General features: G+C 48.8%; 4 protein-coding genes and 1 long non-coding RNA gene across 6 annotated transcripts; 1 reads left to right on the forward strand and 4 right to left on the reverse strand.

The window, feature by feature from the left end:
- Positions 1 to 30,555: 30,555 nt before the first annotated feature.
- On the reverse strand, positions 30,556 to 33,558 carry LOC140393423 (gamma-crystallin S-1-like). 2 transcript variants are annotated; one of them, XM_072479789.1, is made up of 4 exons: positions 33,508 to 33,558; positions 33,171 to 33,413; positions 32,613 to 32,902; positions 30,556 to 31,635 (listed from the first exon to the last, which is right to left on the reverse strand). In XM_072479789.1, exons 1-3 carry the CDS (start codon positions 33,514 to 33,516, stop codon positions 32,627 to 32,629), a joined length of 528 nt encoding a protein of 175 aa, XP_072335890.1. In that variant the 5' UTR covers positions 33,517 to 33,558; the 3' UTR covers positions 30,556 to 31,635; positions 32,613 to 32,626. The 2 variants fall into 2 exon arrangements, with proteins under 2 accessions (XP_072335890.1, XP_072335889.1); XM_072479788.1 differs by lacking the exon at positions 30,556 to 31,635 and having other exon boundaries at positions 32,552 to 32,902.
- A 9,668-nt stretch (positions 33,559 to 43,226) lies between these two features.
- Positions 43,227 to 59,979, forward strand: LOC140407810 (uncharacterized). Its single transcript, XR_011939819.1, has 3 exons — positions 43,227 to 43,328; positions 59,526 to 59,615; positions 59,856 to 59,979. It is a non-coding gene; the product is annotated as an uncharacterized lncRNA (long non-coding RNA).
- Positions 59,980 to 62,216: 2,237 nt separating this feature from the next.
- Positions 62,217 to 63,194, reverse strand: LOC140393470 (gamma-crystallin S-1-like). Its single transcript, XM_072479801.1, has 2 exons — positions 62,846 to 63,194; positions 62,217 to 62,567 (listed from the first exon to the last, which is right to left on the reverse strand). Exons 1-2 carry the CDS (start codon positions 62,990 to 62,992, stop codon positions 62,292 to 62,294), a joined length of 423 nt encoding a protein of 140 aa, XP_072335902.1. The 5' UTR covers positions 62,993 to 63,194; the 3' UTR covers positions 62,217 to 62,291.
- A 4,245-nt stretch (positions 63,195 to 67,439) lies between these two features.
- LOC140393463 (gamma-crystallin S-1-like) lies at positions 67,440 to 68,427 on the reverse strand. The gene is made up of 2 exons (XM_072479794.1): positions 68,069 to 68,427; positions 67,440 to 67,790 (listed from the first exon to the last, which is right to left on the reverse strand). The coding sequence occupies exons 1-2, from the start codon at positions 68,213 to 68,215 to the stop codon at positions 67,515 to 67,517; spliced, it is 423 nt and encodes a 140-aa protein (XP_072335895.1). The 5' UTR covers positions 68,216 to 68,427; the 3' UTR covers positions 67,440 to 67,514.
- A 30,553-nt stretch (positions 68,428 to 98,980) lies between these two features.
- LOC140406905 (gamma-crystallin S-1-like) lies at positions 98,981 to 111,569 on the reverse strand. The gene is made up of 3 exons (XM_072494773.1): positions 111,519 to 111,569; positions 100,231 to 100,473; positions 98,981 to 99,331 (listed from the first exon to the last, which is right to left on the reverse strand). Exons 1-3 carry the CDS (start codon positions 111,567 to 111,569, stop codon positions 99,056 to 99,058), a joined length of 570 nt encoding a protein of 189 aa, XP_072350874.1. The 3' UTR covers positions 98,981 to 99,055.
- Between the last annotated feature and the right edge of the window lie 1,137 nt (positions 111,570 to 112,706).

Consider the following 112,706-nt stretch of genomic DNA (forward strand, 5'->3'; position numbering starts at 1 on the left):
AGGATTTTGCCCTAGCGACAGTGAAGAAACGATGATATATTTCAAGTCAGCGTAGTGAGTTACTTGGAGGGGAACCTTCAGGTGGTGGGGTTCCCAGGTATCTGCCGCTCTTGTCCTTCTAGATGGTAGTGGTCATGGGTTTGGAAGGCACTGTTCAAGGAACGTTGGTGAGTTACTGCAGTGCATCTTGTAGATTGTACACACGGCTGCCACTGTTCATCGGTGAAAGTTCTGAATGTTAGTGGCAGGAGGAGCAATCAATGAGGCTGCTTTGTCCTGGGTGGTGTCAAGCGTTTGAGTATTGTTGGAGTTGCACATATCCAGGCAAGTGGAGATTATTCCATTACACTCCTGACTTGTGCCTTGTAGATGGTGGACAGGCTTTGGGGGGTCAGGAGCAGAGTTACTCGCCTTAGGATTCCTGGCCTTTCATCCGCCCTGGTAAATATTACTGTGGCTAGTCCAGTTCAGTTCTGATCAATGGTAACTCCCAGGATGTGGACTGTGGGCGATGCAGCGATGGTAATGCCATTGAATGTCAAGGGGCAGTGGTTCGAACCTCATTTGTAGGAGATTGTCATTACCTGCCACCTGTGTTGCATGAATGTAAATTGCCACTTGTCAGCCCAAGCCTGGATATTGTCCAAGTCTTGCTTCATTTGCACATGGACTGCTTCATTATCTGAATAGTCACTAATGATGCTGAACATTGTGCAGTCATCCGCAAACATCCCCACGTCTGACCTTATGATGGAAGGGAGGTCATTGATGAATCAGTTGAAGATGGTTGGGCCTAGGGCACTACCCTGAGGAACTACTGCACCGATGCCCTGGAGCTGAGATTATTGACCTCCAACCACCACAACCAACTTCATTTGTGCATACTGAGTATAGTGCTATGACTGTAGCGAAGATACTTTGAAAGATCAACTCAATCCATAAGAGGGTCATTCAGGAGTCTGGTAACAGCGGGAAAGAAGTTGTTTCTGAATCTATTGGTGCACGATATTTTGTTGCAGTATTTTAACAAATTCAGTTTACTTGAACCCCTATTAGAACAATAAACAGAACAATAGAAAGTCAGGTGGTAGTGTGAACAAAGTCATTTTTAGAAAGTTTGTTCTAAAGTGGAAAGTGGGGAGCTGGATTCGTAACAAAACAAGAATCAGTGAAGGAGGAAAGAGGCTCCTGGTGACTGAAACATAACAGAATTTTGACATAATGGCAAATTCCGATACCAGAGGCGACATCCTCAAGCTCAGCAACAGCAATGTGACCTTGAGTTATTGAATCATAAAATGTAGATCATGGTTTATCCCACTCCACCGGCTGTGTTCTTTGAATGAGTTATCCAATTAGGCACAATCCTCCGCATTTTCCAGAAATTCCAACTTTTTCCTTTTCGTCCAAAGGTCAATAAAAGAAATCCAGTGATATATAAAGAGATAAGTGACAATATCAAAATAAAGAAATTGCGTACAAAACTAGAATCAAAGCAATGATAATGGTGACTTGGAAAGTGTTATATTACCTTGTGTAATATATGTTATTCATTTGCTTCTTAACATGATGATCCTGTATTCGATGTTCGTTAACACTCAAACTTGTCCAGTTAAAGCAAATTATTTATTGAGTAACGTGAACGAATAAACTGTGAATTTGGTCTCTCTTCAACAACTAAACTAGAGATTAAATAAACAAGATTAAATATATATTAACAATGATTAACAACACCTGCACTCTGAACTATCTCTCTCTACCTCTGTTTACTCCTCACTACATCCACAAAGAGGCGGGTGACGTGTTCTGTACTCTGGGATAACACAGGCTGCAACTGGATGCAGCTTTAACCAAACGATACTCCAGACCTTGAAGTTAGTTCAATCTGATTTATTGAACCAGTAGCACAGTTAGCACAGTTCTCTCTGAGTTCGACTGTCTGCCAACCTAAGTGTGGTTACTCTGTCTGACTGAACCAGACTAGCTCTTAGCCACATGCTGGAGGTGTGATACTGTACATACACCCTGACTCACTCTGTAGATGTTCATCAGTGGAAAGAGGTCGAGTGTGCGTGCCTGCCTTTTATAGTCAGATCCCACCCCTGAGTGTCCTGCCTGCTCATTGGTCATGTCCTGTTCTCTGTGTTCATTAGCTGCCTGTCTGTGCCTGTCTGTATATCATTATCTGCATGCCTGCATATCATGACCTCTCCCCTTTTTAAAAATGTTTTGTTGGCACATGGGAACGTACTTACATGTGGTGGCATATATTAACATATTTACAAGCGGTGGCACATGTGAACGTATTTACATGTGAAGACAACTGTCTAATGTGAGAAAACAGAACATAGCAAACAAAACAAATGTTCATAAGTCCAGTCTCTGGGGCTTGCGTCTGATCCTTGTCGACCGCTGGAGAGGTAGTGGTGGGGACGATGGCCCCTTGACAGGCGGGATGGAAGCCTGATTGGTGGCCTCGTAGTTCGAGGTATCAGGCCGTAGCAAATCAACGAACAGAAACGGAGAAGAAAGCGGTTGCGGGCAGGCAACTTTGCGCAGGGCCTGTCTGTTTTGTCGCACAACAGAACCATCCGGTATCTTGATCCTGACAGAGCCTGCCGGGGATAACACGGGCAAATTGGTGGCACGGGCATCATAGCCCTGCTTTTGCTGGTTTCGGAGCTGCTGCACCTTCTGCAGCACCGGGAGGTGATCCAGGTTGGGCAAGTGTACGGCTGGAAGTGCTGTCCGCAGGTCCCTGTTCATCAGGAGTTGAGCCGGCGACATGCCAGTGGACAGTGGGGTTGCCCTGTACGCAAGAAGCGGGAGGTAGATGTCAGAAGCAGAATCCGCGGCCTTGCAGATGAGCTGTTTCACAATGTGCACCCCTTTTTCAACCTTCCCATTGGACTGCGGATAGTGTGGGCTGGAAGTGACATGTTTGAAATGGTATGACTTGGCAAACATAGACCACTTGTTGCTGTTGAAGCACGGGCCATTGTCACTCATGACAATGAGACACAGAGAGACACTCATTGGACACCATGCCTGAAGAACGTCTCCTTACAGGCCTTGATGACGGTCCGATGATGTGAGGTCAGATGTGAGGTCAGAGAGCTTCATGACTTCAGGGTAATTGGAGAAATAGTCAACAATCAACACGCAGTCACGACCATTCACACGAAAGAGGTCGATGCCAACCTTGGACCACGGGGAGGTCTCAATTTCATGCTGCTGGAGCGTCTCCTTGCTCTGCGCTGGCTGGAAGTGTTGACAGGTCGCACAGTTGAGGACCATGTTTGAGATGTCCTGTCTAATACCAGGCCAGTAGATAGCCTGCCTGGTTCTGCGTCTGCACTTCTCGACGCCCAGGTGTCCTTCATGGATTTGGCAGAGCACCAAGCTCTGGAGACTGAGTGGAATGACAATCCGGTCCAGCTTGAGGAGGATACCATCAATCACCGTCAGGTTGTCCTTTACACTGCCCTTTCTGCCAGCCATTGGCGAGGTGGTGCATGACACGCTGCAAGAGGGGGTCTTTGGCTGTCTCCTCGCGGATACGAACCACCTTCTCATTTGGGAGGGTCCTAGCACACAGCTGCACCTGTGATTCAATCTGCCGGATGATTTCCAGAGGTTCTCTAGGCAATGTGATGGAGTGGGACAAAGCATCAGCAATGATAAGCTCCTTGCCAGGTGTGTACACTAAGTCAAAGTCGTACCTTCTGAGTTTGAGGAGGATGCGCTGCAACCAAGGCGCCATGTCATTCAGGTCCTTGTGGATAATGTGGACCAGAGGCCTATGATCCGTCTCGACAGTGAATGTCGGCAGGCCGTAGACATAGTCGTGAAACTTGTGAATGCCAGTGAGAAGACCCAGGCATTCATTCTCTATTTGCACATACCTTGTTTCAGTGGGCGTCATGGCCCTCGATACGTAGGCTACCGGTGCCCAGGATGAAGTGTCATCGCGTTGAAGCAGCACTGCACCGATGCCATCCTGGCTCGCATCTGTCGAGATCTTTGTCTCCCTGACTGGGTCGAAAAATGCCAAGACGGGTGCAGTGGTGAGCTTGGCTTTCAGCTCCAACCACTCTGCCTGACGTGCTGCCTTCCACTCAAAGACAGTGGACATTTTTACCAGGTTTCGTAGGGCCTTGGTGTGTGAGGCCAGGTTTGGGATGAGCTTGCCCAGAAAATTGACCATGCCCAGGAAGTGCAACACCACCTTCTTGTCTTCAGGGACCTTCATGGCTTCGATGGCCTTGACCTTGTCTGTGTCTGGACGCACGCCCTGATGAGAGACCTGGTCACCTAGGAACTTGAGTGTCGACATGCCAAAGCAACATTTGGACCTGTTCAGCTTCAGGCCATTGGCATGGACACGGCGGAATACCTCCTGGAGACGGGAAACATGCTCTTCAGGGGTCGTGGACCATATGATGATGTCGTCCACGTACAAACAAACCCCTTCAATGCCCTCCATCATCTGTTCCATGATGCGATGGAAGATCTCCGATGCTGAGACAATGCCAAACGGCATGCGATTATAGCAGTGTCTGCCAAACGCTGTTTTGAAGGTGCAGAGCCTTCTGCTGGACTCATCCAGCTGGATTTTCCAAAATCCATGTGATGCATCTAACTTGGTGAAAAAACGTGCGTGTACCATCTCACTGGTGAGTTCCTCCCGTTTTGGGATGGGGTAGTGTTCACGCATTATATTGTTATTGAGATCCTTGGGATCAATGCGGATGCGTAGGTCTCCCGAAGGCTTTCTAACACATACCATTGAGCTGACCCAGTCAGTCGGTTCGGTTACCTCCCTCAGTGCACCCGGGACCCAGCGTGGTGCATGGACCACTGGCTTGGCACCAGGTCGTAGCAGAATCTTGTATCGATATGGCAGCATGCCCATCCCGTCGAACACATCCGGATACTGAGCGAGGATGTCATCAATGCCGGCCTGAAGATCCACATTGGAGGATGTCGTTGTGTAAACCCGCTGCACGAGGTTCAGCTGCTTGCAGGCCTGCGCGCCATGTAGGGATGCCCTGTCTGGCTTGACAATTTCAAAACGTAACCGTGCATACGTCCGGTTGGAGACGAGTAGATGGCAGGATCCCAGTGACGTGATGGCATTTCCATTGTAGTCCAGTAACCTGCAGGCTGCTGGAAGGACCTTGGGGGGTTTCTTGATGTGTTTGAAATCTGCCTGTGAGAGGAGGTTGGCAGAAGCACATGTGTCCAGCTTAAACTGGATGGAGAAGTGGTTGACCTGCATCACCGCACGCCATTCGTCCACAGAATCCACAGCGAGGATGGATTGAATTTGTGATGAATTGGATGTGGCATATTCATATTTGGTAATGATGCCCACACAGTAGGCGGAGTCCAGGCATTCTTCCTCTGGATCCGTTGTGCTGCCAGGATCAGAATCCTGTAATCGTTGTTGCACACTCTGAACGCGCCGTCGTCAGAATTGGGAGCGCTGGCCCCTGACTGGTGGTGCAGACCTGCACAAGGTTGCATAGTGTCCAGGCTTCCCGCAGTTTAATCATCGCCTGCCTCTTGCAGGGCGGTGTTTCTTTAAGTGGCCATTGCCGCATTTCGAGCACGTCATGACATCAGCGTCCTGACGCTCTGCGCGTCGTCGCACATGCACAGTGCAGGTGTCGGCCGCCTTGTTATCCCGTTCGAATCACGCATGCGTGGGACCCTGGGAAAAGCATGCGACATGGCCGCTTTCATCAATGCTGAGGTGCTGCAGCCGGGAGATGGCCTGCACACTCTCTGCCTCGTGGGAGGCAAGTTTCTCATTTTCAGCCGATTTGAACTGGGCATTGCGATTTTTTGCGTGCTCATGTTTCAATAGTGACTAAGAGGGTCATCTGCTTGATTTTCAGTAGCTGCTCTCTCAGAGGATCAGAGTGAACTCCAAAAACGATTTGGTCTCTGATCATGGGGTCAGCAATATTATCAAAGTTGCAGGACAGCGCTAGCATGCGGAGGTTAGTTAAGAAGGAGTTGAAAGATTCATCTTTACCTTGTAGACGCTGTTTGAATATGTGGCGCTCGAAGATTTCACTGGTGTCCACTTCACAGTGACTGTCAAACTTGTCCAGGATGGTTTGAAACTTTGTCTTGTCCTGGCCTTTGGTGAAGTGAAAAGAGTTGAAGAGTTTGATGGCTTGATCACCCGCTGTTGAGAGGAGAAGCGCAATCTTCCTTGCATCAGACACACCCCCGGGGTCTGAAGCTTCGATGTACAGCAGAAACCTTTGCTTGAATGTCCGCCAGTTGGCACTGAGATTGCCGGAGATCCTGAGCTGGTGAGGAGCCTGAATCTTCTCCGTAGTGCCAGGATACATTTGCTGGCCATCACGGAATGGACTGATGTAAACCACCTAGATTAAGCAGTCTCCTGGTAGCATGACGTGTTATATACTCTGGGAATCAATATCTTTTGACTGTAATGGACGTGTCTACTAGATTTCCAGAGGCCATTCCAGTACGTAATATTACAGCTAAAAGGATTGTGGAGGAGTTACTTTTATTCTTTACTAGATATGGACTACCCACAGAAATTCAATCGGATCAAGGATCGAATTTTACTTCAAATTTATTCAAAGAAATTATGGATAGCTCAGGAATAAAACAATTTAAATCTACTGCGTACCATCCAGACTCGCAGGGAACATTAGAATGGCGTCATCAGGCATTAAAGACAATGTTGAGGGAGTATTGTCAAGATTATCCAGAGGATTGGATAAAAGAATTCCATTCGTATTGTTTGCAATTAGGGATACACCTAATGAGTCTACTAAATGTAGTCCTTTTGAACTAATTTTTGGTCATGAGGTAAGAGGACCACTTAAATTACTTAAGGAAAAATTGGTGGGTGTGAAATCAGAAATTACACTATTGGATTACGTGTCAAATTTTAGGGAATGATTAAATAGAGCAGGTGAATTGGCTAGACAACATTTGAAAGTTGCACAAAATGTGATGAAATGGGCAGCGGACAAGAAATCCAAAGTTTGTAGTTTTGTCAGTGGGGATAAAGTTTTAGTGTTGTTACCAGTGGTAGGTGAGCCTTTAAAAGCTAGGTTTTGTGGACTGTATCAGATTGAAAAGAAATTAAGTGAGGTGAATTTTGTGGTAAAAACACCAGATAGAAGGAAGACTCACCGAGTGTGTCCTGTGAATATGCTTAAAAGGTACTTTGAAAGGGAAGGAGAGAAAAAGGAGGATTTAATGATTCTAACTCAAAGTGAAGAACCAAATCCAGATGACTGTGAATTTGACAGACCTCAAATTAAATTGGAAAATGAGAATGTTCTTAAAAATTGGGATGAATTGTTAAATTACCTTCCAGAGGAAAATGAACTGACCCGAAAGAGTTATTGATATCATATGGGCAAGTTTGTAGAGATAAATTGGGAAGTACTAAAATGGCTACACATGATGTAGATGTGGGAAATGCTGTTCCTGTCAAACAACATCCATCTGTGCTGTATTGTTCTATACAGACTTAATCCTTTAAAATTGGCACAGGTTAACAGAGAGATTGAGAGTATGCTGAAGAATGGCATAATTGAAGTGGGTTGCAGCCAATGGAGCTCACCCATAGTGATGGTACCTAACCCAGACTGTACCCAACGGTTGTGTGTGGACTATCAAAAGGTGAATGCAGTTACAAGAACGGACTCTTACCCTATCCCATGTTTGAAGGATTTGCATTGAGAAAGTGAGACAATCTGCTTTTATTTCCAACTTCCAGACATGGAAAGAACATTTAAAACATTGTATGGAGTTCTTCGATCGACTTCAGGAGGCGGGTTTGGCGATGAAACTAGCCGAAAGTGAATTTGGAGAAGCCCAAATCACTTTCCTTGCGGAGTTTCCGCTGCCCTCAAGCCGAAGGGAAATAATGCGATTTCTTAGCATGAGTGGATTTGATTGAACAGTTGTGTAAAAGTTTTGTGGCGTGATTACTCCACTGATGGAATTGCTGAAGAAACGTAAAAGAATTCAATGGACAGCGGCCTTTCAACAGGCATTTGACTGCCTGAAAGCTGTGATCACCAATGCTCCTGTACTGAAGAATTGCAAGGGGCTCTGTGGTCAGATTGAACTAAAGTATCTGATTCTAAAGAGAAATGCCGAGGAGTAGAGGAATGGATGGATCGTGCAGAGACTTTGTTCAAAGAGACTGTCAATCGAGAAGGATTTCGGTTGGAGGAAGAAGAACAAAGAAAAATGAACTATATTATTATACCTGTTTGCATGTGTTGGGTTTTTTTTAATGTAAAGGTATATTTACTGTGTATATTTCTTAGTGGATGGTGCAAAAGTGAAAAATGAAACCATCTTGAAGTTGATGGGGTTTTTTTTCTTGGGGGAGGTGGCATGTGAGAGTGCCTTTAAGAAATGGATGTTTAAGCAATATACCTTTAAGAAATGCAGTGATGTCAGAGCGTGGGTGGAGCTAGGTTTTAGCTCGGCCATTTTGAAGTTTTTAGTTTTTCAGTTTTGAGGAAAAGAGCTTGGGTGTGTCTGTATTTGCAGTGAGATGGATCTGCTGTGATCTCTGTCATGCAAGACTTTCCCTGGATCATTTGGGTGATTTAAACTCATAATAGTAATGCCTTTAACCTGATGTGTGTCTGTTTTAAAGTGTTAAGTCTCTTGGATGTTGAAAGGAATAACTGAAGGATTATTTAGTATTGTATTATTTTCGGGGTTATCTTTGAAGTAAGAGGTGTTAAGTGATCCAATGTTTATTTAAAAGGTTAAGTTGAGTTCATGGAATAAACATTGTTTTGTGTTTAAAAACCTACATGTCCATAATTGTAATACCACACCTGGAGAACAAGCCATGTGCTTCAAAAGCAACAATACATTAAAGGGGGAGGTTGGTTGAACTCCATGATACATTTTGGGGTTCTGAAAATGCCTCTCCCATAACAATATCACATGGGCATATTTGTGGAGATAAATTGGGAAGTATTAAAATGGCTATACATGATGTAGATGTGGGAAATGCTGTTCCAATCAAACAACATCCACATAGACTTGACCCTTTAAAATTGGCACAGGTTAACAAAGAGATTGAGAGAATGCTTAAAAATGGCATAATTGAAGTGGGTTGCAGCCAATGGAGCTCACCCATAGTGATGGTACCAAATCCAGACGGTACCCAACGGTTGTGTGTGGACTATAGAAAGGTTAATGCAGTTACAAGAACGGACTCTTATCCTATCCCACATTTGGAGGATTGCATTGAGAAAGTGGGACAATCAGCTTTTACTTCCAAACTGGATTTACTTAAAGGTTACTGGCAGATACCGTTATCCGAAAGGGCGAAGGAGATTTGAGCTTTTGTGACTCCACATGGTATATACCAATTCAAAGTTATGCCATTTGGCATGAAAAACACCCCAGCCACATTTCAACGGTTAACTAACAAAGTTGTTTCAGGATTACCCAATTGTGCGGTATACATCAACGATCTGGTAATTTTCAGCCAGACATGGACAGAACATTTGAAACATCTAATGGAGTTATTTGATCGGCTTCAGGAGGCGGGTTTGGTGATAAACCTAGTCAAAAGTGAATTTGGAAAAGCCCAAGTCACTTTCCTTGAGGAGTTTCCGATACCCTCAAGACAAAGGAAATATTGCGATTTCTTGGCATGAGTGGATTTGATCGAACATTTGTGCAAATGTTTTGTAGCGTGATTGCTCCACTGATGGACTTGCTGAAGAAGTGTCAAAAATTTCAGTGGACATTGGACTTTCAACAGGCATTTGTCGGCCTGAAAGCTGTGATAACCAATGCTCCTGTGTTGGAGAATTACAAGGGACTCTGCGATCAGATTGAACTAAAGTATCTGACTTTAAAGAGAAATGCTGAGGTGTGGAGAAATGGATGGATCGTGCAGAGACCTTCTTGTTCAAAGAGACTGTCAATCAGGAAGGATTTCAGTTGGAGGAAGAAGAACAAAAAGGGACTCTATTATTGTACCTGTTTGCGTGTGTTGTTTTTTTTTTAAACAAAAATGTATATTTACTGTGTGCGTTTCTTAAAGGATAGTGAAAAGGTGAAAAATGAAACCATCTTGAAGTTGATGGTTTATTTTTTTTTCTTGTGGGGCGGTATCATGTGAGAGTACCTTTAAGAAATGGGTATTTATTACTGCAGTGATGTCAGAGAGTGGGTGGAGCTGGGCTGTCTGTCAGCTTTTTACTTTTGTTTTCGGCTGTTTGCTGCAGGGTGTGTTTTAGTTTCGTTTTCAGAGCTGGATAGCTGCAGTCACTGCCAGAAGGGGTATTAGAGTCTCTCTCTGTAATCTAAAGAATGTAAATTGATCCTTTGGTGATTTAAAACTAATAACTGCTCTTAGTAGTGACTTTAACCTGACGTGCTTCTGCTGAAAGTTTTTTTTAAATATCTTCTGGATGTTAAAAGGACAGCTTAAGAATTATTTAATGTTGTATTCTTTGGGGGTTGTATTTGAATTGATGGTTGCTAAGGTGGTCACTGTATGTTTTAAAAAGGTTAACTTGAGTTCATAGAATAAACATTGTTTTGCTTTAAAAAATACTTTTCCATTTCTGCTCTACCACACCTGTAGAATGAACCGTGTGCTCCCCATACCACAACTAAAAGTTGTGGGTCAGGTGAACTCCATGATGCACTTTGGGGTTCTCTAAACCCTGGCCCATAACAATAGTAATAACAACAACATGAACATAGTATGTAAGACATTTCCATCCCTGACACGATCCTCACGCCCCCAATCAATGAAACAATAGACTAAACCACCCTCCCCCCGCCCTAGATATCTGCCTCTGCTGACATTTAATTTTCCCCGAAAATGTCGACAAATGGCTGCCACCTCTGGACGAACCCTAACATTGACCCTCTAAGGGCAAACTTTATTTTCTCAAGACTGAGAAACCCAGTCATGTCGCTAACCCAGGTCTCTGATTTTGGGAGCTTCGAGTTGCTCCACATTAACAGTATCCATCTCTGGGCTACCAGGGAGGCAAAGGCCAAAACGTCAAACTCTCACGCCCACTGGACTCCCGGCACTTCCGACTCTCCAAAAATCGCCACCTCTGGACTCGGCAACACCCTTGATTCATGTACCACGGACATGACATCAGTGAAACCTTGCCAAAAATCCTCTAAGCTTGGGGGGGCAGTGTCAACCCACCCTCCCCCAGATACGCTCCGACAACACTTTCTTCACTCGCGGGGTTTTGCCCACCCACATAAAGCCCAAAATCAGCCTATTTATCCGTTTTAAAATGGCCCTCGGGATAAAATTGGGAGGCACTGAAAAACGAACAGAAATCTGGGGAGGACTGTAATTTTCATGGCCTGTACCTCCCCGCCAGTGACAGCGGGAGCATGTCCCACCTTCTAAAGTCCTCCTTCATTTACTCTACAAGCCGGGACAAATTTAGCTCGTGCAATGTCTCTCATTCCCGTGCCACCTGGATTCCCAGGTAGCGAAAGCTCCTTCTCACCATTCTAAACGGCAGCTCTCACAGTCTCCTCTCCAGCCCCCTCGACTGGATCGCGACCATCTCACTTTTCCCCATATTCAATTTATACCCCGAAAACTGACCGAATTCCCCTAGGATCCGCATAATCTCCACCATCCCCCCTAACAGGTCAGAAATATATGGGAGCAGGTCGGCCGCGTAAAGCGAGACCAGGTGTTCCACGCCCCCTGGACCAGCCTTTTCCAGTTCCTAGAAGCTCTTAACGCCACAGCCAATGGCTCCATGGCCAGAGCAAACAACAACGGGGAGAGGGGACACCCTAGCCTTGTTCCCCGGTGCAGCTTAAAGTAGCCTGACATCAGCCGATTTGTTCGCACGCTTGCTACTGGTGCTGGATAGAGCAACCGCACCCAATCAATGAAGCCCTGTCCAAAACTAAACCTTCCTCAAACCTCCCACAAATAATTCCACTCCGTGCGTTCAAAGGCCTTCTCCGCGTCCATCGCAACCACCACCTCCATCTCCCCCCTCTCTGAGGGCATCATGATAACGTTTAGGAGTCTTCTAACATTTGCCGTAAGCTGCCTGCCCTTCACAAAGCCTGTCGGGTCTTCCCCTATCACCTCCGTAACACAGTCCACTATTCTTGTGGCCAAACTTTTAGCCAGCAGTCTGGCATTCACATTCAATAGGGAGATTGGCTTTTATGACACATATAGCTCAGGATCCTTCTCCCGCTTCAGATTCAATGAGGTCGAGGCCTGTGACATTGTTGGGGGAAGGACATCCCGCTCCCTTGCCTCATTAAATGCCCTCACCAGCAGCGGGCCCAACATCTCCGAGAACTTCTTGTAAATTTCCACTGGGTAGCCGTCCGGTCCCAGGGCCTTACCCGACTGCATGGCCTCCAGCCCCTCCAATATTTCCTCAATTTTAATTGGGGCCCCAACCCTTCCACCAGTCCTTCCTCCACCTTCGGAAACTCCAACTGACCCAGGTACTGCCTCATCCCCTCCAACCCACCCTGGGGTTCCGACTCCTATCGCTTGCTATAAAACTCCTTAAACACCCCATTCACCCCTACTGGGTCCAAGACCGCGTTCCCACTTCTGTCCTTTGCTCTCCCTATCTCCCTGACCGCCTCCCTTTTTCTCAGCTGATGTGCTAGCATCCTACTGGCCTTCTCCCCATACTCATATACTGCCCCCCTCGCCTTCCTCAATTGCTCTATTGCTTTCCCTGTAGATAACAGCCCCAACTCCATCTGTAGACTCCTCAGCTCCTTCAGTAACCCCACCTCCAGGGCCTCCGAATATCTCCTATCCACCTGGAGTATCTCCCCAACCAGCCTATCCATCTCTGCTCATTCCATCTTTACTCCACGGGCCCATATCGAGATTAACTCCCCTCTAACCACTGCCTCCAGGGCTTCCCATACCGTTGCTGCCGAGACTTCCCTCGTATCATTTATTTCCAAATAGTTCTGGATGGACTTGCTCACCCTCCCGCAGCCCCCCTCATCTGCTAATAGTCCCACATCCAACCTCCATAGCGGGCGCTGCCCTCTCTCCTTACTCACCCGTAAATCCACCCAATGTGGGGCATGGTCCAACACTGCGATCGCCGAATACTCGGTATTAAGCACCCCCACCAGCAACACCCTGCTCAGGATAAAAAAAGTTGATCCGAGAATATACTTTGTGCACATACGGAGAAAAAAGAAAGCTCCTTCACTCTTGGCCGTCCAAACCTCCATGGATCAACCCCCCCAACCTGCTCCATGAACCCCTTTCGTTCCTTCGCTACAGCTGGCACCCTCCCTGCCCTAGATTTTGACCGGTCCAACCCTGGATCAACGACCGCATTAAAATCTCCTTCCATGATCAGCTCAGATGACTCTAGGTTTGGGATCTTACCTACCACCCGCCTCATAAATTCCACATCGTCCCAATTTGGTGCATATATATTCACAAGTACCACCCGCATCCCTCAAGCTTCCCACTCACCATGGTGTACCTGCCCCTCCCCGTGTCCGACACAATTCTCCCTGCCTCGAATGCCACCCGTTTGTTGATCAGGATCGTGACCCCCCTGGTCTTAAAGTCCAGCCCTGAATGAAATACTTGGCTGATCCACCCCTTCCTCAGTCTGGTCTGGTCTATAATGTTCAGGTGTGTCTCTTGTAACATTGCCACGTCCACCTTCAGTCCCCTCAGATGCGTGAACCCGTGAGCCCTCGTAACTGGCCCATTTAGCTGTCTGACATTCCAAGTGATCAGCCTAGTCGGGGGGCTTCCCGCCCCCTCCCCCTGCCGATCAGCCATCACCCTTCTTAGGCCTGCCTCCAGCTCGCGTCCCTCGCCTCCTCGGGCCCACCCTCAGGCATCCGTCGTCCTCGAACCCCCTTTTGTCCCCTAGCAACAGTTCCTCCCCTGTCAGCAGAGCAGCTCACCCCCACCCCTATTAGCAGAACCACAATCCCAACACCCCCCCCATACCAAGGTTATCACCTGCTCACCCCCCACTGTGCTTCCGTGAACTAGCTCACCTAGCTAGCCTGATAGCTCCCGCCCATGGCTTCAGACACCCTGTACTGTTCTCCCTCCTTCCCCCCCCCCCCCCCGCTCGAACATACATATTCAGAGCATCACAGTCCCCAGTAAACAAACAGCAGAAATAACCCCCCCACCCATCACCCACCAGAACAGATTTAAATTACATTTCTGAGCAACTGCTCAAACATCTTAACAAAACAAAAACCAAAGAAAAAGGAAGGGGCAAAAAAACAAGAATACTCCCTTGTTGCAGCGAGCACTACATATCCAGAACCTCACATAAATAACTTTAAACCAAATCGATCCTGCTATGCCCTCCCCCAAGATTCGGTGTCCTTCGACCCCTGCCAGCCTTTTGTCCTTGATAAAGTTCATTTCTTCATCTGGCGATTCAAAGTAAAGTTCTTGGCCCACAAAAGTGACCCATAGACACGTTGGATATAACATCCCGAACTTCACCCCCTTCTTGAAGAGGGCTGATTTTGCCTTGTTAAATCCGGCTCGCCTTTTGGCCAGTTCCGCGCCCAGGTCCTGGTAGATGCGCAACTCACAGTTCTCCCACTTGCAGCTCCATCTCTGCTTGGCCCACCGCAAAATCTGTTCCTTGTCCAGGAACCGGTGCATCCACACCACCATCGCCCTCGGTGGAGGTCGTGTCTCACTAACTTGATAGAGTTTTTCGAGGAGGTCACTAAGATGATTGATGCAAGTAGGGCAGTAGATGTTGTCTATATGGACTTCAGTAAGGCCTTTGACAAGGTCCCTCATGGTACACTAGTACAAAAGGTGAAGTCACACGGGATCAGGGGTGAGCTGGCAAGGTGGATACAGAACTGGCTAGGCCATAGAAGGCAGAGAGTAGCAATGGAGGGATGCTTTTCTAATTGGAGGGCTGTGACCAGTGGTGTTCCACAGGGATCAGTGCTGGGACCTTTGCTCTTTGTAGTATATATAAATGATTTGGAGGAAAATGTAACTGGTCTGATTAGTAAGTTTGCAGACGACACAAAGGTTGGTGGAATTGCGGATAGCGATGAGGACTGTCGGAGGATACAGCAGGATTTAGATTGTCTGGAGACTTGGGCGGAGAGATGGCAGATGGAGTTTAATCCGGACAAATGTGAGGTAATGCATTTTGGAAGGTCTAATGCAGGTAGGGAATATACAGTGAATGGTAGAACCCTCAAGAGTATTGAAAGTCAAAGAGATCTAGGAGTACAGGTCCACAGGTCATTGAAAGGGGCAACACAGGTGGAGAAGGTAGTCAAGAAGGCATACGGCATGCTTGCCTTCATTGGCCGGGGCATTGAGTATAAGAATTGGCAAGTCATGTTGCAGCTGTATAGAACCTTAGTTAGGCCACACTTGGAGTATAGTGTTCAATTCTGGTCGCCACACTACCAGAAGGATGTGGAGGCTTTAGAGAGGGTGCAGAAGAGATTTACCAGAATGTTGCCTGGTATGGAGGGCATTAGCTATGAGGAGCGGTTGAATAAACTCGGTTTGTTCTCACTGGAACGAAGGAGGTTGAGGGGAGACCTGATAGAGGTATACAAAATTATGAGGGGCATAGACAGAGTGGATAGTAAGAGGCTTTTCCCCAGGGTAGAGGGGTCAATTACTAGGGGGCATAGGTTTAAGGTGAGAGGGGCAAGGTTTAGAGTAGATGTACGAGGCAAGTTTTTTACGCAGAGGGTAGTGGCTGCCTGGAACTCGCTACCGGAGGAGGTAGTGGAAGCAGGGACGATAGGGACATTTAAGGGGCATCTTGACAAATATATGAATAGGATGGGAATAGAGGGATACGGACCCAGGAAGTGTAGAAGATTGTAGTTTAGTCGGGTAGCATGGTCGGCACGGGCTTGGAGGGCCGAAGGGCCTGTTCCTGTGCTGTACATTTCTTTGTTCTTTGTTCTTTGTTTGGTTCGTTCGCTCGCGGATAGATAGTCCTCGTGCTTGGACACCTTTTCCTCCACCTTCTGGGTCACCCATCCGTGGGCTTCTAGCCCCTGTTCCACCCAATCCATCGATGCTTTAATCGGGTCTAGCATATCCTTCTTTAGCTTGGCGAAGCTCTCCTCGAAGAACTTCACCAGCAGTACCGTCGATCACTGTACCACCGCACCAGGATCCTGCGCCCCCGCCATGCTTTCCTGTGCTGCCGTTTCTGCACGTGTCTTCTTTGCTCGACTATGTCTCCTTGTAAGGCCACTTCTAGTCCACTGCTCCATATTCTGGTGGGGAATTATCTCCCCACTGTCTCACTCTTCACCGATTATTCCAATAAAATTCTGACAAAATTGGGAGGAAAGGTCCAAAAGCTCCGTCACAAGCGGGAGCTACCAAATGTGCGACCTCCTACTGCATGGCCGCCACCGGAAGTGTCGGGTCTGTCTTTTATAACCGTCTCTCGTGCTGCCATCTAGTGATTACATGGGCGGGATTCTCCGACCCCCCGGCGGGTCAGAGAATTGCTGGGGGGGGGGCGGCGTAAATCCCGCCCGGCCGCCCCGCGATATTCTCCGCCCCCCCCCCCAAATCCCGGCGAGGTGAATCGCACCGCACGCCTCGGAGAATGTCGAGGACTGGTGTGACCCAGCAGGCCCCGGGGCCGCCCCAATTCTCTGGGCCGGACGGGCCGAAGTCCCGCCGGAGTGACCATGGGCCACGCCGACGTAAATCAAACCACCTATTTAACGGCGTCAACCAGTCGTGATGGTTGACGCCGGCCAGCACGAAGGGGCGGGTTGGCGTGGGGCGGCCGCCGGAGAAGTGATGTCACAGCCGCAGGTGGTGGTGGGGGGGTTGGGGCTGCAGGAGCCGTTGGAGTGTGCGTGCCTCGGGGGAGGGTTTGGGGGGGAGGGAGGGGCTGGGCGGGAGGGAGGGGCTGGGGGGAGGGAGGGGCAGGGAGGGTAGGGACGTGCTGGGGGGGGAGGGAGGGGCTGGAGGAGGGGAGGGCAGGGGGGGGTTGGGGAGGGTTCATGCCAGGGAGGAGAGGGGGGGTGGTTGGGGAGGGTGCGTGCCGGGGAGGTGAGGGGGGGTGGCGGGGAGGGCGTGTGATGATGAGGGTGCGTGCCGGGGAGGAGAGAGGGGGGGGTTGGGGGGGGTGTGTGCCGGGGAGGTGAGTGGGGGTGTGGGGAGGGCGAGTGATGGAGAGGGTGCGTGCCGGGGAGGAGGGGGTGGGGGGTGTTTGGGGAGGGTGCGTGCCGGGAAGGAGAGGGGGGGGCCAGGGAGGGCGAGTGATGGAGAGGGTGCGTGCCGGGGAGGGGGTGGGTGTCCGCCTGGCCATGTGCCAGCTGGCAACATTCGCGACCATGCAGCCCATGGCACCTGACTGCGGGGGGGTGTATGGGCAATTATGACATGTCGTCTATCCCCCCACCCCCCCCCCCCACCCCCATCCCCCACCCCCTGCAGGCCGTTATGTTTGTTGATCACCCAGCGATGTTGGCCGCCGTGGCGGCAGCCGCACTTCTACATGTTGCCCTGGGGGAGCTGGGGCAGGAGCGCGCCAGGGAGGCAGGTAGCAGCCGCACAGGCTGGAATCCCGCCCTCACGACAGGATGAGGAGGAGGAAGAGTTGGTGGTGGTGTCACGGTGACGGAGACGCCCGATGAGGACCCGTGTGTACCGGCCCCGCTCGTCATACCAGGTCCTCACGGACCGGGCATGCAGGAGGAGACTCTGAATGAGCCGAGAAACCGTTGCACACATCTGCCACATGATGGCACACCTGGCTCCACATGGCACTGGGGGAGGACACCCTCTCCCCGTGGCCGTCAAGGTTACAGTGGCCGTGAGCTTCTGTGCCACGGGGTCACTCCAGGCATCGAGTGGGGACCTGTACGGCATCTCACAGGCATCGGTGCACCGGTGCATCCGTGCAGTAACAGATGCCCTATATGCCATTGTGGACCGCTACATCCAGTCCCCTATGCACCGGGCCAGCCAGGATGCCGGGCAGCGGGCTTCGCTGCGGCGGCCAGTATGCCCATGGTTCAGGGGGTGATCGATGGGATGCACGTCGCTGTGCGGCCACCTGCGGATAACAGGGCCGTGTTCACGAATCGGAAGGGGACCTATTCCATGAACATTCAGGTGGTCTGCGACCACCGCATGATGATCCTGCATGTCTGCGCCCGGTACCCGGGCAGTGTACATGACTCATTCGCATGGCGCAATCTTTTGCCACACCTCCTGCCCCCCCCGCCCGCAGCTGAGGGGCTGGTCGATGGGCGACAGGGTTTATCCGTTGCGGTCGTGGCTGATGACGGCTAGACGGAGGCCACAGACAGACGCGGAGAACCGCTACAACGATGCCCATGCAGCGACCAGGGGTGTGATAGAGAGGTGCTTTGGGCTGATGAAGATGCGCCTGGACCGCTCTGGAGGGGCCCTCCAGTACCCGTCAGATAGGGTCGGCCACATCGTTGTGGTCTGCTGCGCCCTGCACAACATAGCCCAGCAGAGGGGCGATGTGCTGTAAGCAGAGGGGGGGGATGGGGAGGAGCAGCAATACGAGGCGCAGACCTCCCCAGATGAGGAGGATGGGTGGGGGCAATGGTCAGGACAGACAGGCTGGACATGGACGGGAGGCTGCCCACCATTACCGGCTGGGCCAGCGGGCATGGGACAGGCTGATAGCCGCCTGGTTCACGGACTAGGGGGGCATGGGAATCATTGGGTATGGGCACAGACTGCACACTTCGGCACCAGCCTACCATCCTCACCCCACCCACCAGCCTACCACCCTCACCCCATCCATCCACCACCAACCTCCCTCACCCCACCCGCATGCACACCACCCCTCCATTGCACATCCACCTGCGGCACAACGGGCCGGGCTCACATGGTCGCCGGTGGAAGCGTGTCTATTGGAGGCCATGGAGGATGATGACAACCCGCTCTGCGATGAGCTCTGGGCTCTACATCGTTAGACAATGTCTGACCCATGGCCACAGTACTACCCTCCAAGGACCGTCCCTGCATGCGGCCGTGACACTGCAGCGCACGGTCCTGTCGTCTGCCCGGGGGGATGGCGAAGGCGACCCGAGGGTAGGGGGGGGCACACTCACCTGAGGCCGACGTTCTATCACCCCCACACAAACACTGGCACTCACCTCACACCACACCCCCGCACACATCGGACAGAGCACAAAGGCAGCTTCTGTAGATGTGAAAATGATTTTAATAACAAACAGTTCATACACGTGTCCTAGCCCCTATAACTCATCTGTGCCCTGCACCCATGCCAACTTACTCAGTGTCTAATGTTTTGGCCTTACGAGCCCAAGACTACGTCTAGGTTGTTCCACAGATGGTACAGCAGAACTGGAGGTGGACTCCTGTGATTCCTGCCCTGTGATAAGGGACCCCTTTGGCGGCCGTTTCCTGGGGAGGCCCGGCCGAGATGGGCCAGGCTGTGGCTCGGGCGACTGGGAAGGCGAGCTGCCAGCCTGTCCTGCCCATTGCCCACCAGATGCACCTGGGACGGAAGAGGGGGAGTCCGAGGTGTCGCGGTGTTCCGGGACCTCCCCTACAGGGGGACCCGGAACTGGTCCCAGCACTTCCTCCTCCCTCGGGGTGCCCGATGGCCCCCGGGCCTCTAGACGGGTTGGGGATGCGAACGGACCGAGCTTCCGATGCCCCCCCCGACACCTGGCGCTGCCAGTCCTGGAGGCCCGCCCTGGTATCAACAAGGGTCTGCAAGTTTGTAGCCATGGAGCTCAGGGAGTTGGCCATCCCTGTCTGTGTCTGGGCGACGCCGGCCAGCACCTGGGCAATGGCGCCGATGCCTTCAGCCATGACCTGCAGAGACTGGTCCACAGCGGTGGGCGCCTCTGTGATCTGCTGCTGACTCTGGCTCATGGCTCCTTGTGTGAGGGCAGCCATGTCCTGGGCTACGGATGCCGCCCACACGGAATATCCCAGGCCTTGCATACTGCGACCCATGTCTAACACCGTCGCACCCATTGCCTGGCGTCGCTGGGTCTGGCCCGCCGGCGTCGCCGCACTCGCACTAGATGGGGGCGTCATCTTCCTGGTGCTCTGGGTCTGTCCCTGGCTCGTGGCCGCCCTGGGTCGTCCTGGGGGCGGTCGTCATCCGCGGGTATGGGTGGGTCGACGTTTGGTCCTGCAATACACAAGACAGCATGCATGGTTAGACGCGCAGATGGGGATAGGGAGCAGGGGGGATATGGGGTAAGGGGGATATGGGGAAGGGGGATACGGGGGTTATGGGGGAAGGGGGATATGGGGATATGGGGGAAGGGGGATATGGGGGATATGGGGGAAGGGGGATATGGGGGATATGGGGAAGGGGATATGGGGTATATGGGGGAATGGTGAAATGAAGGATATGGGGAAGGGGATGTGGGGGAAGGGGGAAAGGCGGATATGGGGAAGGGGGATATGGGGGAAGGGGGAAAGGCAGTGGGGGAGTTTCACTTGGTGGTGCGCCCCCGACCTCTGCATCCGCAACCTCCCGGTCCTCGGGACCGTCTGCAAGTTCCAGGGCCCTCTCCTCAAGGATGGTGAGTGGTCACAGTTCGGATGGACCTCCTCCGGTCGTCTCAGCTCCCGGTTGTTGTGTGCACGCTTCTCCTGAGGGGGGGCGGGTGGGTGGCAGGGATAAAGGGCAACAGTGTTAGGCAGACATGTACATGCAGACCAGCGGTTGTGTGTATGTTGGCAGAGGTTCACAACCCATCCTGCCACTGCAGTCTGCATGGATGGGTGCAGCCATGTCGGTTGCATCTAGGGCTGTGCCGTCCATCGGAGGTGGGGGGGGGGGGGGGTGGGGGGGTGTACTCACCCTGGCATCCCTGACAAGGTCATTGATCTTCTTGTGACACTGGACGCCTGTCCTTGCTGTCACGGCCACGGCGCTGACGGCCTCTGCCACCTCCCTCCACAGGCGCCGGCTGAGGCGTGGTGCGACCCTGCGGCCATGTCCAGGGTACAGGGCCTCCCTCCTCTGCTCCACTGCGTCCAGGAGCACCTCAATTACCCGCTCCTGGAACCTCGGCGCTGCGTGGCGGGTGGCCATTTTGACGGGTCTCGGGGGGGGGGGGGGTATCTTTTGTTGCTGTGACGCGGGGGGATCGTCTTTTGTGCTGTGACGTAGGTGGTGGGCCATCCTTTGTGCTGCGACACCGTGCGGCGTCATTGACAACGCGCGCGTCCGTGACGGGTGACGCCGTCGCAAATGGCGTCACGCTGCTGCTAGCCCATTCCGGGCCGGAGAATTCACAAAGTTTTTGGCGCCGGGTTCGGGCCATCGCGCCGATTCACGGAGAATCCCGCCCCTTAGTTGTTACTTCTGAACATTAACCCCTTATATACATACAGGTGTGCAGATTACTACATCCCGCTTTTTTTTTTACACAATTTCTGAACTGGTTAAAGAAAATTGTACAACAGGAAAATATAAATAAGGATGTGTATATCTGTACAAGTTATGACAATATTGATAATTATGCAAAGTCAAGTATCATTTTAGAGTACAATCTTTATAAATTGACTCGGTTGGGTTTCTTTCTTCTTCTATTAGATCTTCTTAACTGTTGAAGTGGTGATGTGGATATTTTAATGCCACTGTGAACGTCATCTGTCCTCTTGCTGTGAAGTAAATTTTTTTGAATTAGTGGCTCATTGAGATTCAATGTAGGAAATCTGGTGATTGAAGTTGAATCTTCAGTAGATCTCTCCGGTTGTGTCGAAAAATCGCCCCCTCAGCTGATTTGCCGATGTAGGATCGTGGTGCTGCTTGCCTGAGTGCAGTGGCTGGAGCAGACCATCCTCCCTCTGGGTTTCTTAGTCTGACAGTGTCATCTTTTGTCAGTGGTTTGAGCTTGATCGCATGCTGATCATAGCATTGCCACTGTTTGGAACATTGTTCTTTGATTTTGTTGAGAACATACAAGTGATCAGGGTCCTTGAATTGTATTGCAGATAAAGTTGTTCTGCCGTCTCTGTTAAAAATAATCAGAGCTGGTGACAGCCCTGAGCTTAATGGAGTTGTTCGGTACGATAACAAAGCCTAATGTATGTCAGATTGTGAATCATTCGCTTTACTGATAAGTTGTTTGATGATGTGAAAACCTTTATCAACTTTCCCATTGGATTGTGGGTAGTGTGGACTAAATGTCACATGACGAAAGTTGTAGTTATTTGAAAACTCTGTCCATTCCCAACTCGCGAAACAAGGACCATTATTGGACACTACCGTGTATGGAATCCCATGTCGTGAAAATGTTTCCTTACAAGCCTTTATGACAGATGAAGAAGTAAGATCAGGAAGTTTCATAACCTCCGGAAAGTTTGAGTAGTAGTCCATGATGAGAACGTAGTCCGACCAGTAACATGCAACAGATCTATGCCTACTTTTGTCCGTAGTGACGTTGTTAACTCATGTTGCTGAAGTGTCTGTTTCCACTGTACAGGTTGTTGCTTCCGACAGGCGTCACATGTCATGACCATGTCAGTTATTTGTTTGTTGAAGACAGGCCAGTAAACTGCCTGTCATGGTCTCTTCTTACATTTCTCGATTCCGAGATGTCGCTCGTGAATCTTGTGTAGCATCTCAGAGCGCAGACTCAGTGGAATTACAATTTGGTCATTGCGTAACAATAGCCCATCAACTACTGTTAACTCGGTCTGAATGTTTTGATATTGTGGACATCGTCCCTTTGGCCAACCATGCTGGAAATGGTGCATCACCCTTAGCAAGGTCGCATCTTTCTTTGTTTCTTGACAAATGGTTGTAGCGTCTCATCAGATGCCGGAAGATTCTCCGTGCATAACTGCGTTTGAGCTTCGATGTTTCTAATAAATTCTGATGGTGAACTTTCTTTGTCAATTGATCTGGATAACGTATCAGCAATGATGAGATCTTTTCGCAGAGTGTATACCAAGTTAAAGTCATACCTTCGTAACTTCATCATGATACGCTGTAGGCGAGGAGTCATGTCATTTAAATTCTTCTCGATGATGTGGACCAAAGGCCTGTGATCCGTTTCCTCTATAAAGGTTGGAAGCCCATACACATCGTCATGGAATTTCAGTGTTCCCGTGAGTAACCCGAGACATTCCTTTTCTATCTGTGCATATCTGCACTCTATTGCAGTCATAGCCCTTGAAGCATATGCAACAGGAACCCAATCAGATTGATCGTCCTGCTGTAAAAGAACTACGCCTGTTCCATCCTGACTTGCATCAGTGGATATCTTGGTTGCTCTAGTTGGGTCAAAAAAAGCAAGGATTGGTGCAGACATTAGTTGATGCTTGTGATCCACCCATTCATTTTAGTGACTTTGTGTCCATTGCAAGTTGGTGGTCTTCCTTATCAAATTGCGTAAAGCTGACGTCCCCTTGGACAGGTTCGAGATAAACTTGCCCGAGAAGTTTACAAAGCCCAGAAATCTTCGCACAGCCTTTTTATCCTGGGGCGTTTTCATATTCTGGATCGCAAAAATCTTCGCATTATCTGGCCTGACACCTTGACAGGATATGGTACCTCCCAAGAAGTTTAACGATGCTTGTGCAAATGTACACTTTGATTGGTTTAGTTTCAATCCAAACATATGGACTCTTTGAAACACCATGTTCAAATGACAGATGTGTTCTTCTTCAGTCGTGGATCAGATGATTATGTCCTTGACATAGACTCTTACACTATCGATACCCTCTGTCATCTGCTCCATTATCCTATGGAAAATCTCTGAAGCGGATATTATCCCAAAGGACATGCGGTTAAAGCAGAAGCATCCAAATGGAGTATTGAAAATGCACAATAACCTGTATGAGTCGTCAAGCTGCATCTGCCAGAATCCCTGAGAAGTTTTGAGTTGAGTGAAGATTCAAGCATTGGCCATGCCGCATGTGATCTCTTCACACTTAGGGATGGGATAATATTCCCTCCGAATATTTTTGTTCAGATTCTTTGGATCTATGCAGATTTTAAGATCTCCAGATGATTTCTTGACACATACTAGAGAGCTGACCCAGTCAGTCGGCGGTGTGACTCGAGATATGATTCCTTGTGATTGTAGTCGGTCCAGTTCTAAATTCAACCTCTCTCGCAAAGGAGCAGGAACCCCTCCGAGGGGGGTGAATTACATGTTTTACATCTTTTTTCAGTAAAAGCTTGTACTGATAAGGTAAAGTACCCATACCTTTAAATGCATCAGGGTATTTTTGAAGTATCTGCTGGATTTCATCTTCCATGCGTGAAGTATCCTGAGTATTCATATAGATTCACTGAACAAGCCGCAAGTCTCCGCAAGCCTGAGCGCCTAACAGTTATAATTTCTCGTTGTCCACTATCTCAAATCGTAGTGTCTTCTTGTTTGTGACTTTAAGATGGCACGATTCTCTTGAAGCGATCTGGTTGCCATTGTAGTCTTTCAGCCTACATGCAGCAGGTAGCATCTCATGTTCTCCTGGAATCGTATTGAGATCTTTGTTTGTCAGTAGATTGGCTGAAGCCCCAGTGTCAAGCTTGAACAATACTGGAAAATTGTTAACTTGCACTGTTGAAGTCCATTCACTGCTGGAGTTGATCATGTAGACCTGTTGAGGAGGGTTGGTTATTGCTTGAGGTTCTTCACTCTTTTCAATTATTCCCACAAAAAACGTGTTTTCTAAGGAAAAATGCTTATGTCCTGGGTTGGAGTGTGCGTGTGCAAGCTTGCTGCCATCCAAAACGTGCTTCTTTACTGCCTGCGACACCATTTTAACACTCTTGATCTCGTGGTTGACTTTTGCACCTTTGTCACGATGATAACATTTAGGATATTGACTTTTACTCTATTCAGGAGATAAACACTTTTCAATTGCGATTTTCAGCGTTAAATCTTGCTGCCATAGCAATGCTTCCCTTAGACTCTCATCACACATTCCATTAACCTGATCCCGGATCAGCGACTCATGCAATCTGCGGAGTTACAAGTTTGTGCTAGTAATTTTAAATCAGTGACAAAGCTGGTGAACAATTCCCCATGTTTTTACAAATGTTTGTTAAAATGTCTCTCAAAGATTTCATTTGTCTGTGTTTTGCAATGGTCATCAAATTTGGAGATTGTCAAATTATATTTGCTTTTGCCCCCCCCTTTAGAGTAAATGAAAGAGTTATATATTTCTATAGACTGCTGTCCTGCCATGGACAAATGCAGAGCTATTTTCCTAGCCTCAGTAGCTAATCACGTGCTTCTAGATTGATTTGGAATTGCTATTTGGATAGTTTCCAATTTGAGTTTAGATTACCGGTAGTTTTCAGTTGACATGGAGCTTGAACATGGTCCATTCAGGTGAATTGTCTTTGAGGGATCCGAATTCTGCAAAGCCTTCCCATGTTGTGGGCAGCACGGCAGCATAGTGATTAGCACAATTGCTTCACAGCTCCAGGGTCCCAGGTTCGATTCCCGGCTTGTGTCACTGTCTGTGCAGAATCTGCACGTTCTCCCCATGTGTGCGTGGGTTTCCTCCGGGAGCTCCGGTTTCCTCCTATATTCCAAAGATGTGTAGGTTAGGTGGACTGGGCATGCTAAATTGCCCTTAGTGTCCAAAATTGCCCTTAGTGTTGGGTGGGGTAACTGGGTTATGGGGATAGGGTGGAGGTGAGCGGTTGGGAAGGGTGCTCTTTCCAAGAGCCGGTGCACACTTGATGGGCCGAATGACCTCCTTCTGCACTTTAAATTCTATGAGTCGAATAGTCGATACAATTTTTTTTCTCTTGCTGATTCTAATCTAATCTAGTAAATTTTCTTGAAGTCAATAACCTGGTACCATGTTATATTACCTTGTGCAATATATGTTATTCATTTGATTCTTACCAAGATGATCCTGTATTCGATGTTCATTAACACTCGAACTCTTCCAGTTAAAGCAAATTATTTATTGAGTACACTAACAAATATACTGTGAGTTTGTTCTCTCTTCAACAACTAAACTGGAGATTAAATAAACAAGATTAAATATATATTAACTATGATTAACAACACCTGCACTCTGAGCTATCTTGTTCTACCTCTGGTTACTCGTCACTACATCCACGAAGAGGCGGGAACTCGGTTTGAGTCTGTCTCTAGTGTTGCCATCTAGTGATTACTTAGCTGTTACTTCTAAACATTAACCCCTTATGTACATACAGGTATGCAGATCACTGCAGAAAGATACAAGGAAAAGCAAAGGTGACAAAACAGATGAGCTACAAAAAAATAATTATGAAAAATAATTTGCAAAGGAGAGCAAGTTCAAAACAAAAATGTGACATTTATTTTAGGTGAAATGATATTGTTCAAGAGCATACTGAACCCTTTGCAACCTGATTAGTGATGTTGTCAATGATAATAAGGAAATGGTGGCAGCTAAATATTGATGCTTTTACAAATGAGGAAGAGGTCACCATGCCAGATATCCCAAGGAAATAATATTGAACCAATGACAAGGACTCACTCAAATTAACCGAAGCAAAATAATAGGAATGAAGAAAATGATGATACTATAGCCTGACAAATCCTCAGGGCTAGGATTTAAAAGAAGTAGGCAAGGCCATTGCAATTGGGGATGGGTAACAGGACCAGAAGATTCCACTGGCGAGAACGGCCATCAGGGTTTGCAACATAATTGTGGGGAAAACCATCGCTCCCTGCTTTTGTCACTCACCTCCTCTCACAACTCTTTCCCCCCTCCCTGATCAAAACTTCCAACATCACAGTTGGCCCTCACAATATTTTTCGAGAATACCTTCAGCTAGTAGGAATAAAAAAAACATTCACAATTACTCTATTTCCTGACACTCAATCAATGTGGCCACTTTCTCAATAATTCCATGAGTGTCAATTTTATTGGCAGCTTAACATGCGGCAGTTTATCAATCACCCTTTAGAAATCCTTCTAGACCAGTGTTTTTCTAACATTTTTGCACGGGATCCATTTTTACCAACCGGCCATCCTTCGGGACCCTTGTCGACCAACTTTCATGACCCACGCTGACCGACCTTCGCATCCCACGCCAACGGACCTTTGCGACCCACGCCAGCAATATTCGCGACCCACCATTTTCTATTACCTTAATGCGATTAGTAAACCTGGGCTTATATTCTGTCGTCTAGAGTAGCGAAGAATGAGAAATTACCTCATTGAAACAGGCATTGTTCTCTCGGGACTCTACAGAGCAGATGCAGAATGTAAGTTTTCCTCAGATAGGTGGTTTACAGCCTGGGGATATAGTCTGCAAGTTACAGTGTGACGATTTTAGTCATAGATGAGGAGAAATGATTTAACCCAAGGTATTGTGAATCTTTTTAAACTCAGGAGGAGGCGATGTTTCTCTCTGGGCTCGGGTATGCGCATTGATGAGCGGCCATCAAGATACATGAAACCCAATTTGCTTTGAACAAATTCTGGGTGTCTTTCCATATGTAATCCATATTTCTCCAAGTCACGTGAAGTTTGTCCCAGATTATTGTTTCTAAAAGTTTGTGCACTGTTGAGAGTAAACTGACTAGCCTGTAGTTGTTGAGTTTTCATCCTTTATTTGACAAGGATGTAGTGTTTGGAATTCTCCAGACTTCAGACACCATTACCAAATCTAAGGAAGATTGGAAGAATATGGCCAGTACCATTGCAATTTCCACCATTACCTCCCTCAGCAGCCTTTACAGTGGCCAGGATCTTCCGTTTGGGAGACTATGGGCTGGATTCTCCATCGTCGGGATTCTCCGTTGCACCTGCAGTGCACCCACGCCCTGGGAATTCATGACAGCATGGGGCTGCCCAAAATGGGAAATACCATTTACCAAAAAACTGGTGCGGCAGCATGGAGAATCCCGCCACATGTTCTCCCACCGGAGGTGAATTGGAAATGATTTGTGCTCCAAAATTAGGAAGCAATTTGGTATCTCTCACCATGCAAGTTTATGGATAGCGAGGAACAAGAGACATTCCTCAGGGAATTCTGCTGTCGGGCCGCCTACTCAAAATGGCGGCTCAAAATGGGTCAATAGGACTCATTTGCATCCACTAGTGGGCGTGAAATCCAAACCAGCCATCAGCAGGGGGCCAGAGCATAGCAGCCGGTTCACCACTCAGCTCGAACCTCGATTTCGGCCGGATGCCCAGTTCTCCGCCTGGGTTTGATTCACGGTTGAATTTAATGGAAATAAGCAGGATCTCACCGATTGGCCGGAGAACCAGTGGAGTCCCACATTGCCATTTTTAGGGCAGATCCGTCAATTTAAGTGGCTCTTCGGCACTTATAGTTTTGGTCTCCTTACCTATAGAAGGACATTCTTGCCACAAAGTGAGTGCAGTGAAGATTATCTGGAATGAAGTCCTGGGATGGCGGGATTGTCCTATGAGGGGAGATTGAGGAGGCTTTATTCTCCAGGGCTCAGAAGAACGTGAGGTGATTTCATTGAAACTTACAAATTTCTTTGGGGATTGGCAGGGTAGATGAAGGAAGGATGTTTCCCCCGGCTGGGCTGGGGAGAGGGGGAGGTGGGGTATCTATAACCAGGGGAGATAGATGCAGAATAAATGGCAGGGAATTTAGAATTGAGATTAAGATGATTTCTTTCACTCTTTGGAATTCACTACTTCCGAGGGCTGTGAAGTCGCAGTCATTGAATATGTTCAAGACAGTGATTGACAATATCTAGATATTAAAGATATCAGAGATATGGGGAAAGTGCGGGAAAATAGCATTGAGATAGAAGATCAGCCATGGACTAGATGAATGGCGGTTGAGGGGTTAAATGGCCAATTTCTGCTTTGATTTCCTTTGTAACCTCATGTTAGGTTAAGGATCACATTGTCTGTGGCTGTCAAGATGACTGGAGTTATAGGTTCATTTAATGGAGCTCCTGGATATGCAAGCAATATCTCAGAGTTTACATGATGAGGCTCTCTATGCAAATTCATCTTCTTTTGACATACCAGAGATAAGCATGTAGAATGAGAACAAGGATATTTAAGGGTTCCAAACTAGACCATGATGCAGGGTGCCATTGAGTGTAAGCACATATCATTGTGTACATCTGACCTCAACTCTCTTATGTACTGGGGTCGGTTTAGTTCAGTTGGCTGGACGGCTGGTTTGTGATACAGAGTGAGGCCAACAGCACGGGTTCAATTCCCGTACCCACTGAGATTACCCAAGGCCTTCTCTGCCTTGCCCCTTGCCTAAGGTGTGGTGATTCTCAGCTTAAATCACCACCTGTCTGCTCTCCCCCTCAAAGGGGAAACTGGCCGATGGTCATCTCGGACTCTGATGAGTTTACCTACTTGAACCAAAATGCTTAAACTCCCTCAGAGACATAGGGAGTGAACCATGCAGGATTAAGCTCAATATCCTGGCAGTAATCCCAATGTCGTTAATTCTGCCAAAGTCCTCAGTGCCAGCCATCTCAATGCCAGCCAGGTTATAACGAGCAGGAGTAGTCTATTTGGCCCACCCAGCCTGTGCCACTATTCAATAATCTCATGGCTCCAAAAGCAACAATATGTATCAAAGTAAGAACATGCTTCACTGTGCTGTACTGAGTTCATGGACTCAGCTTTTGTCCAGACACACCTGCAGTGTTAAACTGAAATGCAGTTGAGCCATTCTCGATGCACAATTATCCGTGAGAAGGAAATAGTTTTTAAGTGAGAGAATTTCAAGGTGAATTAGAATGGCTGCAATCAGCAAATACCAATCTCATAAAATAGTTTCTAACACTTTTTTGATTCTCCTTCAGTACCTTCATCTGCACTCAGAGGGCCTGAAATTTGGCACAAATTAAGAGGCCAAAGAAAAGCTGGTTGAAAATGCTACAAGTGTATCCGAGGTAGGAGCTTCATTCCCTATCTCAACTGTGCTATCGTCAATCTATAAATGCTGAGGTAATGTAGTTAAGTAAGAAGATTGTCCAGTCACGCCTCACCTGAATGAGAATAAATTCTTCCTTCCATAACTGTCACTGATCATTGTAGAGAATATTAATTGGATCTTTTGTCATCAGCAAGAATAAAAGTAATAAACCGAGGTACAATAATTCATATCAATCAAATGTTTTTTTTATCATCAGACGGCCGTTGATATGGCAGCATTTTTGCAGTGCCATTGCTTAAATGCTTACTAGCCTGTCAGTTTCACTGAATAATGACTCCTCGCTACACTCTTGTCTTGTTCACTCTGGTGAGTTCTGCACAGCTCGGAAAATATGTGTACTGCATGTTGAACTCCGAATCCTGGGTCAAAGACAAAATTGGATATATAAGTGGCTCTCTCGGATCCTGTTTGTATTTCCAACATATTTTGGAAGTGAACAGACCACGTTGGGTTTATGACATACCGGCATGTTGTTGTCCACTTTCTGAACCACTTCAGTCTTGGCCGTTAACATTTTGTAACAACCACAATGCAATTGTTGAGAAAGTAATTCAGAGAGATATAAAATATAAATGTACATTGTCTGTAGCAGTGAAATGGACACCCTAGAACCTATCTCTCAGACATATGTGATGAAAGATTTCGCAAATATTTGGGCTATGTTTTCATTTATGTCTGGGAAGCCAAACAAATAAATATTTTGATGTGATGAGGATGGTTTACTGCAGAAGTGTAAAGGTGTGGAAGAAATCACATACGGACAGTGTGAGCCCATCACCTGGAGTGGATGTTTTTAATCATTTACTCCTTAGTCACGTTAATTCAGAGAGATATAAAATGTAAATGTACATTGTTTGTATGTACCAGTGAAATGGACACCCTGCAACCTATCTCACAGACATATGTGATGAAAGAGTCAGCAGGTTTTGGGGCAATGTTTTTGTTTATGTTGAGGAAGCCAAGAAAATAAATATTTTGATGTAATGAGGATGGTTTACGACAGAAGAGTAAAGGAGTGGAAGTAATCACATGAATGCCATCCTTTTAAAGACACTGACTGCCTTTCACCTGGAGTGGAAGTTTTAAATCATTTACATCATAGTCACTTCACTTCTACTTTTTGGGATCCAATTGAGGTGGTAAGGAATCTTCATGCTTATTCCCCTTATTCCCGCTTTTATTTTGCCGTTCATATTTTGATCCACAGGAGGTAGGAGGACCAGCGGCAGGGTCACCAATGCTGCCTGGGAGGCAGTGGCAGCTGCTGTTAGTTCAGGAAGCAGGACAAGGAGGAGCACCTTCCAATGTCAGAAGAAGGCCAACGGGTCCCACAGATTCATCCACAGGACATGTATCTTTAAGGCAATCAGCCTGTGTCTTTAGCTCAGTAGAAGAATCTAGAGGTTTAAGGAGAGACCATTTGCTTGGTTAAACTGGAGCTGCAGACATTTAGGCACCAATGAGAGATGTGGGTTAGGATTCGGGTTGATTGCTTTGCCGGTGGCCAATGAATTGACCCAAAGGGCTGTGCTCTGCATGGTTACAGGTGGTGATTGTATATTATCCCACTGGTATGCAGTTCAGAGTCCCAGTCGCAAGGTTTCCGTTTTGATTTTGGCAGCACAGAGAAAAGATCCAGCTAGTTGTCTCCAAAATGCTTCTGTAAGCGTTCCTCTGTCCAGAAATCCTGTGGGGGAGGAAGGGGGGGGGGGTGAATTGCTGAAACTACAGAGGCCTGAGTACAAAGCACAATCTGAAAGCAATGTTTGAAGGGAAGTAAGGTGCCTCCCCAGGAAAGTTGTGAGTACTGTGTTTCTAAACTACAGAGAACCTGAATGAATGGATCTACTGAGAAGACCATTACAGGCTGCAAACCAAAGAAGTTAATCTGCAAGCTTATTGTGAAGAAATGTGAGCTTAACCCATCATCCTAAACAAAGACCAATTTTCATTCACTTCTGATTTTTACCCCTTTCCACCCCTCTGTGCATGTCTGTCTTGTGTGTCAGTGTAGAGGGTGGGGGCAAATTAAAGTGGGAATTCAGGAACTAGCTAATAGTTAACCAGATGTATTTTCTGCCACAGCTCCTCGTCACTAACAAAGGGGAGCTGTTTTCAAGCTTCTCAATGCTGTGAATGAGAGGCGTGACATCCTGTTCTCCCAAGGAGGTAGGAGGACCAGCGGCAGGGTCACCAATGCTGCCTGGGAGGCAGTGGCAGCTGCTGTTAGTTCAGGAAGCAGGACAAGGAGGAGCACCTTCCAATGTCAGAAGAAGGCCAACGGGTCCCACAGAGCTGCAAAGATACGTTACCACCTCACTCCTGGCATCAGCTTCACCTGCCACCCATCAAATTCCCAAACCCACTCCCCACCGCCCCATCCCCCCCAACAGAGCACTATGTCTTGCAAAAAAAGAGCCTGAAGTACCCAGAGAAATTAGATAACCTCCTGTTGACCGCACAGACTTCAGTAAGATCAGCAGAGGATAGGTACCGACCCAGTTTTTCTGGAGGATCAGTCCACACATTTGCCCTGCCCACCGGATACGTCGTACTGCTTTGAACAGTTTGTCAAGAACTGAAAATAAGTGTTTTAAACAATATGACAGTGTAATAGAGAGTATTTATTATGTTGACAACTAATTCAATAAAGTTAAATCATACATTACAATGAAAAACTAGAAATCCCTCATGCGTCTGAAAGATCCGATAGTTGCGTTATAGCCGCCCCAGTCACTGTATCTCTTGTATTCACCAGGTCTCATGAAGTACTGTCGGCCTCTGTAGTTGGGATGTTCATAGAAGGTCCAGTAACCGTCCATCACATGGCAGGAGTGGATGTCACGGTAATGGAAACGATCGTAGACAGATGGACAGTCATCCATGAATTCCATCATCTGTCCTCCAAAGTCAGGCCTCTCGTAAATCTTCATTCTGTAGTTTCCACCTCGGTACTGTAATAAAAATAAGATTATATTAATGATTAATTAATAAAAAATCATTTGTAGAAAAAGAGAAACATTATAAAAGAAGGATTTAACGGAGCCCAGATGATGCATCAACAATCAGAGCAAAGCTGAGATAATTTATTAACATTGATTCAATAAGTTGATTACCTTTGAAACTTATTACAAAGTAGCTCCTATCAACTGTTGAGCCCACTGATCATTTTCCAAGTCTTAAAAATTGGACAGAAAATAAAAATCACCAAAAACAACTTACATATGGGTAGGTGCGACATGACCTGATGCTGTCATTGAATCCCATCCAGCGCTGGTAGTCAGGATATTCTCCCCTGCTCAGAACATACTGGTATCCCATGTAATTGGGTTTCTCATACATCACCCACCAGTCACTCATGACTCGCATGGAGTTACAACGGCTGAAGTAAGGGGACAGGTCAGCACAGTCATTACTGCACTCATAGTGCCGGCCCTGGAAGTTCCTGTCCTCGTAAAAGATAATCTGTGGAAAAAGTCACAGGTTTGTAAATTAATAACTTGTCAAATTAGGTTACGATGAATTCTAATACAATATATAAACTCTGATTTATCCTTGCCTTTCCCATTTTGAGCTCAGAGTTTTAACTGAGTAACTGACTATGTTTCACCACTTCACACAGCTTGGTATTTATATGTTGGACAGAATTGCCTCCCTGGGCTGTACTTTTGTTATTTTAATGATTGCAATAGTTTGAACTCAGCACAAAAGCAGCAAAACACATGTCACATACACTAAATAGAACCATTTTAACGCACCTGTGTATCACTGAATGTGTTTTGCCTCCGTCTCATTTTAATTGTTATGTGAAAAAAGCAACAATTCATTGGAATCATTGTGTTTCCGATACTGTACAGTGCTTTCACTGACATTCCTGAAGAATTGGCATTACACATTCAACCAGGTATGTTTCCAATAGTTCAGCGTAAGTGCTGAAGCTGACTGTAAAACTGATTAAGATGCACATGTACATTTTCAGAATAATGTGCTTTATTTACAGCACTCGACACAATGGCTGATCCATAATTGCCTGTGTGTTTTGCTTCCAGATTGTACTCCAAAGGCTGTAGAACTTTTAGCAATACATGTAATTGTATGGCAATTAGATTTACATTAGATTTAGATTTATTGCCATGTGTATCGAGGTACAGTGAAACGTATTGTACTGTGTACAGTCCAGGCACATCGCTCCATACATGAAAACATAGAACAGGCAGCACAATGGCGCAGTGATTTGCACAGATGTCTCATGGTGCCGAGGTCGCAGATTCGATCCCAGCCCTGGGTCACTGTCTGTGTGGAGTTTGCACATTCCCCCCGTGATGCCGTGGGTTTTAACCCCACAACCCAAAGATGTGCAGGATAGGTGGATTGACCACGCTAAATTGCCCCTTAATTGGAAAAAATGAATTGGATACTCTAATTTTATTTTTTTAAATGAAAACATAAAACATACGATAAATGCATGATGTAAATACATAAACATACACATCGGGTGATGCCATTTTTAAATTCATTTATGGGATGTGGGAGTCGCTGGTTAGGCCAGCATTTATTGCCCATCCTTAGTTGCTGGTGGAGAGTTGCCTTCTTGAACCTCTGCAGTCCTTGAGGTGGAGGTACACCCACTGTGTTGTTCTGGAGGGAGCTCTTGGATTTTGCCCCAGCGACAATGAAGGAATCACAATATATTTTCAAGTCAGGTGGTGAGTTCCTTGAAGGGGAACTTCCAGGCGGTGGGGTTCCCAGGTATCTGCTGCTCTTGTCCTTCTAGATGGTATTAGTCGTGTGTTTCAAATGTGCTGTTTAAGGAACCTCGGTGAGTTATTGCAGTGCATCTTGTAGATGGTTCACACGGCTGCCACTGTTAGTCTGTGGTGGAGGGTTTGGCTGTTTGTGGAAGGAGGAGCAATCAAGCGGGCTGCTTTGTCCTGGATGGTGTCGAGCATCTTGAGTATTGTTAGAGCTGCATTCATCCAGGCAAGTGGAGAATATTCCATCACACTCCTGACTTGTGCCTTGTAGATGGTGCACAGGCTTTAGGGGGTCAGTAGGCAAGTTGCCCATCGTAGGATTCCTAGCCTTTGATCTGCTCTGGTTGCCACAGTATTCATATGGGGCTAGTCCAGTTCAGTTTCTGATCAATGGTAACCCCCAGGATGTTGATTGAGGGGGATGCAGCGATGGTAATGGCATTGAATGTTGAGGGGCAATGGTTAGATCCTCTCTTGTAGGAGATGTTCAAGAGCCTGGCACTTGTGTGGCGCGAATGTAACTTGTCACTTGTCAACATAAAGCTGCATATTGTCCAGGACTTGCTGCATTTGGACATGGCCTGCTTCATTATCTGAGGAGTCTCGAATGGTGCGGAACATTGTGCAGTGATCCACAAACATCCCCACTTCTGACCTTATAATGGAACGCAGGTCATTGATGAAGCAGCTGAAGATGGTTGGGCCTAGGACACTACCCTAAAGAATTACTGCAGTGATACTCACTATACGGAGTACAGTGTGTCATGTTGGGTGTTCCGCTATACAGATGAACCAACACAGTTGTAGATGGTACAACTCTGTTTTATTACTCTTGATAACAACATCTGTAAACTTATGACTGTGGTTCGTAATTTACCCGTTAACCTGTGGACCTAGCCCTAACACTATCTTAGAGAGGCACTCAGCATATGGTGTATGTCTGACTGGCACGCTGTGAGCTCTGTGCCCTGAGCTGTCTCCTGCTGGAATGAGCAGGAACTGTGGTGTTTTCCGTTTTATAGTACGTGTGCTCTCCCTGGTGATTGGCTGTGATGTTGTGTGTGTGTTGATTGGTCCGTTGATCTGTCCATCAGTGTGTATGTGTGTTTGCACCATGATATGTTTATCTGAATATCATGACATCCCCCCTTTTTACAAGAATATGTGCCTATGTGGTAGAATATGTGCCTATGTGGTAACAAATATTGGTGTGTACTGAGTGCAGCTGAATATGTGTGTGCAATATCTACAACATGTACATGAGGCTAAACTATATACATAGGAAGGTGTAAGGTGCAACATAGCAACAAGGTTGTACCATAAACAAAACAAGTGCAATCATCAAACATCGAAAACGAACTCCTGTAACGACAAAAAGAGAAACACATTAACATTGTGGCATAACACTTTAGTGAGTCCAATGTGCAAACAGGCTCACAAGTCAAGCCTAGTAGGTGGGCGACGAATTCAGGTTGACCGCCTCAAGGGTGGGTTAGGATCCACCAGCTGAGGAATGAGCCTGGCCACAGGCGATTGAGGAATAGGCATGGTGGCAGGAAGCTCCACGAAGTTGACATCAGGGACAACAGGAGGGCGTGACACTGGTGCATGATCACGGAGGGAGCGCGGAAGCAGCCGAAGAGCCCGGCGATTACGCCGGCGAATGGAGCCATCAGGCATGTGAACCAGGAACGAGCGGGTAGCCACGTGGCGGAGAACTTCGACAGTTGCCGACCAGCCACCCTCTGGTAGGTGGATGCGGACGTTGTCTCCAGGCGCCAAGGCAGGAAGATCAGTTGCCCGAGTGTCATGTGCCACCTTCTGCTGAGCACGCTGCTGTCGCATCCTCTGCAGTACTGGAGCATGGCCAGGTTTAGGAACATGAATGGATGGTACAGTGGTCCTGAGGGCGCGGCCCATCAACAGCTGGGCTAAACAGAAATCCGTTCCGGCATCAGCAGCCTTGCAGAGGAGCCGCTTGACGATATGGACGCCCTTTTCCGCCTTGCCATTTGACTGGGGTTGCAGAGGGCTGGCGTCACGTGTGTGAAGCCATACGAAGCGGCAAAAGAAGACCATTCTTGGCTCGCAAAACAGGGCCCATTGTCCGACATGACGGTAAGCGGAATGCCATGGCGAGCGAAGGTTTCCTTGCATGCCCTGATGACAGCTAACGATGTCAAATCGTGCAGGCATACGACCTCTGGATAATTTGAAAAATAATCAATTATGATGACGTAGTCCCTGCCGAGCGCATGAAAAAGGTCCACACCCACCTTCGCCCAGGGGGACGTTACCAACTCATGCGGCTGAAGTGTCTCAGAGGGTTGCGCCGGCTGAAACCTTTGGCAGGTGGGGCAGTTGAGCACCATGTTGGCGATGTCGTCGCTGATGCCCGGCCAGTATACAGCTTCTCGGGCCCTCCGCCTGCACTTCTCAACCCCGAGATGGCCTTCGTGTAATTGTTCGAGGACCAACCTGTGCATGCTGTGTGGAATCACAATCCGGTCCAGCTTTAGGGGGACACCGTCAATGACGGCCAAGTCGTCTCGGACATTGTCGAATTGTGGGCACTGTCCTTTGAGCCACCCTTCCGTCATGTGGCGCATCACACGTTGTAGAAGGGGGTCAGCCGCAGTCTCCGGGCGAATACGGGCCAGACTTGCATCATTAGCTGGCAGATTGGCCGATGTGAAGGCCACATGCGCTTCGACCTGACATACGAACCCCCCCGATTCGGGCGGTGTGCTCACTGCTCTGGACAGGGCATCCGCGATGATGAGGTCCTTTCCCGGGGTGTAGACCAGTTGGAAGTCGTACCTCCGGAGCTTGAGCAGAATGCGCTGAGGGCGAGGGGTCATCTCATTCAGGTCCTTTTGTATGATGCTGACCAGGGGGCGATGGTCGGTTTCCACGGTGAACTGAGGGAGACCATACACGTAGTCATGGAACTTATCTATGCCGGTTAACAAACCCAGGCACTCCTTCTCAATCTGCGCATAGTGCTGTTCAGTGGGGGTCATGGCCCGCGAGGCATCGGCGACCGGGGCCCATGATGCAGTGTCGTCCCATTGCAGGAGTACAGCCCCATTGCCGGACTGGCTGGCATCAGTCGAGATCTTTGTATCTCGAGAAGTGTCGAAGAACGCCAAGACCAGGGCTGTGGTGAGCTTAATCTTGAGCTCCTCCCAATCCTTCTGGTGTGTGGGCAGCCACTGGAACTCCGTAGTCTTCTTCACTAGGTGGCGAAGAGCCGTTGTGTGGGAGGCAAGGTTGGGAATGAACTTCCCCAGGAAGTTGACCATCCCGAGAAAGCGTAGCACTGCCTTCTTGTCTGCCGGCTGCGGCATGGCTGTAATAGCTGTCACTTTGTCTGCATCCGGACGCACTCCTGACTGGGATATATGGTCCCCCAGAAATTTTAGCTCAGTTTGGCCAAAAGAACACTTGGCTCGGTTGAGGCGCAGGCCGTGCTCTCGTACCCGAGCAAAGATGCGCTGGAGACGACTGATGTGCTCCTGTGGTGTGGTGGACCAGATGATGACGTCATCAGCATAGACGCGCACCCCTTCGATGCCCTCCATCATCTGTTCCATGATTCTGTGAAACACCTCGGATGCCGAGATGATGCCAAACGGCATTCTATTGTAGTAGAACCTGCCAAAGGGAGTGTTGAAGGTACACAGCTTCCTGCTGGACTGATCCAGTTGAATCTGCCAAAAACCCTTTGAGGCATCAAGCTTTGCAAAAATTTTAGTCCGGGCCATTTCGCTCGTGATCTCTTCCCTTTTGGGTATGGGGTAGTGTTCCTTCATGATGTTGTTGTTCAGGTCTTTCGGGTCGATGCAGATCAGGAGTTTGCCAGAGGGCATTTTTACACACACCATGGAGCTGACCCATGGCGTGGGCTCTGTGACCCGGGAAAGCATTCCTTGGTCCTGGAGATCCTGCAGCTGCTGCTTGAGGCGGTCTTTGAGTGGTGCTGGGACTCTACGAGGTGCGTGAATGACCAGGGTGGCGTCTGGTTTGAGCCGTATTCTGTAAGTGTATGGCAGTGTGCCCATGCCCTCGAAAGGCTCCTGGTTGTGGGTGAGGAACGAGTGGAGCTGTGCCCTAAAGTCTGCATCCGGGAAGTCGGACGTGCCTTCTGGAGACAGAGTGTGTACACGCTGAACGAGGTGGAGAACCTTGCACGCCTGGGCGCCTAGCAGGGAGTCCTTCGATGATCCAACTATCTCAAAGGACAGTGTGGCTGTGTATGAATTATGTGTGACCTCGAGCTGGCAGGATCCCATGGCCGGGATGACATTCCCGTTGTAATCGACCATCTGGCAGCAGGATGGCCGAATCGGTGGTTCGACCTTCAAGGTGTAGAAGGCTGACTATGCAATAAGGTTGGCGGAGGCACCAGTGTCTAGACGGAATGTGATTGGTGATCGGTTGACCGTTAGGGTGGCACACCATTCATCACCCGGATTAACGCTGTTCACTGGCATCGGCTGGTGGGTCCTACTTGGGGACATCCGATTCCTGTCAATGACCGCAACGCGGAAGGCTTCCCGGTCATCGGTATCACCAGTCTGTACATCGTCAGGGTATGACTCGGTGTATGGAGGCTGAATGACCCGCACGCCCCTGCAAGGCTGGCGGAATTGGGGAGCGTTGGCAGGTTGAGCTGCTCGACAGCAGGCAGCGTAGTGTCCCATCTTGCCATCGCGGAGGCATTGTCGATTCTTTGCTGGACATTGCCGCTTTAAATGTGCGGATCCACAGTTGCCGCACATCGTGACGTCATGGCGTTCGTTGCGCCACCGCGCATGCGCAGTTCGGTCCTGCGTAGAGTGCGCCTGCACGTCACATCCCTCTGCGTAGACTTCTCTTTTGCCACGTACAAGCGTGGGAGGCCGCGGAAAGCGCGCAAAATGGCTGCCCTCGTCCGGGCCGCGGGCCAGGAGGAACTCGATTGACTGGACCCGCTCGGCCTCGATGGACCCGTGCCATGCCGATTCGGCCACCTGGAATTGGGAGTACCGGCTGGTCGCGTTTTCATGGAGGACGCAGGATTCGATGGCGGTGGCTAGGGTGAGGCTCTTAATTGTGAGGAGCTGCTGGCGTAGGGTGCCCGAGGTGACCCCAAAAGCTATCTGGTCCCGAATCATGGAATCGGAGGTGGCCTCATAGCCGCAGGACTGCGCGAGGATACAGAGGTGTGTCAGGAAAGATTGAAAGGGCTCATCCTTACCCTGCTGGCGCTGCTGGAAGATGTACCTCTCGAAGCTCTCGTTCACCTCGACGCTGAAGTGTTCCTCAAGTTTTAGAAGGACCGTCTTGTACTTCGTCTTGTCCTCACCTTCCGCGAACACCAGGGAGTTGTAGATGTGGATGGCGTGTTGCCCTGCCGTGGAGAGGAGGAGGGCGATTTTCCTGGTGTCCGATGCATTCTCCCTTTCTGTGGCTTCTAGGAAGAACTGGAAGCGCTGTTTAAACAGCTTCCAGTTGACGCCGAGGTTTCCAGCGATTTGGAGCGGCTGCGGCGGGCTGATGGTGTCCATGGCGCAGGATGGCGTATTCCTAAAGATGTGCAGGTAGGTCTCACAGTTGCTGGGTTCCAAACCTAGTACTATGTTGTGTTGGGTGTTCCGCTATACAGACGAACCAACACGGTTGTAGATGGTACAACTCTTTTCTTACTCTTGATAAGAACATCTGTAAACTTATGACTGTGGTTCGTAATTTACCCGTTAACCTGTGGACCCAGCCCTAACATATCTTAGAGAGGCACTCAGCACATGGTGTGTGTCTGAGTGGCACGCTGTGAGCTCTGTGCCCTGAGCGTCTCCTGCTGGAATGAGCGGGAACTGTGATTTTCCCTGTTTTATAGTGCGTGTGCTCTCACTGGTGATTGGCTGTGATGTTGCGTGTGTGTTAATTGGTCCGTTGATCTGTCCATTACTGTGTATGTGTGTTTGCACCATGATATGTTTATCTGAATATCATGACACAGTGCTACAACTGTAGCAAAGTGATTTAGAAAGATTGGTTCAGTACAGAAGAGGGCCATTCAGGAGTCAGCGGGGAAGAAGCTGTTTCTGAATCTCTTGGTGCATGATATTATGACTGCAGTGTTGAGGGGTGTCGTTTCTTACAGTGCATACTCAGCAATGTTGTGGGGTATTGTTTGTTACAGTCCAGACTCATTTTCATATTTTAACAAGTTCAGTTTACCTGAAGCCACATTAGAACAATAAACAGACCAACAGAAAGTCAGGTCACAGTGTTATCAAAGTCATTTTTAGAATGTTTGTTCTAAAATGGGAAGCGGGGAGCTGGATTCTTAACCAAACAAAAATCAGTGAAGGAGGAAAGAGGCTCTGGGGGACTGAAACAGAACAAAATTTAACCATAATGACAAATTCCATTACCAGAGGTGACATCCTCAAGCTCAGAAACAGCAATGTGACCTAGAGTTATTGAATCTCAAACTGTGGATCATAAGACCATAAGACATAGGAGCGGAATTAAGGCCATTCGGCCCATCGAGTCCACTCCACCATTCAATCATGGCTGATTTCAACTCCATTTACCCGCTCTCTCCATAGCCCTTAATTCCTCGAGAAATCAAGAATTTATCAACTTCTGTCTTAAAGACACTCGACGTCCCGGCCTCCACCGCCCTCTGTGGCAATGAATTCCACAGACCCACCACTCTCTGGCTGAAGAAATTTCTCCTCATTTCTGTTCTAAAGTGACTCCCTTTTATTCTAAGGCTGTGCCCCCGGGTCCTAGTCTCCCCTGCTAATGGAAACAACGTCCCTACATCCACCCTATCTAAGCCATTCATTATCTTGTAAGTTTCTATTAGATTGTCAAATCTTGTTTCAAGTAGATTATCTCTTATTCTTCTAAATTCTAGGAAATATAGGTTTAGTCTATTGAATCTCTCCAAGAAGGACAATTCCATCATCCCACACCCACAAATTAGTCTGGAAAACTTTGGTCCTTACTCCCTCCAAGCTGAGTAAAAGGAGACCAAAGCTAATACTCTAGCTGCAGTCTCACCAAAGTCCTGTACAATTGGAACAAGACTCCTTTGCTCCTAAAGATAACGTTAACAACGTGCAACTACAAAGAGCAAATACACTTTCACCCGAATAGTCACCAGAACATGCTGGTAGATAATGCCTCGGTATCCAACCGCAATCAGTATCAAGTCCGCTCAATACTCGGTCCATAAAAAAAAAAGAATCCTGCATGGTATTGCAGAGTTTATGGATATAACCGCCAGGAATCGCTCATGTCGATGACGCCAGCTCCAAATAATGTTAAATAAAAGCAGATTATTCCCCAGCTGAGCGAGACTGAGCACTGGCAGGGGAGGGGGGTTAAACCCAACTCGTTGCAGGGGGGTGGTAACAGCGACCACTGCCATATATCCACTCCCATACATCCATGAGATGCATCTGAAAATCCCCGAGATGCCCAACATTCCCGAGACCCCCCAAATATTTGAGACCCTTCAAACATCCCTTCACAATTCCCCGCCCAACATCCCCGAGACCCCCCAACATCCCCGAGACCACCCCCAACGTCCCCGAGACCACCCCCAACATCCCCGAGACCCCACAGCATCCCCAAGACCACCCCCAACACCCCGAGACCACCCCCCAAATCCCTGAGACCACCCCAACATCCCCGAGACCCCCCCAATATCTCAGACTCTTCAACATCCCTTCACAATCCCCCGCCCAACATCCCCGAGACCAATCCCAACATCCCCGAGACCACCCCCAACACCCCGAGACCACCCCCCAAATCCCCGAGACCCCCCAACATCCCCGAGACCACCCCCAACGTCCCCGAGACCACCCCCAACATCCCCGAGACCCCACAGCATCCCCAAGACCACCCCCAACACCCCGAGACCACCCCCCAAATCCCTGAGACCACCCCAACATCCCCGAGACCCCCCCAATATCTCAGACTCTTCAACATCCCTTCACAATCCCCCGCCCAACATCCCCGAGACCAATCCCAACATCCCCGAGACCACCCTCAACATCCCCGAGACCAATCCCAACATCCCCGAGACCACCCTCAACATCCCCGAGACCACCCTCAACATCCCCGAGACCACCCCCAACATCCCCGAGACCACCCCCAACATCCCCGAGACCCCCCCAACACCCCGAGACCACCCCCAACATCCCCGAGACCACCCCCAACATCCCCGAGACCACCCCCAACACCCCGATACCGTCCCCCAAATCCCCGAGACCGCCCCCAACATCCCTTCCCAATTCCCCGGGTCCCTGCAGGAGGCGGTTGGTGTAAGTCTCCCCCCGGGCAGGAGGCGGTTGGTGTACCCCCCGCCCCCATTCTCCCCCGCGCCGTGCAGGATACGGTTGATGTCAGTCTCCAGGGCCGAGGTCATGCTGCTGCCGAGCGGCGGCTCCGGCCGGAAACTCCCGCTCTCCGCGCCGAGGCTGCTGTGTTCATCCCACTCCACCTGCTGTGTTCTTTGAATGAGTTATCCAATTAGGCACAATCCTCCGCATTTTTCCAGAAATTCCAACTTTTTCCCATTCATTTATAGATCAATAAAAGAAATCAAGTGATAAATAAAGAGGTAAGTGACAATATTAAAATGAAGAAACTGCGTACAAAACTAGAATCAAACCAATGATACTGGTGACTGGGAAAGATACAAGGAAAAGCAAAGGTGACAAAACAGATGAGTTACAAAAAAATAAGTGTGAAAAATAATTTACAAAGAATAGCAAGTTCAGAACAAAAATGTTTGACAATTATGTTAGGGGAAACGACATTGGGCTGGATTCTCTGATTTTGGGACTAAGTGCTGTGGAAATAGTGGTGTTTTCTGACAGCAAAAGCGACACAACAGGTTCACCAATTCAGCAACTGTCAATGGTCGAGCACCATCGCCACGTGGAACGCAACCGGTTCCAAGCGAAACGGCGCCATGTTCGTCGGGTCCGTGATTGCCGCACCTGAGACTCATACGCTGTAGTTGCACTTAAACGATCCATCCCCCACACACACCGTCCCACTCAACAAGGTGGCTGGAAGGAGAGCAGCGCCACGGTTCAGGGACGCTGAGCTGGACACCCTCACGGACATCGTGGAGGAGAGGCAGATGATCCTGTACCCCGGTCCAGGAGGAAGGCCACCAGGCGCTGCCGTTCACCATGCCTGGGTGCAGGTGGCAGACACGGTCAACGCTGTGGGCAACAACATCCAGACTGGCATCAAGTGCAGGAAGACATGCATAACATTCTCAGGGCGGCCAGAGTGAATAGGCAGCGCTGTGCCTCTGGCACTAATCCTGCTCCCCCCCCCCCCCCCCCCCCGCCACACACACACTCGTAACCTGGCGCCTTCCCCCTCAGGGACAACCGAACCCCCACCCTGCCCCACATAACAGCACCCATGCCAGCCGCAATGGCCGAGTGCCTTGGTCACATGCCATCATCGACCCAACCCCTGGGCTGCATTCGTCGGACCGTCTAACAGTGTGTTTGTGTTTGACCCCCTGCCTCCAGGAGAAGGCCACGTAGAACCGCCGGGAGGGGGAGAAGACCGGAGGGGGGCCATCAGACCTCGGCCCATCACCATTACCTGAGCAGAGGGCACTAGACATGGTTGTCAGCGCGGGGGAAAGGGAGATCGCCGAGGCGGAGGTCGGAGACGGGTGAGCAAGTGAGACCCCACTTAGTTGCGGGTCCCCATGACACATGTGTGGACATCACCTCCCCCACACACTCCTCACTCCCCGCAACCAACACCCCCCTCATCCCCCGCAACCCACACCCCCCTCACACCCTGCAATCCACAACCACCTTAGCCCCTGCACCCCCACCTCACCGCCCACAACCAACATCCCCCTCAACACCCGCAAACCCCCTCCCCCCCCCCACAACCCCCCATCTCGCTCTCTAACCATACATGCCATCCTGTGTCGTGCAGGACCTGCCGGAGATGGGGCCGGTCGATCCGGAGCCCCCTGCCCCTAGCCAGTGCCAGAGCTGGTGCCCCACCGATGGCAGAGCACTGACGGGAAGAGCAGCCTGAACACAAGCCCTCTGCCCAAGACTCAGGAGACTCCGAAGTTCGGGTCGGATGAGGACATTGACTTTCCGTCACAGCTGTCTCCAACACCCTCCCCATCTCAGAGGTCATCACCTCGGTTCGGCAATTTAGTGGAGAGGCTCCTGGGACACCCACTGGTGAACACCACACATCGCATCCGGAACAGCAGGTGGAGGTAGGAACAGCCAAGGGGCCGAATAGTCGGAGGGCAGGCGGTCCCCAGGAACCAGCTGCCGCCCAGATGGGTCCCAGTCTCCTGGAAGATCCAGTCCCAGCTACAGATGAAATACAGTCAGAGACCCAGCGACTACAGGAGGGGATGACGGTGGCTTCCTGCACCTGCAGGCGCAGGCCTCAGGGGGTGGCTCCGCTCGCACCCCAGTCCCATGGAGCAGCCCGGGGGTTATCGGGCACCGCGAGGGAGAAGAGACCCCCGCAGGGGAGGTGCCGGAAAGGCGCAGCACCTCGGACTCCCCCCTCCTGTCCCTGGTGTATCTGGTGAGCAGCGGGCAGAACAGGGCAGCACCACGCTACCCGGGACGCCCAACCTGCAGCCGGGCCCAACCAGACTGGGTCACCCCAGGAGATGTGCACCAGCGGGGACACTGGTCACAGGGCAGGAGTCACAGCAGGACACCTCCACTCCTGCTGTACTGTCTGGGTGATGCACTATCAATTACGACGAGATGAGAGTAGAGAGTAATCGAGGCTTTATTAAGCAGAGATGTGTTGCCTCCTGCAGCTGCTGCTGAAATGGCTGCAGCTCGGTGAGCACACACATTTATACACCGCCTACTGGGCGGAGCCAGCAGGCAGGGATCTATCCCCATACCTGAAGTACAGGAGCCTTACCTATATACAAACAGTGGTGACTACCACATTCATACATTCATCCCTGTTAAAAAAGTGTCCAGCGGGGGGGTGGAAAAACTATTTACATGGTCTGTGAGCATTTTTAAAGTGTACAGTTTGGGGAAAGTTCACAAATTTAGCCGGTCGGGTGCCTTGATCCTCCGTTGTGAGTGCCGCAGACCCAGTGGCGATGCAGGTGCCGGCTTGGTTACCGGTGACTCCGGGAGCGTGTAGTCCTCATCTTCATCCCTGGGTGGGACCAAGGGGAGGACGGATCGTCCTGGAGCAGGGGCTATGGTGAGGTGCGCTGGGGGGAGGATGGGTGGTGCCGGGGCAATTGTGGGGGGGGGGGGTCGGGAACCAGCTGGAGCCAGGTCCCTGAAGGAGACCGTGTCTTGTCGGCCATCGGGGTACCCCACGTAGGCGGACCGGGTTTGCATGGAGTAGGTGTACACTCTTGACCAATGGGTCCACCTTGTGGAGGGCACGTGCTTGCGGAGGAGACCGGGTCCTGGAGCTGCCAGCCACGTTGGGAGCAAAACCCCTGAGGTGGACTTCCTAGGGAAGGCAAAGAGACGTTCATGAGGGGTTGCATTAGTCGCAGTGCAAAGTAGCGATTGGACGGAGTGGAGAGCGTCCGGGAGGACCTCCTGCCAGCGGGAGACCGGGAGATTTTTAGACCATAGGGCCAGCAGGACGGCCTTCCAAACCGTCCCGTTCTCCCTCTCCACCTGCCCGCTTGCCCGGGGGTTGTAGCTGGTCGTCCTGCTCGAGCAGGAATTGACGCAGCTCACCACTCATAAAGGACGTAAGCGGGGAAACCGAACAGAGTGAAAATGCTATTGAGGGTTTTGATGACTGTGGCAGACATCATATCGGGGCATGGGATGGCGAAGGGGAATCTGGAGTATTCATTGACCACATTAAGGAAGTACGTGTTTCGGTCGGAGGAGGGGAGGGGCCCTTTGAAATCCATGCTGAGGCATTCAAAGGGACGGGAGGCCTTCATCAGGTGCGCTCGGTCTGACCGGTAAAAGTGCGGTTTGCACTCTGCGCAGTCTCTGCGTAGCCATGGAGCTCAGGGAGTTGGCCATCCCTGTCTGTGTCTGGGCGACGCCGGCCAGCACCTGGGCAATGGCGCCGATGCCTTCAGCCATGGCCTGCAGAGACTGGTCCACGGCCTGCAGACACTGGGCCATTGCCTGCTGAGACTGGGCCACGGCGTTGGGCGCCTCTGTCATCTGCTGCTGGCTCTGGCTCATGGCTGCTTGTGTGAGGGCAGCCATGTCCTGGGCTACGGATGCCGCCCACACAGAATGTCCCAGGCCTTGCATACTGCGACCAATGTCTGACACCGTCGCAACCTCTGCCTCCATCGCGGACGCCACCCATGGGGTTTCAGCCAGGGTGGCACACATGACCGACACCAATCCCTGCTCCTGCGCGTGGGTGGCTCGTGGCTGCACTGGGTCGTCCTGGGGGCGGTCGCCATCCGCGGGTACGGGTGGGTCGATGTTTGGTCCTGCAATACAGCATGGATGGTTAGACACGCAGTTGGGGATAGGGAGCAGGCAGGATATGGGGTAAGGGGGATATGGGGGAAGGGGGATATGGGGATATGGAGAAGGGGGATATGGGGTGAATGGGGGAATGGGGATATGAGGGATATGGGGAAGGGGGATATGGGGGTAGGGGGATAAGGGGGATATGGGGGAAGGGGGATATGGGGGAAGGGGGATATGGGAGAAGGGGGATATGGGGGAAGGGGGATATGGGAGAAGGGGGATATGGGGGAAGGGGGAAAGGGGGATATGGGGAAGGGGGATATGGGAGAAGGGGGAAAGGGGGATATGGGGAAGGGGGATATGGGGGAAGGGGGATATGGGGGATAAGGGGGATATGGGGGAAGGGGATATGGGAGAAGGGGGATATGGGGGAAGGGGGATATGGGGAAGGGGGATATGGGGAAAGGGGGATATGGGGGAAGGGGGATAAGGGGGATATGGGGGAAGGGGGATATGGGGAAGGGGGATATGGGGGAAGGGAGAAAGGGGGATATGGGGAAGGGGATATGGGAGAAGGGGGAAAGGGGGATATGGGGAAGGGGGATATGGGGGAAGGGGGATATGGGGAAGGGGGATATGGGAGAAGGGGGAAAGGGGGGTAGGCAGTGGAGGAATTTCACTTGGTGGTGCACCCCCGACCTCTGCATCCGCAACCTCCCGGTCCTCGGGTCCTTCTGCAAGTTCCAGGGCCCTCTCCTCATGGATGGTGAGTGGTCACAGTTCGGATGGACCTCCTCCGGTTGTCTCACGCTCCGGGTTGTTGTGTGCACGCTTCTCCTGTGGGAGGGCAGGTGGGTGGCAGGGATAAAGGGCAACAGTGTTAGGCAGACATATACATGCGGACCAGCGGTTGTGTGTATGTTGGCAGAGGTTCACAACCCATCCTGCCACTGCAGCCTGCATGGATGGGTGCAGCCATGTCGGTTTCATCTAGGGCTGTGCCGTCCATCGGAGGTGGGTACTCACCCTGGCTGCCCTGACAAGGTCATTGATCTTCTTGTGACACTGGACGCCTGTCCTTGCTGTCACGGCCACGGCGCTGACGGCCTCTGCCACCTCCCTCCACAGGCGCCGGCTGAGGCGTGGTGCGACCCTGCGGCCGTGTCCAGGGTACAGGGCCTCCCTCCTCTGCTCCACTGCGTCCAGGAGCACCTCAATTACCCGCTCCTGGAACCTCGGCGCTGCGTGGCGGGTGGCCATTTTGACTGGTCTCCGGGGGGGCGGGGGGTATCTTTTGTTGCTGTGACGCGGGGAGATCGTCTTTTGTGCTGTGACGTAGGTGGTGGGCCATCCTTTGTGCTGCGACACCGTGCGGCGTCATTGACAACGCGCGCGTCCGTGACGGGTGACGCCGTCGCGAATGGCGTCACGCTGCTGCTAGCCCATTCCGGGCCGGAGAATTCACAACGTTTTTGGCGCCGGGTTCGGGCCATCGCGCCGATTCACGGAGAATCCCGCCCCTTAGTTGTTACTTCTGAACATTAACCCCTTATATACATACAGGTGTGCAGATTACTACATCCTCCTTTTTTTTTTACACAATTTCTGAACTGGTTAAAGAAAATTGTACAACAGGAAAATATAAATAAGGATGTGTATATCTGTACAAGTTATGACAATATTGATAATTATACAAAGTTAAGTATCATTTCAGAGTACAATCTTTATAAATTGACTCGGTTGGGTTTCTTTCTTCTTCTATTAGATCTTCTTAACTGTTGAAGTGGTGATGTGGATATTTTAATGCCATTGTGAACGTCATCTGTCCTCTTGCTGTGAAGTAAATTTTGTCGAATTAGTGGCTCATTGAGATTCAATGTAGGAAATCTGGTGATTGAAGTTGAATCTTCAGTAGATCTCTCCGGTTGTGTCGAAAAATCGCCCCCTCAGCTGATTTGCCGATGTAGGATCGCGGTGCTGCTTGCCTGAGTGCAGTGGCTGGAGCAGACCATCCTCCCTCTGGGTTTCTTAGTCTGGCAGTGTCATCTTTTGTCAGTGGTTTGAGCTTGATCGCATGCTGATCATAGCATTGCCACTGTTTGGAACATTGTTCTTTGATTTTGTTGAGAACATACAAGTGATCAGGGTCCTTGAATTGTATTGCAGATAAAGTTGTTCTGCCATCTCTGTTAAAAATAATCAGAGCTGCTGACAGTCCTGAGCTTAATGGAGTTGTTCGGTACGATAACAAAGCCTAATGTATGTCAGATTGTGAATCATTCGCTTTACTGATAAGTTGTTTGATGATGTGAAAACCTTTTTCAACTTTGTTATTGGATTGTGGGTAGTGTGGACTAAATGTCACATGACGAAAGTTGTAGTTATTTGAAAACTCTGTCCATTCCCAACTCGCGAAACAAGGACCATTATCGGACATTACTGTGTGTGGAATCCCATGTCGTGAAAATGTTTCCTTACAAGCCTTTATGACAGATGAAGAAGTAAGATCAGGAAGTTTCATAACCTCCGGAAAGTTTGAGTCGTAGTCCATGATGAGAACGTAGTCACGACCAGTAGCATGCAACAGATCTATGCCTACTTTTGTCCGTAGTGACGTTGTTAACTCATGTTGCTGAAGTGTCTGTTTCCACTGTACAGGTTGTTGCTTCCGACAGGTGTCACATGTCATGACCATGTCAGTTATTTCTTTGATGATGCCAGGCCAGTAAACTGCCTGTCATGGTCTCTTACATTTCTCGATTCCGAGATGTCGCTCGTGAATCTTGTGTAGCATCTCAGAGCGCAGACTCAGTGGAATTACAATTTGGTCATTGCGTAACAATAGCCCATCAACTACTGTTAACTCGGTCTGAATGTTTTGATATTGTGGACATCGTCCCTTTGGCCAACCATGCTGGAAATGGTGCATCACCCTTAGCAAGGTCCCATCTTTCTTTGTTTCTTGACAAATCAGTTGTAGCGTCTCATCAGATGCCGGAAGATTCTCCGTGCATAACTGCGTTTGAGCTTCGATGTTTCTAATAAATTCTGATGGTGAACTTTCTGTGTCAATTGATCTGGATAACGTATCAGCAATGATGAGATCTTTTCGCAGAGTGTATACCAAGTTAAAGTCATACCTTCGTAACTTCATCATGATACGCTGTAGGCGAGGAGTCATGTCATTTAAATTCTTCTCGATGATGTGGACCAAAGGCCTGTGATCCGTTTCCTCTATAAAGGTTGGAAGCCCATACACATCGTCATGGAATTTCAGTGTTCCCGTGAGTAACCCGAGACATTCCTTTTCTATCTGTGCATATCTGCACTCTATTGCAGTCATAGCCCTTGAAGCATATGCAACAGGAACCCAATCAGATTGATCGTCCTGCTGTAAAAGAACTACGCCTGTTCCATCCTGACTTGCATCAGTGGATATCTTGGTTGCTCTAGTTGGGTCAAAAAAAGCAAGGATTGGTGCAGACATTAGTTGATGCTTGAGATCCACCCATTCATTTTAGTGACTTTGTGTCCATTGCAAGTTGGTGGTCTTCCTTATCAAATTGCGTAAAGCTGACGTCCCCTTGGACAGGTTCGAGATAAACTTGCCCGAGAAGTTTACAAAGCCCAGAAATCTTCGCACAGCCTTTTTATCCTGGGGCGTTTTCATATTCTGGATCGCAAAAATCTTCGCATTATCTGGCCTGACACCTTGACAGGATATGGTACCTCCCAAGAAGTTTAACGATGCTTGTGCAAATGTACACTTTGATTGGTTTAGTTTCAATCCAAACTTATGGACTCTTTGAAACACCATGTTCAAATGACAGATGTGTTCTTCTTCAGTCGTGGATCAGATGATTATGTCCTTGACATAGACTCTTACACTATCGATACCCTCTGTCATCTGCTCCATTATCCTGTGGAAAATCTCTGCAGCGGATATTATCCCAAAGGACATGCGGTTAAAGCAGAAGCATCCAAATGGAGTATTGAAAATGCACAATAACCTGTATGAGTCGTCAAGCTGCATCTGCCAGAATCCCTGAGAAGTTTTGAGTTTAGTGAAGATTCAAGCATTGGCCATGCCGCATGTGATCTCTTCACACTTAGGGATGGGATAATGTTCCGCCCGAATATTTTTGTTCAGATTCTTTGGATCTATGCAGATTCTAAGATCTCCAGATGATTTCTTGACACATACTAGAGAGCTGACCCAGTCAGTCGGCGGTGTGACTCGAGATATGATTCCTTGTGATTGTAGTCGGTCCAGTTCTAGATTCAACCTCTGTCGCAAAGGAGCAGGAACCCCTCCTAGGCGGATGAATTACATGTTTTACATCTTTTTTCAGTAAAAGCTTGTACTGATAAGGTAAAGTACCCATACCTTTAAATACATCAGGGTATTTTTGAAGTATCTGCTGGATTTCATCTTCCATGCGTGAAGTATCCTGAGTATTCATATAGATTCACTGAACAAGCCGCAAGTCTCCGCAAGCCTGAGCGCCTAACAGTTATAATTTCTCGTTGTCCACTATCTCAAATCGTAGTGTCTTCTTGTTTGTGACTTTAAGATGGCACGATTCTCTTGAAGCGATCTGGTTGCCATTGTAGTCTTTCAGCCTACATGCAGCAGGTAGCATCTCATGTTCTCCTGGAATCGTATTGAGATCTTTGTTTGTCAGTAGATTGGCTGAAGCCCCAGTGTCAAGCTTGAACAATACTGGAAAATTGTTAACTTGCACTGTTGAAGTCCATTCACTGCTTGAGTTGATCACAGTACGAAGTCTTACAACACCAGGTTAAAGTCCAACAGGTTTGTTTCGATGTCAGTTTCTTTTGGAGCGCTGCTCCTTCCTCAGGTGAATGAAGAGGTCTGTTCCAGAAACACATATATAGACAAATTCAAAGATGCCAAACGATGCTTGGAATGCGAGCATTAGCAGGTGATTAAATCTTTACAGATCCAGAGATGGGGTAACCCCAGGTTAAAGAGGTGTGAATTGTCTCAAGCCAGGACAGTTGGTAGGATTTCGCAGGCCAGATGGTGGGGGATGAATGTAATGTGACATGAATCCCAGGTCCCGGTTGAGGCCGCACTCATGTGTGCGGAACTTGGCTATAAGTTTCTGCTCGGCGATTCTGCGTTGTCGCGGGTCCTGAAGGCCGCCTTGGAGAACGCTTACCCGGAGATCAGAGGCTGAATGCCCTTGACTGCTGAAGTGTTCTCCGACTGGAAGGGAACATTCCTGCCTGGTGATTGTTGCGCGATGTCCGTTCATTCGTTGTCGCAGCGTCTGCATGGTCTCGCCAATGTACCACGCTTCGGGACATCCTTTCCTGCAGCGTATGAGGTAGACAACGTTGGCCGAGTCGCACGAGTATGTACCGCGTACCTGGTGGGTGGTGTTCTCACGTGTAATAGTGGTATCCATGTTGATGATCTGGCACGTCTTGCAGAGATTGCCATGACAGGGTTGTGTGGTGTCGTGGTCACTGTTCTGAAGACTGGGTAATTTGCTGCACACAATGGTTCGTTTGAGGTTGCGCGGTTGTTTGAAGGCAAGTAGTGGGGGTGTGGGGATGACCTTGGCAAGATGTTCATCGTCATCAATGACGTGTTGAAGGCTGTGAAGAAGATGACGTAGTTTCTCCGCTCCGGGGAAGTACTGGACGACAAAGGGTATTCTGTCGATTGTGTCCCATGTTTGTCTTCTGAGGAGGTCGGTCCGGTTTTTCGCTGTGGCGCGTTGGAACTGTCGATCGATGAGTCGAGTGCCATATCCCGTTCGTACGAGGCATCTTTCAACGTCTTTAGATGTCTGTTACGCTCCCCCTCGTCTGAGCAGATCCTGTGTATACGGAGCGCTTGTCCATAGGGGATGGCTTCTTTAATGTGTTTAGGGTGGAAGCTGGAGAAGTGGAGCATCATGAGGTTATCCGTGGGTTTGCGGTAAAGCGAAGTGCTGAGGTGACCGTCCTTGATGGAGACGAGTGTGTCCAAGAATGCAACTGATTTTGGAGAGTAGTCCATGGTGAGTCTGATGGTTGGATGGAACTTATTAATGTCATCGTGTAGTCGTTTCAGTGATTCTTCGCCGTGGGTCCAAAGGAAAAAAATGTCATCGATGTATCTGGTGTATAACATCGGTTGAAGGTCCTGTGCGGTGAGTAGGTCCTGTTCAAACTTGTGCATGAAGATGTTGGCGTATTGGGGTGCGAATTTGGTCCCCATGGCTGTTCCGTGCGTCTGGATGAAGAACTTGTTGTCGAAGGTGAAGACGTTGTGATCCAGATTGAAGCGGATGAGTTGCAGAATTGCGTCTGGAGATTGGCAGTTGTCGGTGTTGAGTACTGAGGCTGTTGCAGCAATGCCGTCGTCATGGGGGATGCTGGTGTAGAGTGCCGAGACGTCCATTGTGACAAGGAATGTTCCTGGTTCAACTGGTCCATGGGTGCTGAGTTTCTGTAGGAAGTCCGTCGTGTCGCGACAGAAGCTGGGTGTACCTTGTACGATGGGTTTCAAGATGCCCTCGATGTAGCCAGAGAGGTTCTCACACAGGGTCCCATTGCCTGAAACGATAGGGCGGCCTGGTGTGTTGGCCTTATGTATTTTTGGGAGGCAGTAGAGATCTCCAATGCGGGGAGTACGTGGGATGAGAGCACGTAGGGTGCTCTGAAGATCTGGATCCAAGGTCTTGATCAGTCTGTTAAGTTGGCGGATGTGTTCCTTGGTCGGATCTGCGGGTAACTGTCTGTAGTGTTCTTGGTTGTTCAGTTGTCGGTATACTTCTTTGCAGTAGTCCGTTCTGTTCAGTGTGACAGTGGCCCCCCCTTTGTCTGCTGGTTTGATGACGATGCTGTGGTTGGTCTTGAGAGCGCGGATGGCATTGCGTTGTGCTTGGGTGACGTTCGGGGTTGTCTTGTGAATGCGACTGATGAATCTGGCATTGACGCGACTCCTGACGGCTTGAGCATACATGTTGAGTTTAAGGCAGCGGCCTTCAGGAGGGGTCCAATTCGACTCTTTCCTCTTCGGTTGCCGCACCGCAGATCTCTCGGTCTGCTGTTCCGGTTCATTGGTAGTCTGCTTGGGTTCGCTGTTGGCCTCTTGGGGTCTGTGGAAGAATTCCCGGAGCCTCATTCGCCTGATGAATTCCTCCGTGTCTGCCGCGAGACTGATGGGGTCCATTTTGGTGGTGGTGCAGAAATTAAGCCCTCTGCTGAGGACTTCGATTTCGTCTGGTTGAAGGGTGGAGTCTGACAAGTTGACAATAGATTTCCCTGTATTGTTTTCTACTGTGACACCGGGGGTGGCTTGGTTGCTGCCGGTGGTGATGCCAAGTTTCTCAAGCTTTCTGTTCTTGGTATGCATATAGGTGGCATAGTATTGTTGTCTCATCTGTTTGGCGGTGTTCCGCAGCTGGTCTGCTGCATCCTGAGCGCAAGTTGAGAATATGGCCTCTATCTTGGTTTCCAGGTTGCGTCGTCTGCTGTAGAGCTGGCGGACGAGGTGGTTGAGGAGTGTGAGAGAGGTGCGACGGCAGAGTCTCTCAGCAAAGTCTGTGTTGTAGGTCGACTTGAGTGGGTTTGTGATCTGTAGCCCTTTCGGGATCTTGTCTGCTTTCTTGCATCTTAGTAGAAACTTAAGTGTCTATATGCGCGATCTTCCTGGAGATCCTCTCCACTTTGAGCCGGCAGTTTGCGGTATCGATGGTAGCCATGATGTGGAGATGCCGGCGTTGGACTGGGGTGAGCACAGTACGAAGTCTTACAACACCAGGTTAAAGTCCAACAGGTTTGTTTCGATGTCACTAGCTTTCGGAGCGCTGCTCCTTCCTCAGGTGAATGAAGAGGTCTGTTCCAGAAACACATATATAGACAAATTCAAAGATGCCACACAATGCTAGGAATGCGAGCATTAGCAGGTGATTAAATCTTTACAGATCCAGAGATGGGGTAACCCCAGGTTAAAGAGGTGTGAATTGTCTCAAGCCAGGACAGTTGGTAGGATTTTGCAGGCCAGATGGTGGGGTATGAATGTAATGTGACATGAATCCCAGGTCCCGGTTGAGGCCGCACTCATGTGTGCGGAACTTGGCTATAAGTTTCTGCTCGGCGATTCTGCCGAGTTGATCATGTTGACCTGTTGAGGAGGGTTGTTTATTGCTTGAGGTTCTTCACTCTTTTCAATTATTCCCACAAAAAACATGTTTTCGAAGGAAAAATGCTTATGTCCTGGGTTGGAGTGTGCGTGCGCAAGCTTGCTGCCGTCCGAAACGTGCTTCTTTACTGCCTGCGACACCATTTTAACACTCTTGATCTCGTGGTTGACATTTGCACCTTTGTCACGATGATAAAATTTAGGATATTGACTTTTACTCTGCTCGGGAGATAAACACTTTTCAATTGCGATTTTCAGCGTTAAATCAAGCTGCCATAACAATGCTTCCCTTAATCTCTCATCACACATTCTATTAACCTGATCCCGGATCAGCGACTCATGCAATCTGCGGAGTTACAAGTTTGTGCTAGTAATTTTAAATCAGTGACAAAGCTGGTGAACAATTCCCCATGTTTTTACAAATGTTTGTTAAAATGTCTCTCAAAGGTTTCATTTGTCTGTGTTTTGCAATGGTCATCAAATTTGGAGATTGTCAAATTAAATTTGCTTTTGCCCCCCCCCCCCTTTAGAGTGAATGAAAGAGTTATATATTTCTATAGCCTGCTGTCCTGCCATGGACAAATGCAGAGCTATTTTCCTAGCCTCAGTAGCTAATCACGTGCTTCTAGATAGATTTGGAATTGCTATTTGGATAGTTTCCAATTTGAGTTTAGATTACCGGTAGTTTTCAGTTGACATGGAGCTTGAACATGGTCCATTCAGGTGAATTGTCTTTGAGGGATCCGAATTCTGCAAAGCCTTCCCATGTTGTGGGCAGCACGGCAGCATAGTGATTAGCACAATTGCTTCACAGCTCCAGGGTCCCAGGTTCGATTCCCGGCTTGTGTCACTGTCTGTGCGGAGTCTGCACGTTCTCCCCATGTGTGCGTGGGTTTCCTCTGGGTGCTCCGGTTTCCTCCCATAGTCCAAAGATGTGTAGGTTAGGTGGACTGGGCATGCTAAATTGCCCTTAGTGTCCGAAATTGCCCTCAGTGTTGGGTGGGGTAACTGGGTTATGGGGATAGGGTGGAGGTGTGCGTTTGGGAAGGGTGCTCTTTCCAAGAGCAGGTGCAGACTCGATAGGCCGAATGAACTCCTTCTGCACTGTAAATTCTATGAGTCGAATAGTCGATACAATTTTTTTTCTCTTGCTGATTCTAATCTAATCTAGTAAATTTTCTTGAAGTCAATAACCTGGTACCATGTTATATTACCTTGTGCAATATATGTTATTCATTTGCTTCTTACCAAGATGATCCTGTATTCGATGTTCATTAACACTCGAACTCTTCCAGTTAAAGCAAATTATTTATTGAGTACACTAACAAATATCCTGTGAGTTGTTCTCTCTTCAACAACTAAACTAGAGATTAAATAAACAAGATTAAATATATATTAACTATGATTAACAACACCTGCACTCTGAGCTATCTTGTTCTACCTCTGGTTACTCGTCACTACATCCACGAAGAGGCGGGAATTCGGTTTGAGTCTGTCTTTTATACCCATCTCTAGTGCTGCCATCTAGTGATTACTTAGCTCTTACTTCGAAACATTAACCCCTTATATACATACACGTATGCAGATCACTGCAGAAAGATACAAGGAAAAGCAAAGGTGACAAAACAGATGAGCTACAAAAAAAAATTATGAAAAATAATTTGCAAAGGAGAGCAAGTTCAAAACAAAAATGTGACATTTATTTTAGGGGAAATGATATTGTTCAAGAGCATTGTGAACCCCTTGCAACCTGATTAGTGATGTTGTCAATGATAATAAGGAAGTGGTGGCAGCTAAATATTGATGCTTTTACAAATGAGGAAGAGGTCAACATGCCAGATATCCCAAGGAAATAATATTGAACCAATGACAAGGACTCACTCAAATTAACCGAAGCAAAATAATAGGAATGAAGAAAATGATGATACTATAGCCTGACAAATCCTGTAAACTGACTAGCCTGTAGTTGTTGAGTTTTCATCCTTTATTTGACAAGGATGTACTGTTTGGAATTCTCCACACTTCAGACACCATTACCAAATCTAAGGAAGATTGGACGAATATGGCCAGTACCATTGCAATTTCCACCATTACCTCCCTCAGCAGCCTTTACAGTGGCCAAGATTTTCCGTTTGGGAGACTATGGGCTGGATTCTCCGTCGTCGGGATTCTCCGTTGCACCTGCAGTGCACCCACGCCCTGGGAATTCATGACGGCATGGGGCTGCCCACAATGGGAAATACCATTCACCAAAAAACTGGTGCGGCAGCACGGAGAATCCCACCCCATGTTCTCCCACCGGAGGTCAATTGGAAATGATTTGTGCTCCAAAATCAGGAAGCAATTTGGTATCTCTCACCATGCAAGTTTATGGATAGCGAGGAATAAGAGGCATTCCTCAGGGAATTCTGCTGTCGGGCCGCCTACCCAAAATGGCGGCTCAAAATAGGTCAATAGGACTCATTTGCATCCACTAGTGGGCGTGAAATCCGAACCAGCCATCAGCAGGGGGCCAGAGCATAGCAGCCGGTTCACCACTCAGCTCGAACCTCGATTTCGGCCGGATGCCCAGTTCTCCGCCTGGGTTTGATTCACGGTTGAATTTAATGGAAATAAGCAGGATCTCACCGATTGGCCGGAGAACCAGTGGAGTCCCACATTGCCAATTTTTGGGGCAGATCCGTCAATTTACGTGGCTCTTCGACACTTATAGTTTTGGTCTCCTTACCTATAGAAGGACGTTCTTGCCACAAAGTGAGTGCAGTGAAGATTATCTGGAATGAAGTCCTGGGATGGCGGGATTGTCCTATGAGGGGTGATTGAGGAGGCTGTATTCTCCAGGGCTCAGAAGAACGTGAGGTGATTTCATTGAAACTTACAAATTTCTTTGGGGATTGACAGGGTAGATGAAGGAAGGATGTTTCCCCCGGCTGGGCTGGGGAGAGGGGGAGGTGGGGTATCTATAACCAGGGGAGATAGATGCAGAATAAATGGCAGGGAATTTAGAATTGAGATTAAGATGATTTCTTTCACTCTTTGGAATTCGCTACTTCCGACGGCTGTGAAGTCGCAGTCATTGAATATGTTCAAGACAGTGATTAACAATATCTAGATATTAAAGATATCAGAGATATGGGGAAAGTGCGGGAAAATAGCATTGTGATAGAAGATCAGCCATGGACTAGATGAATGGCGGTTGAGGGGTTAAATGGCCAATTTCTGCTCCGATTTCCTTTGTAACCTCATGTTAGGTCAAGGATCACATTGTCTGTGGTTGTCAAGATGACTGGAGTTATAGGTTCATTTAATGGAGCTCCTGGATATGCAAGCAATATCTCAGAGTTTACATGATGAGGTTCTCTATGCAAATTCATCTTCTTTTGACATACCAGAGATAAACATGTAGAGTGAGAACAAGGATATTTAAGGGTTCCAAACTAGACTATGATGCAGGTTGCCATTGAGTGTAAGCACATATCATTGTGTACATCTGACCTCAACTCTCTTATGTGCTAGGATCGGTTTAGTTCAGTTGGCTGGGCGGCTGGTTTGTGATGCAGAGTGAGGCCAACAGCACGGGTTCAATTCCCGTACCCACTGAGATTACCCAAGGCCTTCTCTGCCTTGCCCCTTGCATAAGGTGTGGTGATTCTCAGCTTAAATCACCACCTGTCTGCTCTCCCCCTCAAAAGGGAAACTGGCCGATGGTCATCTGGGACTCTGATGAGTTTACCTACTTGAACCAAAACGCTAAAACTCCCTCAGAGGCATAGGGAGTGAACCATGCAGGATTAAGCTCAATATCCTGGCAGTAATCCCAATGTCGTTAATTCTGCCAAAGTCCTCAGTGCCAGCCATCTCAATGCCAGCCAGGTTATAAGGAGTAGGGGTAGTCTATTTGGCCCACCCAGCCTGTGCCACTATTCAATAATCTCATGGCTCCAAAAGCAACAATATGTATCAAAGTAAGAACATGCTTCACTGTGCTGTACTGAGTTCATGGACTCAGCTTTTGTCCAGACACACCTGCAGTGTTAAACTGAAATGCAGTTGAGCCATTCTCGATGCACAATTATCCGTGAGAAGAAGGAAATAGTTTTTAAGTGAGATAATTTCAAGGTGAATTAGAACGGCTGCAATCAGCAAACACCAATCTCATAAAATAGTTTCTAACACTTTTTTGATTCTCCTTCAGTACCTTCACCTGCACTCAGAGGGCCTGAAATTTGGCACAAATTAAGAGGCCAAAGAAAAGCTGGTTGAAAATGCTACAAGTGTATCCGAGGTAGGAGCTTCATTCCCTATCTCAACTGTGCTATCGTCAATCTATAAATGCTGAGGTAATGTAGTTAAGTAAGAAGATTGTCCAGTCACGCCTCACCTGAATGAGAATAAATTCTTCCTTCCATAACTGTCACTGATCATTGTAGAGAATATTAATTGGATCTTTTGTCATCAGCAAGAATAAAAGTAATAAACCGAGGTACAATAATTCATATCAATCAAATGTTTTTTTTATCATCAGACGGCCGTTGATATGGCAGCATTTTTGCAGTGCCATTGCTTAAATGCTTACTAGCCTGTCAGTTTCACTGAATAATGACTCCCCGCTACACTCTTGTCTTGTTGACTCTGGTGAGTTCTGCACAACTCGGAAAATATGTGTGCTGCATGTTGAACTCCGAATCCTGGGTCAAAGACGAAATTGGATATATAAGTGGCTCTCTCGGATCCTGTCTGGATTTCCAACATATTTTGGAAGTGAACAGACCACGTTGGGTTTATGACATACCGGCATGTTGTTGTCCACTTTCTGAACCACTTCAGTCTTGGCCGTTAACATTTTGTAACAACAACATTGTAATTGTTGAGAAAGTAATTCAGAGAGATATAAAATATAAATGTACATTGTATGTAGCAGTGAAATGGACACCCTAGAACCTATCTCACAGACATATGTGATGAAAGATTTCGCAAATATTTGGGCTATGTTTTCATTTATGTCTGGGAAGCCAAACAAATAAATATTTTGATGTGATGAGGATGGTTTACTGCAGAAGTGTAAAGGAGTGGAAGAAATCACATACGGACAGTGTCAGCCCATCACCTGGAGTGGAAGTTTTAAATCATTTACTCCTTAGTCACGTTAATTCAGAGAGATATAAAATGTAAATGTACATTGTTTGTATGTACCAGTGAAATGGACACCCTGCAACCTATCTCACAGACATATGTGATGAAAGAGTCAGCAGGTTTTGGGGCAATGTTTTTGTTTATGTTTAGGAAGCCAAGAAAATAAATATTTTGATGTATTGAGGATGGTTTACGACAGAAGGGTAGAGGAGTGGAAGTAATCACATGAATGCCATCCTTTTAAAGACACTGACTGCCCATCACCTGGAGTGGAAGTTTTAAATCATTTGCATCATAGTTACTTCACTTCCACTTTTTGGGATCCAATTGAGGTGGTATGGAACCTTCATGCTTTTTCCCCTTATTCCCTCTTCATTTTGCCGTTCATATTTTGATCCACAGATGATTAATGGACATGTATCTTTAAGGCAATCAGCCTGTGTCTTTAGCTCAGTAGAAGAATCTAGAGGTTTAAGGAGAGACCATTTGCTTGGTTAAACTGGAGCTGCAGACATTTAGGCACCAATGAGAGATGTGGGTTGGGATTCGGTTTGATTGCTTTGCCGGTGGCCAATGAATTGACCCAAAGGGCTGTGCTCTGCATGGTTACAGGTGGTGATTGGATATTATCCCACTGGTATGCAGTTCAGGGTCCCAGTCCCAAGGTTTCCGTTTTGATTTTGGCAGCACAGAGAAAAGATCCAGCTAGTTGTCTCCAAAATGCTTCTGTAAGCGTTTCTCTGTCCAGAAATCCTGTGGGGGAGGAAGGGTGGGCGAATTGCTGAAACTACAGAGGCCTGAGTACAAAGCACAATCTGAAAGCAATGTTTGAAGGGATGTAAGGTGCCTCCCCAGGAAAGTTGTGAGTTCTGCGTTTCTAAACTACAGAGAACCTGAATGAATGGATCTACTGAGAAGACCATTACAGGCTGCAAACCAAAGAAGTTAATCTGCAAGCTTATTGTGAAGAAATGTGAGCTTAACCCATCATCCTAAACAAAGACCAATTTTCATTCACTTCTGATTTTTACCCCTTTCCACCCCTCTGTGCATGTCTGTCTTGTGTGTCAGTGTAGAGGGTGGGGGAAAGTTAAAGTGGGAATTCTGGAACTAGCTAATAGTTAACCAGTTGCATTTTCTGCCCCAGCTCCTCGTCACTAACAAGGGGGAGCTGTTTTTAAGTGCCTTCTCACCACTCACTCCAGTCAACATAAAAGCCTGGCAGCGCGCAGACCTGCTCCTGGATTTGGCGATGTCGACCAGGCCAAGCTTCTCAATGCTGTGAATGAGAGGCGTGACATCCTGTTCTCCCGAGGAGGTTGGAGGACCAGCGGCAGGGTCACCAATGCTGCCTGGGAGGCTGTGGCAGCTGCTGTTAGTTCAGGCAGCTGGACAAGGAGGGGCTCCTTCCAATGTCAGAAGAAGGCCAACGAGCACCACCAAGCTGCAAAGATACGTTACCACCTCTCTCCTGGCATCAGGTCCACCTGTCACCCATCAAATTCCCAAACCCACTCCCCACCGCCCATCCCCCCCAACAGAGCACTATGTCTTGCAAAAAAAGAGCCTGAAGTACCCAAAGAAATTAGATAATCTCCTGTTGACCGCACAAACTTTAGTAAGGTCAGCAGAGGATTGGCACCGACCCAGTTTTTCTGGAGGATCAGTCCACACATTTGCCCTGCCCACCGGCTAAGTCGTACTGCTTTGAACAGTTTCTGTCAAGAACTGAAAATAAGTGTTTTAAACAAGATGACAGTGTAATAGAGAATATTTATTATGTTGACAACTAATTCAATAAAGTTAAATCATACATTACAATGAAAAACTAGAAATCTCTCATGCGTCTGAAAGATCCGATAGTTGAGTTGTAGCCGCCCCAGTCACTGTATCTCTTGTATTCACCGGGTCTCATGAAGTACTGTCGGCCTCTGTAGTTGGGATGTTCATAGAAGGTCCAGTAACCGTCCATCACATGGCAGGAGTGGATGTCACGGTAACGGAAACGATCATAGACAGATGGACAGTCATCCATGAATTCCATCATCTGTCCTCCAAAGTCAGGCCTCTCGTAAATCTTCATTCTGTAGTTTCCACCTCGGTACTGTAATAAAAATATGATTATATTAATGATGAATTAATAAAAAATCATTTGTTATACGTAGAAAAAGAGAAACATTATAACAGAAGGATTTAACGGAGCACAGATGATGCATCAACAATGAGAGCAAAGTTGAGATAATTTATTAACATTGATTCAATAGGTTGATTATCTTTGAAACTTATTACAAAGAAGTAGCTCCTATCAACTGTTGAGCACACTGATCATTTTCCAAGTCCTAGAAATTGGACAGAAAATAGAAATCACCAAAAGCAACTTACATATGGGTAGGTGCGACATGATCTGATGTTGTCATTGAATCCCATCCAGCGCTGGTAGTCAGGATATTCTCCCCTGCTCAGAACATACTGGTATCCCATGTAATTGGGTTTCTCATACATCACCCACCAGTCACTCATGACTCGCATGGAGTTACAGCGGCTGAAGTAAGGGGACAGGTCAGCACAGTCATTACTGCACTCATAGTGCCGACCCTGGAAGTTCCTGTCCTCGTAAAAGATAATCTGTGGAAAAAGTCACAGGTTTGTAAATTAATAACTTGTCAAATTAGGCTACGAAGAATTCCAAGACAATATATAAACTCTGATTTATCCTTGCCTTTCCCATTTTGAGCTCAGAGTTTTAACTGAGTAACTGACTGTGTTTCACCACTTCACACAGCTTGGTATTTATATGTTGGACAGAATTGCCTCCCTGGACTGTACTTTTGTTATGTTAATGATTGCAATAGTTTGAACTCAGCACAAAAGCAGCAAAACACATGTCACATACACTAAATAGAACCATTTTAACGCACCTGTGTATCACTGAACGTGTTTTGCCTCCGTCTCATTTTAATTGTTGTGTGAAGAAAGCAACAATTCATTGGATTCATTGTGTTTCCGATACTGTACAGTGCTTTCACTGACATTCTTGAAGAATTGGCATTACACATTCAACCAGGTATGTTTCCAATAGTTCAGCGTAAGTGCTGAAGCTGACTGTAAAACTGATTAAGATGCAGATGTACATTTTCAGAATAATGTGCTTTATTTACAGCACTCTACATAATGGCTGATCCATAATTGCCTGTGTGTTTTGCTTCCAGATTGTACTCCAAAGGCTGTAGAACTTTTAGCAATACATGAAATTGTATGGCAATTAGAGATTGTAGATTGTAGATGTAGGGTTAAATGGCCAATTTCTGCTCCGATTTCCTTTGTAACCTCATGTTAGGTCAAGGATCACATTGTCTGTGGTTGTCAAGATGACTGGAGTTATAGGTTCATTTAATGGAGCTCCTGGATATGCAAGCAATATCTCAGAGTTTACATGATGAGGCTCTCTATGCAAATTCATCTTCTTTTGACATACCAGGGATAAACATGTAGAGTGAGAACAAGGATATTTAAGGGTTCCAAACTAGACCATGATGCAGGGTGCCATTGAGTGTAAGCACATATCATTGTGTACATCTGACCTCAACTCTCTTATGTGCTAGGATCGGTTTAGTTCAGTTGGCTGGGCGGCTGGTTTGTGATGCAGAGTGAGGCCAGCAGCACGGGTTCAATTCCCGTACCCACTGAGATTACCCAAGGCCTTCTCTGCCTTGCCCCTTGCATAAGGTGTGGTGATTCTCAGCTTAAATCACCACCTGTCTGCTCTCCCCCTCAAAAGGGAAACTGGCCGATGGTCATCTGGGACTCTGATGAGTTTACCTACTTGAACCAAAACGCTAAAACTCCCTCAGAGGCATAGGGAGTGAACCATGCAGGATTAAGCTCAATATCCTGGCAGTAATCCCAATGTCGTTAATTCTGCCAAAGTCCTCAGTGCCAGCCATCTCAATGCCAGCCAGGTTATAAGGAGTAGGGGTAGTCTATTTGGCCCACCCAGCCTGTGCCACTATTCAATAATCTCATGGCTCCAAAAGCAACAATATGTATCAAAGTAAGAACATGCTTCACTGTGCTGTACTGAGTTCATGGACTCAGCTTTTGTCCAGACACACCTGCAGTGTTAAACTGAAATGCAGTTGAGCCATTCTCGATGCACAATTATCCGTGAGAAGAAGGAAATAGTTTTAAGTGAGAGAATTTCAAGGTGAATTAGAATGGCTGCAATCAGCAAACACCAATCTCATAAAATAGTTTCTAACACTTTTTTGATTCTCCTTCAGTACCTTCACCTGCACTCAGAGGGCCTGAAATTTGGCACAAATTAAGAGGCCAAAGAAAAGCTGGTTGAAAATGCTACAAGTGTATCCGAGGTAGGAGCTTCATTCCCTATCTCAACTGTGCTATCGTCAATCTATAAATGCTGAGGTAATGTAGTTAAGTAAGAAGATTGTCCAGTCACACCTCACCTGAATGAGAATAAATTCTTCCTTCCATAACTGTCACTGATCATTGTAGAGAATATTAATTGGATCTTTTGTCATCAGCAAGAATAAAAGTAATAAACCGAGGTACAATAATTCATATCAATCAAATGTTTTTTTTATCATCAGACGGCCGTTGATATGGCAGCATTTTTGCAGTGCCATTGCTTAAATGCTTACTAGCCTGTCAGTTTCACTGAACAATGACTGCCCGCTACACTCTTGTCTTGTTGACTCTGGTGAGTTCTGCACAGCTCGGAAAATATGTGTGCTGCATGTTGAACTCCGAATCCTGGGTCAAAGACGAAATTGGATATATAAGTGGCTCTCTCGGATCCTGTCTGGATTTCCAACATATTTTGGAAGTGAACAGACCACGTTGGGTTTATGACATACCGGCATGTTGTTGTCCACTTTCTGAACCACTTCAGTCTTGGCCGTTAACATTTTGTAACAACCACATTGTAATTGTTGAGAAAGTAATTCAGAGAGATATAAAATATAAATGTACATTGTATGTAGCAGTGAAATGGACACCCTAGAACCTATCTCTCAGACATATGTGATGAAAGATTTCGCAAATATTTGGGCTATGTTTTCATTTATGTCTGGGAAGCCAAACAAATAAATATTTTGATGTGATGAGTGAGGATGGTTTACTGCAGAAGTGTAAAGGAGTGGAAGAAATCACATACGGACAGTGTCAGCCCATCACCTGGAGTGGAAGTTTTAAATAATTTACTCCTTAGTCACGTTAATTCAGAGAGATATAAAATGTAAATGTACATTGTTTGTATGTACCAGTGAAATGGACACCCTGCAACCTATCTCACAGACATATGTGATGAAAGAGTCAGCAGGTTTTGGGGCAATGTTTTTGTTTATGTTTAGGAAGCCAAGAAAATAAATATTTTGATGTATTGAGGATGGTTTACGACAGAAGGGTAGAGGAGTGGAAGTAATCACATGAATGCCATCCTTTTAAAGACACGAACTGCCCATCACCTGGAGTGGAAGTTTTAAATCATTTGCATCATAGTTACTTCACTTCCACTTTTTGGGATCCAATTGAGGTGGTATGGAACCTTCATGCTTTTTCCCCTGATTCCCTCTTCATTTTGCCGTTCATATTTTGATCCACAGATGATTAATGGACATGTATCTTTAAGGCAATCAGCCTGTGTCTTTAGCTCAGTAGAAGAATCTAGAGGTTTAAGGAGAGACCATTTGCTTGGTTAAACTGGAGCTGCAGACATTTAGGCACCAATGAGAGATGTGGGTTGGGATTCGGGTTGATTGCTTTGCCGGTAGACAATGAATTGACCCAAAGGGCTGTGCTCTGCATGGTTACAGGTGGTGATTGGATATTATCCCACTGGTATGCAGTTCAGAGTCCCAGTCGCAAGGTTTCCGTTTTGATTTTGGCAGCACAGAGAAAAGATCCAGCTAGTTGTCGCCAAAATGCTTCTGTAAGCGTTTCTCTGTCCAGAAATCCTGTGGGGGAGGAAGGGTGGGCGAATTGCTGAAACTACAGAGGACTGAGTACAAAGCACAATCTGAAAGCAATGTTTGAAGGGAAGTAAGGTGCCTCCCCAGGAAAGTTGTGAGTACTGTGTTTCTAAACTACAGAGAACCTGAATGAATGGATCTACTGAGAAGACCATTACAGGCTGCAAACCAAAGAAGTTAATCTGCAAGCTTATTGTGAAGAAATGTGAGCTTAACCCATCATCCTAAACAAAGACCAATTTTCATTCACTTCTGATTTTTACCCCTTTCCACCCCTCTGTGCATGTCTGTCTTGTGTGTCAGTGTAGAGGGTGGGGGAAAGTTAAAGTGGGAATTCTGGAACTAGCTAATAGTTAACCAGTTGCATTTTCTGCCCCAGCTCCTCGTCACTAACAAGGGGGAGCTGTTTTGAAGTGCCTTCTCACCACTCACTCCAGTCAACATACAAGCCTGGCAGCGCGCAGACCTGCTCCTGGATTTGGCGATGTCGACCAGGCCAAGCTTCTCAATGCCGTGAATGAGAGGCGTGACATCCTGTTCTCCCGAGGAGGTTGGAGGACCAGCGGCAGGGTCACCAATGCTGCCTGGGAGGCTGTGGCAGCTGCTGTTAGTTCAGGCAGCTGGACAAGGAGGAGCTCCTTCCAATGTCAGAAGAAGGCCAACGAGCACCACCAAGCTGCAAAGATACGTTACCACCTCTCTCCTGGCATCAGGTCCACCTGTCACCCATCAAATTCCCAAACCCACTCCCCACCGCCCCATCACCCCCAACAGATCACTATGTCTTGCAAAAAAAGAGCCTGAAGTACCCAAAGAAATTAGATAATCTCCTGTTGACCGCACAAACTTTAGTAAGGTCAGCAGAGGATTGGCACCGACCCAGTTTTTCTGGAGGATCAGTCCACACATTTGCCCTGCCCACCGGCTAAGTCGTACTGCTTTGAACAGTTTCTGTCAAGAACTGAAAATAAGTGTTTTAAACAAGATGACAGTGTAATAGAGAATATTTATTATGTTGACAACTAATTCAATAAAGTTAAATCATACATTACAATGAAAAACTAGAAATCTCTCATGCGTCTGAAAGATCCGATAGTTGAGTTGTAGCCGCCCCAGTCACTGTATCTCTTGTATTCACCGGGTCTCATGAAGTACTGTCGGCCTCTGTAGTTGGGATGTTCATAGAAGGTCCAGTAACCGTCCATTACATGGCAGGAGTGGATGTCACGGTAACGGAAACGATCATAGACAGATGGACAGTCATCCATGAATTCCATCATCTGTCCTCCAAAGTCAGGCCTCTCGTAAATCTTCATTCTGTAGTTTCCACCTCGGTACTGTAATAAAAATAAGATTATATTAATGATGAATTAATAAAAAATCATTTGTTATACGTAGAAAAAGAGAAACATTATAACAGAAGGATTTAACGGAGCACAGATGATGCATCAACAATGAGAGCAAAGTTGAGATAATTTATTAACATTGATTCAATAGGTTGATTATCTTTGAAACTTATTACAAAGAAGTAGCTCCTATCAACTGTTGAGCACACTGATCATTTTCCAAGTCCTAGAAATTGGACAGAAAATAGAAATCACCAAAAGCAACTTACATATGGGTAGGTGCGACATGATCTGATGTTGTCATTGAATCCCATCCAGCGCTGGTAGTCAGGATATTCTCCCCTGCTCAGAACATACTGGTATCCCATGTAATTGGGTTTCTCATACATCACCCACCAGTCACTCATGACTCGCATGGAGTTACAGCGGCTGAAGTAAGGGGACAGGTCAGCACAGTCATTACTGCACTCATAGTGCCGACCCTGGAAGTTCCTGTCCTCGTAAAAGATAATCTGTGGAAAAAGTCACAGGTTTGTAAATTAATAACTTGTCAAATTAGGCTACGAAGAATTCCAAGACAATATATAAACTCTGATTTATCCTTGCCTTTCCCATTTTGAGCTCAGAGTTTTAACTGAGTAACTGACTATGTTTCACCACTTCACACAGCTTGGTATTTATATGTTGGACAGAATTGCCTCCCTGGACTGTACTTTTGTTATGTTAATGATTGCAATAGTTTGAACTCAGCACAAAAGCAGCAAAACACATGTCACATACACTAAATAGAACCATTTTAACGCACCTGTGTATCACTGAATGTGTTTTGCCTCCGTCTCATTTTAATTGTTGTGTGAAGAAAGCAACAATTCATTGGAATCATTGTGTTTCCGATACTGTACAGTGCTTTCACTGACATTCCTGAAGAATTGGCATTACACATTCAACCAGGTATGTTTCCAATAGTTCAGCGTAAGTGCTGAAGCTGACTGTAAAACTGATTAAGATGCACATGTACATTTTCAGAATAATGTGCTTTATTTACAGCACTCTACATAATGGCTGATCCATAAATGCCTGTGTGTTTTGCTTCCAGATTGTACTCCAAAGGCTGTAGAACTTTTAGCAAGACATGTAATTGTATGGCAATTAGATTTACATTAGATTTAGATTTATTGCCACGTGTATCGAGGTACAGTGAAACGTATTGTACTGTGTACAGTCCAGGCACATCGCTCCATACATGAAAACATAGAACAGGCAGCACAATGGCGCAGTGATTTGCACAGATGTCTCATGGTGCAGAGGTCGCAGATTCGATCCCGGCCCTGGGTCACTGTCTGTGTGGAGTTTGCACATTCCCCCCGTGATGCCGTGGGTTTTAACCCCACAACCCAAAGATGTGCAGGATAGGTGGATTGACCACGCTAAATTGCCCCTTAATTGGAAAAAATGAATTGGATACTCTAAATTTATTTTTTAAAATGAAAACATAAAACATACGATAAATGCATGATGTCAATCCATAAACATAGACATCGGGTGATGCAATTTTTTAATTCAGTTATGGGGCGTGGGAGTCGCTGGTTAGGCCAGCATTTATTGCCCATCCTTAGTTGCTGGTGGTGAGTTGCCTTCTTGAACCTCTGCAGTCCTTGAGGTGGAGGTACACCCACTGTGTTGTTCGGGAGGGAGCTCTTGGATTTTGCCCCAGCGACAATGAAGGAATCACAATATATTTTCAAGTCAGGTGGTGAGTTCCTTGAAGGGAAACTTCCAGGCGGTGGGGTACCCAGGTATCTGCTGCTCTTGTCCTTCTAGATGGTATTAGTCGTGGGTTTCAAAGGTGCTGTTTAAGGAACCTCGGTGAGTTATTGCAGTGCATCTTGTAGATGGTTCACATGGCTGCCACTGTTCGTCTGTGGTGGAGGGTTTGGCTGTTTGTGGAAGTGGGAGCAATCAAGCGGGCTGCTTTGTCCTGGATGGTGTAGAGCTTCTTGAGTATTGTTGGAGCTGCATTCATCCAGGCAAGTGGAGAATATTCCATCACACTCCTGACTTGTGCCTTGTAGATGGTGAACAGGCTTTAGGGGGTCAGTAGGCAAGTTGTCCGTCATAGGATTCCTAGCCTTTGATCTGCTCTGGTTGCCACAGTATTCATATGGCTCGTTCAGTTCAGTTTCTGGTCAATGGTAACCCCCAGGATGTTGATTGAGGGGGATGCAGCGATGGTAATGGCATTGAATGTTGAGGGGCGATGGTTAGATCCTCTCTTGTAGGAGATGTTCAAGAGCCTGGCACTTGTATGGCTCGAATGTAACTTGTCACTTGTCAACATAAAGCTGCATATTGTCCAGGTCTTGCTGCATTTGGACATGGACTGCTTCATTATCTGAGGAGTCTCGAATGGTGTGGAACATTGTGCAGTGATCCACAAACATCCCCACTTCTGATCTTATAATGGAAGGCAGGTCATTGATGAAGCAGCTGAAGATGGTTGGGCCTAGGACACTACCCTAAGGAATTACTGCAGTGATACTCACTATACGGAGTACAGTGCTACAACTGTAGCAAAGAGATTTAGAAAGATCAGTTCAGTACAAAAGAGGGCCATTCAGGAGTCAGCGGGGAAGAAGCCGTTTCTGAATCTCTTGGTGCATGATATTATCACTGCAGTGTTGAGGGGTGTTGTTTCTTACAGTTCCAAACCTAGTACTATGTCGTGTTGGGTGTTCCGCTATACAGACGAACCAACACGGTTGTAGATGGTACAACTCTTTTCTTACTCTTGATAACAACATCTGTAAACTTATGACTGTGGTTCGTAATTTACCCGTTAACCTGTGGACCCAGCCCTAACATATCTTAGAGAGGCACTCAGCACATGGTGTATGTCTGAGTGGCACGCTGTGAGCTCTGTGCCCTGAGCTGTCTCCTGCTGGAATGAGCGGGAACTGTGATTTTCCCTGTTTTATAGTGCGTGTGCTCTCACTGGTGATTGGCTGTGATGTTGCGTGTGTGTTAATTGGTCCGTTGATCTGTCCATTAGTGTGTATGTGTGTTTGCACCATGCTATGTTTATCTGAATATCATGACACAGTGCTACAACTGTAGCAAAGAGATTTAGAAAGATCAGTTCAGTACAGAAGAGGGCCATTCAGGAGTCAGCGGGGAAGAAGCCGTTTCTGAATCTCTTGGTGCATGATATTATCACTGCAGTGTTGAGGGGTGTCGTTTCTTACAGTTCCAAACCTAGTACTATGTCGTGTTGGGTGTTCCGCTATACAGACGAACCAACACGGTTGTAGATGGTACAACTCTTTTCTTACTCTTGATAACAACATCTGTAAACTTATGACTGTGGTTCGTAATTTACCCGTTAACCTGTGGACCCAGCCCTAACATATCTTAGAGAGGCACTCAGCACATGGTGAATGTCTGAGTGGCACGCTGTGAGCTCTGTGCCCTGAGCTGTCTCCTGCTGGAATGAACGGGAACTGTGATTTTCCCTGTTTTATAGTGCGTGTGCTCTCACTGGTGATTGGCTGTGATGTTGCGTGTGTGTTAATTGGTCCGTTGATCTGTCCATTAGTGTGTATGTGTGTTTGCACCATGATATGTTTATCTGAATATCATGACACAGTGCTACAACTGTAGCAAAGTGATTTAGAAAGATCAGTTCAGTACAGAAGAGGGCCATTCAGGAGTCAGCGGGGAAGAAGCGGTTTCTGAATCTCTTGGTGCATGATATTATGACTGCAGTGTTGAGGGGTGTCGTTTCTTACAGTGCATACTCAGCAATGTTGTGGGGTGTTGTTTGTGACAGTCCAGACTCATTTTCATATTTTAAGAAGTTCAGTTTACCTGAAGCCACATTAGAACAATAAACAGACCAACAGAAAGTCAGGTCACAGTGTTATCAAAGTCATTTTTAGAATGAATTTAGAACAAAAATCAGTGAAGGAGGAAAGAGGCTCTGGGTGACTGAAACAGAACAAAATTTAACCATAATGACAAATTCCGTTACCAGAGGTGACATCCTCAAGCTCAGAAACAGCAATGAGACCTAGAGTTATTGAATCTCAAACTGTGGATCATGGTTCATCCCACTCCACCTGCTGTGTTATTTGAATGAGTTATCCAATTAGGCACAATCCTCTGCATTTTTCCAGGAATTCCACCTTTTTCCCTTTCATCTCTAGATCAATAAAAGAAATCCAGTGATAAATAAAGAGTTAAGTGACAATATTAAAATGAAGAAATTGCGTACAAAACTAGAATCAAAGCAATGATACTGGTGACTGGGAAAGATACAAGGAAAAGCAAAGGTGACAAACAGGTGAGTTACAAAAAAATAAGTGTGAAAAATAATTTGCAAAGGTAGCAAGTTCAAAACAAAAATGTTTGACAATTATTTTAGGGGAAAAAATATTGGTCTGGATTCTCTGATTTTGGGACTAAGTGCTGACACCGGCGTGGAAACAGTGGTGTTTTATGACAGCAAAAGCGATGCAACACGTGCACCGATTCAGCAACTGTCAATGGTCGAGCACCATCGCCACGTGGAACGCAACCGGTTCCAAGCGACACGGCGCCATGTTCGTCGGGTCCGTGATTGCCGCACATGAGACTCATACGCTGTAGCCGCACTTAAACGATCCATCCCCCACACACACCGTCCCACTCAACAAGATGGCTGGAAGGAGAGCAGCGCCACGGTTCAGGGACGCTGAGCTGGACACCCTCATGGACATCGTGGAGGAGAGGCAGATGATCCTGTACCCCGGCCCGGGAGGAAGGCCACCAGGCGCTGCCGTTCACCATGCCTGGGTGCAGGTGGCAGACACGGTCGGCGCTGTGGGCAACAACATCCAGACTGGCATCAAGTGCGGGAAGAAACTGCATAACATTCTCATGGCGGCCAGGGTGAGTAGGCAGCGCTCTGCCTCTGGCACTAACCCGGCCCCTTCCCCCTCAGGGACAACCGAACCCCCGCCCTGCCCCACATACCAGCACCCATGCCAGCTGCAATGACTGTCATGATATTCAGGTGAACATCACAGCACATACATACACACATAATGATGGACAGATCAACGGACCAATCAACACACACAACACAACAGCCAATCACAGACAAGAGCATACACAGTACAAAGCAGGGAACGCAACACTTCCTGGGCACTCGAGCAGGAGAGAGCTCAGGGCACAGACCTCATTGCCAGCCACTCAGAGGTTCACCATGTGCGGAATACCAGAGTTGACTATGTTTATACTTCAATGAAATAAAACCGCGTTGTATCATTCGCAACCGTGTTGGTTCGTCTGTGTGTCAGAGTACCCAACACTTCATGATACCAGGTGTGAATTGACTCCTACCCACAAATCTGCCATCCTGCGCCATTGACACCGTCAACACACCGCAGCCGCTGCAAGTCGCTGGGAACCTCGGCATAAATTGGAAGCTGTTCAAGCAGCGCTTCCAGCTCTTTCTGGAAGCCAACGAAAGAGAGAGCGCCTCGGACACCAGAAAGATTGCCATCCTCCTCACCACCGCAGGGCAGCACGCCATCCATGTCTACAACTCCCTGGTGTTCACGGAAGGCGAGGACAAATCCAAATACAAGACGGTCCTTCTCAAGCTCGACCAACACTTCAACGTCGAGGTCAACGAAAGCTTCGAGAGATATGTCTTCCAGCAGTGCCTGCAAGGTAAGGATGAGCTCTTTCAGTCATTCCTTACCCATCTCCGCATCCTCGCGCAGTCCTGCGGTTACGACACCACCTCAGACTCCATGATTCGGGACCAGATCGTTTTTGGGGTCGCCTCGGGCACCCTACGCCAGCAGCTTTTAAAAATAAAAGGCTTCACCTTAGCCTCCACAATCGAAGCCTGTGTCCTGCACGAAAACGCGACTAGCCGCTATGCACAATTTCAGGCGACCGAATCGGCGTGGCGGGGGTCCTACGTGGCCGGATCGGCGAGCCAGGTGCCCCATGAGGCTGAACGGGTCCAGGCGATCGAGTTCCTCCCGGCCCGTGGCCCGGACGACATCGGCCATTTTGCGCGCTTTTCGAGGCCTCCCGCGCTTGTGCCCGCCAAAACCTACGGCAACACTGAGGGACGTGATGCGCAGGCGCGCCCGACGCAAGACCGAACTGCGCAATGCGCAGTGGCGGAACGAACGTCATGACGTCACGACGTGCGGCAACTTTGGAGCTGCACATTTAAAGCGGCAATGTCCTGCAAGAACCCGACAATGCCTACGCTGTGGCAAGGTGGGCCATTACGCTGCTTACTGTCGAGCAGCTCAACCTGTCCATCTTCCACAACTCCGACAACCTCGCAAGGACGTGCGGACCATTCAGCCTCCCCATTACGAATCTTGCCCAGACGACATCCAGACCGGTGACACAGATGACCGAGACGCCTTTCGGGTTGCGGTCATTGATGGCAATCGAGTTAACACGATCAATCCGGGTGATGAATGGTGTGCCACCCTGACGGTCAACCGATCGCCGATAACTTTCCGCCTGGACATTGGTGCCTCCGCCAACCACATAGCATGGTCAGCCTTCTACGCCATGACGGTCAGACCACCAATTCGGCCATCCTGGTGCAGGATGGTCGACCATAACGGGAACGTTATCCCGGCTATGGGATCTTGCCAGCTCCAGGTGACACACAACACACACACGGCCACACTCTCATTCGAGATAGTTGGCTCATCGAAGGACTCCCTGCTCGGCGTACAGGCATGCAAGGCTCTCCACCTCGTGCAACAAGTCCACTCACTCTCTCCAGATGGAACGTCTGACTTCCCGGATGCAGAGTTCTACGCACAGCTCCAATCGCTCCTCGCCCACAACCAGGAGGCATTCGAGGGCATGGGAACACTGCCATACACCGGCTCAAACCAGACGCCACCCCAGTCATTCACGCACCTCGCAGTGTCCCTGCGCCACTCAAAGACCGCCTCAAGCAGCAGCTGCAGGATCTCCAGGATCAAGGGGTCCTATCCAGTGTCACGGAGCCCACGTCATGGGTCAGCTCCATGGTGTGTGTCAAGAAACCCTCCGGCGAGCTCCGGATATGTATTGACCCAAAAGACCTCAATTACAATATCATGAGGGAACATTACCCCATACCCATACGGGAAGAGATCACGAGTGAAATGGCCCAGGCGAAAATATTTACAAAATTGGATGCCTCTAAGGGCTTTTGGCAGATCCAACTGGACCCGTCCAGCCGAAAGCTGTGCACTTTCAACACCCCATTCGGCAGGTTCTGCTACAACCGAATGCCATTTGGCATCATCTCGGCATCCGAGGTCTTTCACAGGATCATGGAGCAGATGATGGAAGGCATCGAAGGGGTGCGCGTCTACGTGGACGACGTCATCATCTGTTCCACCACACCAGAGGAGCACATCTATCGTCTCCAACACGTCTTTGCACGCATACGTGAAAACGGCCTGCGCCTCATCCGAGCCAAGTGTTCTTTCGGCCAAACCGAGCTGAAGTTCCTGGGGTACCACATTTCCCGATCAGGGGTCCGTTCGGATGCAGACAAGGTGAGCGCCATCACAGCCATGCCGCAGCCGGCAGACAAGAAAGCAGTGCTACGCTTCCTAGGCATGGCCAACTTCCTGGGGAAGTCCATTCCCAACCTTGCCTCCCACACGACAGCTCTGCGTCACCTCGTCAAGAAGTCCACGGAGTTCCAGTGGCAGCACACACACCAGCAGGAATGGGAGGAGCTCAAACTCAAGCTCACCACTGCACCGGTACTGGCGTTTTTCGACACGTCTCATGCCACTAAAATCTCGACTGATGCCAACCAGTCCGGCATTGGGGCAGTGCTCCTGCAGCGGAATGACACTGCATCTTGGGCCCCGGTCGCCTATGCCTCACGGACCATGACCCCCACAGAACAACGCTATGCACAGATCGAAAAGGATTGCCTGGGCTTGCTAACCGGTTTGGACAAGTTCCATGATTATGTGTATGGTCTTCCCCGGTTTACGGTTGAAACTGACCACCGCCCCCTGGTCAGCATCATAAACAAGGACCTGAACGAGATGACCCCTCGCCTCCAGCGCATCCTACTTAAACTTAGGAGGTTTGACTTCCAACTGGTCTACACCCCAGGGAAGGACCTTATCATTGCGGATGCCCTATCGAGAGCAGTGAGCACGCCGCCAGATTCGGAGGGGTTCGTATGTTAGGTCGAAGCACAGGTGGCTTTCACATCGGCAAATCTGCCAGCTGACGACTCCAGTCTGGCCCGTATTCGCCGAGAGACTGTGGCTGACCCCCTTCTACAACATGTGATGCGCCACATGACGGGAGGGTGGCTCAAAGGGCAGTGCCCGCAATTCTACAATGTCCGAGACGACTTGGCCATCATTAATGGTGTCCTTCTGAAGCTAGACCGGATTGTGATTCCGCGCAACATGCACAAGCTGGTTCTCGACATACTACACGAAGGCCACCTGGGGGTCGAGAAGTGCAGAAGGAGAGCCCGAGAGGCGGTATACTGGCCGGGCATCAGTGATGATATTGCCAATATGGTGCTCAACTGCCGAACCTGCTAAAGGTTTCAGCCGGCGCAACCTCCTGAAACGCTTCTGCCCCATGAGCTGGTGACGTCCCCCTGGGCGAAGGTGGGTATGGACCTCTTTCACGCGCTCGGCAGGGACTATGTCATCATCGTTGACTACTTCTCCAACTACCCAGAGGCCATACGCCTGCACGATTTGACGTCGTCCGCTGTCATAAGGGCCTGCAAAGACACCTTCGCGCGCCACGGCATTCCGATGACTGCCATGTCGGGCAATGGGCCCTATTTCGCCAGCGAGGAATGGTCATCGTTTGCTGCCTCGTATGGCTTCACACACGTGACGTCCAGCCCTCTGCACCCCCAGTCCAACGGAAAGGCGGAGAAGGGCGTTCACATTGTCAAGCGGCTCCTCTGCAAAGCTGCTGCTGCCAGATCGGATTTCTGCCTCGCCCTGCTGGCCTATCGCTCGGCCCCACTAGCCACTGGTCTCTCACCAGCCCAGCTGCTGATGGGTCACGCCCTCAGGACTACTGTACCTTCCATTCTGGCACCCACGATCGACCATGCTCCGGCACTGCACAGGATGCAAATGCAGCGCGGTCGCCAGAAGAGGTCATATGACACACGGGCAACTGATCTTCTCGCTCTGGCCCCTGGAGACAAAGTCCACATCCACCAACCAGAAGGCGGCTGGTCAGCACCTGCCGAAGTTCTCCGACGCGTGGCTCCCCGCTCGTTCCTGGTTCGCATGCCTGATGGATCCGTTCATCGGCGCAATCGCCGGACTCTTCGCCTGCTTCCACGCTCGCGACGAGACCTTACACCGACACAATGCCCTCCTGTTGCTCCTGATTTCGACTTTGTGGAGCTGCCTGCTACCATGCCCCTTCCGTCATCGCCCGTGGCCAGGCCCGCGTTGTTATGTCACACCCGACATCGCCCCTTGTATATAGTTAAACCCCATGTACATGCTGTAAATATTACACACACACATTTAGCTACACTCAGTACACATCTCTATTTATAACCACGTAGGCACATAATCCTGTAAAAAAGCGGGGCTGTCATGATATTCGGGTGAACATCACAACACATGCACACATAATGATGGACAGATCAACGGACCAATCAACACACACAACACAACAGCCAATCACGGACAAGAGCATACACAGTACAAAGCAGGGAACACAACACTTCCTGGGCACTCGAGCAGGAGAGAGCTCAGGGCACAGACCTCATTGCCAGCCACTCAGAGGTTCACAATGTGCTGAATACCAGAGTTTACTATGTTTATAGTTCAATGAAATAAAACCGCGTTGTACCATTTGCAACCGTGTTGATTCGTCTGTGTGTCAGAGTACCCAACACTTCAATGGCCAGGTGCCCTGGTCACTGATGCCATCATCTACCCAACCCCTGGGCTACACGTGTCGGACAGTCTAACAATGTCGTGTTTGTGTTTGACCCCTGCCTCCAGGAGAAGGCCACACAGAACCGCCGAGAGGGGGAGAAGACCGGAGGGGGACCATCAGACCTCGGCCCATCACCATTACCTGAGCAGAGGGCACTAGACATGGTTGCCAGCGCGGGGGAAAGGGAGGTCGCCGAGGCGGAGGTCGGCGACGGGTGAGCAAGTGAGACCCCACTTAGTTGCGGGTCCCCATGACACATGTGATGACATCACCTCCCCCACACACTCCCCTCACCCCCCACAACCCACACCCCCCTCATCCCCCGCAACCCACACCCACCTTACACCCCGCAATCCACAACCACCTTAGCCCCCGCACCCCCACCTCACCCCCCCACAACCCACATCCCCCTCAACACCCGCAAACCCCCTCCCCCCCACAACCCCCCATCTCGCTCTCTAACCATACATGCCATCCTGTGTCGTGCAGGACCTGCCGGAGATGGGGCCGGTCGATCCGGAGCTCCCTGCCCCTAGCCAGTGCCAGAGCTGGTGCCCCACCGATGGCAGAGCACTGACGGGAAGAGCAGCCTGAACACAAGCCCTCTGCCCAAGACTCAGGAGACTCCGAAGTTCGGGTCGGATGAGGACATTGACTTTCCGTCACAGCTGTCTCCAACACCCTCCCCATCTCAGAGGTCATCACCTCGGTTCGGCAATTTAGTGGAGAGGCTCCTGGGACACCCACTGGTGAACACCACACATCGCATCCGGAACAGCAGGTGGAGGTAGGAACATCCGAGGAGCCGAATAGTCGGAGGGCAGGCCGTCCCCAGGAACCAGCTGCCGCCCAGATGGGTCCCAGTCTCCTGGAAGATCCAGTCCCAGCTACAGATGAAATACAGTCAGAGACCCAGCGACTACAGGAGGGGATGACAGTGGCTTCCTGCACCTGCAGGCGCAGGCCTCAGGGGGTGGCTCCGCTCGCCCCCCCGTCCCATTGAGCAGCCCGGGGGTCATCGGGCACCGCGAGGGAGAAGAGACCCCTGCAGGGGAGGTGCCGGAAAGGCGCAGTACCTCGGACTCCCCCCTCCTGTCCCTGGTGTATCTGGTGAGCAACAGGCAGAACAGGGCGGCACCACGCTACCCGGGACGCCCAACCTGCAGCCGGGCCCAACCAGACTGGGTCACCCCAGGAGATGTGCACCAGCGAGGACACTTGTCACAGGGCAGTAGCCACAGAAGGCCACCTCCACTCCTGCTGTACCGTCTGGGTGATGCACTATCAATTACGACGAGACGAGAGTAGAGGGTAATCGAGGCTTTATTAAGCAGAGATTTGTTGCCTCCTGCAGCTGCTACCAGAAATGGGAGCAGCTCGGTGAGCACACACATTTATACTCCGCCTACTGGGCAGAGCCAGCAGGCAGGGATCTACCCCCGTACCTGTAGTACAGGAGCCTTACCTATATACAAACAGTGGTGACTACCACATTCACCCCCTGTTAAAAAAGTGTCCAGCGGGGGAGGTGGAAAACTATTTACATGGTACGTGAGCATTTTTAAAGTGTACAGTTTGGGGAAAGTTCACAAATTTAGCCGGTCGGGTGCCTTGATCCTCCGTTGTGAGTGCCGTAGTCCCGGTGGTGATGCAGGTGCCGGCTTGGTTACCGGTGACTCCGGGAGCGTGTAGTCCTCATCTTCATCCCTGGGTGGGACCAAGGGGAGGACAGATCGTCCTGGAGCAGGGGCTGTGGTGAGGTGCGCTGGGGGGAGGATGGGTGGTGCCGGGGCAGTTGGCTGGAGGGGGGACACACAGATGGTGCCAGGTCCCTGAGGGAGACTGTGTCTTGTCGGCCATCGGGATACCCCACGTAGGCGTACTGCGGGTTTGCATGGAGTAGCTGTACCCTCTCGACCAACGGGTCCGCCTTGTGGAGCGCACGTGCTTGCGGAGGAGAACGGGTCCTGGAGCTGCCAGCCACGTTGGGAGTGAAACCCTGGAGGTGGACTTCCTGGGGAAGGAAAGGAGGCGTTGATGGGGTGTTTCATTAGTCGCAGTGCAAAGTAGCGATCGGACGGAGTGGAGAGAGTCGGGGAGGACCTCCTGTCAGCGGGAGACCGGGAGATTTTTAGACCGTAGGGCCAGCAGGACGGCCTTCCAAACCGTCCCGTTCTCCCTCTCCACCTGCCCGCTTCCCGGGGGTTGTAGCTGGTCGTCCTGCTTGAGGCAATGCCCTTGCTGAGCAGGAATTGACGCAGCTCACCACTCATAAAGGACGTAAGCGGGGAAACCGAAAAGAGTGAAAATGCTATTGAGGGCTTTGGTGACTGTGGCAGACATCATATTTGGGCATGGGATGGCGAAGGGGAATCTGGAGTATTCATCGACCACGTTAAGGAAGTACGTGTTTCGGTCGGAGGAGGGGAGGGGCCCTTTGAAATCCATGCTGAGGTGTTCAAAGGGACGGGAAGCCTTCATCAGGTGTGCTCGGTCTGGCCGGTAGAAGTGCGGTTTGCACTCTGCGCAGACCTGGCCGTCTTTGGTGACCGCCCTGACTTCCACAATGGAGTAGGGCAGATTGCGGTCCTTTATGAAGTGAAAGAACCGGGTGACCCCCTGGGTGACAGAGACCATCGTGTCGGGCCCAGAGTCGGTCCACTTGTCCGCTGGCACATGTACCTCGGGATAGGGCACTGGCGGGCTCGTTGAGCTTACCGGGGCGATACAAAATCTCGTAATTGTAGGTGGAGAGCTCGATCCTCTACCACAAGAGTTTATCAGTCTTGATCTTGCCCCGCTGTTTATTATTGAACATGAAGGCAATCGACCGTTGGTCAGTGAGGAGAGTGAATCTCCTGCCGGCCAGGTAATGCCTCCAATGCCGCACAGCTTCAATGATGGCTTGGGCCTCCTTTTCGACAGAGGAGTGATGAATTTCGGAGGCATGGAGGGTGCGGGAAAAGAATGCCATGGGTCTGCCTGCCTGGTTGAGGGTGGCGGCTAAGAGCAACGTCTGATGCATCGCTCTCGACTTGATAGGGGAGGGTCTCGTCGACCGCATGCATCGCAGCCTTGGCGATGTCGGCATTGATACGGTTGAAGGCCTGGTGAGCCTTGGCCGTCTGGGGAAAAACTGTGGAGTGAATGAGTGGGCGGGCCTTGTCCGCATAGTTAGGGATCCACTGGGCGTTGTACGAGAAGAACCCCAGGCATCATTTGAGGGCCTTGGGGCAGTGGGGGAGGGGGCGTTCCATGAGGGGCCACATGCGGTCGGGGTCGGGCCCTAGAACTACATTTTGCACCACATAGCCAAGGATGGCTAAGCGGTTGGTGCTGAACACGCACTTCTCCTTGTTATACGTAAGATTCAGGCGTTTGGCGGTGTGGAGAAATTTGAAAAGGTTAGCGTCGTGGTCCTGCTGGTCGTGGCCGCAGATGGTGATGTTATCCAGGTACGGGAAGGTGGCCCGCAGTCCGTACCGGCCAACATTCAGTCCATCTCCCGTTGGAAGACCAAGACCCCATTAGTGACGCCGAAGGGAACCCTAAGGAAGTGGTAAAGGCGGCCGTCTGCTTCGAACACAGTGTATTGGCGGTCCGCCTTGCGGATGGGGAGCTGGTGGTAGGCAGATTTCAGGTCCACTGTAGAGAAGACCCGGTACTGTGCAATCTGATTGACCATATCAGATATGCGTGGGAGGGGGTACGCGTCGAGCTGCGTGTACCGATTGATGGTCTGACTATAGTCAATGACCATCCTGTGTTTCTCCCCAGTCTTTACAACTACCACTTCTGTTCTCCAGGGGCTGTTGCTGGCCTCAATGATGCCTTCCCACAGTAGGTGCTGGACCTCTGACCTGATTTTCATAGAATTTACAGTGCAGAAGGAGGCCATTCGGCCCATCGGGTCTGCACCGGCTCTCGGAAAGAGCACCCTACCGAAGCCCACACCTCCACGCTATCCCCATAACCCAGTAACCCCAACCAACTCTAAGGGCAATTTTGGACACTAAGGACAATTTAACATGGCCAAACCACCTAACCTGCACACCTTTGGGCAGTGGGAGGAAACCGGAGCACCCGGAGGAAACCCACGCACACACGGGGAGGACGTGCAGACTCCGCACAGACAGTGACCCAAGCCGGGAATCGAACCTGGGACCCTGGAGCTGTGAAGCAATTGTGCTATCCACTATGCTACCGTGCTGCCTGATGAAGGTCCTGTACTGGGCACAGTACTGTCTGCTCCTGGTGGCGACGGGTTTGCAATCCGGGGTGAGGTTTGCAAACAGAGAAGGTGGGTCGACCTTAAGGGTTGTGAGGCCGCATACAGTAAGGGGTGGTAGGGGCCCGCCGAATTTCAGAGTTCGACTCTGGAGGTTGCACTGGAAGTCCAGGCCGAGTAGCAAGGCAGCGCAGAGGTTGGGGAGGACGTAGAGCCAGAAGTTGTTGAACTCCATCCCCTGGATGGTGAGGGTGGCGGTGCAGTACCCCGGGATCTCCAAGGAGTGGGATCCGGAGGCCAGGGAGATTCGTTGGGTACCGGGATGTACCGCGAGGGAGCAGCGCCTTACCATATCGGGGTGGATTAAGCTCTCCGTGCTCCCGGAGCCGAGAAGGCAAGATGTCTTGTGGCCATTGACTTTCACCGTCGTTGTCGCGGTTGCGAGGTTGTGTGGCCGGGACTGGTCGAGCGTGATGGAGGTGAGCTGTGGCTGGTGTTGGTGGGCCCCGGGCTGGTCAGCGGCTGTTGCGGGCGTTGAACGGCCTGATGAAGTGCCCGACGAGCAGGGGTCCTGAGGCGCCGTCCAAAATGGCTCCGAAGATGGCGGCGCCCACGGGCGCACATGGTGGGCACTGTTAAAGATGGCGCCGCCCACGGGCCACACAAGGTCTGATGGGGGGAAGATGGCAGCGCCCATGGGCAGCATGTGTTCGGATGCAAGGATATAGCGGCGCCCACGGGTTGCATGTGGGTTGCGGGAACGAAAATGGTGGCGCTCACGAGTCGTATGTGGGGGTGCAGGAACACTGGGCCTGGTTACAGCGGCGATCGACCGGGCTTGGCACACTGCAACGAAATGCCCCTTCTTCCCGCAGGCCTTGCAGATTGCGCTCCGCGCCGGGCAGCGCTGCCGGGGGTACTTTGCCTGCCTGCAGAAATAGCACTTAGGCCCCCCGGGTTGGCTGGCTGCCGCGCGGTGCAGGTTTGGGGTTGGCTGGGGGCGGTTGCTGGTGGGGTCCACTATGTCCAGGAGAGGTGCGGCGTGCGGTCGGGGACGTACACTTGTACATTACAGGAGGCTACCGATAGTGAGGTCGCGAGTTTCGTGGTCGCCGCGAGGTTGAGCGTATCCCTTTCTAAGAGGCGCTGGCGGATGTACGCCAACCCTATGCCCGTAACGAAAGCGTCCCTAATTAGGAGTTCGGAATGTTCAATGGCCGAAACTGCCTGGCAATCGCAGTTCCTCACCAGGGCGTGCAGGGCACGCCAGAAATCTTCCAATGACTCACCGGGGAGGTGTTGCCGCATGGTCGGGAGGTGCCTGGCATAGAGTTTGTTGATCGGCCTGGTGTAGTTCTCTTTCAGAAGCCCCATGGCCTCAGCGTAGTTGGGCGCGTCCCGGATAAGAGGAAAAATATTGGAGCTCAACTGTGTGTACAGGATCTGGAGTTTCTGTGCTTCTGAGGGTTGTTCTGTCGCTAATCTGATGTAGGCTTCAAAGCAAGCTAGCCAGTGGTCGAAGGCCGTCGTGGCGTTGTCTGCTTGAGGGTGCAGCTGCAGGCGATCTGGCTTGATGCGTCGGTCCATCGCTGTAAAATCTCTGCTTAATAAATTGATGCACTATCAATTACAACGAGACGAGAGTAGAGAGTAATCGAGGCTTTATTACACAGAGATGTGTTGCCTCCTGCAGCTGCTGCCGAAATGGCTGCAGCTCGGTGAGCACACACATTTATACTCTGCCAGCAGGCAGGGATCTACTCCCGTACCTGTAGTACAGGAGCCTTGCCGTATTACTTCTCATATACGTAACATATACAAACAGTGGTGACTACCACACTGGGGAACCACCTAGGCATCAGCTAAGTTGGCACGGGTGCAGACCACAGTTTAGTTATAGGGGTTAGGGCACATACTGTGTATGTTTATTCACAATGAACACCTGTTAACACCATTGAAACCTGCCTCGGTGCTCTGTCTGATGGGTGTGGGCTGGCCAGTGCTGGCCAGGGGAGTGGGGGGTGGGAGCCAGTGCAGGCCCTGTGGGTGGACCATGCTCCCCCCTCCCTCCCTTCCCTCCCCCACTGCCCCGACCATCCTCAGCACCCGCACCCCAGGGATTCGACGGAAATGTGTGATGGACTGGCCAGCTCGCATGCAGGGATCACCCAGGTGGGAGGTGCTACTGTGGGCAGGAGTCAGATATTGCCATACAATGTGGAGCACGGAGCTCATCGCAGAGTGGGCTGTTATCATCCTCCATCCCATGGCCCAGACCTGTTGTCACTGCCAAACCATTGCCCCCAACTCATCGCGCCGCAGGTATATGTCATAGAGGTGGTGTGCATGCGGGTGGATTGCTGGTGTGCGAGGTGAGGGGGTGTGGGTCTGGGATGGTGGTGTCCATGCCCCTGGCCAGCAACCCCCCTCCCCCTCCTAGTCGGTCAAGCATGAGGCGACGTGGGTGGCCCGTGCACTCTGGCCCTGGCAACGGCGTTACACGGCCTCTCGTGCCTGCCCGAGCCCCATGTCCCGCTCATTGTTCCCCTCCCCCACATCCTCCTCTTCGGACGAGGCCTGCCCTTCCTCCTCATCCTCCTTCAGCACATCGCCCCCTCTGCTGGGCTATATTGTGGAGGATGCAGCAGGCCACCATGATGCAGGCGATCCTCCAAGCCTCGTACTGGAGGAGCCCTCCAGAGGCTGTCTACGCACCTGAAGCGCACCTTCAGGGCTCCGAAGCACTGCTTGACCACACCCCTGGTCACTGTATGTGCGTTGTTGTAGCAGGTCTCCGCGTCGGTCAATGGCTTCCGGATAGACGGCATCAGCCAAGACCGCAATGGGTGACCCCTGTCGCCCAGCAGCCAGCCCTGCATCCCGGGGGGTGTCCTTCGAACATGTCGGGGATCACCGAGTGTGCCAGTATGAAGGAGTCGTGCATGCTGCCCGGGTATGGGGTGCAGATGTGTATGATATGTGTCTGTTGGTCGCTCTATGTTCATGGAGTGGTAGCCCTTCCTGTTTGTATATAGCGGCCTGTTATCCGCAGGTGGCCGTAGGGCAGCCTGCATCCCGTTGACCACCCCCTGGGCCCGGGGCATCCCGGCAACGGCAGCGAACCTCACTGCCCGAGCATCCTGGTGGACGTGGTCCACATGGTACTGTATGTACTGGTCTGCCTTGGCATATAGGGTCTCTATGATGGCGTGGATGCATCTGTGCACCGATGTCTGTGAAAGCCCAGACAGGTCCCCACTCTGCGACTAGAGCGACCCCGTGGCATAGAAGTTCAGCATGACCGTCACCTTGATGGCCACCGGGAGCAGGTGTAATTCCCCCATACCCCTGCGGAGCCAGGTGTGCCATCATCTGGCATATGTGTCGCACTATCCCTCGACTCATCCGCAGTCTCCATCTGCATGCCCGGTCCGGAAGGTCCTCAAACGTCACGCAGCTGCGGTACACGCGGGGCCTCATGATGTGCCCCCTATTAAACAATAACCTATCTATCTCTGTCTTAAAGACATTCAGTGATTTGGCCTCCACAGCCTTCTGCGGCAAAGAATTCCACAAATTCACCACCCTCTGGCTGGAGAAATTCCTCCTCATTTCAGTTTTAAAGGATCGTCCTTTCCTACAAGTGGAAACATCCTCTCCACATCCACTCTATCCAGGCCTCGCAGTATCCTGTAAGTTTCAATAACATCCCCCATCATCCCTCTAAACTCCAATAAGTACAGACCCAGAGTCCTCAACCATTCCTCATACAAAAGCGATCATTCTGGTAAACCTCCTCTGGACCCTTTCCAAGGCCAGCACATCCTTCCTGAGACGCAGGGCCCAAAACTGCTCACAATACTCCAAATGGGGTCTGACCAGAGCCTTATACAGGCTCAGAAGTACAGCCCTGGTCTTGTATTCTAGCCCTCTTGACATGAATACTAACATTGCATTTGCCTTCACAACTGCCGATTGAACCTGCGCATTAACCTTAGGAGAATCGTAAACAAGGACTCCTAGGTCCCTTTGTGCTTCTGCGTTCCGAAGCATTTCCCCATTTAGAAAATCGTCTTTGCCTAAATTCCTCCTTGCGTAACTCACACATTTCCACATTGTATTTCATCTGCCACTTCATTGCCCACTATCCGAGCCTGTCCAAATCCTTCTGCAGCCCCCCTGCTTCCTCAATACTACCTGTCCCTCTGCAGATCTTGATATAGAACATACATAGAACATAGAACATAGAACAATACAGCGCAGTACAGGCCCTTCGGCCCACGATGTTGCACCGAAACAAATGCCATCTAACCTACACTATGCCATTATCATCCATATGTTTATCCAATAAACTTTTAAATGCCCTCAATGTTGGCGAGTTCACTACTGTAGCAGGTAGGGCATTCCACGGCCTCACTACTCTTTGCGTAAAGAACCTACCTCTGACCTCTGTCCTATATCTATTACCCCTCAGTTTAAAGTCATGTCCCCTCGTGCCAGCCGTATCCATCCGAGGGAGAAGCCTCTCACTGTCCACCCTATCCAACCCCCTGATCATTTTGTATGCCTCTATTAAGTCTCCTCTTAACCTTCTTCTCTCCAACGAAAACAACCTCAAGTCCATCAGCCTTTCCTCATAAGATTTTCCCTCCATACCAGGCAACATCCTGGTAAATCTCCTCTGCACCCGCTCCAAAGCCTCCACGTCCTTCCTATAATGCGGTGACCAGAACTGTACGCAATACTCCAAATGCGGCAGTACCAGAGTTCTGTACAGCTGCAACATGACCTCCCGACTCCGGAACTCAATCCCTCTACCAATAAAGGCCAACATTCCATAGGCCTTCTTCACAACCCTATCAACCTGGGTGGCAACTTTCAGGGATCTATGTACATGGACACCTAGATCCCTCTGCTCATCCACACTTTCAAGAACTTTACCATTAGCCAAATATTCCGCATTCCTGTTATTCCTTCCAAAGTGAATCACCTCACACTTCTCTACATTAAACTCCATTTGCCACCTCTCAGCCCAGCTCTGCAGCTTATCTATATCCCTCTGTAACCTGCTACATCCTTCCACACTATCGACAACACCACCGACTTTAGTATCGTCTGCAAATTTACTCACCCACCCTTCTGCGCCTTCCTCTAGGTCATTGATAAAAATGACAAACAGCAACGGCCCCAGAACAGATCCTTGTGGTACTCCACTTGTGACTGTACTCCATTCTGAAAATTTCCCATCAACCACCACCCTCTGTCTTCTTTCAGCTAGCCAATTTCTGATCCACATCTCTAAATTACCCTCAATCCCCAGCCTCCGTATTTTTTGCAATAGCCTACCGTGGGGAACCTTATCAAACGCTTTGCTGAAATCCATATACACCACATCAACTGCTCTACCCTCGTCTACCTGTTCAGTCACCTTCTCAAAGAACTCAATAAGGTTTGTGAGGCATGACCTACCCTTCACAAAGCCATGCTGACTATCCCTGATCATATTATTCCTATCTAGATGATTATAAATCTTGTCTCTTATAATCCCCTCCAAGACTTTACCCACTACAGACGTGAGGCTCACCGGTCTATAGTTGCCGGGGTTGTCTCTGCTCCCCTTTTTGAACAAAGGGACCACATTTGCTGTCCTCCAGTCCTCTGGCACTATTCCTGTAGCTAATGATGACATAAAAATCAAAGCCAAAGGTCCAGCAATCTCTTCCCTGGCCTCCCAGAGAATCCTAGGATAAATCCCATCAGGTCCCGGGGACTTATCTATTTTCAGCCTGTCCAGAATTGCCAACACCTCTTCCCTACGTACCTCAATGCCATCTATTCTATTAGCCTGGGGCTCAGCATTCTCCTCCACAACATTATCTTTTTCCTGAGTGAATACTGACGAAAAATATTCATTTAGTATCTCGCCTATCTCTTCAGACGCCACACACAATTTCCCATCCCTGTCCTTGACTGGTCCTACTCTTTCCCTAGTCATTCGCTTATTCCTGACATACCTATAGAAAGCTTTTGGGTTTTCCTTGATCCTTCCTGCCAAATACTTCTCATGTCCCCTCCTTGCTCGTCTTAGCTCTCTCTTTAGATCCTTCCTCGCTACCTTGTAACTATCCATCGCCCCAACCGAAACTTCACACTTCATCTTCACATAGGCCTCCTTCTTCCTCTTAACAAGAGATTCCACTTCCTTGGTAAACCACGGTTCCCTCGCTCGACGCCTTCCTCCCTGTCTGACCGGTACATACTTATCAAGAACACGCAGTAGCTGATCCTTGAACAAGCCCCACTTACCCAGTGTGCCCAACACTTGCAGCCTACCTCTCCACCTTATCCCCCCCAAGTCACGTCTAATGGCATCATAATTGCCCTTCCCTCAGCTATAACTCTTGCCCTGCGGTGTATACTTATCCCTTTCCATCATTAACATAAACGTCACCGAATTGTGGTCACTGTCCCCAAAGTGCTCTCCTACCTCCAAATCCAACACCTGGCCTGGTTCATTACCCAAAACCAAATCCAACGTGGCCTCGCCTCTTGTTGGCCTGTCAACATATTGTTTCAGGAAACCCTCCTGCACACACTGTACAAAAAATGACCCATCTATTGTACTCGAACTATATCTTTTCCAGTCAATATTTGGAAAGTTAAAGTCTCCCATAATAACTACCCTGTTACTTTCGCTCATATCCAGAATCATCTTCGCCATCCTTTCCTCTACAACCCTCGAACTATTAGGAAGCCTATAAAAAACTCCCAACAGGGTGACCTCTCCTTTCCTGTTTCTAACTTCAGCCCATACTACCTCGGAAGAAGAATCCCCATCTAGCATCCTCTCCGCCACCGTAATACTGCTCTTGACTAGCAGCGCCACACCTCCCCCTCTTTTGCCTCCTTCTCTGAGCTTACTAAAACACCTAAACTCCGGAACCTGCAACATCCATTCCTGTTCCTGCTCTATCCATGTCTCCGAAATGGCCACAACATCGAAGTCCCAGGTACCAACCCATGCTGCCAGTTCCCCTACCTTGTTTCGTATACTCCTGGCATTGAAGTAGACAAACTTCAAACCACCTACCTGAACACTGGCCCCCTCCTGCGACGTCAAATCTGTGCTCCTGCCCTCTATACTCTCATTCTCCCTTACCCTAAAACTACAATCCAGGTTCCCATGCCCCTGCTGCATTAGTTTAAACCCCCCCAAAGAGCACTAACAAATCTCCCCCCCAGGATATTTGTGCCCCTCAGGTTCAGATATAGACCATCCTGTCTGTAGAGGTCCCACCTTCCCCAGAAAGAGCCCCAGTTATCCAGAAATCTGAATCCCTCCCGCCTGCACCATCCCTGTAGCCACGTGTTTAAATGCTCTCTCTCCCTATTCCTCATCTCACTATCACGTGGCACGGGCAACAACCCAGAGATAACAACTCTGTTTGTTCTAGTTCTGAGCTTCCATCCTAGCTCCCTGAACGCCTGCCTGACATCCTTGTCCCCTTTCCTACCTATGTCGTTAGTGCCAATGTGGACCACGACTTGGGGCTGCTCCCCCTCCCCCCTCAGGACCCGGAAAACACGATCCGAGACATCACGTACCCTTGCACCTGGGAGGCAACATACCAAACGTGAGTCTCTCACGCTCCCACAAAATCTCCTATCTGTGCCCCTGACTATAGAGTTCCCAATTACTAATGCTCTGCTCCTCTCCCCCCTTCCCTTCTGAGCAACAGGGACAGACTCCGTGCCAGAGGCCCGTACCCCATGGCTTACCCCTGGTAAGTCCCCCCCCCCACAAGTATCCAAAGCGGTATACTTGTTTCTCAGGGGAACGACCGCAGGGGATTCCTGCACTGACTGCTTTTTCCCAGTCCCTCTTACAGTTACCCACCTATCTCCAATCTTTGGTGTAACTAATTCCCTGAAGCTGCTATCTATGACCCCTGCTGCCTCCCGAATGATCCGAAGTTCTTCCAACTCCAGCTCCAGTTCCCTAACTCGGTCTTGGAGGAGCTGGAGATGGCAGCACTTCCTGCAGGTAAAATCAGCAGGGACACTAACTGCATCCCTCACCTCAAACATCCTGCAGGAGGAACATTGCACTCCCTTCCCTGCCAGTCCTCTAACTTTCTACCAAGATCTGGCTAACAACTAAATTAAATTTTTTATAAAAAAATAATAATAATATAATAAAATATGGTACTTACCTCAGACCAATGGGTTTTATTATTAGTTTAGAGGAGGAGGGCGGGTGGGAGACACTACACGTGTAGTGTCTCGGGTTTCCTCTCCACCAGAATTTATTGGTGAGGGTCTTCCCAGACGTCCGCGGGTTGACTTCCTGTTCCCGCCTAAAAAACTAATTTAAAAAAAAGAAAAATTCTCAGCTCCTGCTGAATTTGACTAACCAGCCAGCTCCACTACCGCCGAAATCGACTGGCCTGCCCCTGCAAAGACAAGTGCTTTTAAAGGACAGACTTACCTCCCAGCAACCACTTCCGCAATGCTCCCGCTGAAACTGACTCACCAGCTGTTCTCACGCCGAAATCGACTGGCCTGCCCCTGCAAAGACAAGTGCTTTTAAAGGACAGACTTACCTCCCAGCAACCACCTCCGCAATGCTCCCGCTGAAACTGACTCACCAGCTGTTCTCACCCCGAAATCGACTGGCCTGCCCCTGCAAAGACAAGTGCTTTTAAAGGTTGACTTACCTCCCAGCAGCCACTTCCGCAATGCTCCCGCTGAAACTGACTCACCAGCTATTCTCACGCCGAAATCGACTGGCCTGCCCCTGCAAAGACAAGTGCTTTTAAAGGACAGACTTACCTCCCAGCAACCACTTCCGCAATGCTCCCACTGAAACTGACTCACCAGCTGTTCTCACGCCGAAATCGATTCACCTGCAAACTTAGCAACAGTGCCTTCAGTTCCTTCTTCCAGATCATTAATGTATATTGTGAAAAGTTGTGGTCCCAGCACAGACCCCTGAGGTACACCACTAGTCACCGGCTGCCATCCTGAAAAAGACCCCTTTATCCCCACTCTCTGCCTTCTGCCAGTCAGCCAATCCTCTATCCATGCGAGGATCTTATCCTTAACACCATGGTCTCTAAACTTATTTAACAACCTCCTATGCGGCACCATGTCAAAGGCTTTCTGGAAATCTAAATAAATCACGTCCACTGGTTCTCCTTTGTCTAACTTCCTTGTTACCTCCTCAAAGAACTGTAACAAATTTGTCACACATGACGTCCATTTGACAAAGCCCTGCTGACTCAATCCTATTTTACCATGCACTTCCAAGTATTCCGCAATCTCATCTTTAATAATGGACTCTAAAATCTTACCAATGACCAAAGTCAGGCTAACCAGCCTATAATTTCCCGTCTTCTACTGTCAAAGTCAATATTTTCCCGCTTCTGTAGCAGAAAGATTCAACACGCTCGTTAAGAAAGAATAATAAAGTTTTATTTTCTAAACAACTGCATGCAGTAATGGCTGAAACTTGAAGTCAGAGAGCAGTCAACAAAACTGCTCAGTCTTTCACAAGTTCCGCGCTTTCGCGGAGAATTAGCTGAATATTTATACATTAACATAATCAAGATTGTGTGACAACAGTATAGTCAGGAGTTTGATTGGAAATACAAACGGAAGCATAGAACAGACCATGTTAGGTCATATCACTCATACCATTATTTAGTCCTTGGAGGGAACATTGAAAGGTCGGAATAGACTTGTTTCTTCCTGAACTTATCTTGTTTTAATTCCTACGGCCTTGGGTTATGACGAGTTAGTTTTATTAGGTGTTGCCGAGGTCCGGTGTTTTGGAATGGCTTGACCTTGTCTGATCTTTTCAGGCTTCAAGTTATGCAGAGTTGGCCTTATCAGTCTTTCAGTCTGAAATGGTTAGGGCAGCATTTCTTACAGGGGTCTGGTGAACTGTGAGCATTCTTTACATGGGCCTGGTGAGCTGGAATGAGTAGTTCAGCCTTTCTTACATTGTATCAAATCTTTTGACCAGTCTTCCCATTGACCAGTTTTCCATCATGCCATTACTTAATTCATACCATATCACACTACCTCCCTCCTTTCTTAAGCAGTGGTGTTACATTAGCCACTTTCCAGTTGTCTGGGACCCTTCCTGCCTCCAGTGATTCCTGAAAAATCATCACTAATGCCTCCACAATTTCCTCAGCTATATCTTTTAGAACCCTGGGATGTCCACCTGGCCCAGGTAACTTATCCACCTTCAGACCTTTCAGTTTCCCCAGAACCTTCTCCTTAGTGCTGGCCACTGCAATCACCTCTGCCCCCTGATTCTCCTGGAGCTCTGGCATCCCATTGGTGTCTTCCATCGTGAAGACTGATGCAAAGTCACTATTCAGTTCCTCTGCTATTTCTTTGTTTCCTATTATTACTTCTTCAGCCTCATTTTCCAGTGGTCCAATGTCTATTTTTGCATCTCCCTTACCTTTTATATATTGATAAAACTCTTCCTATCATCTTTTATATTACTAGCTAGCTTGGACTCATATTTCATCTTCTCTCCCCTTATTGCTGTTTTACTTGTCCTCTGCTCGTTTTAATGGCTTCCCAATCCTCTGGCTTCTCACTAATCCTCGCCACTTTGTATGCTTTTTCTTTTGCTTTTATGCTGTCCTTGACTTCCCTCATCGCCATGGATGCCTTGACCTGCCCTTAGCATGTTTCCTCCTCCTTAGAATGAATTTCTGTTGTGCCTCCCAAGTAACCCTAAAAAACCGTGCCATTGCTGTTCCACTGTCTTCCCTGCTGGGCTCCTTTTCCCATCAACTCTGGCCAGCTCCTCCCTCATGTCTTTATAGTTATCCTTATTTAATTGTAATACTGTTACATATAACTCCAGCTTCTCCCTCTCAAACTGCAGGGTAAATTCTATCATATTGTGGTCACTGCTCCCGAAGGGTTCCTTCACCTAAAGATCCCTAATCAAGTTTGCCTCATTTCACATCACCAAATCCAGAATTGCCTGTTCCCGAGTGGGCTCTGTCACAAGCTGCTCCCAACAAAATCTCTTACACATTCCACAAATTATTTTCTTGGCATCCACTACCAACCTGATTTTCCCAGTCCACGTGCATATTGAAGTCCCCTATGATTATTGTGATATTGCCTTTTTTACAGCTTTCTCTATCTCCTGGTTCATTTTCTGCCCCCCACATCCTGAATACTGATAGTGGGCCTGTACCTAACTCCCATCAGGGTCTTTTTACTTTTGTGATTCCTCAACTCTACTAATCGGAGGCGGTGAATCGCTGAGGCCCCGGAGCATCGGGTGTCAGGCCTGCTAATAATATGCCTACTGTACTTACCGCCCGCATGGCAAGCGCCACATTTATGCCATTTTCGGGGTGCCGGAGCATCCCGATTTGACGTCAAACCAGCGTCTACCGTGAATTCGGCGTCTGAAGCTATTCTCCGCCCAATCGCGTTTCACGATTTTGGCGTCGGCAAAAGGAGACTCTAGCCCATTGTTCAAGAGTGTTGTGAACCCCTTGCAAACTGATTACTGATTTTGTCAATGATAATAAGGAAGAAGTGGAAGCTAAATATTGATGATTTTGCAGAAGAGGAAGAGGTCAACATGCCAGATATCCCAAGGAAATAATATTGAACCAATGACAAGGACTCACTCAAATTAACTGAAGCAAAATAATAGGAATGAAGAAAATGATGATGCTAAAGCTTGACAAATCCTCAGGGCTAGGATTTAAAGCAAGTTGGCAAGGCCATTGTGATTGGGGATGGGCAACAAATGCTGACCTTGCTGGTGGCACCCGACAGGACCAGAAGATTCCACTGGCGAGAACAGCCCGTCAGGGTTTGCAATATAATTGTGGGGAAAACCATCGCTCCTCGCTTTTGCCTCTCAGCCCTTCTCACAACTCTTTCCCCCCTCCCCGCTCACATGTGGCCCGATCAAAACTTCCAACATCACAATTGGCCCTCACTATAATTTTCGGGAATACCTTTCGCGAATAGGAATAATAAACGTTGCAATTACTCTGTTTCTTGTCACTCAGTCTACTTCAGATCAATGTGGCCACTTTCCCAATAATTATATGAGCTTCAATCTTACTAGCAGCTTAACATGCGGCAGTTTATCAATCACCATTTAGAAATCCTTCTGGACAACATCAATCACATTACTCTCATCAATCGTCTCCGTTATTTCAGAAAACAAAAAGTTTCATCAAGATCGCTAAACACAATTTGCATTTAACAAATTTTGGGTGTCTTTCGTTAAGTAATCCATATTTCTCCCAGTAAAGTAAAATTTGTCCCAGATTAATGTTTCAAAAAGATAGCGCACTATTGAGAATAAACTGACTAGCTTGTAGTTGTTAGGTTTTCATCCTTTATTTGATAAGGATATGGGCGGAATTCTTCGGAAACCGGTGGGGCGGGCAAGTCCGGCGCGAAGGAGTGGCGTGAACCACTCCGGCGTTGGGCCGCCCGAAGGTGGAGAATCCTCCGCACCTTCAGGGGCTAGGCCGGTGCTGGAGAGGTTTGCGCCGCGCCGGCCAGCGCAGAAGGGCTTGGCGCCACGCCAACCGGCGCCGAAGGGTCTCTGCTGGCCGGCACAAGATAGCGCATGCGCGGGAGCGCCAGCATGTGCTGGAGTCATCCCAGCGCAAGCACAGGAGGGTTCATCTTCTCGCCGGCCATTGCGGACCGGTACACGAGCCAGCGCAGAGAATAGAGTGCCCCCACGGCACAGGCCTGCCCGCGGATCGGTGGGCTCCGATCGCGGGCCAGGCCCCATGGGGGCAACCCCCGGGGCCAGATCCACCCCGTGCCCCCCTGAGGTCACCGGAGGCCGCCCGCGGAGCCAGGTCCCGCCGGTAAGTACCTGTCGTAACGTACGCCGGCGGGACCCGCCGCAAACGGCCGGCCACTCGGCCCATCGCGGACGGAGAATCGCCGGGGGGGGGCCGCTACCCGTGGCCACCGACCGGCGCGGTGTGATTCCCACCCTGCCAAATCCCCGGCTCCAGAGAATTCAGCAGCCGGCGGGGGCGGGATTCACGCTGCCCCCCTCCGATTCTCCGACCCGGCAGGGTGTCGGAGAATCCTGCCCTAGCTTTGGAATTCTCCAGAATTCTGACACCATTCCCATATCACAGGAAGATTGGAAGAATATGATCAGTACCACTGCAATTTCCACCATTACTTCCCTCAATGTCCTTTACAGTGGCCAGGGGCGAAATTCTCCGGAAACGGCGCAATGTCCGCCGACTGGCGCCCAAAACGGCGCAAATCAGTCGGGCATCGCGCCGCCCCAAAGGTGCGGAATGCTCCTCATCTTTGGGGGCCGAGCCCCAACCTTAAGGGGCTAGGCCGGCGGCGGACGAATTTCCGCCCCGCCAGCTGGCGGGAAAGGCCTTTGGTGCCCCGCCAGCTAGCGCGGAAATGACATCTCCGGGCGGCGCACGCGCAGGAGCGTCAGCGGCCGCTGACGGCATTCCCACGCATGCGCAGTGGAGGGAGTCTCTTCCGCCTCCGCCATGGTGGAGACCGTGGCGAAGGCGGAAGGGAAAGAGTGCCCCCACGGCACAGGCCCGCCCGCCGATCGGTGGGCCCCAATCGCGGGGCAGGCCACCGCGGGGGCACCCCCCGGGGCCAGATCGCCCCGCGCCCCCCCCAGGACCCCGGAGCCCGCCCACGCCGCCTTGTCCCGCCGGTAAGGTAGGTGGTTTAATCTACGCCGGCGGTACAGGCATTTTAGCAGCGGGACTTTGGCCCATCCGGGCCGGAGAATCGCGCGGGGGGGCCCGCCAACCGGCACGGCGCAATTCCTGCCCCCGCCGAATATCCGGTGCCGGAGAATTCGGCAACCGGCGGGGGGTCGGAGAATCTCGCCCCAGGATTCTCCATTTGGGAGACTATGGACTGGATTCTCCATTGTCGGGATTCTCCGTTGCACCTGCAGCGCATCCACGCCCAGGGATTTCACGACGGTGTGGGGCTGCCCACAATGGGAAGTCCATTGACCAGAAAATTTGTGCAGCAGCATGAGAATGAAGCACCATGTTCTCCCGCCGGATGTGAATTGGAACTGAATTGTGCTCCCACTGGGAGCGCATATCAGGAAGAAATTTGGTATCCATTGCCATGCTGATTCCTGGGTTGGCGGGATTGTCCTATGATGAAAGATTGAGGAGACTGGGTCTATATTCTCCAGGGCTCAGAAGAATGAGAGGTGATTTCCTTGAAACTTACAAAGTTCTTTGGGGGATCGCCAGGGTAGACGGAGGATGGACGTTTGCCCTTGCTGGGGTGGGGAGGTGGGGTATCTATAACCTGGGGGGATCGTTCCAGAATAAGGGGCAGGCAATTTAGAATTGAGTTTACATTATGAGGCTCTCTGCAAATTCATCTCCTTCTGACATACCAAAGATAAGCAGGTCGAGTGAGAACAAGGATTTTTTAGGATGTTGCCATAATGCAGGGTGCCATTGAGTGTCAGCACATATCTTTGTGTACATCTGACCTCAACTCTCTTACGTACTGGGGTCGGTGTAGCTCAGTTGGTTGGGCAGCTGGATTGTGATGCAGTGTGAAGCCAACAGCACAGGTTCAATTCCCAGCTGATGTTATCCATGGAAGCCCCGCCTTCTCAGCCTTGCCCCTTGCCTGAGGTGTGGTGATTCTCGGGTTAAATCGCCACCAGTCTGCTCTCCCCCTCAAAGGGGAAAGGGGTCTATGGTCATCTGGGACATTACCTACTTGAACCAAAACGCTTCCACTCACTCATAGCCAGTTAGTGTTTGACCATCGGTAGTGAACCATGCAGGATAATGATCAATATCCTGGCAATAATCCCAATGTCATTAATTCTGCCGAAGTCCTCAGAACCAGGTTATAACGAGCACGAGTAGTCTATTTGGCCCACCCAGCCTGTGCCACTATTTAATAATCTCATGGCTCCAAAAGCAATAATATGTATCAAAGTTACAACATGCCTCACTGTGCTGGGCTGTGTTCACGGACTCAGCTTTTGTCCAGACACACCTGCAGAGTTAAAGTCAAATGCAGTTGAGCCATGCTCTATGCACAATTATCCGTGAGAGGAGGGAAATAGATTTAAAGTGAGAGAATTTCAAAGTGAATTAGAAACTGCTGCAAACAGAAGATACCAATCTCAGAAAATAGTTTCTAACACTTTTTTCATTCTCGTTTAGTACCTGCACCAGCACTCAGAGGACTTGAAATTTGGCACGAATTGAGAGGCCAAAGAAAAGCTGGTGGAAAATGCGACAGTGTATCAGAGGAAGGAGCTTCATCCTCTATCTAATCTATGCTATAGTCAATCTATAAATGCTCAGGTAATGTAGTTAAGTAAGAAGATTGTTCAGTCACTTCTCACTTAAATGAGCTCGGAAAATATGTGTGCTGCATGTTGAAGTCAGAATGCCGGGTTGAAGACAGAATATTTAAGTGACTGTCTCAGCAATGTAAATGTACATTGTATGTAGCAGTGAAATGGACAATGTTCAACCCATCTCACAGACATATGTGATGAAAGACTCGGCAAGTATTCGGGCAATGTTTTTTTTATGTTTAAGAAGCCAAGAAAATAAATATTTTGATGTAATGAGGATGGTTTATGACAGAAGAGTAAAGGAGTGGAAGTGATCACTTGAATGCCATCATTTTAAAGACACTGACTGCCCATCACCTGGAGTGGAAATTTGAAATCATTTACATCATAGTCACTTCACTTCCACTTTTTGGGTTCCAATTGAGGTTGTAAGGAAGCTTCATGTTTATTCCCTTTATTCCCCCTTTCTTTTATTTTGCCATTCATATTTTGATCCACAGATGGTTAATGGACATGTATCTTTAAGGCAATCAGTTCAGTTGAAGAATCCAGAAGTTTAAGGTGAGATCATTTGCTGGTTTAAACTGGAGCTGCAGACATTTAGGCACCAACGAGAGATGTGGGTTGGGATTCGGTTTGATTGCTTTGCCGGTGGCCAATGAATTGACCCAAAGGGTTGTGCTCTGCATGGTTACAGGTGGTGATTGGATATTATCCCACTGGTATGCAGTTCAGAGTCCCAGCCCAAATTCTCCGTTTTGATTTTGTCAGCACAGAGAAAAGATCCAGCTAGCTATCTTCAAAATGCTGCTAATTGCACTGTGTGGGTGTTTGACAGGGTAGGTGGGGGTGGGTGCAGGGGAGGTGGGGGTCTGTATTGCTAAAACTACAGAGGCAAGTTAAAGTGGGAATTCAGGGACTAACTCATAGTTAACCAGTTGTATTTTCTGCCTCAGCTCCTCATCGCTAACAAGAGCTGTTTTTAAGAGCTCCCTCTCCAGTCAACATACAAGCATGGCAGCGCACTGAGCTGCTCCTGGCTTTGGCGTTGTCGACCTGGCCAAGTTTCTCAATGCTGTGAATGAGAGGCTTGACATCCTGTCACCCGAGGAGGTTGGAGGACCAGCGGCAGGGTCACCAATGCTGCCTGGGAGGCAGTGGCAGCTGCTGTTAGTTCAGGAAGCAGGACAAGGAGGAGCTCCTTCCAATGTCAGAAGCAGACCAACGAGCCCCACCGAGCTGCAAAGATACGTTACCACCTCACTCCTGGCATCAAGTCCACCTGTCACCCATCAAATTCCCAAACCCACTCCCCACCACCAAGAGATCACTATGTCGAGCAAAGAAATGCCTGAAGTTCCCAGAGAAATTAGATAATGTCCTATTGACCGCACAAACTTTAATAAGATCAGCAGAGGATTGGCACCGACCCAGTTTTTCTGGCAGGATCAGTCCACACATTTGCTGCTTCTCTATTTTTTCATTTTAACGATGATCGCAAACGTGAAATCACTGTTGTGAGACATTGTGCATGTGCCCACCGGATAAGTCGTACTGCTTTGAACAGTTTCTGTCAAGAACTAAAAATATATGATTTAAACAAGATGACAGTGTAATAGGGAGTATTTATTATGTTGACAACTGATTCAATAAAGTAAGATCATACATTACAATGAAAAACTAGAAATCTCTCATGCGTCTGAAAGATCCGATAGTTGAGTTGTAGCCGCCCCAGTCACTGTATCTCTTGTATTCACCAGGTCTCATGAAGTACTGTCGGCCTCTGTAGTTGGGATGTTCATAGAAGATCCAGTAACCATCCATCACATGGCAGGAGTGGATGTCACGGTAACGGAATCGATCGTAGACAGATGGACAGTCATCCATGAATTCCATCATCTGTCCTCCAAAGTCAGGCCTCTCGTAAATCCTCAATCTGTAGTTTCCACTTTGGTACTGTAATAGAAATAAGATTATATTAATGATTAAATAATAAATATACATTTGCTTTATGCAGTAAAAGAGTAAGATTGTGAATGAAGGAATATTATATAGCCCAGATGATGACATCAACAATGAAAACAAAGCTGAGATAATTTATTAACATTGATTCAAGATTTAATTATTTTTTAGAATTGTTACCAACAAGAAGCTCCTATCTAAGTTTAACCGGTTAATCAGTGATGTGTGTGTAAGAGTGCACAGGGCTAATATTAGTTGGTGCACACAGACAGAGGTTTATCAATATCAGTAATAATCTGAATGTATTTCTGTTTCCTATTGAGATACGCTTGTTTCTCTGATTTTCTGCATGGGAAAGCCTTCTCTTTCCTAGAAAGTATTAAACATTTACAATAAGGTGACAGCGCAGATGTCTGTCAGCAAATTATTGCCAATCATGTCTCAGTCTATTTGTAGATGATCTCATTACTTTCGACAACATCAATGCATCAATATGGTTTTCAGTTGTAAATATTTGATAAATCGACAATATATGTATCTAATTATGGTAGATTTTGCAATAGAGTGTTGGCATGACACCCAGACATAACCCCAGCTTGCACAACCATTAACTTAAGGTCCATCTCGCACAACTTAACAACGTCTGAAAGATTACAAAATTCACTTCAGGCAGTGACTGAAAGACATGCCAGTGGATTGGTAAATCAGGCTGGATGTTTGACAGGCAGACAATTCACTACCTGTTAACCATCACTGGCCAAAGTTAAAATCAGACCTGTCAAAACAGCTGATGGCTCTTCAGAGCTGATTGCACAAAGTCAAATGTTCAACACACTGATCATTTTCTAAGGCTTCATTTGGATACAAAATAAAAATCATCAAAAGCAACTTACATATGGGTAGGAGCGACATGACCTGATGTTGTCATTGAATCCCATCCAGCGTTGGTAGTCAGGATATTCCCCCCTGCTCAGAACATACTGGTATCCCATGTAATTGGGTCTCTCATACATCACCCACCAGTCACTCTCAACACGGATGGAGTTACAGCGGCTGAAGTAAGGGGACAGGTCAGCACAGTCACTGCTGCACTCATAGTACCGACCCTGGAAGTTCCTGTCCTCGTAAAAGATAACCTGTGGAAAAAGTCACAGGTTTGTAAATTGATAACTTGTCAAATTAGGCTATGAAGAATTCAAATACAGTATATAAACTCTGATTTATCCTTGCCTTCCCCATTTTGAGCTCAGAGTTAGCTGAGTAACTGATGTTTCACCACTTCACACAGCTTGCTATTTATATGCTGGACAGAATTGCCTCCCTGGGCTGTACTTTTGTTATGTTAATGATTGCAATAGTTTGAACTCAGCACAAAAGCAGCAAAACACATGTCACATACACTAAATAGAACCATTTTAACGCACCTGTGTATCACTGAATGTGTTTTTCCTTCCATCTCATTTTAATTGTTGTGTGAAGAAGGCAACAATTCATTTGAATCATTGTGTTTCCGATACTGTACAGTGCTTTCACTGACATTCCTGAAGAATTGGCATTACACATTCAACCAGGTATGTTTCCAATAGTTCAGCGTAAGTGCTGAAGCTGACTGTAAAACTGATTAAGATGCAGATGTACATTTTCAGAATAATGTGCTTTATTTTCAGCACTCTACATAATGGCTGATGCATAATTGCCTGTGTGTTTTGCTACCAGAGCCAAAGGCTATAGAACTTTTAGCAATACATGAAATTGTATGGCAATTAGGTTTACATTAGATTTAGATTTATTGTCACATGTACCGAAGTGCAGTGAAAAGTATTGTTCTGCGTTCAGTCCAGGCACATCGCTCCATACATGAAAACATAGAACACATGTTAAAAGCATGATGTAAATACATAAACATGGACATCGGGTCTTGCACTTTTTTATTCATTTTTGTGATGTGGGAGTTGCTGGCCAAGCCAGCATTTATTGCCCATCCCTAGTTGACCCACAGACGCTGCTGGTGAGTTGCCTTCTTGAACCGCTGCAGTCCTTGAGGTGTAGGTACACCCACTATGCTGTTCGGGAAGGAGTTGCAGGATTTTGTCCTGGTGATATATTTCCAAGTCAGGTGGTGAGTTACTCGGAGGGGAACCTCCAGGTGGTGGGGTTCCCATGTATCTGCTGCTCTTGTTTTTCTAGATGGTAGTGGTCGTGGGTTTGGAAGGTGCTGTCTAAGGAACGTTGGTGAGTTACTGCAGTGCATCTTGTGGATGGTACATGGGCTGCCACAGTTCAGCTGGAGGTTTTGAATGTTTGTGGCAGGAAGAACAATCAAGTGGGCTGCTTTATCCAGGATGGTGTTGAGCTTCTAGTTGACGCTGCACTCATCCAGGCAAGTGGATAGTATTCCATTACACTCCTGACTTGTGCCTTGTAGATGGTGGACAGGCTTTGGGGGGGGTCAGGAGGTGAGTTACTTGCCATCCGATTCCTAGCCTTTGACCTGCCCTGGTAGCCACAGTATTAATGTGACTAGCCCAGTTCAGTTTCTGATCATTGGTATCCCCCAGGATGTTGATTGTGGGGAATGTCAAGGGACAGTGGTTAGATCCTCTCTTGTAGGAGATGGCCATTGCCTGATCCTTGTGTAGCGCGAATGTAACTTGCCACTTGTCAGCTCAAACCTGGATATTGTCCAGGTTTGCTGCATTTGGCCATGGATGGCTTCATTATCTGACGAGTTTCAAATGGTGCTAAACAAATGGTGCTGGCAGTCATCCGCAATCATCCCCACTTCTGACCTTATGATGGAAGGGAGGTCATTGATGAATCAGTTGAAGATGGTTGGATCTAGGGCATTATCCAGGGGAACTTCTGCACTGATGTCCTGGAGCTGAGATTATTGACCTCCAACCACCACAACCAACTTCATTTGTGCATACTGAGTACAGTGCTACGACGGCAGCGAAGATATTTCGAAAGATCAACTCAATCCATAAGAGGGTCAGTCAGGAGTCTGGTAACAGCGGGAAAGAAGCTGTTTCTGAATCTCTTGGTGGATGATATTATGTTGCAGTGTTGAGGGGTGTCGTTTCTTACAGTGCAGACTCAGCAATGTTGTGGGGTGTTGTTTGTTACAGTCCAGACTCATTTTCATTTTTTAACAAGTTCAGTTTACCTGAAGCAGTATTAGAACAATAAACAGAACAAGAGAAAGTCAGATGGTAGTGTGATCAAAGTCATTTTTAGAATGTTTGTTCTAAAGTGGGAAGCGGGGAGCTGGATTCTTAACCAAACAAAAATTAGTGAAGGAGGAAAGAGGCTCTGGGTGACTGAAACAGAACAGAATTTAACCATAATGACAAATTCCGTTACCAGAGGTGACATCCTCAAGCTCAGAAACAGCAATGTGACCTAGAGTTATTGAATCTCAAACTGTGGATCATGGTTCATCCCACTCCACCTGCTGTGTTATTTGAATGAGTTATCCAATTAGGCACAATCCTCTGCATTTTTCCAGAAATTCCACCTTTTTCCCTTTCATCTATAGATCAATAAAAGAAATCCAGTGATAAATAAAGAGTTAAGTGACAATATTAAAATGAAGAAATTGCGTACAAAACTAGAATCAAAGCAATGATACTGGTGACTGGGAAAGATACAAGGAAAAGCAAAGGTGACAAAACAGATCAGTTACAAAAATTAAGTGTGAAAAATAATTTGCAAAGGTAGCAAGTTCAAAACAAAAATGTTTGACAATTATGTTAGGGGAAACGATATTGGGCTGGATTCTCTGATTTTGGGACTAAGTGCTGACACCGGCGTGGAAACAGTGGTGTTTTATGACAGCAAAAGCGATGCAACACGTGCACCGATTCAGCAACTGTCAATGGTCGAGCACCATCGCCACGTGGAACGCAACCGGTTCCAAGCGAAACGGCGCCATGTTCGTCGGGTCCGTGATTGCTGCACATGAGACTCATACGCTGTAGCTGCACTTAAACGATCCATCCCCCACACACACCGTCCCACTCAACAAGGCGGCTGGAAGGAGAGCAGCGCCACGGTTCAGGGACGCTGAGCTGGACACCCTCATTGACGTCATGGAGGAGAGGCAGGTGATCCTGTACCCTGGCCCAGGGGGAAGGACACCAGGTGCTGCCGTTCACCATGCCTTAGTGGAGGTGGCAGACACGGTCAGCGCCGTGGGCAACGACTGGCATCCAATGCAGGAAGAAACTGCATGACATCAGGATGGCCAGGGGGAGGAGGCAGCACTGTGCCCCTTGCACTAACCCAGCCCCACCCCCCCCCCCCCCCCGGGGACAGCCGAACCCCCATCCTACCCCACATACCAGCACCCATGCCAGCCACAATGTACGGGTGTCCTGGTCACGGATGCCATCATCTACCCTGGCCTGCATGCATCGGACCGTCTAACAGTGTTGTATTTGTGTTTGCCCCCCCCCACACCCCGCTCCCAGGAGAAGGCTGCGCACAACCGCTGGGAGGGAGAGCACCAGACCTCAGCCCCTCACCATGCCCAGGCAGAGGGCACTGGACATGGTCGGTGGCCGGGTGGAAAGGGAGGTCGCCGAGGCAGAGGTCGGCGACAGGCGAACAAGTGAGACCCTGCTTAGTTACGCATTCCCATGAAACATGTGTGGACACCACCCCCCACACACCTCCGCAACCCACAACCACCTCACCCCACTCAACCCCACGACCCCCCATACCGCTTTCTAACCATACCTGCCACCTTGTGTTTTCCAGGACACGCTCCACCATCTCAGAGACTATCACCTCAGTTGTGCAATTTAATGGAGCGCCTCCTGGAACACAATCTGGTGTGCATCCGGTACAGCAGGTGGAGGTGGAGCAGCCGAGAGGCCGGACGGTCAGAGGGCAGGCTGGCCCCAGTAACCAGCTGCCGCCCACATCGTGCCAGGCTCCTGGAACATCCAGTCCCAGCCGCAGTTGAACTACAGTCTGAGACCCAGGGACTACAGGAGGGGATGACAGCCGGCTTCCAGCACGTGCAACTGCAGGTGGAGGAGTCCATCCATGTGCAGGAGTAAGGGGTGGTGCCGGTCATGCATGCCACCCAGGCCAAGACCGCACGGCATCCGTGGTGGAGGCAATGGCGGCGATGATGTCGGATATGGGTCAGATTGTGCAATGCCTGGACATTCTGTGCAGGCACTAGCCGAGACCCAGGACAGTGTTGCCCCCTCACAGGCAGCCATGTGCCAAAGCCACCTGGACATCTCAGCGACGCTCCTCAACATGGCCCAGTTACAGCAGGCCATGGCTATGAGCGTTGGCGGCATTGCCCTGCCGCTGGTCGGTGTGGCACAAACACTGGGCCGGGTATCCAAGTCCCAGAGGGAGGTGGCTCAGTCCCAGAGGGAGGTAGCTCAGTCCCAGAGGGAGGTGGCTCAGTCCCAGAGGGAGGTGGCTCAGTCCCAGAGGGAGGCATCCCATTCCCAGATGGAGGTGTCCCAGAGGGATGTGTCCCAGTCATTGGTTGATGTGGCACAGACCCGCATGGTGGTGGCACAGTCCCAGGCAGTTCACTCCCTGTGCTCAATTGCCGCGAATGTGCAGACCCTGGTCGAGACCAGAGAGGGCTTCAGGACTGGCAGCTCCATCTGGCGGGGGGACCTAATGGGCTGCTCCGCTCGCACCCCCATCCCTTGTTGTAGCCCGGGGGCCACTGGGCACCCCGAGGAAGAAGGAGACCCCCGCAGGGGAGGTGCAGGAATAGCGCAGCACCTCGGACTCCCCCCCGCTCCTGTATCTGGTGGGCAGCAGGCAGAACAGGGCGGCACCACTCCACCCGGGACACCCGAGCAGCAGCCGAGCCGAACCAGGCCGGGTCGCCCCAGGAACCACACGCCAATGGGGACCCTTGTCGCATGGCAGGAGTCACAGCAGGCCGTCTCCACTCCTGCTGTACCATCTGGGGAACCACCTAAGCATAGTGTTGGGGCCCGTAAGGCCAGAAAGTTAGACACCAGTTAAGTTGGTACGGGTGCAGGGCAAAGTTTAGTTATAGGGGTTAGGGCACATACTGTGTATATTTGTTCACAATAAACACCTGTTAACACCTTTGAAACCTGCCTCAGTGCAAACCCCTTGGGTGGACCATGCTCCCCACCCCTCCCCCACTGCCCCGACCATGCCCTACACCCACTCCCCAGGGATTCAACAGGACCTTGTGATGGACTGGCCAGCTCGCATGCAGGGATCACCCAGGTGGAGGGTGCTACTGTGGGCATGAGTCAGACATTGTCATACGATGTGGAGCACGGAGCCCATCACAGAGTGGACTGTCATCATTCTCCATCCCATGGACCAGACCTGCTGTCACTGGCGACAACAGCAAACCCCGTTGCCCGGGCATCCTGGTGCATGCGGTCCACATGGTACTGGATGTACCGATCATATTGCCATATAGGGCCTCCTTAATGGTGCAGATGCACCTGTGCACCGATGTCTGCGAAATCCCAGACGGGCCCCAACTCTGCGACTGGAACGAACCCATGGCATAGAGGTTCAGCACGACCATCACCTTGACGGCCACCGGGAGCAGGTGTCCTCCCCATACCCCTGCTCTGCCAGGTGTGCCATCATCTGGCATATGTATCGCACTGTCACTCTGCTCATTCGCACTCTCAAAAGGTCCTCAAACGTCATGCGGTTGCGGTACATGCGGGGCCTCATGATGTGCCCCCTTGGCGCCTCCTCCTCCTCTTCGGCCTGTCAGGCAGGCGGCTCTCCAGCCTGTGCGACTGCCATCTGCTCCTCTGCAGCCTGCTCCTCTGCTGAAGTCTCTGCCTCCTCTCTGAGCGGCCTTCGCTCATGCTGCCGCAGGGCATCTTGCAGAGCTGCGGCTATAGCCACAGCAGCCAGCATCGCAGGTAGATGTCCGAAAGGATGCACGCTGTGGTGGGGCATGAGGCGCAGATTCCTCAACCGTTCTTCATATGACCAGCTCTTCATTCCAGGTATCATTCTAAAATCTTACCAATGACCGAAGTCAGGCTAACCGGCCTATATTTTCCCATCTTCTGCCTCCTTTCCCTCTTAAACAGTGGTGTTACATTTGCCACTTTCCAGTCCTCTGGGACCCTTCCTGTCTCCAGTGATTCCTGAAAGATCATCACCAATGCCTCCACAATCTCCTCAGCTGTCTCTTTTAGAACCCTGGAGTGCAGTCCATTGGATCCAGGTGACTTATCCACCTACAGACCTTTCAGTTTTCCTTGAACCTTCTCCTTAGTGATGGCCACTGCACTCACCTCTGCCCCCTAATTCTCCGGGAGCTCTCGCATCCCACTGGTGTCTTCCACCATGAAGATTGATGCAAAGTCATTATACAGTTCCTGTGCCATTTCTTTGTTCCTATTATTACTGATCCAGCCTCATTTTCCAGCGGTCCAATGTCTATTTTTACCTCTCTCATACCATTTTATATATTGAACAAAACTCTTCCTATCTTCTTTTATATTACTAGCCAGCTTGGACTCATATTTCACCTTCTCTCCTTTCATTACATTTTTATTTGTCCTCGACTCGCTTTTAAAGGCTTCCCAATCCTCTGGCTTCTCACTAATTCTCGCCACTTTGTATGCTTTTTCTTTTGCTTTTATGCTTCCCTTGACTTTCCTCGTCAACCATGGATGCTTTGTCCTCCCCTTAGCATGTTTCCTCCTCCTTGGGATGAATTTCTGCTATGCCTCCCAAATCACCCAGAAATCTCCTGCCATTGCTGTTCCACTATATTCCCTGCTAGGCTCCTTTTCCAATCAACACTGGCCAGCTCCTCCCTCATGTCTTTGTAGTTACCCTTATTTAATTGTAATACTCTTACATCTGATTGCAGCTTCTCCCTCTCAAACTGCAGGGTCTGCCTCATTACACATCACCAAATCCAGAATTGCCTGTTCCCCTGTGGGCTCCAAAAAAATCTCTTAAACATTCCACAATGTTTTTTCTTGGGATCCACTACCAACTTTATTTTCCCAGTCCACCTGCATATTGAAGTCCCCCATGATTATTGTGATATTGCCTTTTTTACAGCTTTCTCTATCTCCTGATTTATTTTCTACCCCACATCCTGACTACTGCTAGGGAGCCTGTACCTAACTCCCATCAGGGTCTTTTTATCTTTGCGATTCCTCAACTCTACTCATCGGAGGCGGTGAATCGCTGAGACCCAGAGCATCGGGTGTCAGACCCGCTAATTATATTGTCGTATGAGAGTACCTTTAAGAAATGGGTTTTTAATAGATAGCTGCAATGATGTCAGAGAGTGGGTGGAGCTGGGCTGTCTGTCTGCATTTACTTTCGCTTTGGGCTGTTTGCTACAGGGTGAGTTTTAGTTTTGTTTTGAGAGCTGGATAGCTGCAGGCAAAGCAAGGAGCTGCATAAGGATCTCTTTCTGCAATCTAAAGACTGCCTCCAGATCAATTGGGCAATTTCAAAGTGCTGACTGCTCTCAATAGTGAATTTAAACCTGATCTCTGTGTTAAAAAAGGGTCTTTTGTCTTATGGATGTTAATAAGGAAAGATTAAGGTTTACTTATAGAATATTGCATCTGTGGGGAGAATTGATGTTGATAGTTGTTAAGATGTTTACTGTGGGTTTATAAAGAGTTAACTGGTTTGATAAATAAACATTGTTATAATTTAAAAGTACTGTAGAGTTCTGTTGCATCACACCTGCAGAGTGGGCCCATGTGCTCCCCATAACCACTATCAAGAGCACTGTGAACCCCTTGAAAACTGATTACTGATGTTGTCAATGATAATAAGGAAGAAGTGGAAGCTAAATATTGATGCTTTTACGGAAGAGGCAGAAGTCAACATGCCAGATAGCCCAAGGAAATAATATTGAACCAATGACAAGGACTCACTCAAATTAACTGAAGCAAAATAATAGGAATGAAGAAAATGATGATACTAAAGCCTGACAAATCCTCAGGGCTAGGATTTAATGCAAGTTGGCAAGGCCATTGTGATTGGGGATGGGCAACAAATGCTGACCTTGCTGGTGGCACCCGACAGGACCAGACGATTCCACTGGCGAGAACAGCCCGTCAGGGTTTGCAATCCAATTGTGGGGAAACCATCGCTCCTCGCTTTTGCCTCTCACCCCTTCTCACAACTCTTTCCCCCCTCCCCGCTCACATGTGGCCCGATCAAAACTTCCAACATCACAATTGGCCCTCACTATAATTTTCGGGAATACCTTTCGCGAATAGGAATAATAAACGTTCCAATTACTCTGTTTCTTGTCACTCATTCTACTTCAGATCACTGTGGCCACTTTCCCAATAATTCTATGAGCTTCAATCTTACCAGCAGCTTAACATGCGGCAGTTTATCAATCACCATTTAGAAATCCTTCTGGACAACATCAATCACATTACTCTCATCAATCGTCTCCGTTATTTCAGAAAACAAAAAGTTTCATCAAGATCGATAAACACAATTTGTATTTAACAAATTTTGGGTGTCTTTCCTTAAGTAACCCATATTTCTCCAAGTCACGTAAAGTTTGTTCCAGATTAATGTTTCAAAAAGTTTGGCACTATGGAGAGTAAACTGACTAGCATGTTGTTGTTGAGTTTTCATCCTTTATTTGATAAGGATGCAGCATTGGAATTCTCCAGACTTCTGACACCATTCCCATATCGCAGGAAGATTGGAAGAATATGACCAGTACCATTGCAATTTCCACCATTACTTCCCTCAACTTCCTTTACAGTGGCCAGGATTCTCCGTTTGGGAGACTATTTTTCTCCGCTGTCGGGATTCTCCGTTGCACTGGCAGCGCACCCACGGCCAGGGATTTCACGACGGTGAGGTGCTGCCCACAATGGGAAATCCATTCACCAGAAAACTAGTGCGGCAGCACGGAGAATCCATGTTCTCTCGATGGAGGTGAATTGGAACTGATTTGTGCTCCCACTGGGAGCCCAAGTCATGCAGATATTTGGTCTCCATCGCAATGCAAATTGATGTGCGAGGAATACGAGGGATTCTTGGGTGAATTCCGCTATCGGGCCGCCCACTCAAATTGACGGCTTAAAATAGATCATTAGGACCCAGGTGTATCCACTGGTGGGCATGAAGCCCGATCCCGCCACCAGCAGAAGGGCCAGAGCATAGCTGTCGGTTCACCGCTTGACTCGAACTTCGATTTTGGCCGGACGCCCAATTCCCCGCCTGACTTGATTCTTGGTTGAACTTCATGGAAATAAGCAGGGATTCACCAATTGGCTGGAGAATCAGTGGAGTCCCACATTGCCTTTTTTTGGGACGGTCCGCCATTTAAAGTGACTTTCAGGCACTTATAGTTTTAGTCTCCTTAGGTAAAGAAGGACATACTTGCCCTAACTTGAGTGCATTGGAGATTCTCTGGACTGATTCCTGGATTGGCGAGATTGTCCTATGAGGAGAGATTGAGGAGACTGGGTCTGTATTCTGCAAGGCTCAGAAGAATGAGAGGCGATTTCATGAAGCGTACACAATTCTTTGGGGGATCGCCAGGGTAGATGGAGGATGGATGTTTGCCCTTGCTGGGGTGGGGAGGTGGGGTATCTATGACCAGGGGGGATAGTTCCAGAATAAGGGGTAGGCAATTTAGAATTGAGATTCAGATGATTTCATTCACTCAGAGGGTGATGACTCTTTGGAATTCATTACCCTCTGAGGGTTGTGAAGTCTCATCATTGAATATGGTTCAAGAAAGTAATTGATAATTTCTAGATATTAAAGCTATCAGAGATATGAGGAAAGTACGAGAAAATAGCATTGAGATAGAAGATCAGCCATTGATGAGATGAATGGCAGAGCAGGGTTGAGAGATTGAATGACCGACTTCTGCTTCTAATTCCTTTGTAACCTCACGGCAAGTCAAGGATCACATTGTCTCTGGTTGTCAAAATGACTGGAATTATGAACGTTTATGCATCAGGTTCCTTTAATGGAGTTCCGCGATATGCAAGCAACATCTCAGAGTTTACATTATGAGGCTCTCTATGCAAATTCATGTCCTTCTGACATACCAGAGATAAGCAGGTCAAGCGAGAACAAGGATTTTTAAGGATTCTGGACTTTTCCATGATGCAGGGTCCATTGAGTGTCAGCACACATCTTTGTGTGCATCTGACCTCAACTCTCTTATGTACTGGGGTCGGTGTAGCTCAGTTGGCTGGACAGCTGGATTGTGATGCAGAGTGAGGCCATCACCATGGGTTCAATTCCCAGCTGAGATTATCCATGAAGGCCCCGCCTACTCAGCCTTGCCCCTTGCCTGAGGTGTGGTGATTCTCAGGTTAAATCACCACCAGTCTGCTGTCCCCCTCAAAGGGGAAAGGGACCTATGGTCATCTGGGACATTAACTACTTGAACCAAAACGCTTCAACTCCCTCATAGGCAGTTAGTGTTTGACCATCGGTAGTGAACCATGCAGGATAATGCTCAATATCCTGGCAATAATCCCAATGTCATTAATTCTACCAAAGTCCCCAGTGCCAGCCAGCTCATAAGGAGCAGGAGTAGTCTATTTGGCCCACCCAGCCTGTGCCACTATTTAATAATCTCATGGCTCCAAAAGCAACAATATGTATCAAAGTTACAACATGCTTCACTGTGCTGGACTGTGTTCATGGACTCAGCTTTTTTCCAGACACACCTGCAGAGTTAAAGTCGAATGCAGTTGAGCCATACACAATTATCCATGAGAAGAGGGAAATAATTTTTAAGTGAGAGAATTTCAAGGTGAATTAGAAACGGCTGCAAACAGAAAATATCAATCTCAGAAAAAAGTTTCTAACACATTTTTGATTCTCGTTCAGTACCTTCATCTGCACTCAGAGGGCCTGAAATTTGGCACAAATTAAGAGGCCAAAGAAAAGCTGGTTAAAAATGTGCTACAAGTTCATTCTTTATCTAACCTGTGCTATCATCAATCTATAAACGCTCAGGTAATGTAGTGAAGTAAGAAGATTGTCCAGTCACATCACACCTGAATGAGCTTAGAAAATATGTGTACTGCATGTTGAAGTCAGAATTGTGGGTTAAAGACATAATTAGGTATACAAGTGGTTGTCTCAGCATCCCATTTGGATTTCCAACATATTTTGGAAGTGAACAGACCACGTTGGGTTTATGACTGACCGGCATGTTGTTGTCCACTTTCTGAACCACTTCAGTCTTGGCCGTTAACATTTTGTAACAACCACATTGCAATTGTTGAGAAAGTAATTCAGAGAGATATAAAATATAAATGTACATTGTATTTAGCAGTGAAATGGACACCCTAGAACCTATCTCACAGACATATGTGATGAAAGATTCAGCAAGTTTTCGGGCAATGTTTTTGTTTATGTTGAGGAAGCCAAGAAAATAAATATTTTGATGTAATGAGGATGGTTTACGACAGAAGGGTAGAGGAGTGGAAGTAATCACATGAATTCCATCCTTTTAAAGACACTGACTGCCCATCACCTGGAGTGGAAGTTTTAAATCATTTACATCTTAGTCACTTCACTTCCACTTTTTGGGTTCCAATTGAGGTTGTAAGGAATCTTTATGCTTATTCCCTTTGTTCCCCCTTTCGTTTTTTTTGCCATTCATATTTTGATCCACAGATGGTTAATGGACATGTATCTTTAAGGCAATCAGCCTGTGTCTTTAGTTCAGTAGAAGAATCCAGTAGTTTAAGGTGAGATCACTTGCTGGTTTAAACACGAGATGCAGACTTGGAGGCACCAGTGAGAGATGTGGGTTAGGATTCGGTTTGATTGCTTTGCCGGTGGCCAATGAATTGACCCAAAGGGCTGTGCTCTGCACGGTTACAGGTGGTGATTGGATATTATCCCACTGGTATGCAGTTCAGGGTCCCAGTCACAAGGTTTCCGTTTTAATTTTGGCAGCACAGAGAAAAGATCCAGCTAGTTAGCTCCAAAATGCTGCTGTATGCACTATCTCCCTGGCCAGAAAACCTGTAGGGTGGGGGGCTGTATTGCTAAAACTACAGAGGCAAGTTAAAGTGGGAATTCAGGAACTAGCTAATAGTTAACCAGTTGTATTTTCTGCCTCAGCTCCTCATCACTAACAAGGGGGAGCTATTTTTAAGTGCTTCCTCACCACTCACTCCAGTCACCATACAGGTATGGCAGCGCGCAGACTTGCTCCTGGCTTTGGCGATGTCGACCTGGCCAAGCTTCTCAACGCTGTGAATGAGAGGCGTGACATCCTGTTCTCCCGAGGAGGTTGGAGGACCAGCAGCAGGGTCACCAATGCTGCCTGGGAGGCTGTGGCAGCTGCTGTTAGTTCAGGCAGCAGGACAAGGAGGAGCTCCAC

Source organism: Scyliorhinus torazame, chromosome 2 (assembly GCF_047496885.1).
Source record: "Scyliorhinus torazame isolate Kashiwa2021f chromosome 2, sScyTor2.1, whole genome shotgun sequence".
In the NCBI taxonomy this organism is placed as follows: domain Eukaryota; kingdom Metazoa; phylum Chordata; class Chondrichthyes; order Carcharhiniformes; family Scyliorhinidae; genus Scyliorhinus; species Scyliorhinus torazame.

Coding starts and splice junctions, on each gene's coding strand:
- LOC140393423 (XM_072479789.1), bottom strand. Junction 32,903..33,170: donor CATGTCGCACCTACCCATAT/GTAAGTTGTTTT, acceptor TTTTTATTACAG/TACCGAGGTGGAAACTACAG.
- LOC140393470 (XM_072479801.1), bottom strand. CDS start 62,992: ATGCGAGTCATGAGTGACTGGTGGGTGATGTATGAGAAACCCAATTAC. Junction 62,568..62,845: donor CATGTCGCACCTACCCATAT/GTAAGTTGCTTT, acceptor TTTTTATTACAG/TACCGAGGTGGAAACTACAG.
- LOC140393463 (XM_072479794.1), bottom strand. CDS start 68,215: ATGCGAGTCATGAGTGACTGGTGGGTGATGTATGAGAAACCCAATTAC. Junction 67,791..68,068: donor CATGTCGCACCTACCCATAT/GTAAGTTGCTTT, acceptor TTTTTATTACAG/TACCGAGGTGGAAACTACAG.
- LOC140406905 (XM_072494773.1), bottom strand. CDS start 111,569: ATGTTAACGGCCAAGACTGAAGTGGTTCAGAAAGTGGACAACAACATG. Junction 100,474..111,518: donor AAGTGGACAACAACATGCCG/GTCAGTCATAAA, acceptor CTTTTTCCACAG/GTTATCTTTTACGAGGACAG. Junction 99,332..100,230: donor CATGTCGCTCCTACCCATAT/GTAAGTTGCTTT, acceptor TTTCTATTACAG/TACCAAAGTGGAAACTACAG.